The sequence below is a fragment of the Macrotis lagotis genome, chromosome 1, assembly GCF_037893015.1.
Source record: "Macrotis lagotis isolate mMagLag1 chromosome 1, bilby.v1.9.chrom.fasta, whole genome shotgun sequence".
In the NCBI taxonomy this organism is placed as follows: domain Eukaryota; kingdom Metazoa; phylum Chordata; class Mammalia; order Peramelemorphia; family Peramelidae; genus Macrotis; species Macrotis lagotis.
Window position 1 is genome coordinate 354,714,731 of NC_133658.1, and position 123,910 is coordinate 354,838,640.

General features: G+C 38.5%; 1 protein-coding gene across 3 annotated transcripts; it reads right to left on the reverse strand.

The window, feature by feature from the left end:
- Positions 1 to 63,361: 63,361 nt before the first annotated feature.
- MYBL2 (MYB proto-oncogene like 2) lies at positions 63,362 to 121,396 on the reverse strand. 3 transcript variants are annotated; one of them, XR_012473701.1, is made up of 14 exons: positions 119,602 to 120,794; positions 116,827 to 116,898; positions 114,367 to 114,459; positions 112,602 to 112,822; positions 103,709 to 103,865; positions 101,870 to 102,175; positions 96,065 to 96,463; positions 92,869 to 93,008; positions 90,799 to 90,898; positions 89,644 to 89,757; positions 84,257 to 84,373; positions 80,584 to 80,730; positions 75,559 to 78,416; positions 63,362 to 63,484 (listed from the first exon to the last, which is right to left on the reverse strand). XR_012473701.1 is itself a non-coding variant. In XM_074212000.1 (14 exons), exons 1-14 carry the CDS (start codon positions 121,276 to 121,278, stop codon positions 78,288 to 78,290), a joined length of 2,112 nt encoding a protein of 703 aa, XP_074068101.1. In that variant the 5' UTR covers positions 121,279 to 121,396; the 3' UTR covers positions 74,607 to 78,287. The 3 variants fall into 3 exon arrangements, 2 of the variants coding, with proteins under 2 accessions (XP_074068100.1, XP_074068101.1); XM_074212000.1 differs by lacking the exon at positions 63,362 to 63,484 and adding an exon at positions 121,259 to 121,396 and having other exon boundaries at positions 74,607 to 78,416; positions 119,602 to 119,698; XM_074211999.1 differs by lacking the exon at positions 63,362 to 63,484 and having other exon boundaries at positions 74,606 to 78,416.
- Between the last annotated feature and the right edge of the window lie 2,514 nt (positions 121,397 to 123,910).

Sequence of the window (123,910 nt, forward strand, 5' to 3'; positions counted from 1 at the left end):
CCTTTCCCCCACACACACACACACTCTGGCATATCCTGAGCATCAAACTGGAATGGGGCTGGGCTGGAGCCTAGGGGGTCAGGCAATAATTGTGAAGTAGCTAAAGGGAAGGGCTATGTGACCTGTGAGTCATCTGGTTCCTTGCTGCTCGGGAGATTAGGGAGAAGGGGGACTTGACAATTCTATGTATTTCCTCCAATCCTGGGCTGGCCTTACTTGGCCTGTGATTTTTGCCTTTGGAATGCATGTTTTGCAAGGATGTTTCTTCCCCAGCCTCCCCCCAGCCCCCCAGCCCTCCTTTCATTTCCCCCCCTCCCCCCCTAGGAGGTGGTTACATTTACCCTCCGTTCACAATCTACCTCTGAACACATTTTGTTATTTTCTTTTTTAAACTGTTTGGTTCTTACATTCTGAGGCTTCTAGACCCTCAGTCATACAGTTTTGTTGGTTCTCATTCATGTTCACCTGCCTTCATTCACCCTTCTCATCCTCCCCAAATCATCACAAGGAGGCCTAGTTTACTAAAAAGTGAAGTTTTGGGGGAGGTGGTCCCCAGGGGAGCTACTTCTATTAGTTTACTCCTTTGGAAATCTTCAAGTTGGGAGGGTTAAGGGAAGGAAGTGCGGCCGAAGTGGGAGAAGGGGTGGTCCCAGACTGTCATGAGGCCCCCCCCACTCTGGGTTCCTATTTGCAGTTACCTGAATAAAAATAAATTCCTTTTAAAAAATATTCAAGTGTATAGTATGAGGGAAATATGTTTAGAAAAATCCAAGTGAAAATATTCTATAATTTTTGTGATCACAAATAGAATCTACATTAAAAAGAAATATATACAAGTCAAACATATGATGTGGTGTGATGGTCAAAAAAACTAACTCAAAATTTACCTGTCAGATCTATGGAAAGGGAAGCAGTTTATGACCAAGGAAGAGATGGAGAACATCATTAAAAACAAACTACATCAGTTTGATTACATTAAATTAGAAAGCTTTTGCACATACAAAGCCACTGTGACCAAGATCAAAAGAAATGTAGTAAAATGAGAAACAAGTTTTACAATTAGTATTTCTGACAAAGGACTCATTTATAAAATATACAGAGAACTAAGTCAAATTTTCAGAGGAAAAAGGCATTCCCCAATTGACAAATGGTCAAAGGAAATGCAAAGGCAATTTACAGTTGAGGAAATCAAAGTGATCCATAGTCATATGAAAAATTGCTCTAAATCATTACTTATTAGAGAAATGCAAATTAAAGCATCTCTGAGATACCACCTCATACTTCTCAGACTGGCCAATATGACCAGAAAGGATAATGATCATTGTTGGAAGGTTGTGGGAAATCTGGGACACTAATACGTTGTTGGTGGATCTGTGAACTCATCCAAACTTTCTGGAAAGCAATTTGGAATTATGCCCAAAGGGCAACAAAAATGTGCATACCCTTTGATCCAGCAACACCACTACTGTGTATATACCCTGAAGAGATTTTGAAAAAGGGTAAAAACATCACTTGTACAAAAATATTCATAGCAGCCCTGTTTGTTGGTGGCAAAGAATTGGAAATTAAGGAAATGTCCTTCAATTGGGGAATGGCTTAACAAATTGATAGTATATGTATATCATGGAACACTATTGTTCTATTAGAAACCAGGAGGGATGGGAATTCAGGGAAGCCTAGAAGGATTTGCATGAACTGATGCTGAGCAAGATGAGCAGAACCAGAAAAAACATTGTACACCCTAACAGCAATATGGGGGTGATGATCAACCTTGATGGACTTGCTCATTCTATCAGTGCAACAATCAGGGACAATTTGGGGCTGTCTGCAATGGAGAATACCATCTGTATCCAAGAATTGTGGAGTTTGAACAAAGACAAAAGACTATTATCTCCAATTTAGGAAAAAAAAGTTATCTTATGTAATTTTGCTATCTCTTATACTTTATTTTTCTTCCTTAAGGATATGATTTCTCTCTCATCACATTCAACTGAGATCAATGTAAAGACTACCAGACTGATTTGGGGGGGGGGGAGCAAGAATGGGGGAAAATTGTAAAACTCAAAATAAATAAAATCTTTCTTAAAAAAAACTAACTAAAAAAACTAACTCAGTCATCAGCTGCATCTTTATAGAAGCACAGAGTCCAAAATAAAAAAAAAAGTGATGGTCATGATGCAACAGTGAGAAAACTCAAGTGTTAAATGGTGCTGTGGGACACAATGAGGTCCCCTTTTATTAACAGTCTTCAAGAAAAGACTAGATAACCACATTATAGTATGTAGCAAAGGGAATTTTTTTTCAAGTTTGTTGTGGTCTAGACATCATCTAAGGGACCTTCCAACACTGAAATTCTGTGATAAATATTAGAGGAATTGGGGGGAAAGAGACACACTAATTTCCCATTGATGGAATGGAGAATGAATGCCTTCATTCTGGAAAAGGGGTTTGGAATTATGAAAAACAAATTGCAAAACTGTCCTTTACCCTTCGACACATAGCTTCTACTATTAAGTCTATACCCCAAGAAAGAAAAAAGGAGGAAATAAATATTTACAAAAATCCTCTAGCAAAAAGAGCTAAAATATGTATATGATACATTTGGGAATGACTTCAAATTATGGCATATTAAAGTAATGAGATATTAGTAAATACTGACTTGGAAATATGACCACTACATAGAATCTGGTGTGGTAGGGGGATGGTCAGACTTCAGTACAAAATGAAGAAAAAAGAATCTCCCCCCAAAAAAGACAATATACACACTGACAGCAATGATATAGACAACACAAAACTAGTCAGATACAGTGATCAATGTTAGTATCATGTTTTCAATCATTCAAAAAATAATTAACTATAATATTACATAAATTATTTGCAAATGTAGGAGGAAAGGCAATCTATCAACTCCTGTGAAATAAATATGGTTCTGATATCTAAAACATGGAGAGATAAAGTAGAGAAACAGAACCATAGACCAATATTTTAAATTAATATCAATATAAAATATTAAATAAATATAAGCAGAAAGGTTTCAGTAATATATGCATATCTAAGGGCTAACATTATTTGTAAGTTAGAAATATCATAGACCCTTCTAATAAGATCAGGGCTAGGGCAAAAGTATCCTTTGTCACCACGATCATTTTATATAGTGTTAGAAATGACAGCTTTAGCATTAAAACAAGAATAGGTAAAGAAAAAACAAAACTATCCTTTTTTTGCAAATAATAGGATTATTTACTTAGAGAATCTAGAGATCAACTAAAAACTTAATTTAAATAATAAATTCAACAAAATAGAAAGATATAAAATACATCCATAAAAATCATCAATTTTTCTTTATATTATCAATACAACCTCACAGAGAGAGAAGCAAAAATAAATTTCATTCAAATTATGTAGAGAAAATATAAAATATCTTATGGGCCACTTACTAAGTCATACAGAAAAATTATATAAAAATATTATAAAACATTCATTATGCAAATAAATAAAAACAAATAATTGAAGAAATATTAATTTCTTGTGGTTAAATTGTGATACAAAAAATATTGTAATATTAATAACAATACAATAATAATAATAATAATAATAATAGCTAAACTAATTTACTGAGTGCCTTATCAAACAAAATTAAAGAATCGCTTTATAGAAATATACAAAATCATAATAAAATCCATATGGAGGAATAAAATGTCAAGAATCTCAAGGTTAATCATGAAAGAAAAAAAAGTGAAAATGCCCTGGAAGTAACAGATCTCAAAATAAACTGAAAAATAATAACTACTAAAATTATTTGATACTGATCAAAAAAAAAAAAGAAAAGTTGGGGCATCTAGGTGGCGCAGTGGATAGAGCACTGGCCCTGGAGTCAGGAGTCCCTGAGTTCAAATCCAGCCTCAGACACTTAATAATTACCTAGCTGTGTGACCTTGGGCAAGCCACTTAACTCTATTTGTCTTGAAAAACCTAAAAAAGAAAAAAAAGAGAAAAGTTGATTAACGACATGCATTAAGTACACAAGACACAACAAGCAATCTGATATTGTAGCAAAGACCCAAGAACACTATCTACTAGAAAAAGGAAAGACTATTCATCAAAAACCTGCAAGGGAAAAAAGTAGTATGGAAGAAATTGGGTTTAGATCAGATTCATACACCATATACTAAATTATACTCCAAATGGATAGTTTTACTCTAAAAGCTTATAACATAAACAAGTTAAAGAGAATGAATGGAAGAGATCTTGATTAAAGGAAGAGAAATCATAAAACAAAATGGCCTATTTCAATTGCATAAAATCAAAAACTTTTGCAAAAAACAAAGTAAATATAGTTAAGATTAGAAGGGAAATGATTAAAAGGTGGAAAATGAAGGAAGGAAAGGAAATAAGCATTTATTTAGTAACTACTATTGCCAGGCACTGTATTAAGTGCTTTATAAAAATTATCTGATTTTATTTTCACACCACCAATAAGAGTTGTTATTATCACCATCTAACACTTAAGGAAAGTGAGTTTAAATCAAATAGCTAGAATCTGAGATTGGATTTTTGTCTCAAGTCTTCCTTACTCTAGGCCCAGCACTTTATCTCCTATGCCACTTAGCTGCCTCTTACAGCAAATTTTACTGATTATGACTGATATTCAAAATACAAACAAACCACATACAAATATATAAAAAAGAGCCATTCCCCCAAATAGATTGTGTCTAAGCAAATGAACAGGTAGTCCTCAAAAGAAGAAATTCAAATTATCAGTATATATACATATATATATATATATATATATATATATATATATATATGAGGAAAGTTCCAAATCATTAATAATAAAAAAAATACAAGTTAAAACAACTCTGAAATCCTACCTCATGCCCTCCAAATTGGAAAGGATGATAAAAAAGAAAAATGGCCATTGTTAGAGGGGCTGTGGGAAACCAGACACACTGATGCATGGTTGGTAGAACTATGAATTGGTCAAACTATGTTGGGGAACAATTTGAAACCATATCCAAAAAGTCACTAAACTGTGCATACCCATTAACTGCAATAACACTCCTGGGCATTTACCCCAAGAGATCAAAGAGGGAGAGAAGCAAGATTGGGGGGGGGGGGGGGAATTGTAAAACTCTAAATAAAATCTTTAAAATGAAAAAATAAATAAAATAACCAAAGAAACTAAAAAATTTTGAATTAAATTTTTTTAAAAAGAGATCAAACAAACAGGCAAAGGACAAATGTGTACAAAAAGATTTATCATAACACTTTTTGTTAAAGTAAAAGATAAGAGTAGAACTGGAAACTAAGGGGGTGCCTATCAATTGAGAAATGGCTGAATAAATTATAATATATAAAATATAATGTAAGAAATAACAAAAGGGACAATTTCAGGGAAACAAGAATATTTTCATGAACTGATGCAAAATGAAGTGAACAGAACAAAAAAATTCATAAAATGTCCAAAATACTGATAAATGTAAGGACAAATCATGAAAAATCCAAAGAAATAACAATGAAGTTTGTTTCTTGCTTAGTGAGAGAATGGAAAAATGAGGAAAATTATACACACAGAATGAGACATATATTCTCAGATCCAACCAATATAATACATTTGTTTCTTTTAACACTACTTCTTTGGGGAGGGGAAGCATTCATTAATTTTGGGTGGGGGAGAATTGAGGGATAGAATGGTAGGTAGTAATTATAATTCTTCAAAATGAAAAGAGCATCAGTGAAATATTTTTTAAAAATAAAAAGAGCAAAAGTAAGTTCAGAAGAGAACACCAGCAAGGTAGTGTTTGGTACTGCTATGCTAAATTTAATATATACTTTTTAAAAACAAGCTGTATAATAAAAGAGATTTGTCATTTCAAACACTATCTCTCTTTTCTGTTCTTTGTATATGGAAATGTTCATGTTTGTTGATGTTTGACAGGTTCATAATTTTTTAAATTTCTACACATAAAGCACTACATTTGTCAGGATGCTTTTAGGATATAGTCTGCCTTTCTGTTAACAATCAAACCAACTGATTCATTTTTGTTTGTAAGGGTTTTGTTGATGTGTTTGAGAGGAAGTGTCTATGTGTGTGTGTCGGGGGTGGGGGGATGCATCTTTTTTTGTTGTGGTGGTGGTGTTGTTATTGAAAGTCAAAGGCAGCTGAAAACTTCGGTGTCTAGTCAGAGACTGAGGTGGAAGCAACCTGGAGAGAAGCAGCCTGCTGTTCCCTTGCTTCGCCAGCTCCTGGACAGCTCCATTTCCTGCATTTTGAATTCCGTCCATTTTCTCTACTCAGCCCTGCTGGGTTATCCCCTCCAAATCCTTCCGGCTCTCTAAATAGGTTTCCTCAGCCTCAGACTTCTCTGGTATAGAGGATCATCTCTGAACATCGGTGGAGAGACTAGGAGCCCAGAACCCACAGTTCTCATAGGATTTTATAGTCAGTCATCCAGGTCACTTTACAAGGTAGTTGTAAAGAAAGCACAGGTAGAAGTGTAAGCACGAATATTGGAGCTGAAAGAGATCATCTAATCTAATTATTTTACAGAAAAAGAAACTAGAACCCAAAGAGGGAAAGTATGAACATTATATAACTAGTTAACAGTAAGTCAGGATTCAAAACACTGTCCCAGCCTCCTGATCCCCAGGCAAGTTCTCTTTTCTTGATACCATTCTCTTTGTCACTGTTTTCAACCTCCAAGGGCTGGGAAGGGCAGTGGACAGGATCCTCCTCATCAATGAAGGACAATCTCTCAAATGAGATAGCATTCATAAAAGAACTTTGCCCATTGCCTTGGTTTCTCTTTTTCCCTTCCCCTTCTTGTCATCTTTTCCAGGAAGGTACAGAAACAGAACCTTCATTTGTCATGGGGGTCACACTATAACTCACTCTGTTTCCATAAGATTGCAGATTTAGACCTGGAAGAGACTTAGGAATCACCCAGCCACAAAATTAAAAAAGATGACAGATAACGATGGAAGGGATTCCTATCCCTCCCACTCTTTGGAAGTAAAAAACTGAGTTTCAGAGAGATAAAGGGATTTAGCCAGAATTAAGTGAAAGAACTAGGATTCAAACCCAGACCCCACCTCCAAATCTAATATTGTTCCACTATACCCCACATCTTCCTCAAGCCCACCTTTCTGGGACATTTCAGGAGGTTACTCTTGCTATTATAATATCAGCTTATAAAAATTGCCCCTTTGATGGTTCCAGGGAAACCTGGTAAGATTTGCACGTAGAGTGAGATGAGTTAAACAGAAAAAACAATTTATACATGATGACAATCTTGTAAAGACAAGAATTCTGAATATCATAATGAACAATAACAATTCAAATGACCATGATGAAACATGCTGTTTCTTGATAAAAGGGAAAAACTTAAGAGTGTGGTATGAGACTTTTTTTGGTGTGCAATGCAGAAATTTGTTTTTCTTGACTGTATGTATTTATAACAGGAATTTTGGAAATGGGAGGAGAGATGGTAGATATTTGTTAATTGAAAAAAATAAAATTTAAAAATTTTTCTTAAAAAAACTAGCCCCTCCTTCCCAAAGTGGTTCAAGAGGCAATAATGTTGCCAGAATGGGAAATTGTGAATCTCTCTTGGATTCTTGTCTCAGGTAGAGTTTAGCTAAAAGTGTGGTGGATGGGCCTCCCCTGGGGAGTATGGAGCTTTACACTGGAGAAGCACCAACCGCAGACAGCTTGTGCAGAGCCATAAACCATCTCCCCTCTGCTGAGCTATTAAGAGCTGCTCCTATAACTCACTCCTTACCTCCTTGGCGACTCTGATTGCTTCTCTTGAAGCAAAAAAGCTACACAGAATAAAATAGTGCCAAAATTGCAAGGCATTAGCCAAGACCTGCCTTCACATCTGGGAACTGTGTAATAATGATGATGATGATGATGATGATGACAATGACAATGATGATGATAGCTTACATTTATACAACAACTTAAGGTTTGCCAAGCACTTTATATCTATTATTTCATTCAATCTTTAAAACAACCCTGTAAGATAGACACTATTATTATCCCTATTTTACAGATGATAAACTAAAGCTGAGAGAGTTTAAATGACTTGCTAGAAAATCAGGTTCATGCTAGTAAATAATTAAGACAGGTTGCAAATGCAGAACTTCTTGCCTCCCAGTCTGGCACTCTATTCTTTTGTTTTCTTTTAAATAGTATTTTTTCCAATTACATGTAAAGATAATTTTTAACATTCATTTTTTCATACAATTTTGAATTCCAAAGTAACTTCCTCCCTCCCACACATCACCCCTCCTTAAGACAGAAAGCAAATTGATATAGGTTATATTTGTGCAATCATGTAAAACATATCCATATTTGATATATTTATAAAAGAAGAAACATAACAAAAGGAAAAAACATGAAAAAATAAGGTGAAAATAGTATGCTTCAAGCTGTTTTCAGACTCCATCAGTTCTTCCTCTGGATGTAGAAAGCATTTTCCAAAATAAGTCTTTAAGAATTGTCTTAAATCATTGCATTGCTAAGAATAAGTCAATCACAGCTGATCATCATGCAATGTTGTTGTTATTGTGTACAATGTTCTCCTGGTTTTGCTCATTTCATTTTGCAACAGTTTGTATAAATCTTTCTAGATTTTTCTGAACTCCACCTGCACATAATTTCTTATACAATAATATTATTCTATTACATTCCTATACCACAATTTGCTCAGTCATTCCCAATTGATGGACATCCCCTCAATTTCCAATTCTTTGTCACCAAAAAGAATCACTATAAATATGTTTAACAAAAGTTCTTTTTCCCTTTTTCATGATCTCTTTGGGATACAGACCTAGTGGCATTGCTGGATACAAGGGCATGAGCCTTGGTTGCCCTTTGAGCACAGTTCCAAACCTAGCCCTCTATTCTTTTTTTCCCCACATTTCATTTTTTTCTAGCTACATAGCACTCTATTTTTTGAGGAATCTAGGATCTTATCTCTCATAGGAGCACAAATTTACAATTAGAAAGTACCTGACAGGCCACCTAGTCTAACTCCCTTTTTCTTACTTTTCAAATGAAGGAAATAAGGTCCATAGAGACTTGCCCAAAGTCACTCTGGTAGAAAGCATTAAGGATGAAACTTAAAACAAGGTCCTCTGACTCTAAATCTAACATTTTTTCTTCTACAAAAATGAGAAACATGGATGAGATGATCTCCAAAATTTTGTCCAACTCTGATTGTTTAACAAACCAGGAGATAGATAAAACTCTAGGGTTGTCCTGTCCACCTCTGACCATGTAAAGGCACAGCAGTTCTCATGGACTCAGGAGTTGAGACTCAAAGGGGAGACCTCCTAAGCTGTGGTGCTTGAATCCTGGATCCTGGCTTTCTTTAGTCCCTGTGATGTGGTAGCTTCACCCAGGCAGTAGTCCAGGTACTTGAAGCCAAATAACCACTTGTGCTAAAACAGCCAGAAAATTGAAGTATAAGTGGTCAGAATTATTGCTTTGAGTCTGCACTTCCCACAAATTGTTTGAAGAGGAAAAAAATCCAACTAAAAACCCTTTTTCTTTTTCTTCAATAATGTAGTATATTTGTATGCATATGCATGCATGTACACTCTTAATCATATCATTTAGTCATAGTAGAGAACATAGACTGAGAATCAGAAGCCCTGAGTTCTAATTCTGGATCTGCCCCTGATTAACAGTTCTCAAACTTTCTGGTCTCAGGTCCCTTTTACAGTCTTTAAAATCACCGAGGAACCCGCTAAAGAGTTTGCATTTATTTAGATCATATCTATCAATATTTGTCAATTAGAAATTTAAATACTTGAAGATTATTTTGAAACTAATTTGGACTTTGCGAATTGCCTGAGAGGTTCTGACAGGACCATCCAGTTTCCCCAGATTTCTCTTTGAGGATTGCTGGCAAAGACTATCTGTGCTGGAAGATACTTTAGACACCAGCTAGTCTGATGACTTTCAAATAGTGGGTCACAAATTCCTGGATAGCCACGGAGTTATTCCAAATCCACTGTTCCATTTTATCTCTGATTTCATTGGTATAGAGAATTCCTAGCATGAAAATTCTCTTCCAGGATTTCACATAAGCAGTTATTTTGCAACTTAGTGTCTGAGAAAATTCCCTGGTCTCCAAAATTATGAAGAATAAGAAAGCAAAGGAAAAAGAGAACTATCAGTGGACAACCCTCCTCCATCCCACTCCTTTGCAAAAGTAAGAGGTCCAGAAGCATGGTACATTACACATATTTTCAGACCTTTTCAATATATATTGACCAATTTTACTGATTTTGTCTCTTTCTCTTTTTCTTTAAAAATGTTGTTACCTAGAATGCCTTTCTGAGGGGAGAGGGGGAGAGATGCTGAAAGAAATTTTGATAATTTTTTTAAGATATGAGTAAAACCTGTTAAAGAAAAAATGAAGTTACCTAGAACATTGAAAGGGTAAGGAATTTGTCCACTCATAGAGTTGATATGTATTCAAGGAGGAACCTGAAACCAGATCTTCCTGACTGATATCTGAACTCTTTTCTAGACTATCAAATAGTCTATCAAATGCAGGAGTTCCATAAAAAAACAAATAAATACTCTTTTTATATTGAAAATTTTTTCACAGGTATAATACAGGATCTCATATACTCAAAGTTTTGATAGCCCCAGGTCTATATAAGCTATTCTTTTCCTGAACAGGACTCCTTTCTGCTCAAAGGTAATGGGGAGCTCTCATTTCTAATTGTGAAGTTTTTCCTTAATACCAAGTCAATAGTTGCCTCTGTAATCTCCACCCACTGCTTCTGGTTCTGGAGAACCAGTCTAATCCTACATGACCTTGACAGCATTTGAATACTTGAAGTGAATTATCATATCCTAATAAAAATATTTTCTTCTCTAAGCTACATATCCTCTTCCCATCTTCATTTCCTTCAACACATCCATATATATGTGATGGTGACATAGTAGATGGAAACTGGAGTAGATGGAGCTAGAGTCAAGAAGACCTTAGTTTGAATCCTACCTGTGGACAATCCTGTCTGTGACACTTACTATTTTAACTGTATGGCCACAGACAAGTAACTGAATCTCTTCAGGGACAATTTTACCTAAATATCATGGGTCTTTGGTGAGGCTCAAATGAGACAATGCATGTGAAAACCCTTTATAAACTCTGAAGTAAAATATAAATATCCATCATCTTCATATTTCATAGAAAAAATCAATGGTCATTGACTGAGAGCTCCCTCTTCTTCCCTTCTCATTTCTCATCTTTCTGATATCAACCATCTTCTCCTTTACTCTAGTGTAAGATGAAGAGGTGATCCTTCCTTGTCTTTCTAAGGTCAATCTTTCCTACATGAAACCTTGTTCCTATTGCCTCCCATCTTCTCCAACAGATTGTCTCTGCTATATCTTCTCAACTCTTGCTATAATATTTCATTTCTTCCTAGGTGCAGCTTCTCTGCTGCCTCCTCTGACTTGCCAGTCTTTTAAAAAACCTCACCTAATCCTACCAGTTCTCATGACTATTGTCTTATTATCTCTCCTCCCCTTTTCAGCTAATCTCCTTGGGAAAAGTTGTCTAGACAAATGCTGAAAAGAATCTGGAAAAATAAGTATACTAACACAATGTTAGTGTAACTGTGAACAAGTCCAACCATTCTAGAGAACAATTTCAAACCATGCTCAAAGGGTTATAAAGCTGTGAATACTCTTGGATTATATTTACAAGATTTCATACATATTCTTACCAGCCTACATTGGATAAACTCCACCCTGCTCAGAATTCCATTGCTCCTCTATTTTAACAGTGCTGAATCTTGAGACAGGAATACCTGAGTCCAAATTCTAACTTGATTATTTACTAGCTATATAACCCTGGGCAATTTGTGTATTCTCTCTGAGACTCCACTTCTTCATCTGTAAAATGGGGACCTTGCTATGAGGACCAAACAAGATAATAGATAGATAGGTAGGTAGGTAGATAGATAGATAGATAGATAGATAGATAGATAGATAGATAGATAGATATAGATGAAGAACTTTCCAAACCATAATATGCTATGAAAATGTGAGTTAATATTAAGATTTGCTATTCCTCAAACTTGATATTTTATTTCCTATTGATGTGTTTTTGCCTAGGCTATTCACAGATCAATCAATAAGCATTTATTAAGCACTGACTATATATTAGGCACTTTACTAAGCACTGGGGATACACAAAAGAGACAAAAAATAGACCCTGCCATTAAGGAATTTACAATCTAATGAGGCAGACAACATGCAAATAAACATTTGACTTTGCATCCCCAGCATTTTCTTTATCATAGGTACCTCATAAGTAGGTTTGTGGTTGGTGATAGATGATGATGACAATGATGAAAAGAGAACCTGTGCCCCTAAGGTTTTCAGTTTCTTACCAAAGATTATAAGATCTTTAGCAACATTTTCTAAATTCTTTCTGACAGTATCATTTGTGTTCACATAAATCACTAGAAATGAGTAGTGATCAACCTGGGATAACTTGTATGAACTGATGTGAAGTGAAGTGAGCAGAATGAGGACAATTTATACAATAACAGCAATATTGTAAAGATAATCAACTGTGAAAGACTTAGGAACTCTGATCAACACAATAACCAACCACAGTTCCAAAGGATTCATGATGAAACAAGCTCTCCACTTCTAGATCAAGAAGTGATGAACACAAGAGTACAGATTGAAGCATTCTTTTTAATGGAGAAGTAGGAAGAAACATGGCTAAGGCAAGAATTTATTTTGTATAACTATACACATTTGTAATGTTTTTTGTTTTTCTTGCTTTCTCAATGAGTAGATAAGGGAAGGAGGAAAGAGAATTCATAACAAAATGAAATTGAATTTTTAAAAAAGAAATGAATAGTAATCATTTGGTTTAATAAGCATGGCAAGTACCTTCTGCTACTTCTTCCTATCTAAACTAAATGTTTGCTTAGAGTAAAATAATTCTCTAAGCTCCAATTCTCAGTCTTTGAAACCCCTTCCTCAATTATTTTAAATTACAAGCTATCACATTGTGGGGCAAAAAGAGACAGTTTGCTTAAAATGTTCACAAAAAACAAAATCAGAAAAATTCATTAAAACCAAACAATGTCAATATCCATTTTCTAAAGCAAACCACCACCCATATTCTAGTTCCAGGAGACTCAAATACTCCCTTTGTGGTGTCCAGGCAGTCTCATGGTACATAGCTCTAAATTAGGGTATAATAACTTATAATAATATCTGGTAAACACAAAAAAAAGGTATTTCTACTTACTACTTGGATTACCAAAGAAATTTTGAGACTTCCTAGCTGTATGACCCTGAATAAATTACTTAACCCTCTCTGCCTTGTTTTCCTCATCAGTAAAATGAGCTAGAGAAGGAAATGACAAACAAATCCCATATCTTTGCCAACAAAACCCCAAATGAGACTACAGTAGACATGATTGAAATAACTGAAAAATTCCTCTGCTGGCTTAAATTGACCTTTAAGTTCACTAAGACCATCAGATCTTCTTCAGAACCACTGCTCTTCTATCATGTCTCTCCTATCCAAAATTTTTGAAGTTAATATTTTGTATCCAAGAATGTTATATGTTTATCCCTATTGAACTACATCTTATTAGTCACCCAATGCCTATCAAAATCATTTGAATGTACTGCCTGCTATGTCTCTCAACTTTGTGCCACCTGCAAATTTGAAACCTCACCCATACCACATCTGCCTTTATCCAAATCACTGATAAAGATATGAAATTGCACAGATTCTAGGACAAGCACTAGAGACCTCCTGTCAAAGTGACATTGAACCATTAGCAACTGCACTTTGAGTCACGGACAACTATCCATTCTGGTTCTTGGTAATTAGCACTTCCTATCTAGATTTTCATTAACCATTTCTTTAGTGGTTCATTCTAGAACTTTCCCAGATATTGAAGTCAAAGTCACTGGCCTAATCAGTAACTTACAGACTCTGTTCTTACTCCCTCTTTTTTTTTTAAATTGTGGCTTTTGTCCTCCAATCCTGTGCTCCCTCACCTATTATCCATGACCTTGCAGATATCTTTGGCAGTGGCTAAGCAGTTCCATCTGCCAATTCTTACTGGACTGAAGGATATAATTTATATAGGCCAGCTGACTATCTATCAAGGACAGCTAGATGTTCTCCTACTGTCACTCACTTATTGTGGGCATAACCTCCCTCTTAGTCATTTCTAACATAAAGGTCATTCTCCTTTTCAGAAAAATCAAAAACAAAATAAGAATTGAGCAGCTCTTTCATATCTCTTTTATCAGTTATCATCATCCCATCCACTCTAAGCAAAGTTCTTACCCCTTCTTTGATCCTCCTTTTTTTCCAATATAGATGAAATAATCCTTTTTGTTATCCTAGGCTTTCTTGAGCTGCCTCAGCTCAATCAGAGTTTTAACATTCAGATACCACATCATCAGAGAAAGCACTAATCCTGGGGTTCCTAATTGGAGTACAATGACCTTCAGATTGGGGAGAGGGATTAGCAGTCCAGACAAGAAATGTTCTTTTACCCTGGCACCCAGAGTATGCCAAGCTCTCAGTTCAGGACACCTGGGTTCTCCCAATTCAGTGGAACAGGGTTCCATTGGGATGCAAAAGGGATCAGGTGCTTTATAGTTTGATATCACTCAGGCTCATCTGATTGGTTTTCCAACTCTGATATCACAGGCAAGTAAGAACTAATAAAAAAGATTGTATGAGAAATTGAAGTTTCTAAGAATAATACAGTGTATATCTAGAGAAAAGAGTAGAGAGAAGGGTAGGGAATATCTCTAGAGCACAGAAAGCCTATTGGCAGAAAGGTTAACCTTGAAATACAGAGGTTCTTCTGAGTTATCACAGGCTTCCTCTATTCCATTACCAGCCTTCTGGGATTAGCTCTGAGTGATCAGATCAAGAGAACAAAGTCTCATCAGAATATTTAGTGATCATCAAGCCCAATTCTCTCATTTTATTTAATTTTCAAATGTGTTTTATGCATGCCTTTTTTTAGATCACATTCCTTATCCTGCCAATCTAGTCTTCCCTTTAAACAAAGATAAACAGTTAAGCAAAGCCAACTGAAAAAAAATGGCCCTTTTGCACCAATAATGTCACTCTGTATCTCTTCTCCAAGACCACAACTAGTCATTAAAAGTATTCCAGTTAGGGGGCAGCTAGATGGTGGCTAGGTGGCACAGTGGATAGAGCACCAAGACCTGGAGTCAGGAGGACCTGAGTTCAAATCCAGTCTTAGACACTTAATAATTACCTAGTTGTGTGGCCTTGAGCAAGACACTTAACCCCATTGCCTTGCAAAAATCTAAAAAGAAAATTGTTCCAATTAAAAAATGTTTATTCAAATACACCCAAGGGCAGGGATGAGAAATTTGTGATTTTGGCAGTTTATCACTTGAATCAGTTAAACAATTGTCAATAAATGAGCCAGAATTTTAAGAAAAAAGTAATTATAAAAAAAGATCAACTCAGAATTCCATTCCCTTCAATTTTAAGTAAAGAAACTAAAACTGAGAAAGGGGAAGTGATTTGTACAAGATCGGAGCAGATTACTGACAGAGCCAAGAAGAAAAGGGTATCCTGACTATTCCTGTAACATTGAGTCACCTTTCACCATACTCTAGGGAAGAGGGAGATGTTTTTCAGAGAAGCCTCCCAAAGAGGTCAGCCATCCACTGAATTATTGAGCAAATAATATATATTTCATCCATTTCAATAATTTACCACTTAAGAAAAAAGTCAACCCTCCCCCCATCCAAAAAAAAATCTTTAGAAAGTATATGGGGGGTGGTGGAAACCATCAGGTTCAAGTTAAAATCCTCCCTTCCTCTGACTTTTCTGTAGATTTCAGGTTCAAATACAATAGGAATGGGTATTTCACTTAGTTCTTCTCCCTTTCTGCTTCAGATGGAGAGGAGAAAACATCTTTTTCTTCCTTAATAATTTATCAGAGATAAAGCTAAGGCCAGCAAGACAGGATAAAAGGGTTTCAGTCCTGACAGAACAATAGCCCCTTCCCACTCATATCAATATTCATGGAATCACCAAATCAGAGGACTTGAAGAAACCTCCAAGTAATAACTCTAAAAAAATTTAGATAATTTGTTACAGTACATAGAAAGTTTTGCATACATCATTCTTTTGGAGTCTCCCAATAGCTGAGAGATAGATAATCCAGGAATTGCTTTCTTCATATTATAGAGGGGGAAACTGAGGCTCTGAATGGTGAAGTAAATTGTCTAGGTCACCAACCAGTAAATGTCAGAAAAGGATTTGAACTTGATCCTCTTTGACTACAAGTTACAGCACTAAACTGTGTTGTCTGCTTGCTATGCCATCTAATCCAATTTACACCTTATTAAGAACCCAACCTAGGTGGGCTAGGTGGCACAGTGGATAGAGCACCAGCCCTGGAGTCCGGAGTACCTGAGTTCAAATCTGACCTCAGGCACTTAATAATTACCTAGCCACGTGGCCTTGGGCAAGCCACTTAACCCCATTGCCTAGCAAAAAAAAAAAGAACCTAACCTCTGCAGCATCCCTGACAAGAGTCATTCAGCAAGCCTCTACTGGAGGTCTCTAATGGCAGGGGTCAACCTTATGAGGCAGTATATCCCATCACTGAGAATCTCCCCTTCAGGCTCAACTCCCTCCAGAATGATCCAAAGAGACTGCTGCTCTGATATATCCTGCCTTTTTAAGAGTATTGGTAAAGTAACTAGGTGTAGATAGTGATTAGTGAAGTAACTAGTAGTAGATAGAAATTTGGAGTCCAGAGGATCTGAGTTCAAATCCAGACTCAGAAATGCACTAGCTTTATGACCCTGAGCAATTCACTTAATCCCAATTACCACATTTAAATATATTTTTCATATATGTATATAGAGAGAGACATAAACATGCATGTATGTATATACATATATTTATAAATATGTGTATATTGTATATATGTATACACACACACACACACACACACACACACACACTAGAATTCCATAGCCCTGGAACAACTATAATAATTGATTACTCCACCACCATTTGTTCAATCACTTACAAGGGATAGGGCATTGTGCTAAGCACTGAGGGATGATAATAATAATGATGAAAATAAAAATTCAGCCAAACTAGGTTCAAATTCTACCTCTCACACTTAACCCTGATGGACTAAATGATATCTAAGGTCCTTTCCAGATCGAAGTCCTTTGATCCTCAGTGAGAAGGAGGAAGATCTGAAACCCAACTATTTCTGCACTACAATACTGCCTCTCTATTGCAATAGATTATAAAGAGGGAAGAGTAAGAATTTTCACAAACCATAAAGGAAAAAGTCACTTCCCTCCCTAGCTGTGCACTGATGATTGACCCAGATGAAAAAGCCAGTTAAGGACCTTAGGGATGATGGATTTACCCTCCCCTGCTTCCCAGCCTCCCACCTGTGTCCACCATGACTTTCTACCTCTGACCCACCCTGTAGCTCCCTTATAAAGGTGTCTGTAGTCATCCTTATCATTCTTCAGCCTTGATGAAGGTTCCACAGGCAAATGTGCCCAGAAAGTAATAAGAGGAGTGTTCAATGCTCTGCCAGCTGTTGCTGGGTGTTTGCATACGCAGTCTGTCTCCATGGGGAATGGAAGATTGTTCTCCACTAAGTGTCACAAATAAGTCACTGGTGACACAAAGTGCTGTCAGAGGAGGGGAAGGAGAAGCCTATGAGCAAACAAGCAGGTCGAGAACATAAAGAAAAAGCTGCTAAAGCAACCAGTTGATCGATGTGAAAGCCAGAGAAGCTGATTCACTCTAAGGATCCATCTAGTGCCTAGGGCAAGGGAAATCAAATCATAGGACTACAGAACTGAAAAAAAGAACAAAATTTTAGAGAGCATCTAGTCTGTTCTGATAATAATAGCTACCATTTCTCTAGTCCTTAAAAGTTTGCAAAGTGCTTTACAAATATATCTCATTTTATCCTCCCAACAACTCTATTATGAGTATCCTTATTTTTCAGATGGGGGAAAAGAGGTAGATAGAGTTTTTGTTCGTTTTGTTTTGGGGTTTTTTTGTTCTTATTTTTGTTTTGTTTTAAGTGACTTGCCCAGAGTTACACAGCTTGTGTAAGAAGCAGGATCTGAAAAATTCAGGTCTTCCAGACTTCAGTTTCATTGAGTCACCTACCTACCTCCCAATATGGAACAGCTTCTTGTAGAAGGTGGATTCCACAGAAATAAAAATTACAGAATATTTGCCATTCTTGTCCACAAATGTGTAGAGCCCTATATGTCAGACTAGGAAGAGATACTGGGCTTACTATATAAAGAGTTGTTCTAGACCAATAATATCAAACTCAAATAGAAATTGGAGTTACTAATCTGTACATAAAGATTACCATAGGTCATATATTGATTAGCTTTACTTTATTATTATTATTATTATTATTATTATTTTGGTGAGGCAATCAAGTTTAAACAACTTACCCAGGGATACCCAGTGGTAAGTGTCTGAGGTCAGATTTAAAATCAAGTCTTCCTGACTCCAGGACCAGTCCTCAATTTTAAAAAAAAAATCAATGTTTTAAATATATTATTTTAAATATATATTTTTTATTTTAAAAACATGATGTTTTATTTAAATATAATTTTTACTATTCTAAATATAATTTTTAAAATATAATGTCATCTGTTTTATTATACTTTTAGTTATTTTGTTAAATATTCCCCAAATACATTTTAATCTGATTCAAGCAGCACTACAAAGGGTCACGGACTACAAAAATCCTATATTCACTATCTCTTATCTAGATAGTCTTCAACTCTAAATCTATGAGAATCAAAGGTAGCTAAGTGGTGCAGTGGATAGAGCACCAGCCCTAGAGTAAGGAAGACTTAAGTTCAAATCCAGCCTCAGACACTTATTACCTATGTGACCTTGGGCAAGTCTTTGCCTTGCAAAAAAACAAAACAAAACAAAAATCTATGAGAGTCCTCAATCCCTGACTTCATGGAGTTTATAGCCCAGTAGATACTATGGCAAAATAGCTCTTAACTTCAAAGCTCCAGTTATTCAATTATTCTGTCCTCCACTAATGGACATGGCACCAAGCACACCTTCCTATGGTTTGTTTGATATCTCAGGAGTAATGCTGCAAAAGTCAAGTGTCTCTCTATAACTTCCTCTCTTCCTGCTACATATCAAGGTTTTGAAAATTGTTTGTGGGGTGGGTGTGTGTGTGTGTGTGTGTGTGTGTGTGTGTGTGTGATCTATATTAGATTGCTTTCTTTTGGGAGAAGGGGAAAGTAGGGAGGAAGGGAGAAAAATATGAAACACAAAACCTTACCAAAAAATGATTTTTGAAAACTATCTTTGCCTATAGTTGGAAAATAAAATATTTTTTAAAAAGGAAAGAAAACCATATGTATGTGTGTGTATGTGTGTGTGTGTTCAATGTAGGAAGGTCCCACTGAAGACATTCCCTCTCCCAATACAGATAAGCTCCTACTAAGCAATGTAAGGTCTCAGAGAAGCTAAATAGTTAGTCACAAAGTCAAGATTGATATTTGAACCTTGATACCTTGATCATCTTGACTCCAAGCCTGGCTCTCCAGGCAATACAACATACTGCCTCTTGAACCTTAATCTTTGTTGTCAAACTTATGCCAGACATTAGCCTTTTCCTTTTCTTGATGGCTTTTACATACCACATCACTGAGATATGTTAAAAGTCCATATGTGGAAATGTGTCTTTCCATTGACCTTTGGTTTGGCTGCAATTGTGATTCTCCCCAAGATCATGGTGTTTGAGCTTCCAGAGTTTCAAAAAATTAAAAGGAAAGTCCACAGGCTTTGCAAACTACATCAGCTCCTCCTGAAGCTGCTGATAGATATATGGAAAAGTCAGTGTTTAGTGCAAATTGAAAAGCATCAAAATGCTTAGGATTAAAAAATGAAAATATAAAAGATGAACTTTGGACACAGTGAGGACACTGGGATCATTAAAAGAAAAGAAAACACTATGTTCTTTCCTAAATGCAATCCAACCTACTCTCAATGTCTTGGAGAACACCCACAGTTAGTGGATGTGATTTAACTGATGAATCAGCCAAGGTGACAAGGAGTGGTCGGACAAGTAATAGGGCCATTACATCATAGATTTAGAGGCAGAATGAATCTTAGAGAAATGAAGTCCAAGCCTCTTACTTTAGAGATGGGGAAACTGAAATTAAAAGATTCCCTAACCCCTCTTACTTCCAGTGCTTTCCTTTTTTTCATTATCTATTTATCCTATACAATAGCTTGTTTGGTGAGGCTCATCTCTGTCTCCCCCTCACTATACATCCTTGATTCATTTGCATGCTGTCTCCCCCCACCAAACTCCTTAAGGGAAGGAACTTTATTTTGCCTCTTTAAATATCTCCAGCACTTGGTCCATTGTGTAGGCACTAAATAAATGTTTATTGATTGATTAAGGGACTTGCCCAAAGTCACACAGTTAAAAAATGTATTTGAACTCAGGTTTTCCTGACCCTAGTGGACTCTGTCCACTGTACCATCAGCTGTTTTGGCCCAGCTCACTTTCAACTGGTACTGATTTTCTAAGAAGTATATTTCAGTCAGATAACTCAATGAGCAGCACTTCCAATTCTATGTTGTAATAAAAGTGATATATTTTTCTCATCCACTTAGTTTTTCCAGTGTGTATTGTTATACTGCTCTCTTAGAAATGTTATAGATTTCATTAAGGAAGCTCTTGTGTTTCTAAATGCAATATAATTAGGCTGTTATCATCTACAAATCAGAATACTTGATGAACCTCACCACTAATTTCACAAATATTTCATAGATCACCATTAAACATAGAAATAAATAAACACATAAAAGAAGTACAAATCACTTATTTCATGAAGTCCAAAAAAAGGAAAAGGTCTTTATTGATGGAGTTGAGATCAAGGGAAGGAAGGGAGAAGTAGGAAATCAGAGAAGACTACCTAGGGAAGATGGATAGGAATTCACCATGCAGAAAAGTGTAGTGAAGGGAAGACATCCTAGGTAAAGGGATCTGCCTGAACAAAGACAGAGAGGTGGGAAATCATCCTGTCCACTTCATCTAGCTGGACTGCAAATAACATCTTTAGAGGAAATCCACACAAGGATTTGTTAACCTTTGAAATAATTTTCATTTTTGCACATTTGTTACTCTTCTGAAGAGGACCGGAAACAGAGGTGTGAAAATGCCGCCGCCACCCCCCCACACACAAGGCTGTTCTTGCCTCTGACTCAGTCCCAGATAAGAAGACTGAGAAATGTCACTGGCATAGCACTGCTGGTGATATTTCCAATCCCAGGCTGCAAACCCTAAAGGTGTCAAAGGAGCATCTTTTCACTTCTTCAGTTGCAATAAAACCCAATTCATCCTAACATAATTCTAAGAGGTAGTTAAGCAGGGCTGTTTCATACATTCAAGTATTTTGCAAGTAGTTCTAAAGTGTGTGTGTGTGTGTGTGTGTGTGTGTATGTACATAAATACACATATATACATAGACACATATATACACACATAAAATTTTTCTACACACATCATTTCCCAATATATCACTTCCTCAACACAGAAGGTCATGCTTATAAGAAAAGAGAACAAGGAGATAGGCAGTTCGGCAAAACTAACTCAACTGAGTCTGACAAAGTATGCTTTGTTTCACCTCCACAGACCCCCACCTCTTCAAAGAAGGGAAGAAGTACATTCTCATATTTCATTTTGAGGGTCAAGTTTGGACATTAGAATTAGAATTCAGTTTTGATTTTGCTGTTCTATTTATATTGTTGTAGTCATTGTGTGGACCGTTTCCTCTGTGTCTGCTTATGTCACTCTGGATCATTTAAGTCCTTTCTATTTCATCTAGTTACTAGTTACCCTGGCCCTCAACACTAATCAATTCATAAATACTCTGAGGTCTTAAGGAGATTGGGCAGAAGCAGATTGTTCTCCTTCTCATACCCCATATCTTCTTTTTAATCCCTGGGAGGAAGAAATGTTAGGGTCAACTAGTGTGCTCAATAGATAAAGCATCAGGTTTGAAGTCAAACTAGACTTGAGTTAAAATCTCAATAATTGTGTGACTCTGGATGAATCACTTGAACTTGTTTACCTTGTTTACTTGAACAGTTTCCTCTTCTATAAAATGAGCTGGAGGAGAAAATGGCAAACCATTCAAGTATGGTTGTCAAAAACACTCCAAATGGGGTCTTGAAGAGTCAGACATGACTGAATAACAAACAACAAAGGGGAAATGCAAGAGGTCATATAGTATTATAAAATGTCTTAAACTGAGAACCAGGAGACTTGTGTTCAAATCCTGACTCTGCTCCTTATTTAAATAAGTCACCATGAATAAGTCAACCTCAGCTTCCTCATCTACAAAATAAAGAGAAAAATAATACTCACATTTCCTACTTTAAGGAGCCTACTTTAGAGAGTAAGGATTAAATAAGATCATGCACATGAAATAAAGCCATCTCTGCTGCTTCATCTTAGCATGGAGATAATACTGGGATCTTAACAGACAACAACAGCAATCCTAATAGCAATGATAAAGCTCCTTAAGATCATGAGGTAGGTGCTATTATCCCCATTTTACATATAAGGAAACAAAGGCTAAGAGAAGTTAAATGTGGTACAGTGGATAGGGCACTGGCCTTAGAGACAGGAGGACAGGAGTTTGAATCCTGCCTCAAACACTTAACACTTACTAGCTGTGTGACCTTGGGCAAGTCACTTAACCCTGACTGCTTCACGTTCAGTGCCATCTCCAATCATCCTGATCCATATCTGGCCACTGAACCCAGATAGCTCTGGAGAAGGTGAAACTGATGACTTAGCACAGCTCTCCTTCATTCAAATCCAATTCACGCATTTGTCATGGCATCATCTGATGTCATGGTCTTCTTCGAGAATGAAGGACAAAACATCATCAACATGCCAGGATGTCTTGTGTGACTTGACAGAACTAGGAAATATCTGAGGCTTGATTTGAACTCTTCTCTTTTTGACTCCAAAACCTTCACTCCACTATGTCACCTAATTGCTATCAGTGGCTATGACAACAGAGAGCAAGTTCTGACTGATCCTACCATCTCAAAAGATTTTGAATCCGTGCTAGGTAACAAAAGGAAGGATCATTACCAGTGGACCAGCAATTTGGTGATAATGGCTTTGGTTTTGGCAAACCACATAAAAAAAAAACACAAAGAGCTCTCAGTCCTTTGAATCCCCCTTCCTGCAGTGACAGATGCTTAGAAAGGGGAACACAAGGGGCCAAGGGGCCAAGGATCAACACAGTTGTAGATCACTGAATAACATTAACTTACCTATTGATGCTCTAAATGTGAAATCCTTGTTCAATGATCATTCTAATAAAAGAACTGAGTTATATCAATTTTAACAAAAGGAAATTGCAGCTATAAGAGAAGTAGGCTTATTGATTCTCCAAAGAAAACTAAACAAAGCAGTTAACAGAGTTGATTTTATCTTATGTGTAAAAGGTAACATAAAATATCATTCAAGGAAAACTTGTATCATCCTATATTTGTTAAAAAAAAAAGACCACCATAAAAATAATTGCAGTCCATACTGGTACATGGTACATCTGTTGCAGAGGATGAATAGGGAAAGAAATTTTACAAAGAATTACATAAAACTTTCTAAATTATATCACTACATATTTGGCTAAGTCTTCTGGGTGGCAGAGTGGATAAAATACCAGGTGAAGAGTCACAAAGACTCATCTTCTTGAGTTCAAATTTGACTTCAGACACTTACTAGCTGTGTAACTCTGGGCAAGTCACTTAACTCTCTTCATTTCATTTTCCTCTTCTATAGAATGAGCTGGAGTAGAAAGGGGCAAACCACTCCATATCTTTATCAAGAAAACTCCAAATGAGGTCATGAAGGGTCAAATATAATTGAAAAATGACTGAATAGCAACAAATTCTTGGACACTCAGTAACTTCAATGTAAAGGTAAGCATAGGAAGGCAAAAAATACATTGGGAAAAATATGTAAAAGAGTAAGGAATAAAAAAGTCTAAGGACTTTACAAACTACCAGAAGTCTCACAGCAATATATCAAGAAAAGGACCAAAGGTACTAGACATAACAAAAAGCAGTGAATAATAGCAGAAAAAAAAAAAGAAATTGCTTGTATTTTAACAGACAGGAAATGACTCATTACTAATGTGGGATGCATTCCTGAATCAGATGTGGGTGTACAGTCAGACCATCAATTGTTTAGAGCAAAGATCAAAATTAATATGAAGCTAGAAGAAATAATAGAAAAGAAGAAAAGTTATGGCATCAAGTTCAAATATCTCCATTCTAACTTTTTCTTTTTTTTTAAGTTTTTTTCAAGGCAAATGGTGTTAAGTGGCTTGCCCAAGGCCACACAGCTAGGTAATTATTAAGTGTCTGAGACCGAATTTGAACCCAGGTACTCCTGACTCCAGGGCTGGAGCTTTATCCACTGCCACCTCCATTTCTAGCTTTTTCCAATGACTTATTTATGCTATGAAAAATGGAAGGACATCAATAACAATCATGACAACTTCATACAGAAGTAACTGATACAAATCAATTACCATAACAAGGAGACCAAAGGAATCTAAAAACTATATTTGCCAGCAAACACTTGACCTATCTGCCAAATAGAGAAAAAGGGCAGCCAAGGGCAACACTTGATTATGTAGGAATAATGGGCTAGAAATCAGAGAAGTCTTAAAAATATAAATTCATTTTCAAAATCTTATAGTGAAATGTGGTAATAACTTATGAGAAGTATTGACTCATAAAACAGCAAAAATCAGTCAAAGAAAAAAAATCAGTTAAACTGATCCCTAGGTCATTTACAGATGACAATGGAAGGAGGGCAACAAACAGATGAAAGATGAAAATGAGCTACAGTGATTTTAGAACAAATTTGCAATTAGAACAAACCAGTATGGATAAGTAAAGCTGCTACACTTAGATTCTAATTCCACAGACCTGGATATGCTTATGGAGAAGTGGAAGTATCACAGAATGTTTTAGGGTTTTTGTTTCAAGGAAAAACAGCTAGACTAGACTATCACTGAGAAGATTCCCTGTTGGAAGTGCCAGTTTTTAGTGTTGGGGAATCAATTCCCAAGGTATCTAAAGGGAAATTAGATACCAACAACAACATGAAAAAAAATCTTGGATCTTATTTTAAAAAAATCAATTTATAAAATATCAGAACTATCAGCCCAAATACTTTCTTATCTATATAAAATTCTTCAGAGAATATTCTACATGTGTATCAAGGGTACCCTTGAAGAGAGTTTTTAGAAGAAAACAGTCAAGATTTCTTAACTGAGATTCTATTGTAGAATAAATTAACAAATTAGTGAACAAAAAAAAAAAACATTTATTAAGGCACCTAAACAGTATAGTGGATAAAGCACAAGTCTTGGAGTCAGGAGGACTTGAGTTCAAATCTATTCTCAGATTCACTAGTTATACAAGTCACTTAACCTGGATTGTCTTGCAAAAAACAACAAACATTTATCACCGCTTACTAAGTACTAGTTACTATACTAAACATCCAGGAGACAAATACAAAAAGCAAAACAATTTTAATCATAATTTTTAATATTTTTTTAAAATCCTGACCTCAAGAGAGGAAGAAGAGATATGAGAGAATAATAGCCAGGAAGAGGTACCTCCATCAAAGAAGTAATGGGTAGGTGAATGGAGTTGTAGGACATGTCTTTTGATTGATGTAGATGAAGACAAGCATTATGACTTTGTAAATGCACTAGCATCAAGCAGAGGATCCTGTACATAGTAGATGTTTATTTAATGTTTGCTCAAGAAATGAATGAGATAATTTTATTATTTAAAATAATGATAATAAATTTAGCATAGTGTAATAATAATAAAAAATGGGGCAGCTAGGTGATGCAGTGGATAGAACACCCGCCCTGGAGTCAGTAGTACCTGAGTTCAAATCCAGCCTCAGACACATAATAATTGCCTAGCTATGTGACTTCGGGCAAGTCACTTAACCCCATTGCCTTGCAAAAGAAATAATAATTATAATAATCAAAAAGCATTTTTTTAAAAATCAAGTGCCCACTATATATCAGGTGCTATCCTGGGGGATAGCAGGGGAGATACAGGGACAGAAGTGAAAGTCTTTGTCCTCAAGAAATTTACAGTTTGACCAAAGGAGATGACATTTACACATAAATGAATATATAAAAGAAATATAAGCTGATTTTAAGGAGGAGATGGTACTAGTTAGGAGATCAAGAAATACCTCTTATCCCTTGAGCTGAGCTTTGAATTAAACCAGGAATTCTGAAAGACAGAAAGTAAAGTAAAAGTGGAAGACTGTTCATGCAAAGGTATGGAATACAATACTACTTAAAAGAAACAGTAAATATAAAAGTTTGGCTAGATCATGATGTGCCAGTATAAGGAAATAATTTGTAATAAAGTTGGAAAGATAGATTGGAATCATTGTTCGCCCTTTGTTTTCAAAGAGGACTAATGACACCAGGAGGCCGATTTCTTGACTTGCAAGTGAATTGGATTTGAGTGAGAGCTGTGCTAAGTCACCAGCCTCATTCTCTCTCCCAGTCACTGTATTCCAGTAACAGGTCATACATCAAGATGAATGACAATGGCCAGATTGGTGTCAGATTTTGGATGAAAGAGCTGGATTAAAGATGGGAAGACCAACAATTCAACAACAATTCACATCCCCTCTTTGAACCTCAAATTCTTCTTCTATATAATCAAGTGACCAGATTGGATGAGCTCCAAGGTCCCTGTCAGCTCTCATGTCTGAGGCATTTATGATTCCATATCATTGGTGTTGGATGAGGGAGGAGGAGAAAAGCACTATTCTGCTCTTCCTCCCTGCCCTGTTCCTCCCAGAAGCAATGAGATTGTACAGGTTGTGTATTCTAGTAGACATTTATAAATGAATGAATGAATGAATGAATGAATGAATGAATGAATGAATGAGGTTGTCACCTATTCCCCCCTACAACTAGTCAACTAGAAATTTTTGAAGCCTAGCATAGGGCTTCTAGTCACACAGAAGGGGAAAGTCAGGTGATAAATAAATGATAAATCAAATACTATTCTTGCTTTTGAGCAAAGGAGAGAGACAGAGACAGACAGATAGAAATAAGGAGGGAGAGATAGACACAAGAGAGGGAGGAAAAGACTGAGAAAGAGATGGAGAGAGAAAAAATAGAGATGGAAAAAGGAAGAAACAGAAGCAGACAGAGAAAGAGATGGAGAGAAAAAGAAAGAGAGAAAGAAAGAGAGATAAAGACCTACAGAAATAAGGAGGGAGGAATGGCTAGGTGGCGCAGTGAATAGAGCATCGGCCCTGGAGTCAGGAGTACCTGGGTTCAAATCCGGCCTCAGACACTTCATAATTACCTAGCCATGTGGCCTTGGGCAAGCCACTTAACCCCACTGCCTTGAAAAATATAAAAAAATAAAAATAAGGAGGGAAAGAAAGATGAAGAAATAGAGAGAAAAAGATGGAGAAGGAGAAAGAGAGAAATGAAGAGAAAGAGGAAGGAAGAGAGAGAGAGAGAGAGAGAGAGAGAGAGAGAGAGAGAGAGAGGAGGGGAGATCTTAGATGCTTTTGAATGCAATCCCTTCATGTTACAGATGAGGAAACTGAATTCTAGAGAAGTTAAGGGACTTTTCTCAGGATCACACAACTAATAGATTTTTTTTTCCGTTTAAAGATTTTATTTATTTTGAGTTTTACAATTTTCCCCTAATCTTGCTTAGCTAATAGATGTTTGAAGCAGGATTTGGACCCATCTTCCTAGCTTCAAGTCCAGAACTGTGTTCATCTAGCTGTCTCCTATTGCATAATATGGAGCAGCAGTAAACAGAACATCAGCCCTGAAATCAGGAGGACCTGAATTCAGATCTAGCCTCAGACATTTGATACTCACTAGTTGTCTGATCTTGGACAAGTCACCTAACCATGTTTGCCTCACATTCAGGACCATCTTCAATCATCCTCATTCATATCTGGCCACTTGACCCAGAGATGATTCCAGCCTGGTGACTTAGTTCAGCACCCCTCATTCAAATCCAATTCATATGTTTGTCATAGCATCACCTCCCTAGTGTCATGGTCTTCTTCAAGAACAAAGAATAATAATAATTGTCGCCATCATCATCATCATCATCATCATTGCCTAATAGACTCTAGAAGGTCCAGCTAGCAGGGAAGAACTATAGGCAAGGCAAATTCCCTTTGTTACCAAAGAGGTGGGAAACTGGAACCAGACATCAGCAAGGTCTCTTATTTAACATAGGGGCTGGTTGGAAGAACAAGCTTTTGAGGACAAGAGAAGGTGTCCAGGTACAGAACATCAGAAGGAGAGATTAAAAGTCAGATTCAGGCAGAGAAATTGCACTCTGAGAGTCTATAGATTATAAAAATCAGGGCCAGCAGTGAACCAGAGGTCATATAGCCAGGCAAGCCTCAGAAGAACAGAAAGAAATTGTTAGTTTCCACATTGTTCAGACCTAGTCTGCCCTGAAGTAAGGTATTCGCTCTCAGAGATATGAACAATAGGGCATCTTTTCTAAGATAATAAAATTCAGAGGTGAAAAAATCACAAGTATGTAAACTTCATGTCATCTTACAACATCTCCACGTGTAAGTAGTTCAAGTATTATAATTTCAGTCTCACAAACATGGAAATTGAAATCCCAGAGACTAGATGGACTTGTCCAAAGTCACATAACTAATAAGTGTTAGAGCATAGACTAGAACCTGACTCTTCTGATTTTAAAACTTAAAGGGGAGTCATAGAAAATAAAGCCAAGAAAAATGGGGGGAAAAGATGCCAACTTTGTTATTTTTGTATAAAACATCAACAGATGTGCAATTCTTACCGTCAAAAAAAAAATCAGCCAAAGAAACATGTGTTAGGCCCTGATCCATCTAAATCAATAATACACTTAAAAGATCCGCAGTCTTGTGTTTACATCCTCACAGTCTTGAAACACATACAGAATGTGCCATTGATGCTGATTTCTCCATTCTCAAGTTCCATTCTCGTTCTTAAAAGGGATCAAAGATCCATTCTCGTCCTGGAGAAAGAGAACGCAGATTGGCAGATTTCATTCCCAACTCGAGACCAATTGAGTGAAAAATTTGGGGGGTAACATATTTCACACACCAGCGAGGTCTCTTATTCAAGCCAGCAAACATCTGTGCACTTCAAATACCTTGCATGAAGGTCTGAGGATGCCAATTTCCAAGATTTGCATGAGTTCACTGACTCTACCTCCCTTTTGAAAACTCAATAAGAAATGAAGAAATAGCTCATTAGTCTAAAGAAAAAGAGCCTTGGATGATTCATCTCCCAAGATTGTTAGGATGGATTTTGCATACAGGGTTTATGATGCATTGATGGAGCAACAGCAATCAGCTGGAACAGAGCCAGAATACCAGAAGAGAAGGATGGGTTCTGGGTAGGTCCATGGTCCAAAGGACTGAGCACTATCAGCTAAGGTCAGAGAACAAATTCATGAAATTACTCAGGGGTTTTTGTTCCACCCTAAAAGTCATTAAATTCTGTTTGTATGCTTGCAAGTGAGAAGTACCAATGACATGCAGAACTCTGAAATACACAAATGAAAATATTTAACCTCAGATCAATCACTTTATCAAATATATCTGAATTAGCTAGACATCATAGATTTCCTTTTCTAATGAAAAGATCCCTTCCATCAGGACAAATATCATAACATGGCACCCTGGGAGAGGAGACAGAAACAGACCACAAACTATCCCTCATCCCCAGCTGCCTATCCTGTACATCAGCCCCTAAGCAGGGTGGGGAGAGATATATACCTATGTAGGGTCTGATATTCAGCGCCACCCACCTTGGGCAGCTTCAGCCTCCCCTGCCCTCCCCACACAAAAGCTTACTTGGGGCAGTTCCTCTCATCATCCTCTCATGCTACCCCAAGGTTCTGAGGTTGGAGTCAGTCCAGTAAAAGTTGTCAGTCAATAGGCATCTACCCTGGGCATCTTGCCATCTGCCCATCACTACCTCAGTCTCCCCTCCTGAAATATCTCCCTCCTAAATGAAATCCAAAATGAAGTGTCCCTCTCCTTCTTGAAGAGTATATCCACTGTTTTGGCCAGGAAGAAGAGAGAACAAACTCAGCTAACCCATTCTATTTAAATGACCCAGACCACACTTCACCTCCCTCCCATTAACCTCCTGTCTCTGGTATCTTGCCATCTGCTCTTCTATCAGTCCTATTCTCACTACCCTCCACCATTTCCATCTCTTACACTGGAAATCATAAGCAAACCTGTGGTTGCTTTTACAAAGGGTATGACAATCACTACTTATGGTTCCACTCACTATTCCAGAAATTCCCATACTAAAACTTCCCTGGGTAACTGCTCCCATATATGTGAGGTTTCCCCAATTAGAATGTAAATTCTGTAAGACCAGGGACTCTCTCTGATGCACAGTAGATATTTAACAAATGTGCTTTTCTTTTTTCATTTATTCATGCATTCCTTAAATAGTCCCAGCTAACCAGGGCTTCTCTCCAAAGTCAGGAAGATGGTACAATCAGCAGTAACTCAGCTCACCTGCTCCTAGAAGGATCCCTTTCATTCTTTCAGTGGCAAGGTTGCTGTCCAAAGTGATGGGGACATTTCCAGCCTTCCTGATCCATGTCTTACTGGACACTGGACCCGGATGGCTCTGTAGGAGAGAGCAAGGTTGGTGACAGCCCAAGTGAATTAAATCCAATTCACTTGCAAGTCAAGACATCACCTTCCTAATGTCATGGTCCTCTTCAAGAATGAAGGACAAACAGTCCAATGTGACATTGGACCAAATGGTGACCAAGAGCACCCAGAATTAGAATCACAGAATAGGAGACTAGGTGAGCTAGCAGGGACCTCATGATTACTTGTCAAAAAGCATTTAAGGCTTTATTATGTGTTAGGCACGGTACTAAGTGCTGGGATTACAAAGAAAGGCAAAAAGAAAAAGATAAATTGGAGGTAATCTCAGAGGAAATGCATTAGTAACAATAAAAAGGACAGGGAAAAGCTTCTTGCAGAAGGTGAAATTTAACTGAAGGAAGCCAGATAGCAAAGACAAAGAAGGAACACACTCCAGGCGTGGGGAACAGACAGTGAAAAATGTACTCATAAGAACTTTTTTGTATTTGTTAAATAACTATGAGTAGATCTCTAGCTCAGCAGTATGGGGGATGTAAAAAAAAAATAATACCTGTGGCCATGCCTATCTCTCCTATAGAAAATGAGCTTCTGGAGGGCACAGATTCATCATTCCCTCATTGCAGGACTTTGTAAGAACTTAATATTGCATACTGTCTCAGGGAAAAGAGAGGTGGGGAAGGGAGAGAGAGAAAATTTGGAACTCAAAATTTGTTAAAAATGATTGTTAAAAATTACCTTTACATGTAACTGGGAGAAAATAAAATTTTATTTAAAAAAAAAGAGCATAATGTTTGTTGGAAAAAAAATGAATTCCTCTGCAGTTGTTACACATTTGGACCAGAGTGACCTGAGAAGAGCAAGCTTGTAGACAGGAACATTGTCAATCAGTCAGTCAACAAACATTTATGAAGTTCTACTATGTGCTAAAGTGTTGTAAATACAAAGAAAGTCAAAAATAGGTTCCCTACCACCTCGGAACTACCAGTCTCATAAAAGATAAAGCCCTAATGGTGAAATGCCAGCAGAGAATTAAGCAAACAAGCTTCAAGGGTCTTCCTACATCCCCTGAGACCACAACTAGTCACCTACTTTTTCAGTGCTGGGCCTCCTCGCAAACATGGAATAAATACATTAAGTCACTGTATGATCTTAGGCAGTCTTCTGGATATAGAGTCAACCCCTGCATGGGAGGCAGCAGCAAGTCTTGGGTGTATGGCAAAGAGCAAGGAACAAGAAATCTGAGGCCAATCTACATAGAGCAAAAAAAAAAAACTAAAGTCTGAATGCAAAGCAAAGCATACTAAGTTCACTTCTTAAAAACTTCTTTATGTTTTTCCCTTTCTTTCTCTTGTTTTTTTTCCCTTTCCCATTAGTTCTAATTCCTCTTTCACAACATGACTAAAGTGGAAATACATTAAACACATATTCATAGATACAACTTTTTATTAGACTGTTCACCACCATAGGGAAGGGAAAGGTGTAGGGAAGGGCAGGTGGTAGAAAAATGTGCAACTCATAAATTTGCAAATGAATGAATGTTGAAAAACTATCATTACATGTCATTGGAAAAATAACATATCTTACTTTTTTTAATATGGCCAATATAGAAATATATTTTATATGATTTCACATGTATAATTGATATCACATTGCTTGCCTTCTCAGTGGGTAGGGGAAACATAGGATGGAGAGTAAGAATTTCAAACTCAAAATGTAAAAAGGAAAAGAAAGTTAGAAATAAATAAATAATGAAATTTTTGAAAATTTGCACTGTTAAAAGATTCTTAAATGATTTGCACTTGCAGAGAGAATTAGGAAGATGTGATATTGCTTTCTGGGACCCAAGGAAAGCATTTTATAAATATTGATTAAATGACAAAAAAAATCCCATATTTCTCTGACTTTTAGACTTTAGTCTTTTTAGACTTTAGTGCTTTCCCCATACTAGCCCTGTGAGGTGCATAACACAAATGTTTTCCCCATTTTACAAATGAGAACATCAACACTGAGATAAAAATGATTTTATCAGAGTCAGAGAAAGCCAGGACTCAAATCCAGATCTGATTACAAGCAAGAAATCATCAGTACCTCAGGACAAAACAAGGTGGAGAGGGAAGAGAAATAGAGATCAGAGGACAGCAAATAGAGCAGAACTGGTGAGAGGGGTTTGATCCCCTTTTCCAAGGTGGGGGAGGGAAGGGATTGCTCATATATATGGCTCCTATAGCTCTAGCCCAGGTGCTGTGCCAAGTGTTTTGATTCCTGAGGCAAGATTTCTATGGGAATCCTGGAGGCATAGATGGGCAGAGATGGACAGGTCATCAGGAATGTCCAAATAAATGGCAGCACCTTCTGGTCCCCAGATCCTGAGAGGCAGAGAAGTTTGAAGGGTGGTTCTGTGTGGACCCCACCCAGACTAGAAACCAGGAGTCCCTGGAAAGAGCTCACAGCCCATCTGCTGGTCTTGTTTAGAAAATGACACAAGAGTGGGTAGGCAGGCTGAGAAGGTTCCAACTTCTTTGAAAATGTTGGCTTAGATGCTTCTGAAAAGGGCGAGATGTGGGCCATGTGGAGGGGGATGGAGCCAGCCCACTTCTGTCTCTCCACAGCCCTCATCTCCTCCTCACAGGAGGACGGGATAGCCTGACTCTTCTCCCCCCACTCAGAGCAGGGGGCCAGAGAAGGTTTCCTGCTCATCTCAGGACTGTTTACCTCAGGACTCATGATGCAATGGCCAAGACTGGTCTTATAAGTCAACTATACTCTGGAATGCAACCCAAGCCAAACCCCAGTCACAGGGTGATCCCAGAAAAGGCACTGACTCAACTCCCAGCCAGGAGTGTAGACTTAGAACTGGGAGAGTCTTCAGAAACCAGTCAGGTCCACTCCCTCATTTTGCAGGTAGGAAGATGAACCCAGAAAGTTAAGTGCCTTGTCTAAGGTGACTCAGGGAGGAACAAGAGACAAGACTAAAACCATGTCCTCTGACTCCAACTCTAGCTCTCTTCCAGCCTGCCCATCTCCAGAGTTGACCTCTGATTCTGGTACCAACAACCTGGGAGACCTTGGGCAGGTCCCTTACCCTCTCAGAGACTCAATTTTTTCTTCTATAAATAAGGAAGTTGAACTTAGTGAGCTCTAAGGTTTCAAAACTCCAGCTCTCAAAATGAGGTTCTCAGACCCATCCCAGTTATGGCACTACAGGTTCTAAGGACTATACTAGATGCAACATTCCATGTTCTTTGGCCCATCCCAGCTCTAACATTCCAGGTACTAAGGCCTGTACTAGATCTAAAGTTCCACATTCTCAGGTCCCTTCCAGCTCTGACATTCCAGGTTATAAGATCTGTACTAGATCTAACATTCCACGTTCTCAGGCCCCTTGCAGCTCTGACTTCCAAGTTCTTTGATCGATACTAAAACTAACATTCCATGTTCTCAGGCCCCTTCCAGTTCTGACATTCCAGGTTCTTTGATCTATACTAGAACTAACATTCCATGTTCTCAGATCCCTTCCAGCTCTGATGTTCCAGGCTCTAAGTTCTGTACTAGATCTAACATTCCATATCCACAAGGTCCCTTGACAGCACTGACATTCCAGGTTCTAAGATCTGTGCTAGATCTGACATTCCATGTTCTCAGGCCCCTTCTAGCTCTGACATTCCAGCTTCTAATGTCTACAAGATCTAACATTCCATAAAATCAGGCCCCTTCCAGCTCTGAAATGTAAGGTTCTAAGTCTGTACTAGATCTAACATTTCATATTCTCATATCCCTTCCAGTTCTGACATTCCAGGTTCTAAAATCTGTACTAGATGTGACATTCCAGGCTCTAAGATCTATACTAAGCCTAACCTTCCTTGTTCTCAGGCCCCTTCCAGCTCTGACATTCCAGGTTCTAAGGTCTGTACTTGATCTAACATGCCATGGTCTCAGACTCCTTCCAGCTCTGACATTCAAGGTTCTAGGATCTGTACTAGATCTAGCATTCCATGTTCTCAGGCCCCTTCCAGCTCTGACAGTCCAGGTTCTAAAATCCCTTCTGTTTCTGAAATTCTATGTGTCAAGGATCTTTGCAGCTCAACATTCTAGGTACCAAGTAAGGTCTGTTCTAGTTCTGACAATCCCTAGTTCTTTGACCTAAGATTTCTCCAGCTCTGACATTCTATAGACTATGTTCTAAGGTTCCTTCTGATACTAATAGCTGACATTCTAAAGTTACTTCTGCCTCTGACATTCTACATTCTAAAATCCTTTCCAGCTGAGATAGCTTATTCCAGACCGAGAAGCCCAATTCACACAATAATTTGCCTTTTTTTCATAAGAAAAAACGTCTGTCCACATAAATGACTACAGATCAACACCGCCATCTGCTGGCAACTAGCTGGTTGCTCTTGTCATTTCTCAGTTCATGCAGAAGGAGCCAGCCATGGGCTTGCCATTCATTAATTAAAAATAATGATGACATATGGAATTATACAATAAGAATTACAAAAATGTGCATATTCTTTGATCCAGTGATCTCATTACAGAGATTATATAACCTAAAGAAGTTACTGAGAATGAGAAAATCTATTGATAGAAAAATATTCTTAACATCCTCATTTCTCAAAGGAAAAAATAGAAGAAAATTACGTCTTCAATGACTGGAGAACAACTAAACAAATAAAAATATACAATTATAATGGGATAATATTTGTACTATAAGAAAAGGTTAATTTGAAGATTTCAAAGAACTATAGAAAGACTTGTTTGAAATGATTCAGAATAAAGAAAGCAAAAGACCATATTTTATATTTATATAACAATAAAAGAACAAAGGAAATCAGAAAAACAGATCATTTGGATAATATTACATAAAAGTCAGTGATTACACCTTTAAGAGATAGGGCGAGTTCTGATTTGTTTACAATCTCATTTTTTAAGATTTCCTTTTCTTTCTCTATTACAGCCCAAGGATCTAGTGTTCTAAACTCTGTGTTTACAGGATCTGGGTTCTTTAGCTCATTTTGCCTTCCCTCCACTCAAAATTTTCTGGGAATCTCAGAAGATAACCTGTGTTTCTAGGTCTCCACAGACATGATCAAAAGGACCCCAGATTCTATGCAATTACCCAGCTCATAGTAGCAGGATAGCTCTTATTTCATCCTTCAGAAAATGAAAAACAACACAAAGGATACACAGTGGCCCCAAAACAGTAGAATTCTAAGACAAACCGTAACATCCCAGTGAATCCAGTCTTCATCCCAGAAATTTGTGACCTCATAGCTCTGCCCTAGGGATAGTATTCCCATATGAAGGAAAATTAACTTGGGGGTCCAAAAATGACTTTCCTGCCGCTTCCACAGTCTGGTGCCTCTCTTCTTTAGCCTAGTGACTTTTATAGTCTCCCAGGAGGCTACACTGATCAGAGAACTGAGCCTGGAATGAGGAAAATTTGAGTCAAAATCAACCTCAGACACTTACCTAGGTGACCTTGAGCAAGATACTAACTGCCTCAGTTTCCTCAATTATAAAATGGAAATAATATTATGCCCAGGAAGTAGGAAGCCCCTACTTTCCAAGATTGTTGGAAAGATCAATGAGATAATTTGTGTAAAATGTTTAGCAAAGTGCCTGGTGGTATTATAAATGCTAGCAATTACTGCTGCTGCTGCTGCTGCTGCTGCTGCTACTGTCCAATGACTACCACCACTACAACTACCACTACTCCTATTACTATGACTACTACTACTACTATAACCACTATTTTCACTATCACCATCATGCCACCACCACTATCGCTACCATCACTATGACTATGACCATAACTCATACCACCATCACCTTCACCACTACTGCTACCACTACAGCACTACTACTACTACTACTACTACTACTACTTACTATTACTACTATTACTAATTATTACCATAACTTCTACTACTACTACTACTACTAATAATAATAATAATAATAATAATAATAATAATATTTCAACTACTACCCTAAGGACTTGGCTTCTCCCCAGAAGAAAATGTTATGAAATGTTAAAAAGACAGCTCCCTCCCTATCTTATCAGTCCTACACATGTGAACAAATCATGGAATTAGTGTGAAGGAAAGCCCAGAGTTTACTACTTCACACTATGGCTCTGGCCCTACTCCAAAAGCCTCAATTCAGGCATACAAAGCTTCAAAGATTCATAAATTTAGAACCTGAACAGAATCCCACAGAGGTTAAATAAGTTGCCTAGGATCCCACAGTCAGTAGGTGGCAAAGAAAAGATTTGAATCTCTATCCTTTACCTCCAAGAAGGCTATCATTCAAGAACTTGGATCACTTAATCACAGAGCTCTCCTCCATGACAGTTATTCCTGGAACCAAGAGATCCCATCACTTCTACACCTCGCCCACAAAAACTCGGGGAATTCTTGTGTCAGTACAAGTGGTTCTGTCACTTCTTTTTCAAAGCTATCTATCACCTAATTGAACTGTCAGAACAGCAGTATACTCCTCAAGTATCCACTAAACCATACATAAAGATCCCTGCAGGCAACACATTGACTAAAAAAAAAAAAGTTAACATTATCTACAATCTATTGTGTTTTAATTTATTTTGTTAAATTTTTCCAAATACTATTCTAATTTTACTGGGGGAAACTGGGAATAATGCTCCTATACTAAAGATTTCTAGGGTTGTTTCCCAACGTTGTAACTCAGTACTTGCTATTCATTTTCTTCTTAACTTTTTTTAAAAAATTTTATTTAAGGCACCAGTCCTGGAGTCAGGAGTACCTGGGTTCAAATCCAGCCTCAGACACTTAATAATTACCTAGCTGTGTGGCCTTGGGCAAGCCACTTAATTCCATTTGCCTTGCAAAAACCTAAAAAAAAAATTATTTAAGGCAATGGAGTTAAGTGACTTTTGCCCAAGGTTACACAGTTAGGAATCGATTAAATGTCTGAGGTCAAATTTGAACTCAGGGCTTCTTGACTCCAGGGCCAGTGCTCTAACCATTATGCCACCTAGCTGCCCCCCCCCCCCCCGCTATTCATTTTGTTCCAAAGTTATGAGCTCAATTAACCCAGTTCTAAGTCCATGAACTCTCCTCCAGAAGACAAGAACTGAAGAATTTTCATCCCACTGATAATGTGGTTCATCTTCCCATGGCTGCTAAAAGAGGACTTTTGAGTTAGTGTGACACAAATGTTTGCCCCACTGGAGTTTATTCCCACACTCACTCCCCTTACCCAAGGTTCTAAACATTCTCAATTTTACTGTACATTTAGCTTTGTTTCTCCGAAATGACCATGGTGGAGATGAATGCTCACTTTAAAAGCTCAGTACATAGAAACCAATTTTGCTTCTCAAAAGCCTTAGCCAAGCAAATCAACTATTTGGTACCAAGTAGTATTAACTCCTCCTTCTCCTTAAAGAGTCACCAATTGATGAAAAAATACCCTGAATATTCCCAAGTATTTCCATTGATCCAACAATGAGATAGACTAAAGCATCTCATGAAAAACACCAAGAGGATGCCCATGCCTTCCAGGAAGATGCTACAGAACTCATGGAGCTGTGAGACTTAATCATTCTAAAAGGACTAGACATTGAATCCCCTGGCTCTTTTACTTACTCCCTGTATGACCTTGAGCAAACCTCTTCCCTTCCCCAGGCCTGATTCCTTCCTCTAAAAAATGAGAGAGCTGAACTAGAATGCTGCCTAAGGGCCCTTCCAGCTCTGATGTACTGTGACTCTAAAACAAGTCCTGGCTAAGCTCTAACTGCATGACCTTCAATAAGTCACACTACCTCTTAGAGCCTCAGTTTACCATCTCCAAAATGATATCACCCACTGGTGATATCAGCTTCCCATCCTTGTTGAAGGGATCAGATATGTAAATGGATGGATGAATGGATGAGCTTGGTAAATGGATATATTATGATTGAATTGATTATAAGATGGACATTATTACCATAAGATTCATTGGATTTAGAACTGGAAGGGATCTCAGAGATCATCTAAACCAACTCCTCCATTTTACAGATGAGAAAACTGAAGCCCAAAGAAATTAAGTGAATTACCCAAGTTCACCTAGATAATTAAGCAGCCTGATAGGAGAGAAATTCAGGTCCTCTGATTCTGAAGCTCCCAAACTGCCTCTACAAATATGATGACTTCGGCCCAAGTCAAGGTACCACTAAAACAAGAAATATATATACATATATATATATATTTAAATTTCTTGTTTTCTTCACTTAATCTTCACAACCATACTGTGAAGTAGGTGCTATTGTTATATCCATTTATAGGTGAAGAAACTGAGGTAGAGAGAAGTTAAATGTCTTGCCCAGGGACATTCAGCTAGTAAGTGTCTAAAGCAGGGTTTCAGAACCCAAGTCTTAGAGACTTTGAATAATCCTCTGTGTCAAAAGGACTTTAAAAAAAGGTAAACTTCTAGTCTGTGAAGGGAAACTAGTAGAAAATTTCAGCAACCTCTCAGTACATTCTGGGTCCCAGATTGGACTCCTCCACACACCAGCTGACACCAGTTATATAAAAACCTGGTAATGCCCATCTCCAGCCCATGACACCTGCAAAGACCAGCAATCTGGCTGACAAGGAAAACATTTCTTTTATAATTGCCAAGGAGTATAATTCTCTGTGGTTTTAAAAGTTCTGAAGAAAAGATATATGGAGGCTAGGTTCCATTCCTCAGGTAAAGAGGAAATAATAGCTAACAGTTACATCATATCTTCTATGCTATATATATAGGCACTGTGCTAAAATACAAATCTCTCAAATAAAAAAAAATTAAAAACCAATATTATTTCATTTGACTATGACAACCCTGGAAGCAAGGTATTCTTATTATCACCATTTTACAGCTGAGGAAACTGAGGCAAATCTCAGTCAAGAGACTTTCCCAGAATCACATAGCTAAGAGGGTATCTGAGGTCAGATTTGAACTCTTGACTCCAGGATCAGTACTCTGTGAACAAATAGAGGGTTTGTAGAGGTAAGAAGGTAAGGTATTGTATGGAACAGTTAGTCCATCCCTTTCATTTTCCATATGATTTCTGCCAGAGATGCTAGCAAATCTTGTCCATTAACCTAGTCCTTTTGCTACCTAGTGTAGAACTAGAAGGAAGGGGACCTGGGGTCTAGTCCTTGTTCTGCCACTAACAACACAGGTGACATCTTCTCTGAATGTGTTTCTTCTGTCAAAGAATGAAAAATCTGCAGATGATTAATCTCTCCACCCCCATGAAGGGCCATCTTTAGACTTGCCTTAGAAGGCAGGAAAGAAGCAAAATTTCTACATTCAGTTCATTACCAATGTTCCTTCACCCCCATTTCACTGACTGGTCAGACACCAACTTTAGCTGGACCCATGAACTGGTAGGGCTCCAAAACAGAGGGGTCAAACTCAAAAAGAAATGTGGACTCAGTAGCCCATATATAAGAATTCCAGGGGGCTACACACTGATTTTGTTTTTAAATGTAGGATTATCTAGGCTTTATTGTATTTTTGTTTATTTTGTTAAATATTTCCCAAATACCTTTTAATTTAACTGTGCCATATTCAAGAGTGTTATGGACCACTAAAGGTTTGACATCTCAGCTCAAAAAGAGTCAATCCCAGGGAAGGCAGATTTCAATCAAATGCAAGGAAGAACTTCAGATTACTTGAAGAAGAAATGGGCTCTCCATCATTGGAAGTAATTCAACAGAGACTAAGAGACACCTGTCAGAGGGGATTGCAGTGGCAAGGTTCCCTGGAATCCCTTCCAGCTTGAAAAGTCTTCTCTTCTTAGATATTTTATTCACTATGTTTCCTCTAGAAAACATCTGTCCACAGGAGAGCTCACACATCAATAAATTATTAACAGCAATAAGGGATGTGGTTTTTATTTTCTTGAGGAAAGGGGCTTATGAGAGCAGACATCCCAGGTAACAAAATGCAGGCTACAAGGCAAACACTCTTTTGATTTCCTTTTCAATAATTTGTCCACTTTCCTAGGTGCTAGGGTCTTGGGTCTAAAAATCCATCCATTTATTTTACTTCTTTTAAAAAAGGCAGTGTAATACTGTAAGATTAAAACTGATACCAAACAACAGAAGGAGGCAAGAAATTGAGGTAGTCTGAATTCTCATTCTAAGAGACTGAATAGCTTCAAGAAAATTGAATTTTGCTCTTTTTTGTGGTGGCAAAGAAATGGAAATTGAGGGATTTAGAAATGGCTAAACAAGTTGAGGTGTATGATTGTAATGGAATACTATTGTTTTGTAAGAAATGACAAGCAGGATGCTCTCAGAAAAATCTGGGAATATAGGAGCTGATGCAAAGTAAAATGGGCAGAACCAGGAGAACACTGTACACAGTAACAGCAATATTATACAATGATTAACTGTACATGATTTAGCTATTCCTAGCAATACTAAGCAAATCCAAGACAATTCCAAAGAACTCATGATGAAAAATGTCATTCACCTCCAGGGAAAGAAATCATGGAATCTGAATACAGATTGAACCATACTATTTATGTTTTTTTTATCATGTTGTGTTGTTGTTGTTTTGGGAGGTGTCTGTGTTTCCTTTACAACATGACTAATAGGGAAATATGGGCATGATTGTTCATAATCATGTAAGATTGTATATTATCTCAGGGACAAAGGAATGAAGAGAAGGAGAGAATTCAGAATTCAAAATTGTAAAAAACATGTTAATTTTTTTACCTGTAATTGGGAAAAAATAAAATATTATTTAAAAAGAGAGAGAGAGAGGTGGAGCCAAGAGGGTGGAGTAAAGGAGGAATTTCCAGAACTCTTCCCACAGACCACTCCAAATTCCTTTAAATAATAACTCCAATCTAATTCTAGAGTGGCAGAACTCACAAAAAGACTGAGTGAAAAAATTTTCCATTCCAAGATAACTTCAAAGATCCATGGGGAAAGGTCTGTTACCCCAGGGTTACAAAAGACCTTCAGTACAGCCCAGTCGTGCCTAAGCAAACCAGCTCCAGTCATCTAGGAATAGCCTGTGGGGTGCCTGGGTCCCTGGGGGATCCTGGGTCAGTGACAGCAGTGGAGGTTTCCAGACTTCTCAGTCCAAGGATTGCCAAAGACAATTGAATAGGGTAGCAGGAAATCTCTGCTGCACCGGAGTGAACACAGGATCCAGTCCAGCGCAGGCCCCCAGCTCGACCTCACCAGCCACGGATCCAAAAGTAGGCCTGGGGAGCCGCCCAGCAGAAAACCACCCTGCAGCTGCTTCCAGAGAACTCAGCCCACAGACCATAAAGGGGTCTGGAAGACTGCAGAGGTCTCTTTGCTATCCCTGAGGCAGGACTCTGTGGCTTTGCCCATACTCAGACCCAGGTCACAGTCTGGAGCTGTAATCTCAGGTAATAGAGCTTTACTGCCATAGAAAAGCAGGGCCCTTCCTCACAGCTCCAGGGCAGAGGGGAGAGCTTGTGGTCATCCACAGACCAAAGTACAGGCAAGAGAGCAGTCAGAGACTCTCATAAGACCTTGGAGGAATTAAAGTCCTTGGGACAGCTACAAAAACCCTCAAATGCTTGGGAGTGTATCCTTCACTCTGGAAGCAGAGCCCCACTTAACAAAGAGTTAAAATCAAGTCATAGGCTGGGGAAATGAGCAATCAACAGAAGAAAATAAATCTGACCATAGACAATTACTTTAGTCTTGTGGAGGATCAGATGACAAAGTCAAAGCTTCTGTGTCCAAAGCCTCCAAAAAATATATACGAATTGATCTCAGGCTATCGGAAGAACTCAAAAAAGATTTTGAAAATCAAGTAAAGGAGGTAGAGGAAAAATTGGAAAGAGAAATGAGATTGGTGTGGGAGATCAGGGAAACCAAGTCAGAAGCTTGGTGAAGGAATTAACAAAAAAAAATGTTGAATAAAATAACATCTTAAAAACCAGTTTGAATGAAATGGAAAAAGGAGTCTAAAAAGGCCAATGAGGAGAAGAAAGTCTTAAAAAGCAGAATTAATCAGATAGGAAAGGAGATCAGAAAGCTCTCTGAAGAAAATAATTCCTTCAAATGTAGAAGGGAGCTAAGGAAAGCTGATGAGAAATCAAGAAAATGATAAAACAAAATCAAAAGAATGAAAAACTAGAAGAAAATGTGAACTATCTCATGGGGTGGGGGGGAGGGAATGACCATTGAAAACAGATCCAGAAGAGATAATTTAAAAATTGTTGGACTACCTGAAAGCTATGACCAGGAAAACAACCTAGACTTCATTTTTCAAGAAATTTTCCAGGAAAACTGCCCTTATATCCTAGAAACAAAGGGCAAAATAGAAACTGAAAGAATCTACCTATCACCTCCTGAAAGAGATCCCAAAATGAAAACTCCCAGGCTTAGCCAAATTCCAGAACTCCCAAGTCAAGGAGAAATTATTATAAGCAGCCAAAAAGGAACAATTTAAATATGAAGCTTCAGTCAGGATTAACACAAGATTTAACAGCTTCTACATTAAAGGCTCAAAGGGCTTGGAATATGATATTCTGTAAGGCAAAAGATCTTAGATTACTAAACTAAGAATAAACAACCCGGCAAAACTAAACATTTGTACAGAGGAAAAGATGAATATTCAATGAAATTGGAAACTTTCAAACTTTCCAGAACTGAACAGAAAGTTTGATCTTCAGGTGAAACATAGAGAAGGTAGATGGGAAGGTCAAATTAATTATGAGGTATTTAATGATACTGAATTGCTTGTACTACTGCATGGGAAGATGATACTGAGACCTCATATGAACATCATTTAGAAGGGCAGTTAGAAGGAGCATATATATAGGCAAGGCACAGGAGGGAACTGAATATGAAGGTATAATATATTTAAAAATGAAGTTAATGAGTGTAAAAGGAATGTACTGGGAGAAAGGGAAAGGAGAGGTAGAATGGGGTCAGTTATTTCACATAAAAGAAGCAAGAAAAAGCTTTTGCAGGGGAGTGAAAGAGGGGGAGAGGGGGAATGAGTGAGACTTTACTCTGACAGAAATGGTTCAGAAAGGAAATAACATATACACCCAATTGGATGTATTGGATATAGAAATCTATCTTACCCTAAAGGAAAATAGGATGGGACAGGAGAGGTGTACAAGGGGAGGGAGGGAGGTGTAGGTAATAGAAGGGGATGGGGATTGTGGGAGAGGGTAGATAGATACAACACACTTTTGAAGAGAAACAGGAGAAAGAGAATAGAATAAATGGGGTTGGGGTTGGGAACTGATGGAGGAAAATACAGCTAGCAATAGCAACTGTTGGGGGAAAAAATACTGAAGCAATTTATCTGATGAACTTTTGATAAAGATTGCTATCCATTCCAAAGAAAGAGCAAATGGAGTCTGAATACAGACTGAAGCAAGCTTTCTTTGTTTTCTCTCTCTTTATTTTTCTATAGATTTCTTTTTCTTTGGGGGGGAGGGAAATCGTGTTTATTTTTGTAACATGACTATTGTAGTAATGTATTTCCTGGCCACATTTTTAACCTACATCAAGTAACTTGCTTTCTTAAAAGGGGGAGTGGGGTGGGAGGAAGGGAGAGTATTTGAAACCCAAGGTTTTGGAATAAATGTTGAAACTTGCCTTTGCATGTAGCAGGGATAAAATTTTAAATGAAATAAACAAAAATTTCAAAAGAAAGAAAGAAAGAGAGAGAGAGAGAGAGAGAGAGAGAGAGACAGAGACAGAGAGACAGAGAGACAGAGAGAAAGGTTTCCTTTCTAGTGTTGTTGTTTGACCTTCTCAGAGGAGCATTACATCAGAGATGTGATATCATGACATGCAAGTGAATTGAATTTAAGTGAGGGGATACTACACAAAGTCATCAGTCTCACTTTCTCCTCTAGAGTCATCTGGGTCCACTGGTCAGATACGGATCAGTAATAGTGAAGATGTCCCCAAGTGTAATGAGATATATTGACTTTTTAAGGTAAGATTTTTAATAGATCTCAGTTTGACTGAGGCAATGTCCATTCATTGACAAAAGGGGGATTAAAGAAAGAAATGAAGGAAAGTAAAGAAAAGCTTCTTTTGCATATTAAAAAAAAATCAGTTGGAAGGGACACCTCAGGGTTTTTTACAAAAAAAAAAACTATTGTATTTGCATCTACTCTGAGCCAATCTGGACCCAAACAATGACCAACTGGGGCCTGCCCAATTAAAACCTATTAAAGGGCAACTGGGTAGTGCAGTAAATGGAGCACCAACCCTGGAGTCAGGAAGACCTGAGTTCAAATCCAGCCTCAGACACTTACTGTGTGTGACCTTGGACAATTATTTAACCCTGATTGCCTAGAATCCAGGTTATCTCCAGCCATTCTAATTCATATCTGGTCAGGTGGAAAATGAGAGGCTGGTGATTTTGCCCAGTACACCTTCACTCAAATCCAATTCACCGGCAAGTCATGGCATAATGGTCTTATTTGAGAATGAAGGACATCATTGTTGGCCAGAGAGTGCCAGAGAGATTTGGAGTTCTTCCCTTTCTGAATAGAATCAGTGGATACCCATTTCTGTTAAGGTTCCACTTCCTCAGTCCCACATAATCTATTGCCATGTCTTGTCATTTCTACCTTTTCTCCAGCACTTCTTACTTGAGGTATTCCAGTGGTCTCTTTATTGGTCTTCCTGACTCAAGCCTCTCTCTCTCTCTCTCTCCCCATTTCCAATCCACTTTCACAGAACTGCCAGTTTGCTCTCCTGATGCATAGATCTAACTGTGTGATTCTCCTACTCAATAAATTCAAAGGGAGTTTATCAAACCATGGAATCTAGGATAAAAGAGAAGTTCCTTTATTTGCCTTTTAAAACCCTTCACAACCTGACCCTAACTTATAATTCTATTTTATTAATCATTTTTCCTAATCATATATGCTACAGTCAAGCCAAACTGACTTTCTTGCTGTTCCTCACAAATAACCCTCCATCTCTTATTTCCATGCCTTTCTTCTGTTCAGAAGCCTTTCCTGGGATTCATTCCTTCCTAACCTCTGCTCATAGAATCTCTCATTTCTTTAAAAACTTAACTCAAGCACCTTATTCCACACAAAGCCTTCCCATGCTCTCCCAAAATGCTTGTGTCCTCCAGCCTCAAACTACCCCTATATTTGTTTTATATTTATTTCCTCCGTAGAATATGAACTCACTAAGGATAGAGACTATTTCATTTTTTTCTTTGTATTCTTTAGGGTCTGGCATATAGCAAATGTTTAATTATTACTTTATGATTAATTGCTTGCTTGCTTCCAGTTCAATCCTTGTGAACCAAGAAGTGAGATTCCTTTCTAAGATTTGAAGATAGTTATCATATACCCTCTAAGTCTTCTCTTCTCCAGGTTAAATATCTTGCCATTTCCTTCTGTCAACCCTCCAAAGGTATTACCCTGGGCAAGTCACTTAACCTCTCTGCCTCACCTACCTCACCTGTAAAATGGGGATGATAGTAATAACACCTACTTTCCAGGGTTGTTGTGAAGATAGAATTATATTTGTAAAGCACTTTGCAAACCAGATATTATTTAATGAAATGATGAATTTAAAATTCTCTGATGGTTTTTCAGGCACAGGAGCTCATAGAGAACATCTACTAAAGCAGAGTTGTAACTTTTATCAATTAAGAATATGCCCCTACAATGAAGAAACAGATCCTTGAAATGTCAGAATAAATATACAAATATACAAACAAGAGGCAATATGGTTTAGTGGAGAGAGCACAGTCTCTGGAGGTCGTGGACCTGGGTTCAATCTCACCTCTGATACTTACTATCTATGTGAACTTGGGCACAGTCACTTCACCTTGATAGGTCTCAGTTTCCCCAACTGTAAAAATGACCAAGTTGAACTAGATGGCTCTTAGCTCTCTTGCAGTTCCAGGACCATGACCTATGCCCACTTAGGATTTCATATAGTTCTGTTGTATGACTTTGTGACTCATCTCACCTCTGCTCCTTAGATATTATAGTGGATAGACTCTGAATCTGAAATCAGAAAGAACTTAATTCACATTCTTCCTCAGACAGTTGCTATGTGACCTGGGACAATTTACATAATCTCTGAGCCTCAATTTCCTCATCTGAAAAAAAAAAGAGATGATGATAATAATAGCAAATGAGATACGTTTTGTAAAGTTATGTAAATGTAAGTAAGCTATTACTCAATATTCCCTTCAGTAAGTTGTGCATGATAATACTGTTAGATCCAGATCTGGGTTTCACTTTTGCCCAGGTGAGCCCTGCTGAGTATCCTTTCCTGAGAAAACTAATCCTAACCTCCATATAGAAACTCCAAACAACTTCCAATCTCACTTTGGTGACTCCAAACAAAACACATTCTCCATGGAGACCCCAAATAACTCTCAATCCCTATGGAAACCATACCACCCTGCTTCCTGTATCTCATACCCCATAAAAAAGTGTGCTCCCCAACTACCCCCTGCTGGAGTCTGTTCTGACTCAGCTCTACTGTTCCTTCAATAAATAGCTTTACATTCCATTTGCCTCCATTGCAATTCTCCTTAAACCCCAGATTTTCTGAACCCACCTTTTGATCTTTCAAACACTTGATTAGGGTACTCTGTGATATTGTTGTGGGGATCACACGAGACCACAATGTGATGGTATGAACATTTTGTAAACAGCAAAGTATGTGCAGGCACAAGAATATATAATATCAGCATCAGCTTCAACATTAAGTCTTTGACCCAAGTCATGTCTGAAGTGTGGATTTAATTTCTGCATCCACACCAAGCCACGTGGGACAGATTTTACAGAGGATAAGTGTTTGTGTGTGTGTGTGTGTGTGTGTGTGTGTGTGTGTGTGTGTGTGTGTGTATAAAATGGTCTATTTGTATAACTTCAGTGTGGAGATCAGTCTGTACCTATGTCTGTGTGGGTGTGGTTGGATGAGATCAGACCAGACCAGATCATTCCAAGGAACATATGATTCGATTCTGAGTCATTTTACCAAGGGGACCCTGCTTTATTCTCTCTATAGATACTAAAAACATAGGAGCCCTGTCCTCCCCCAGCCCATCTAGAGATTATCCCAGGGGGTGGCTTACTTAGATGGTAGGAATCTCTCTCAACCTGCACATTGCAATTTACTTAAATGGTTCCTGAACAGATTTTGTCAGAAACCAAGGCCCTAGGGAGTTAAACTCTTTCATCCCTGGAGTTGCTGGCTTTGACCCCCATTATATTTCGCTATTCACCTTGGTCATCCCTTAAATATAGGCCCAGATACAGTCATAACTTACTAACACCTCTGTTATCTTCTCACTACCCTCACCCTTCTAGGTCTTGAACCACAACCAAATCAACTCTGTCATTGTTCCTGGAAAGGGTGTGTCATCTATTTCCATTTGATGTAATCTTTATCACATATCTTTCCAAAGGAATGTAAGGCTACCAGATCACTACTGCCCTAAATGTGTGGTCTCCTCCAATTACAATGCAAGTTCCTTGAGGTCAAGAATTATATTTGGTTTTGGTTTTGTATTTGTACACCAGACCTTAGCAGTATGCTTAGCACTTAACCCCAACCCTAACTCTAACCCTAACCCATGTTTAATATATGCTTTCTAGAGAGATATGGTAGACAGCCATGTGAATCATTCCAGTGCAAAGAAAGACCATGCATCTAGACAAGAAGAGATCCCAAATCCAGAAGGGTCAGAACCTTGGTGGAGTGCAAAAATAGGTAGCCATGCAACTGTGCTGCATTCCATTTGGAGCAATTCTGACCCTAGACAGTGTACCAAGCAAGGAGTAAACTCAAAAGCAAACCATCACTGTTAGCTGTGACCCCAGGAACAGAGAAGGGTTTCAGCTTCAGCTTCCAGCTCAATCTGAAGGAATCACAGAGGAATAATATAGGAATAACAAAAGCAGGAATCCCTGGCCAAAGGGGAACCTGCTGTTCTGTCACAATGAACCAGCAGAGGGGCAGCTAGGTGGCACAGTGGATGGAGCACTGGCCCCAGAGTCAGGAGTACCTGAGTTCAAATCCAACCTCAGACACTTGATAGTTACCTAGCTGTGTGATCTTGGGCAACTCTCTTAACCCCATTGCCTTGCAAAAAATAAAATAAAATAAAATAAAATAAAATAAAATAAAAACAAAAACAACAGAAAACAATGAACCAGCAGAGATTTCCTGCTACTGATAGTGGCTGAGTCCAACAGGAGGGTCAGCAAACAGACTTCGTCTGGATCAGACCACTTTGAGGCCACTGAAAAGTTGCAAGTCTCCAGACTGAAATGTCTCTGAGATCCTGAAATAACACAACAGCAGCACTCATTACACCCAAGAAAACAGCACTAGAATAACCCAGACATTCCCTCTAAAAGTACATAGAACCGAAGTCCTAACTTAAAGATGGCTAGAAGAATAAGTAAACAAAAAAAAAATCCCATTATAAAAACTATTTTGGATAACAGAGATGCTCAAGACACAAATCCAGAACAAGAGAATGACTTCAAAACATCTATAAGCAAATCTTCAAAGTAAAACATAGCGTGAGCACAAATTCAACTCAAATTCCTGAAAGAAATGAAATGAATTTTTTTTTAGGTTTGTTTTTTTTTTTTTTGCAAGGCAATAGGGTTAAGTGGCTTGCCCAAGCCTACACAGCTAGGTAATTATTAAGTGTCTGAGGCCACATTTGAACTCAGGTACTCCTGACTCCAAGGCTGGTGCTCTATCCACTGTGCCACCTAGCCGCCCCCTGAAATGAGTTTTTTAATAAATAAAAGCTCTCGAGGAAAAGAATAGAAAAGAGAAGAATTGGGGCAGCTAGGTGGGGCAATGGATAGAGCACCGGCCTTGGAGTCAGGAGTACCTGGGTTCAAATCTGACCTCAGACACTTAATAATTATCTAGCCGTGTGGCCTTGGGCAAGCCACTTAACCCCATTGCCTTGAAAAAATTCTAAAAAAAAAAAGAATTATGGAAAAAAGATATGGAAAGAGAATTAACAACTTGGCACAAGATGTACAAAAACTTGCCCAAACAACAAACTCTCTGAAGATTGAGAATTGAACAAATAGAAACTAATGAATCCATGAAACATCAAGAAATATTTTTTAAATTTATTTATTTATTTTGAATTTTACAATTTTTCCCCTAATCTCACTTCCCTCTCTCCACCCCCCTCAGAAGACAGTCTGTTAGTCTTTACATTGTTCCCATGGTATACAGTGATCTAAGTTGAATGTGATGAGAGAGAAATCATATCCTTAAGGAAGAAAAAATAAAGTATAAGAGATAGCAAAATTACATAATATGATAATGGGTTATTTTTTATTAAAGTAATAGTCTTGGGTCTTTGTTCAAATTCCACAATTCTTTCTCTGGATACAGATAGTATTCTCTATTGTAGATATCCCAAAATTGTACCTGATTATTGCACTGATGTAATGAGCAAGTCCATTAAGGTTAACATCAAGAAATATTAAAACAAAGTAAAAAGCTGAGAAAAATAGAAGAGAATATAAGGAATCTCATAACAGAAACAACTAACCTATAAAACAGATTGAAAAGAGGTAATTGAAGAACCACTGAACTACTTCTAAGCTATAACAACAATAGAGCCTAGACATCATATTGCAAGAAATCATAAAACTTTCTAATTCTCTTAGAACCAAAGAACAAAGTAGGAATAGAATCAATCAAATATGTCCTGGAAAAAAATCCCAAATGAAAACTTCCAGGAGCTTTATAGCAAAACTTCAGAGTTTCCAAATAAAAACAAAAAAAAAAATACTTCAAGCAACCAAAAAGAAAGAATTCAAAGTTCCTTGGGGAGCCACAGTTAGGATCACACACAATTTAACAGCCATTACCAAGAAGGAGTGGAGAACATGAAATATGACATTCTAAAAGGCAAAAGATATCTGCTTATAATCAAGAATAATTTACCCTATAGGGGTGGGGAGGCAGGGAGGGTAAACAAATCTTTAATGAAATAGAGGTATCTGGGGCAGCTAGGTGGAGCAGTGGATAAAGCACCAGCCCTGGAGTCAGGAGTACCTGAGTTCAAATGTGACCTCAGACACTTAATGATTACCTAGTTGTGTGGCCTTGGGCAAGCTACTTAACCCCATTGCCTTGCAAAAATTAAAAAAAGAAGAAAAGAAAGAAATAGTATTTTCTCAATATTCTTCAGCCTTATCAACGTTCTTCCTAAAATATTGGGCCCAGAACTGAGCATAATATTCCAGATGTGGTCTAGCCAAAGCAGAGTATAGTCACCCTCTCACTTCCTAATTCCTGAAATCTATTTATCTCTCAGTGCAATATGAGAGTGTATAATTTTAGGCTCCCATCCTACTGATGTCTCCTACTGAATTTGTGATTTACTAAAATTCACAGATCTTTTTTAGACAAACCACTAACTAACCATGATTCCTCCATCTTATCCTTATAAAGTTAATTTTTGAATTCCAGTGTGTAAGTCTTTACATTTATCCCTTTTAAATTTTATCTTATGAGATTCAGTATTGTACTAGCCTGTCAAAATTTTTCCAGATCCTCACCCTGTTAGTTGTCTCTCCCAGCTTTGTGTCAAACACAAATTGATAATGATGCCAATTTTACTTTTATGTATGTTGACTGATAAAATGTTGAACAGCACAGGATGACACATAGATCCCTGAGACAGTCTGGTAGAGACCTTCTCCCAAGATGACTACTCTACAATCATGAAACTAGTTGAAAATCCATATAACTGGGGTAGCTAAGTGGCACAGTGGATAGAGTACCAGCCCTGGAGTCAGGAGTTCAAAACTGGTCTCAGACACTAGCTGTGTGGCCTTAGGCAAGCCACTTAACCCCATTGCCTTGAAAAACAAAATCCTAAAAAAATAGAAAAATAAGAATGTTAAAGGTTATTTTAAAAAATCCATGTAATTGTACTGTTCCCTAACTCACTTCTCACCATATTTTCCTTGAGGATAATAAGGGAGATTTTAATCAAATGATTTGCTTTAAAAAAAAAAAAGACATAGCTACAGCAGACCCTTCACCTGACCACTCTAGAAATCATAGAAAAAAAATGAGGGGTGAGGGGAATAAGGTTACTCTGACATGACGTGTTCTTTTTTTTTTTTTTTAGGTTTTTGCAAGGCAATGGGGTTAAATGGTTTGCCCAAGGCCACACAGCTAGGTCATTATTAAGTGTCTGAGACTGAATTTGAACCCAGGTACTCCTGATTCCATGGCCGGTGCTTTATCCACTGTACCTAGCCGCCCCCATGATGTGTTCTTGATGAAGTTATGCTGGTTCTCTGTAATCTTTGCTTCTCTGTCTTAGATAGTCCTTAACCATTTCTTTAACAATTTTTAGAATTGTTTAGAATTTTGCCAAGATGTATGGTCAAGCTTAAAGGCTTAGAGTTTTCAGGTTCCAATCAATCTCTTTCCCTTTTTGAAAATTAGCACATTTGTCCTTCCTCTGTCCTATCGGACAGCTCCAGTTCTTGCCCATCTTTCAAATATCACTGATAGTCACTCAGCTTGTAGAAATGGCACCAAACAAAACAAAGCTGTTAGAAGCCAGCATTTTCTTCTCTTTCAGATCTGCTAGGTGGTGCAGAGGATAGCGCATCTGAAACAAAGTCAGGAAGATATAATTCAAATCTGGCCAAGTCATTTAGCCTCTGTCTGCCTCAGGTTCCTCAACTGCAAAATGAGGATAATGATAATGCCTACTCACAGGGTTGTTATGAGGATCAGATGAGCTAACCTTCAAAAACTGCTTAACTTAGCACAGGTAGGAGGTAAATAAATGCTTGTTACTTCCTAATCAATTTCTCAATGCACTCAAAATTGTGTAACCTCAAACACTGCTCTCCTTAATTCATGCCAATAATTGTTTTTTTAGGGTTTTTTGCAAGGCAATGAGGTTAAGTAAGTGGCTTGCCCAAGGCCACACAGCTAGATAATTATTAAGTGTCTGAGGCTGGATTTGCACTCAGGTACTCCTGACTCCAGGACCGGTGTTCTATCCACTACACCACCTAGTCACCCCCCAATAATTATTTTAATGTCAATAATTAAATTTTTTTAGTCACCAATTTTGTGCAAGACACTACGCTGTGAATACATAGGAAAAATAAAAATAATTCTTGCCTTCAGAGAATTTTCATTCTTGAATTTTTCTGGGCTAAGAAGAGATCCTTCATGCTATACATTACACAGTTTTGAGCATTGTCAAGGGACATTCTCAGGAGATATAAAGGAGGGGAAGAAATCGAATGATTGAAAAAAATTTCAGGTATACATTCCAGAATTTTTTTAAAAAGCAATTCAAAAGATAATAATAACTGAGCTTATATGGGAGCTTTCCCATCTCTACAAAATCTTTATGAAAATAATCTACACACACACACACACACACACATATATATATATACATATATATACATATATATATATATATATATATTCCTCCATCAAATTTACTCTTAATATATATATTAAGAGTAAATTTGATGGAGGAATAAGGAAGGGAAAAGACTATCAAGAACTATATTTTCTAACAGGTCACATTTTGCAGTTATGTAAATGACTAAAAAAAATGAAGGAGAACCCAAATAGTAAGCACACTTCTTGACTATGAAAAGAAGGCAGTTATTTCACTCCAAGAAGAAAAAGAAGACAGTCAATAAATCAATGAGTTTTTGTTAAATTCTTACTACAAGACAGGCACAGTTCTTGAGTGCCAGGAATACAAAAAGGCAAAAATAACCCCTGCCCTCAAGGATCTTACATTAGAGAAAACAAGGTAGAAAAATAGATATACAGAGACAGAGACAGAGAGAAGATAGAAGGTAACCTTACAGAAGTATCAGATTATCAGACACCACTCAGTCCCTTCACATCTTGGCTAAGACATATGTGACAGGTGGCTCCTTAAAAGTGGAATCAAGATCCACAAAAATAACCAAACCCACAAACTCATTCTCTATTGCTTCACCTTTATTCAAGTATTTGAACCACCAAGTTTTCCATTTCTATTGGATGGTTTGTGGGCCCAGGTGATCTAATTGTCATCAAGTAGTTCCTTGTATCATTTTTCAGTCTTACTACAGGATTTATCCAACATCCCTTCATCAACTAGTTAAGGCAGAGCCTAGAATGGAACCCTAACATTTCCTTCAGATCTCTGCCCTCAGATTCTAATTAGATGGTTAATGGGCATAGAGTTTACTGCTCTTTTGGTTCTCCTACAAATCTGACCTTTCCTTTTCTGTTTACTTTCTATATTGTCACCTATATCATGGGAAGCTAGATGGTGCAATGGATAAGAGCCTGGAATTAGCTACACTCATCTTTCTGAGTTCAAATCTGGCTGCAGAAATTTACTAGTTGAGTGACCCTGATCAAGTCATTTAAACCTATTTGCCTCAGTTTCTACATCTGTAAAATGAGCTGGGAGGGAAACAAACCATTGCTACAGTTCTAGTAACTTTGCCAAGAAAATCCCAAATGAATCACAAAGAGTGGGACAAAACTGAAACAACTATCTATATCAAAGCAGGTGTTTGTCCTTCATTTCTGAAGAGGACCATGACATCAGAGAAGATGCCATGACATGCAAGTGAATTGGATTTAAGTGTGGGATTGCTGTGCAAAGTCACCAGCTTTACTTTCTCCTATAGAGTCATTGGTTCCATTAATCAGATATGGATAAGTACAACTAAAGAAGACCCTGGATGCAGTGGGAGACCTTGGCCTTTTTAAGCTAGGGTCTTTAATTGGTCTTGGTTTGACTTAGACAATATATATTCAATGATTGTCTAGATAAGAAAGAAATGAGGAAAGAATGGCCCCTTTAACCTAATAAAAGATAAAGTCAATCTGGGAGTATCAGTTTTGTGGGTTTGTTGTTAGCTTTTACCAATGATAGGGCTATAAACAGAGATACTTTAACAACAAAAATAATCATTTTCTAGCATGTAGGTTGTTTTATAGGTTCTATTAATAAATTAATTTATTAAGTTCTAAATCTATTTCTTATAAATCCTAGCCTACTTTAAGAAATCTACATTTTCTGTCTAAGCCTTTGGCAACATCACTTATTCAAGACACTGACCTTGTAAGAAAGAAGCCTTTTCCATGAACTTCATCAATGATCTTTTTGAGCTGCTAGGTGGCAAAGTGAATAGAGCACTGGCCTTGGAGTCAGGAGTATCTGACTTCAAATCCGGTCTCAGACTCTTAATAATTACCTAGCTGTGTGGCCTTGGGCAAGCCACTTAACCCCATTGCCTTGCAAAAGCTAAAAAAAAAAAAAAAAAAAAAAATGTAATAAAGAAACCAACTGAATTAAAAGTTCAAAATCCCTGTGAACCCTAGAGACAAGATGACGGAAAACTGATCTGAAGTCAGACAGTCTTGATGAGTTAAACAAGGCCTTGTTATTCTATAAAGCCAAAACACAACAATTCTGTCTGAATAATGGTAACTTTTCCTCTTTGTGAATCCTCAAACAATAAAAACCTTATAGAAAATATGTTAGACATTCTTAAATTTTATTCTCTAAGATCTTACCTCTAACCTATAGATGGTGGCCATCAAGGCAATAACCACACTTGACTTGGCAAAGAGTTGAATTTTTATACAAAAACAAAGAATAGAGAAAATTATTAACCTCTTTTGTGACCTTACCATGAAGGCTGAAAGATATTAAGTTGCTCAAATGCTCCTTGTATATAATACTATCTGATCTCTTGTTGTCTCTTCCTGGCAGGTCTCCCAGCATCTTGGATCACTGTCCTCCTGAGCTTGGAATGAACATTGCGGAGATACCAAGGAGTCTTAATTTCTTACTAAGTTGGCAAGGTGACTGATATAAAGGTTGAGTACTTTTTAAAGAAATCAATCTTTTTACCAGGATTATATTTTTTGAGAATCTTATACTTTGACACCTTCTAACACCCTCCAGTTTATAAAAGGTTTTCTAAAAGCTGGAGAGATAAGGAACCCAAATATTATTATCCTCTTTTATAAAAGGGAAGACTGAGGCAGGAAAAATGAATTGTGGAAAGTCACATAAACCTGTTAAGAAGCTAACTCAGTTCTTTTGGCCCCAATTCAGTGTTTCTTCTGTTGACCTATAATAACAAATATGAATCTCCCAATTGTATAAAGTTACTAGGTAGAAGATCCTGAAGGGATCTTTGTGGAGGTCTTAGCCTAAAGCACAAAGATCCTGGATAGGGAGGAGTCATTCCTTCTGACATGGCCTTCTGGACATATGTCTGATATTCAACTCCACCTTGAGTTGAAAGTCCATCTCTTGATAGATTCTAGAGACAACTTTTTCAGTTTCTGTCTTCTGATAGTCTAATGGTATAAGAATCATTCTCCAAAACTCTATTTTGAGGGTCCAATTTTCGAGGTGGGTCCAATGTATGCCTGCATAATCAGCATATTTAAAGAAATATTCATAAACATGTATATTAATGTAATTCTGTTTTGTTCTTTCTTGAGACCAAACTCTGAAAGTGAACATCATGTTTAAATTAATTATACTTTTTTAAGACCAAATTCACAGAGATCGTCATTTCCATCCTATAATGCTGCATATGTAAATTATACATCAGGCAAATGTTAGAAAGCCATAGTTACAAGAACATGGTGAGAAGTTCAAGTTAAAATATATCTTTTGCAATATTTCATTACTTTCAACTCAAACTAGACTTAGAAAGTTCATTCATTCAAACTCTTGTCTCTCAGAAGTCTCCCAGGGACTGGTCTTAACAAGTAGATAAGGATGGTTGTAATTAGCATATCAATTGTATGCAAATGGAACTTCTAAGGTACTGGGGGTGCTGGAAAAGTTTCTTAGAATTTTGATCTAGAAGGGGCCTCAGAGACTGTCTCCTCATTTTACTCTCAAGTATTTCAAACATCTCCCCTGTGGTCTTGTCCACATTATTGATTTGTCTAGTCTGTAAAGAAAAGGTTCTGGTTTTTAAAAAAAGCCTTCACTTGAGCCTAGTTGGCTGATTCCAAGTCAGGAAAGCCTTCTATTTATATTGCGTGTATGAATTTGATGAATAAATCCTAGTTCACTGTCTTCATTCTCTCTCCAAGATTTTAAAGTCTGCATTTTTAAAGACTGAAGAAGTTTCATAGGTTCATAGATCTACAATTGAAAGGGGCCTCAGAAAGACAGTTGATTCAACCCCCTCCATGGACAGATAATGAAACTGAGGCAGGGTAGTTTAAACAACCTGCCTAAGGTCATACTGATAATACATACAGATAATAAGCATTAGGCAGGATTTGAAGTCCACTTCAGAGTGAGTGCTCAGTCCTCTGAATCAAACTGCATACATCTTTTCAGCCTACCCCTTAAATAACTATCTCCTGAGTGAATTTTGTCCTTTTATTTAAGAGTACAGTTGGGTGAGATCACATTTTAATCAGATCAAGTAGCAATTGCAAAGGATGATTAGAAAAAAATTCCTCAATTGTAAATAGGACTGAGGTATTAGGAAAAGACAATCCTTTTACTGAAATGTCTGATGTCAGTTTCCCCCTCCCTTCCTAAGGTAGCCCCAGCCCCATCCTGGGTTTGTTGCCACTGGGATTTTTTAGGGGTCACCCATTAAAGATAGAATTTGGGGTAACTGAGAAATTGAGGATCACTGAAAGGAAGAAGGAATTTTCATACTGTCTGAAATTTTATTATAAAATATAGTAAAGTAAACTGGTTAAAAAAAAAAACTTTTCCTACTGAAGGACAAGCATTTTAGGACAGAGTGAATAACAAAAGCCTAGGCTGCTGGATAGACTGGCTGAGACTGAGAGAGGGAGATAAGGAGAGGTAGGGATAAAAAGTCAGAGAGAGAGAGCTGACTGGGCCAGAGAGAGAGGACCAGCCCAAGCAGAGGTTCAGTTCAAATTTTATAGCCTTGCCCCTTATCTGGGCACGGAGGGCAAAAAGGGAAATCCCTTCCCCCTTACATGACCTAAACCAGGTAGAGGGTTGAAGACTAGGAGTTAGAAATGAGGAGACAGGATATAAATTTTACATTAAACAATGAAACAATAGGAGTCAATTTACAACTCAAGAGCAAAGATCCTTCCATACCCTTAACAAGATTCCCAGATTTTAATAGCATTAAAAGATTACAGAATTTGTTCCCGATTATAATTTTTCTACATTCATAATTCACAATTCTCTGCATCATGTTGGGGGGAACCAAACCCTTCTTTGATTGGACAAGCTGAGGGGATGTTTCAGATCATGCCTTCTGATAGTCAAAATTATTTAAAGTCGATGGTAGGCCTCCATTTTGGGTGATTTGGCTCTCTAAGTCTGTAACTTGAAGAAATATCAATAAATGTGCTTATTAAACTAATTCTATTTTGTTCTCTCTTAAGGCCAAAACTCTGGTAACAGTTGTCTCTGAATAGGACAAACTCTGGCTTTAACAATTGCTCCTGATTAGGACAACCTGTGGGAACATTAACCCATATTTATTTCCAACAAGTAAAAACTCAGTGAGGACCACTCCTTATTTTGGGGGACAGTTTCTTTTCAGCTTCTCTTCATACAATTACCTCTCTGCCTGTGATCTGTCTATATTCAATTTAATAAACATTATTAAGCAATGTGCTAAGCTATGGGAGAATGGTGTTGCTCTTTATAGCAATAGGGAAGGTAGAAGGTAGGGAAAGTTTAGAGGGAAGTCTTAACCATAATTTTCTTAAGCTAAATATGAAATGTTAGTTTTATAAATGAAGTTTTTTTCTCTAGGATCTTCCCAAGAACCCATGGGTGCATGATCTCATCAACAAGATCAACTCTGATACAAAATTTGGGAAACATTTTATACAAAAAGGATAAAGAATCATAAAACTGAGACAGGTAACCAATGAGATTTCACATTGATCCCATGGTTCTACATTATGATCCTCTCATGTTATATTTGCTTCAAATTCCTATTGATAAGAATTCCACTTAGGCTGGTGAGGGAATGTTTACAAATAACCATAGGACTGTGCTTTCCTCATCCAAGATGTCTCTTATGCTCTTATGTTGTGGTTTGTTAACCCAGGTGAAAGAATTGGTATTATTACAAAGCTGACCAGGTAGTATTGACACAGACCAAGTCAACGTTCAGATGTAGGAGACAAGCCTTGACACAGCAGACTGACATTTTTATACACAGAGACAACATTCAGATTTATAACTATTAGGTAGAGACTGAGAAAATAATTTTGATCAGAAATAAAGAATTAAAGAGTATCAGACAGACAGAAGATAATGAATTCTGTTTTAGACATATTGAGTTTAAGATGTCTACCAGTCATAGAGTTTGAGAAGTCTGAAAGGCAGTTAAAGATACAAGATTAGAGATTCACAGAGTAATTGGGACAGGAAAGGTAAATTTGAGAAACATCAGCATAAAGATAGTAATTAAATCTATGGGAGCTGAAAAAATATAGAGGGAGAAGTGAAGAAGAGGCTAGGATAAAACTGTGAAGGACACCTACATTTAAAGAACCTGATCTAGAGGAGGATTCACCAAAGGAGACAGAGGAGGAGCCATCAGTTAGGATAGAAGGAGAAACAAGAGAGGGCAGAGTCCAGAAAACCCAGAGAAGAGAGTATCAAGGAGGAGAGAATGATCAACAATGACAAAGACTTAAGAGAAGTCAAGAAGACCAAGGACTGAGAAGATTGGATTTGGCAACTGTAAGGAATGTAGGGTGTTTGGCTTCCATAGAATGTAAAAGGAGATTATTCGTTTAAATATATATTACAAAGATTGGGGTCTACCTGTGGTTGTACCTATGTAGGCATGTGAGTGTAATACAAAAGAAATGACCCTGACCTATGATTGAGCTGAATAAGGTCCCTTCATTCAACATTAAGCCTCCTTACACAGAGAAGGTCAAAAACTAGCTTCAGCTAGTCAGGGTTGATCTAGGGTGCTTGTCTTTTACAAGTGCTCCTCTTCAGGGAGGTTCATGCATATTACTGCTTACTCCTCTGTGCTTATTAGTATAATGATGACAATGGGGAAAACATTATTAGAGAATAGTATTAATTAGATTGAATCCCTGACTAATGATTGACATCAAGGGGAGGAACAAGCCTTTCAAACTTCGAATAAGATTGGACATTGTTCTACTTCAGGACCTTTCTTGTTAGGAGAGATGGCCCTCTTCTATAGAGAAGTTTATTAATAAAAGCTATTTTAATCACTCTGGACTAAGTATTTATAATTATGAGCCATTTATAACAGCAACTAAGAGATCATTAGTAACTCTGGAGAGAGCAGCTTTGAGCTATCAGTGGAATAAGTCAGAAACCAAAGTGTAAAAGGATAAGAGATGAATGAAAGGAAAGAATATAGAGGCCCTGATTGTAGACAGTCTTTTCAAAGAATTTAGTTACAAAGGGTAGGGGGAAAATAGAGCAACAGGTAGCAGGGATGCAAGGATCAAGTGAAGGTTTGGGTTTTTCCAGAATGGGGTAGACATAACCATATTTATAGCAGTAGGAAATGAACCAGAAGATATGGATTAAAAATAAATAGAAGAGTGGGAATGAAAGAAGGGGCAATGAGTTGAAAGAAAAGGGAAGGAATGAGATCACTTGAGTATGATTTAGAATAAGGGATGGAAGAGATCACATCATGTGCAATAGGGGAGAAGGAAGAGACTGGCAGAAGGCACTCAAGATGAAGGAACAGAGAGAAGAGGGAAATCATGGAGAATAGCCTTCATTTTTTCTGCAATGTATAAGGCAAGGTTCTCAATTGAGAGAATGGAGGAGGAAGAGCCTTGGGAGATTTAGGAAGGGATGAAAAGGTTTGGAAGAGCAGGTATGGAGAATAGGTTTGTGTTAATAAGGGAGGTATAGTGGAATTGCCCAGATGTGATGCCCTTCTCTAGACCCAGCTTTCTGGAGGCATAGATATGACTCCAAGGCTATGGTTCTAAGAATGATAATACCTGAAGTGGGAGACCATGTGGCTTTGTCCTCATCTGCTTCATACAGGTATGAAGGGGCAGGTGAGTAACACTGGTGGTGGAACTCAGAGGGCATTGTGTACCCAAGGCACCAGGTGATACTATAAGGCTGAGCTGCTCCAATTCAATTAAGCTGTGCATTCGTGAAGATCTCCTTATCCTCCTTAGTCTAAAGCAACTTGGAAATTAGACTTTGCAACTGGGATGTTATCACTGGGATGTAATCCTTGCTGCTGGAGAAGCTGTGACTGACCGATCATGAGATCTAGAACTTTGAGTTGCACCAAAGGTAAAGCAGATTGGTACACTAAGCCTGGGTAAGAAGCAACTGCCTTACCCAGAACTTAGGATAGCCATTAGTGAAGCAAAGAGGATCCTTTATTGTAACTTCCTTGCAAGAACAGGTGACCCCAAAATAGGCAGATACTTGAAATGTGAAAGCATAGCCTTTCATTACCTATCCCAAAATGCATGTCCCTTCCCTGGTTCTCCATTACTAGTTACAGTCTATCCAGAACCTATTTCTCCCCCACACTTGAGTCTCCACCCTTCTTTACATCTCCTATTCCCCCAATTCTGTGACCTTGGCCCAAATTTTCTTTTGTTCTTATTTAGGACATTGCTTTGCTTGCATATGCAGGTATGCTAATGTAATTCTAACCACAGAACCAGTTTCTGCATTCCTCTGCTTACTATCCAATAGTATATATATATTTTTAAGGTTAGTAGTATATTTCTAATTTTCTGTAGACTTCCATTCTTCTATTCCCCATCACTTTAACCCTTGGGTTCCATTTCTTGGCTCTCATATGATTTTTGTGGAAATGAAAACTAGCCCCTTCTCATATTCCTTCCCCTTCCTTCATTCATAATTTTGTTTCCATATCCTTTTCCGTTTCTCAAATTTGATTAAAGCCTTCTGACTATCCTCTTCATACATGTCTTTTTCCTTACCCTTTCTTCAAGTAGGTAAATGTTTTATTTATATTGTATGGGTAGTTGTTTGGTAATGGTGGTTTCTATCAACCCTGTATGTAGGGTATTATAATATAGCATCTGATATCCATTAGCACCCCAGCAACTACTATATAGGAGGTCAAGATAGAGACTGCTATTCCCTTCCATTTTCCAAACCATGACTTAAACCATCCTATTATGGAGCTGCTTATCCCTGAATGCTCCGCTAGTTCCTCTGACAGGACCATCAAACCTTGTAAGACTCTGGGAATGGTCCCATCTGGAGCAGCGCTATTAAGAATTAAAGTACGACAGTTACCTCCTATCATGATGCAGGTAACCCCCTTTTTCTGCATGCCCAGAGTCAACCTATTATCCCACGTCATTCAGCTTATGGCATCAAGTTGAAAGGCTATCCCTTTGACTGCATCCTTGATATAGTTAATAAATCTCTGTTGGTTATAATAAATATAATTAATTCAATTTTTGTTAATGGTTACCCACCAAAACATAAAGGACTCAAATCCAGAGGTTACTTGATTCCTAACCTTAAATTTGTCAGGTTGGGACCCTATATTATTCAAATAAATTCTTGCATCAAAAGACTCATGTGGTAAACTGCTTCTGTTCCTTCTTAATTGTTATTTGGTTCTTACTTTCTTTGGACCAGTGCACAGGTGCCTTTCCAGTGTGAAGGAAATGTAGGTCTTAAGACTGCTTCCATAATACTACCACAGGTCTGCCCTGGGGTTGCTCAAGGCAGAGTAATTTCCTGACTTGTCCTCAGTCACATTCCTCAATTCTATACAAGTCTCCAATTCTCCCAGGTCTCTGGTAGCATTCACACCCTACTGTGAGAGACAGGCTATGTGGTTGTCAATCACTGTGGAAAAGTCAGGAAGGATTCTCATATTCCTTATCTGTACAGCTGGGACCAGCAGTGAGAGGGATTTTTTTCCCCCATGCAATTTTATCCTAATATAGTGCAACTTTACACCTCATTCCCTGTTCATTTTTTAAACCATCCCAATAGGAAGGGGACTATCTGGTCCACCTGTTGACCTGAGGCACAGGCATGAGAGTTACTTTTGTTTAAACATTTTTATACATTATACTCAGGTATTTGTGTCCCTATATCCTATTTCTGTTCCCACAGGTCTGTCTTGGGTTCTTGACTTCAATTACCTTCACGATTTTAGGGTCACTGGGAAGGTTTCCATTCTTCCACCGTGACACCAAAGTTGAACTGGGATTGCCTTGGGCTGCCTAAATTTTGTTATTGGGTCCTTTCCTGTCATTTCTACTCCAAATCCACAGGTACAACTTACCTCCCAATCTCATCTTTTATAGTCATCATTATGAGGTCACATTGTAAATACTGACACTCTGGTCCTGGTAATGGAAAGGCAACAAACATGAAGTCTATCTATACGGGGAGGGGTATAAGAATGAACAATGCATTTACAGAATCAAAGGAGAGTTATAAAAATCAAAAGTGGTCAACTCCCCTTTGATTAAATAACCCATACAAATAGATGCAAGAGGGAGAAGGTAGATAATAACAAACTTCTGGTCCAACTTTTCTTTCTTCTGGAGACATCTGATGTCCTTCTGTATCTCCAGAGTCTCTTCCAGAGATCCTTTTCAGTTCAGGTTACTTGTAGAGATCTTCATTTCTAGCAGAAGAATTTAACACAACTTTTAAACAGGTCAAAACTTATATTTTCATCCCTAGAAAATAAAATGCTGAAAGTTCTTAGATCATGACAATTTAAATTCTGACTTGCCCTCTTTCAACTTGATATACACAAAAAAATTTAGTTACAAATAGAAATTAATCTAGTTTTGTTTTTGACATCCTATTCTGTTTAATCATTCTCTCATTTGAAGGATGCTATTCCACTTAACAAAATAAACTTCCATAAAAAAATGAGGATTCTACTGCAAAAATGAATTCTTTAAAGATCTACCAAATTAATTTTGAACTTATACATTTGATAATCACTTTAGAACAGAATATCCTGTAAGTGATTTATGAATAAGGGTTTTAACCTTTTGCTGAAATTTTAAAAATGAATAAAAAATTCTTAACTGAAAATGGATTTTTCTCTTCAAAATATTTTAAAATAGGCTACAGCAATGTGTGGCTAACAGCAGATGCCAAAGTATACACTAACCTACCTGGTTATTAGGACTTAAATAATTGTAGGCCAAATAACTTAAATTTCTATGCTTGGTTTTAATATAGATTACCTAATACGATTACAGCAATTTACCATAAAGGCCAGGGACATAAAAAAGGAAAATTTCCCTTATTTATTTAAATGTCATTTTCTAGATAAGGTCATATGGATTGCCAAATGCCTTAAACCAGACTTTAACTCTTCCAGGTGAGACATTTTCCATGTCATTTTTGGGAAAACTGAGTCAGAAAAGTCCAACCTCAGAATGCGCTGAACATCTATTCTCCTAACCTTTTCCCAAGAACCTATCACCTGTATTGTGCATTTTCAAAACCCCATAGGATTACTGACATCGAACATTGGATCAACAGCATTTCCTTTGCTGATCATACCTGGAGTCAGTCAGAATAATGTCAATTCCACAGTCCCATAGTATTTTAAATACCAAATTATAAATAATCAGAATTTCAAGTGAGTTCAGGTCACAAGGATAAAATATTAATTATAATATCACATTGGCACAACAAGAGAGTATCACAAATTATTTTATCCATGTATAAATAAAATATGAACAACAAACCATTGTTTCCAGAATTCTTTTAAAAACAATTAGAACATCTTTAGGTGACTTTCAAATAATTTGCATATAATTCTACAGGGGTTCTTAATTCCAGATGTAACAAAAAACATGCATTAGATTCCAAATAAGATGACCTATGAATTGTTACCCTTCACTAAACAAAATGTTTCCACACAGAAAACTTATTTTCTCACAACAAAACAAAGCAGTAATTTCAACTTTCTCTTCATAGATTTTGCATTTTTCTTTCATAAGTTTATTCACTTCTATCTAAATATTCTCATATCAATCTCAAAAAGAAAATGAGATTCTCCAGAAACTTAATCTTAAACATGACAATTTCAGAATAACAATATAAAATTTACTTATGCCAGGGTTTGGCAACAATTATTACAGTAATTTTAAATGCTTTTAATCTTTTTTAAAAATTTTTTTTATTTATTTAAGACAATGGGACTAAGAGTGAGTTGCCCAAGGTCACATAACTAGGCAATTATTGAGTGTCTGAGGTCAAATTTGAACTCAGGTCCTCCTGACTCCAGAACTGGTGCTCTATCCATCTAGCTGCCCCAAATGCTTTAAATCTTAACCTAATGGTTAACCAATTTAGTATTAAAATGGCAACTTTCAATTTTTCTATGAAAATCATAAGCTATGTGATCACATCATTGAAATAAATTAACTTACAGATTTGTAGTTTATTAAGCTTTATACAAATTACATTAAAAAATTTTTTTAAAAACATTCTTTTTCTGAGAGTGTTTCTCTTTTAAAAAACAGCAATAAACATTCCTGATGTTAAAAGGACAATCACAAAACCTTTATGAAATACATTAATTGTGAATTATAAAATGATAGATATCCCTTTCTTATTCAATCTTTAAACAAAAACAATTCTTTAAAGTTTGAATTTATCAAACCTGTTGGTATAAAATTTATCTCTAAGTAACATAAATAAACCCCCAGTGGTTCTTCTAAGTACTACTTTCCTGGAACGGAAAGCTAGATACAAAAGGAAGGGTCTATTTGCTTAAGTTAGAGTGAAGACACTCAATGACATAGTTCACTCACTCAATACATTTCTCTCTGTCTTAACTTTATCACTAGAAATAATCTCACATTAAATCTTTAAATTAACTTATATAGCTACAATAAGAAATAATAATACAGAAGAGATTTAGTATTTCTTCATTGATTCATTCTGTTTGTTATCACCAACACAATAAACTCCCAATTGTTTATTTTATTAAGAGCTTTTATCCTTACTCATAATTCCAGGTATTACATTTATCAATATTTCTTTAGGATACGATATCATGATCACAATTATGTATTTTAAAAACATAAAAACTTTTTTTTTGGTTTTTGCAAAGTTTTGCAATGGGGTTAAATGACTTGCCCAAGATCACACAGCAAGGCAATTATTTAGTGTCTGAGACTGGATTTGAACTCAGGCCCTCCTGACTCCAGGGCTAGTGCTCTATCCACTGGGCCACCTAGCTGCCCCTAAAAATTTCTTAAGCTAATAAAATAAATTTTTAGAAATACACAGTGCCACTTCTTTGGGGTGGCTAGGTGGCGTAGTGGATGAAGCACCAGCCTTGAAGCCAGGAGTACCTGGGTTCAAATCTGGTCTCAGACACTTAATAATGACCTAGCTGTGTGGCCTTGGGCAAACCACTTAACCCCATTTGCCTTGCAAAAACCTAAAAAAAAAAAAAAGATCAGCTCATATATGGTGATCTAATTAAAAGAGATCATAAAACCAAAACATTTTTTTTTAGATTTTTTGCAAGGCAAATGGGGTTAAGTGGTTTGCCCAAGGCCACACAGCTAGGTCATTATTAAGTGTCTGAGACCAGATTTGAACTCAGGTCCTCCTGACTCCAGGGCTGGTGCTCTATCCACTGCCTCACCTAGCTGCCCCCAAAACATTTCTTAATTTATGTGGTCCTGTTCTTTTCCCTTCAGAACTAAATTTTTCTTTTTGAAATCAAACCAACTTGCTTTTCTGCTAAAGTGAGGTGTGACTGGCTTCACAAAACTTCCTACAGATATTCATCTGGAACCCTTTCTCCTAGTTTAAACATGATTTACTAACTTGAAAAATAAGGAAAAATTTATCGTTGTAATTTCTAATTGAAGTCAAGTTGCTTATAGAATTAAAAATGGTCTAGCAAGGAGCTAGGCCCTAAAATCTTAAAAATGATATCTTAAATTAGACAGTAATCTGCTATTGCTTATTAATGTTACAGTATTCTTTTTTTTTTTAGTTTTTTTTGCAAGGAAATGGGGTTAAGTGTCTTGTCCAAGGCCACACAGCTAGGTAATTATTAAGTATCTGAGACCGGATTTGAACTCAGGTATTCCTGACTCCAGGGCCAGTGCTCTATCCACTGCACCACCTAGCGGCCCCTACAGTATTCTTTTTAAAACAAATCTAAATCCCAAACAAATAAAAAGAGTAATTCACATTTTAGAACTTTTATTTCATTTAGACTGGGCTAGAAATTAATTCAGGTGCCCATGGATCTCATTTCCCCCAAATATCATCAAATAGAGTTTTAGATGAATAACTTAACATTCTAAGTTATTGTGCTCAGTTTCATGATGTTAGGATTCCATCTACCCCAGACATGAATGCATTTCAAACCAGTTTAAATCTGGGTTCCATATTCCCAAAAAGATTTCATAACACAAATACAAACACACACATATACACTCATTTATCTAATTATAAAACTTTCAGAATATATTCAGATTTTAGTAAAATTCTGATAAATTATCTATAAAAACCTTTGTATATTATTTCCTATCTTATACAAGTTGTATCTTTCCAATATTTTGGTTTTTTGGTTTTTATTTTGTTTGTTTGTTTTTTAGGTTTTTGCAAGGCAATGGGGTTAAGTGGCTTGCCCCAGGCCACACAGCTAGGCAATTATTAAGTGTCTGAGGCCAGACTTGAACTTAAGCACTCCTGACTCCAGGGTTGGTTCTCTATCCACTGTGCCACCGAGCGGCCCCCATCTTCCCAATATTTCAACATTCTTCTTAAGGGATTATTTGGAGGAATGTCCAAAGGGGATATATCTCCATTATCCCCCTTAACTTCCCTTAAGTTTCACATTCTCATTCCCTATGCTATGTTTTGGCTCTATCCGAGACTTTTTGTGTCTGTCACATACTCTCAACCTCAGAGCCTCATTAGGATGACCCAATCACAAAGGGTAATAGTTAATATCCTCTTTTCTTACCTTGGTCAGTGCACAGTTACCTGATTACCACAGTGCCTATTTTCCCTTTTTCTTTTTCTTTTGTCTTTGGTTTATTATGGCCAGATTACTTAACGTGGTGCTAGGATCTTTGAACAGTCACCAAGTGGAGATGCCCATCGGCAATACACCAGATTATTGAAATCAATACTGTCTTTTGTCGGATGCAGCCCCCTTACTCAGGATATCGGGATGCCAAAAGAGGCACCATCTGTAAGAAGCAAGTGCCTTACCAAGAACTCAGGACAGCCATTGGTGAACCAAAGAGAATCCTTTATTGTAATGCTCTTGCAAAAAAAAAAAGGGTGACCCCAAAATAGACACACACTTGAAATGCAAAGGTATAGCCTTTTCCTCCCCTGGTTCTCAATTGACTAGGGACTACAGAGGTTAAGGTCTATCTGGAGCCAAATTTCCACAAGTGAGCCTCCACCATTGTTTACATCTCCCATTTCCCCACAATTTGTCAACCTGGTCCATATTTTCTTTTGTCCTTTTTTTAGGTATATGAAAGCCCTTTGCTATGTGGGTATGCTAATATATATCAAACCACAGAACTGGTTTCTGCCAGTTCCTCTGCTCACTAGCCAACAACATATTTCTAAGGTAGCTGTAGACTTCCTTTCTTCTCTTTTCTATCAGTCCTAACCCTTAAGTTCTATTTCTTGGATCTCACATGATTTTTGTGGAAATGAAGACTAGCCACTCCTCACACCTGGCACCAATATTATGGGCTCAGCTTCCCCTTCCAACAAGGAGTAAAGTTGGGAGGATGAACAGTTGAACAGTTGGGACCTGAGGTCTCCAGCCTCCTGACTGGTCCTCAGAAAGGCTTGTCATCAGGAGCTATCTCAGCATCTTCTCCTGGGAGCTTGTCTACCAAAGACCACTTCTGCTTTTTGCTGGCCTTATGCTTCAGACAAGGACATTACTTCTGGGCAATTCTACCACACCTCTCTTATTAACACACTATCCCACTCTCCACAGTGGTTTTTCTAAATCTTTTCATCCATCCTTAAAGTATAGTCACTCTATCTTTCCCATAGGATAATCAAAGGCCCTTCATTTAAAGTACACTCATGGCTATAAGTTCCTGAATATCTCCTCAGGCTACTCAGACCTAGTAGAACATGTCTGGGGTCTCAAGATATGAACAGTATAGGGGGAAACACTGACTACCTACACAGGAAGCTGTCACAGGAAGTGTGACATTTGTTTTAAGTTCTGTGTTCAATGATCTGGAACTCAAGGATCATTAGACTGTGAGTTCTGTGAGAATAGAGACTAGGTTTTTGTCCTTCTTTGTGTCCCTATCACATGGTAAACGCTTAATAAATACCTGTTGACTAAATTTGTTTTATTCAAGATTCCACCAACTTGTGGAGAAAGATGCCCTCACCCATTCTTTGTTGCACGTTATTTGTATTTCAGTTTTAATTCCCATTTAAAGAATATCATTATAAAATGCATTTTAATAAATATTTAATTTTTTAATGAATAAATACATTTCAATGTATAACATTTACCCATTTTGCAAATGTATAAATAAATTTTTTATAAATGTATAAATAAAAATGTGACTAGTGTTTATTAGTGGTAAGAGTTAGATTTGAAGTCTGCCGACCTGGGTCAATTGAATTTAATAAACAAATTAAGCACCTACTATATGCAAGGTCCTCTTCTAAGTCCTAGGGATAGAAAAGCAAAAAATGAGTCCCACCCTTCAAGAAGTTTGCACTGGAGCTGGGGAGGGGAGGGAAGAACACAACACATGTGCAAGTATATAAATAAAAATAAATATAAAAAATTTCAAAAGGGAGATGGACTAGGTAGGAGAGGGGAATAAAGAAAGAGCATATGTAATCTAAAAGGTGGTACCTCAGCTGAGCTCCAAAGAAAGTTAAAGGATAAAAGGAAGTAGAGAATTTAGAAGTGATGAGAATGGCAAGAATTCCAAACATAGATGTAGCTAGGTGGCACAATGGATAGAGCACTGGCCCTGGAGTCAGGAGTACCTGAGTTCAAATCCCACCTCAGACACTTAGTAATTACCTAGCTGTGTGGCCTTGTCACATAACCCCATTTGCCTTGCAAAAAAAAACCTTAGAATTCCAAACATAGAGACTCAATGGTGCAAAGACTTGGGAGGCAGGAGACAGAATATCATGTATTTGTTGCCTTTCAGGCATTTTCAATTGTGGCCTTGTGACCTCATTTAGGATTTTTTTTGGCAAAGATACTGGAGCAGTTTGCCATTTCCTTCTCTAGCTCATTTTATAAATGAGGACACTAAGACAAATAGGATTAAGTGACTTGCCCAGGGTCACACAGCTAGTATCAAGTCAGTTTTGAACTCATGAGGATGAATCTTCCTGACTTGAGATCCAGTACTTATCTACTGTGCCATCTAGCTGCCTAAATCATATACAAGAATCAGCTGATAGTTCATTTGACTAGAATAGGGAATGTTAGACAGACCTTAGAGTTCTAGGGAAAGAGAAAAAAATTATTTCATAAATATAGGAAACTCCCAAGGTCTTGGACTTTTGCCAGTATGATGACACAGAGGCTGCCTCCTCATGGAACTTCTTACTCTGAAGTCTCTATCTGCCACGTGGTTCCCTTTACCTGGTAGCCCTGGAGTCTCCATTTTGGAGAGGGAGTCCAGAGCAGCTTTCACTCATCCCATTCCTGGGCTGGGGACCTTCTCTCCTCTCTGACTTTTCAGTTCCCATTTGTGTGTTCCCTAGAATTTAAGTTCCTTGAGAGTAGAAACTTTCATGTTTTTATTTGTATCCCCAGCTTTTAGTAATTTTCTGACTTTACAGCCAACTTTCTCTCCATAATAACACACTGCCTCTCTTACAATTAGTTCCCTTATTGCTCTTTAAAAAATGCTCTAATTGCTCAGTGAATAATGTATAAATACTTTGCTGAGATTCCACCTTTCCTTGAAATTAAAGTTTCCCCAGCCACAAAATGTTCTGACCCAGTGACTATCATACTCATTGTGGACCCCATAATTCCTAGTCAGGAGCAAGAGCTCATGTCTACTTTCCATAAACAGTGTTTTCTGATCTGGTGACAAAGAATATCTTAGCCTGTCCACTTCAGGCCTTGGAGTCAGAAGACTTGGATTTCATAACCCATGTTATGTCTCCTCTGGTAGTCTGTGAACTCCTCTTGGACAATAGGGCTTGTTTCACTTTTGCTATATCACTAGAACCTAGCACTGTACCTGGCTCACTTAATGAACAGTATGTTTATTTCCTCAATTGTAGTATGGGAATGATTACATGATCATCCAAACCTTGAGTTTTTTTACCATCTGCCCCTACCCTTCCAGGTTTATTTTAGTGCATAGAACAATAGACTAATGTGCATAGTCCATACAGACAATGCAATATTAATAACTAACATTTTCATATTGCCAAGTATCAAGCACTTTACAATTATCTCATTTGATCCTCACACCAATCCCAGGAGACAAGGGCTCTTATTATTCTCATTTTACAGATGAGCAAAGGAAAGAGGAGATGAAGTGACTTGGCCCAGGGTCATACAGCTAAGTGTCTGAGGCTGGATTTGAACCTGCCTGACTGAACCAGTGTACTTATCCACCATGCCACCTACCTGTACTCTGAAAGACTGGTTTCAAATCCTATCATAGACACTTGGCTCATGAAAGTGAACAAATCAGTTTGTTTTCTCATCTGTAAAATGGCAATAGCACCTTCCTCAGAGGATTGTTGTGAGAATTCAATAATACTTAAAAGCACTTTACCTATCTTAAAGTGTTTTTCAGTCATGTCAACTCCTCAAGTGTTATTAAGGGGTTTTTTTGGCAGAGATACTGGAGTGATTTGCCATTTTCTTTTTTTTTATATTTATTTATTCTTTTTGTACAAATAATGTTTTTATACATTAATAAAATATTCTTGTTTAAGAGTAAACAGAATACCCCTCCCCCCCCACAAAATATAGACTCACTTGAGCAATAAAATAAAGGGGAGAGAAAAAAATTAAAATATTTTCCCCTTCTCCTTCAATCTCCATGCTTCACCTGAGTCCTGTATCTGAAGATCAAACCTTCTGTTCAGCTCTGGCCATTCCAAAAGGAACATTTGAAATTCCCCTGGTTCATTGAAAGTCCATCTTTTTCCCTGGAAGAGGACATTTAGCCTTGCTGGGTAGTTGATTCTTGGGTGCATTCTAAGCTCTTTTGCCTTCCGGTATATTATATTCCAAGCCCTACGAGTTTTTAATGTAGCTGCTGCTAAGTCCTGTGTGATCCTGACTGCAGCTCCACGATTTTTGAACTGTGTCCTTCTGGCTGCTTGTAATATTTTCTCTTGGACTTAGGAGTTCTGGAACTTGGCTATAATATTCCTAGGGGTTGGTTTTTTGATCTCTTTCTTGGGGGGATGGGTGGATTCTCTCCATTTCTATTTTGCCCTCTGCTTCTAGAATATCAGGGCAATTTTCCTGTAGTAATTCTTTGAAAATGATGTCAAGGCTCTTTTCCTGATCATGACTTTCAGGCATTTCAATAATTTTTAAATTACTTTTCCTAAGTCTGCTTTCCATATCAGTTGTTTTTTCAATGAGATGTTTCATATTTTCTTCTAATTTTTCATTTTTTTGGTTTTGAAGTAATGAATCCTGGTTTCTCGTAAATTCATCAGTCTCCCTGAGTTCTATTCTTTGTCTGAAGGATTTATTTTCCTCAGAGTTTTCTTATCTCTTTTCCCATCTGGCCAATTTTGCTTTTTAAAGCATTCTTCTCCTCAATAACATTTTGAACTGTTTTATTCATTTGACCTAAGCTGGTTTTTAGCATGCTTATTTTCTTCAGCATTTTTTTGGATTTCCTTGACTAGGCTGCTGACTTCATTTTCATGTTTTTCCTGCATCTCTCTCCATTCTTTTCCCAGTTTTTCTTCCAACTCCCTCATTTGATTTTCAAAGTCTTTTTTGAGCTCTGTCATAGCCTGAGCCCAATTTCTGTTTTTCTTGGAGTCTTTAGATGCAGGAGCTTGTGCTTCCTCATCTTCAGACTGAGTATTTTGATCCTTCTTGGGCTCATATGCAAAATATTTCTCAATGGTGTTCCTCTTGTTTCTCTGCTTGCTCATTTTCCCAGCCTGAGCCTGGTTTTGGGGTGCTTCCTGAGCTTTTGGGACACTTGCACAAGGGTCTCAGTGTGTGAGGTTCTGTCCTCCCTCCTGGTCTGTGAATGACCATATGTGCCCCCCTCTGCCACGGGGCTGAGGTGGGGGGGGTCCTGCTGTTCTATGGGGGGGGGGCTAGACTGCGATCAGGATCTGAATGTGGTCAGAGCCCCAGAGTCCTGTTCCAGGGGCAGAGGACAGAGCTCAGCAGTCTCTCTTCACTCCCCTCCCTCAGCTCAATGGGCTCATGCCCTGGGGCTCCTGCTTACTGGCTCTGCCTGCTTCTGTTTCCTGGACCATGTTGCTCGCTGGGTTCCACGTGCTCACTCTGGCAGAGGTCCCCCTCGCACTGTGCTCAGTGCTCCCCGGGGCATAGCTCAGGAGACTCCCCAGCTCAGTGAGCACCCTGGGGCTGCCTCTGGGAGGCTGAAGTTCTTTCACTCTGTTGGGCCGCCCCTCCAACCCCGGGGAGCAGAGCCTTTCTGCTCTTTTCCAGGTTACCTTGAGTAGGAGCACTGCCTTGCTGGGTCCCTCTGTGGGTTCTGTCTCTTGAAAGTTTAGTTAGAGTCTTTAGCTTATGAGTTTTATGAAAGAGCGCCTAAGATAAGATCTGTTCTTGTCGCCATCTTGGCTCCACCCCCAATTTGCCATTTTCTCATCCAGATCATTTTAAAATGAGGAAACTGAGGCAAACAGGATTGAGTGACCTGCCCAGGGAAACAGCTAGTGTCTGAGACTGGATTTTAACTCAGATCTTTCTGACTCCTGGTCCAGGGTTCTATCCACTGTGATGCCTAACTGCTCCCACTAAAGTGACCTGCAAATATGAATAACTGTTATTTGAAGACATTAAGTAGAAATGTGTTATTTCTTCCTAAAAGAGGCCAGCTCTCCAGGGACTAAATTCTCTTCTCCCCTCCCTTCCATCCATCCTCCACATCCAGGGGGCTCTCCAGGCACAGCCTTCCTCCCATGTAACTTGCCCATGGTTATTGTTACAGTCTTTGTCTTGCTCAATATTCAAAGGCCTTTCATATGTTAAGCTGGCATTCATATGCTAATAATTCAACTAGCGAATGAAGTAATTATTTTTTGCTGAATTTATTATTAGACCTTTGTGAAGAAGTGAAAAGAAGCAGCAGGTTAATGTGGGCTGGATGGGGGGGGGGACAACTAAGTCTTCACTTTGAGTCACTAATGTCTTATAGAGACTGGTCTTGAGAGGCAGTGTGGCCCAAAGCCAACACTAAGAGAATTACTGAATGTCAGAGAGGAGGGACCATCATGATCATCAATGCTAGGTCTTAACCTTTCTTATGCCACAGACTCCTCTGACAATCTAGTGCTGCCCAGTCCCCTAAGAATGTTTTTAAAAGCATAAAACAAAATAAATAGGATTACAAGGGAAACCAATTATACTGAAATATTTATCAAAAAATATTTAAAACAAGATCATGGAATCCAGGTTAAAAACCAATTAAGGGGGCAGCTAGGTGGTGCAGTGAACTAAGCACCAGCCCTGGAGTCAGGAGTACTTGGGTTCAAATGCGGTCTCAGACACTTAATAATTACCTAGCTGTGTGGCCTTGGGCAAGCCACTTAACCCCATTTGCCTTGAAAAAACCTAAAAAAAAAAACCCAATTAAGTTCAATCTCATTTTATAGATGGGAAACTGAGGTCCAGAGAAGAGAAATAACATGTCCAGTGTCATAAAGAGCAGTATCAGGACTAGAATCAGAATTCTAGTTCTGGCTCCCAATTCAGTCCCAGGGTCCTTTAAAAAAGTACAAGTTTGCCCATTACCAGTTTCTGTTCCAAAAGTCCCACTTCCACTGGAGAAGCACCTCCTCCATTTTTCAAATTCAAAGGGAACAAAATAACTACAAAGAAAATATCCAACATTAACAAGGTACTTTTACTTTACAAACAGGTTCATGTCTTATCCTCACAATAACCCTGGAGATGGGGATGAAACCACAGTATCATCACATCCATTTTACCAACACAGCCTTACTGACCCTGGGGACAGAGACTAGGGCCTTCTCCTGTGTTTTTATTTTAACTGGAATCCTCTCTTCTGAACCTTTTCGACCTCATAATAAAAAGTCAGTTCAAGAAGGTAGCCAGTCTGAAGAGGTCTCAACTTTATGGGACGATGAAGTGTAATGGGTTAATAAAACCACAACAGAATCCCTGCTGAAACTTGTCTTTATTAAAAGTCCTTGGATTAAAGATCCAAGATAAACTATTTATGCTTTAAAGAACAAACGGAAAATCGCTAAAACAAAAGATTTTTTTTCCCAGATTTGAAGGCAAAATGTAAATTTCCAAGTCAGTGTTCTTTAACAAAAAAAAAAGTGGGGGGTGGGGGAAGGTGCAAGGAACAATTTTTGTAAGACAGAGAACTAAAGGCAGTTGAAGGTTAGCCATTCTCCAGGTTTTGACTGGAGGAATCTAGAGCAGACTCAATCTACAGTACCACCCCTCTCTTCCTTCATGAAACCTTTGATTCCCTACCACCTCTTCTCTAAGATATCACTTACGCTTGAGTGATACCACTCATGAGATGGGCGACTGAGATCAAGGACCAGTACCATAAGAGAGGAAATGCACAAAATAGACAGCTTTCAGAAAACTCTAGTTGAGGAGAAATGGTATGCACATAGTCATAATACTGCTATTCATACATAATAGCTCTTCTGAGGTTTGTAAAGTGTTTTTCTCATAACCTTATGAGGTAGGTAGTTCAAGTGGTGTGATTCTCATGTCACAGATGAGTCAGCAGCCTCTGAGAAGTTATGTGGCTTGCTTACAATAACAGTGAGCAGATATTTAAGGTCGTATTCATCCCTGCCTCCTGAACTCCAAATTCAGGATTCTGGTATACCATACCACAATGCTGTACATAAGGAACAAAAGTACATGGACATCGAAGGCCAAGGGAGTTCCAAAGTGGTATAGAGACAACATGGGTGTTTTAGTGAAAAAGATATCAAGTTCAAATCTTACCCAAGACTTTTACAAGTTCTGTGTCCCTTGGGCAAGTCATTTAATCCATCAGCCTCAGTTTTCACATCTGTAGAAGAGTGATTATAGTAGCACCTACCTCACAGGGTAGTTGTGAGGGTCAAATGAAATCTCAAAAAGCAAACCCTTAAGGCTCTATGTAAATGCTTATTATCGACAAATAGTGGATAATAATCTCATTTCTAAAACACTTAGAAAATTTACAAAAGAATTCCTTAACAACAACCCTGAGAAATAGGTGGTCCATACTGACATGGCATGCCAAGGTCATGAGGCCACAAGGTCACCACAGGGTCACAAGTAAATGTTAGGGAGCCAGGACTTATTAAACACCCAGCAGGTACCAAACACCCTGCTAGGCTAACAAAGGAAAAATATGACAAGTCTTTGCCCTTAAGGCACTTACAATCTACTAGTAAGAAACAACATGTGCAGATATGCAAAATACATACAAAATAAATACCAGGTAATTTGGGGAAGGTAGAATGGGGCACACCCAACACTGAAGGCAATTGGGTAAGGGCCCAAACCTGGGGCTTCTGGTTTAAAACCCAGGATTCTTTCCTATCTCTCATGTTTCCTCTCCACATGGAGCACAGTGAGTCAAGAATTATCAGAAAATATTGAGCAGACCCTTCTCTGATGCTCTCAGTCAGTAGTAATGATCTCTCAGCGCAGTTCCAGTCTTGATGACAGTTCACTGGACCACAGAATGAAGAGTTGGAAGGGACATTATTTGCATCTTTCATTAATCTATATGAAGGCCCTCTGTGGACAGTGCCCAGGTTACTCTTCTTTGTATCTCTAACATCTCCTATTATAGAGGTTTTGTAGGCAACAGACAAAAAGTCTGAATGAACTAAATGAAATATAAGACCATGAGATTGATTTAGATGAACAGATAAAAAGAAAAATAAGTAGGGCTGAGAAACCAGTATGATTCTGAAAATGTAAAGATTAACAAGAAGAGAACATTGTGAAATCACAAGGACAAACTCAGTCTCCAAGGAGAGATAGATGTTGTTTCCCCCAAAGCCTTTCCAGAGGTATGGGGCACATGCATTTCCAGATTTTTTTCAATGTACTGATTTTTTTTCTTTTTTCTTTTGAAAAATAATCTTTGATCTGTGGGATGACTCTGGAAGGGAGGTCAGGTGAAATGAAGGTGATTCAAAACTGAAAAACACTGGTAAAAAAAAAAATTTTTAAATGTAAGAATGCAGCAGGAGGAAAGGTTGGAGTCAAATCGTAGAGAACTTGAACATCAAGCGATGGGGGCACGGACTTGGAAACCATTGAGGTGAGGTCAGTGTGCTCACAATGAGAAAAGATTCCTTTGGCCTCAAAGGCAGGATCTACAGGATGGGCAGAGACCAAAGGCAGGAAGGGAGACTGTTCAGGAAATACCTACACTTGTGTTGAAGAGGAATGAGGGACTGAACCATATTATCAGAAGGTGGAAGTGGGAAGGATTTGGGAAAGCAGGGAGAAAACAGAGAGGAGAGAGAAAGAAGATTGGGAGAAAGAGGCAAAGGAAGATGGGGAGACTGAGGAGAAAAGCCTTCAGAAGCCAAGAAGACAGATGCTTCAGGGAGTTTTTATTTTTTTTTAAATTAATAATTAATAATATTAAATGCAAAAAAAAGGGAAAGGAGGGGAAGAATCAATGGAGAGACAATGACTGACACTTTCTCCAGCCCACTGGAAACCACGAAATCTTGGCTGAACAGGTGTTTGAATTTAATAGGAACTCCCCAAAGATCTTCCTTTTCAGGGTCATCAAGTGGACAGCAAGATCATGCTGAAAACACACAAACCAGGGGAAAAACCCCCGACATTCCTGGTATTAACAAGAGGAAGCAGGAGGGCAATCTCAAGGACTCTTGAGAGCACCTGATAATTTCCATAGAAGAGTAAGGGGAAAACCCAGACCCAGGGTAGAGATTCTGCAGAATCAAGGAAAGAGTCCAGAGCTCATTTTCCTTCCCCCAGCACAGATCCAAAATCAAACTTCTCTCTATTCAAGCACCACATAAAATCCACAGAAGGAATGGAGAGGCAGTCTTCTCTCTTGTACCACAAAATCCAATTTAGCCCCTTGAAAGTTTTTTTGGAATAAGTTATTTTGAAAAAATAAATTTTCAAACTCATACCCAGCTTAGGAGTCACCTGAGCCAGGGAACACATCTTTATGCCCCTAGGAAAAGTCAAAAAAGAAAAAAAAACTATCAAAATTCCCTATTTTTCATGACAAAATTAGTGTCCGAGAAGTATGGCTCTGCTTGAGGGTACCCAAAATCTGCCGGGCCTTTTCTTGCATAAAAAGTTGGTCTCTAGTTCCACCACAAGCTACAACTTTCCAAGCATTGGACATCTGGGAAGAAGAAAAAAGGATTTGTTAATTTTCAGAATCAAATTAACCTTTTCCAAAAGGCAATTATGGTTTCCCCTCAACCCCAACTTCTGCTATAAAAGTAGACTGACAGATTCCTGAGTCACAGTTTTTTTTTTTAAAAGAAGCCTCTTTACCTAGGATCTTTTTTTTTAATCACAAGGCAATAGGTTTAAGTGACTTGCCCAAGGTCACATAGTTGGTAGTTATTAGGTGTCTGAGGCTGGATTTGAACTCAGGTCCTCATGACTCCAGGGACGGTGCTCTATTCACTGTGCCACCTAATTCCTTTCCGGAGGTATATATAGGGCACTAGCTGCCCCTCAAACTCAACTTCTAATGTTATCCCTTTCTAAGGTTATTTCCCCTCTATTCTGTATTTATTTTCTATTTTCTGTTTTATATTATATTGTCTCCCTACTCCCCACCATTAGAAAATAAGATTCTTGAGGGGGGGGGATGATTTACTTCCCATATCTGTATCCCCAGTAACAAGTCTGTAATACTCTGAAGCCCTTAATGTTTACTGATTGATAGTAAACCTCTAGCCCCAAAGTCACCAACTCTGGGGTATACCTCAGGTCTGCTGCAAAGATTTCAAATGCAAACAAATACCAATCCTGGATGCTTGAATAAATAGTCCTGGAAAAAAAAACAAGCCCCAGCACTTGCAATACTGAAAATATTTTTTTTTGTTGCCCTGCTGGGATGCAGCAGAAACCTTGAATTTGGGGCCAAATGACGCAAGTGCAAACCCTGGTTCTGCCATTTACTTTGTCTATAACTACAGGCAAGATTCTCAGTTTCCTCTTCTGAACTTTTTGTTTTATCATTTTTCTAGTTCTAGAAAGTAATCCTTTGGTGATAATTTGATAGGTTTGGCAGTGAATATATTAACATAGCTACATAGCACTGTCAATTTTATTACATTTGTCTTGTTGCTTGACTGCAGTTGGACAAAAGCCACATTCCTACTCATGAACTGACCTTTACTCCTAAAGAAGGTGAAATTAGGGACAGCAGGATATAACAGAAAGAAAAATCTGGAATTTGAGTCACAGCTCTAACACCAGGAGAATGACTTCCTCCTTTTTCAAATTCAGTTTCTTCATGTGAAGAATGGGCAATTTGCACTACCCACTCTCAAAGTATAGTTCTCAGAAAGAAAAAAATTGGAAACCTGAAAATGCTATAATAGGAATAAATGGGAGCTGTGATCAATAATACTTCTCCTGCTAACAGTCATGGAGACAGTTGGAAGCCATGAAGTGGAACTCTTCAGAGAATACTGAACTAAATGTACAGAATTCTAGGGTCCTAATCCTGGCTCAACCAATAACTAGTTCTTTGACCTTAGAGGAATTTACATTTCTGATTCAGAGATCAGAGACTGAAGGTAGGAAAAGAGCTCAGAGGCTATCAGGTCCAACCCCCTTCATTTTACAAATGAGGAAACTAAGGTCCATGAAAGTAAGTGAATAGCAATGTTGGCATTTGAATCTAAGTCCCTCAATACCAAATTCCACACACCCTTTCCATCTAATTCCCCTTCCCTCATCTTTAAAACAAAAATCTGAATAATCAGAATTATGAAAATCAGGCTTAGGTCTAAGAGTAGACACTCTTCCCCACCTAGGGGAGGGGAGAGAAAGTTGGGATTGACTGGCTTGGCTGCTGACCCTCAGACTCACTATGTACAAGGACTTAATTCTCAAGACAGACTCACTAGGAGGTTCATACATTGAACAGAGCAGCCATAAGGAACCTAAGCAAAACCTTCCAGAATGTGGCTTTTGTTCAACTAAAGACAAGCAACATGGTAAGTGAAATAAATAGACTTTTAAGGTTCAAGGTGCTCTCCCTCTTGTTTTCCGACCAGGTGAATAAAAACCTGGCTAAGCAAGTAGCCAAGTCAACACATGCTCCTCTTCCAGTATTCTTTTTAGGAACTCCTCTAAACAGGAGCGCCCCACCCCCACAAGAACTGAAGACCCTGGACGGGGGTGAAGGTGGTTATTTCATGCTGCCTGGGTCCTCCACGCACCAAATCCCAAAGAGGCAGAAACAACAACCAGTCCCTGGAGGACTCTGGGCTGGTTCACCTCTCAGACCATTCACTAAATCACAGTAAAAGCTGCATATGACTCACCGGAGCAGGTCCCTGGAAATGGCTCAATGTCTTCGGGAATGAAGTTTTCTCTGGCTTTGCCTGTAGAAACCCTCGGTTAAGCAAACTACTGTCATCTTTGCTGCTTGAGGAGGTCAGATTGAGGGAGCTAGACGAGAAGCTTGTTGGCTGAAAAGCAAATGAAGCAGAGATTTCATGGTGAAGCCTGGGACAGACACAAACAGACCTGCTCCACAGCTGCCTGGTTCCAGCCCACCTGGCACCACCTGGACACTCTCAGAGGTTGCCTGGACAGAGTGGGCCAAGATTTCAGAAGTCAGAAGCAGACACCAAACAGAAAGTCAGTCCAGTGCTCCTAAATACATCAAGATGCTGTCTGAAAGGACCTTGCCATTCCTTCTCAAATCTCAGTTGCATAAACTGTGACTGAATAGACAATAGACAAATACCTAAAACTATCCCTGTGTAATTTCCTGTTTTCTATTCAAACTCTCAACCACAGGCCCAGTCGAACAACAGATCTCCAGCCTGGCTAGCTTGGCTAGATCTACCAAGAAACAAAAGGAAATTTAAGGACAGAACCAAAATATCCCTGTATTCTAGAACTTCTAGTTTAATGGGAATGGAAATAGGACTTAGAAATTTAGAGGTGGGGGACAGCTCGGTGGCTTAGTGGCTAGGGCACCATCCCAGTCAGGAGGTCCTGAATTTGAATCCAACCTCAGATACGTATTAATAATTGCCTAGCTGTGTGACCTTGGGCAAGTCACTTAACCCCACTGCCTTAACCCCCCCCCAAAAAAAAGAAATTTAGAGGGAGACAGAACTCAGAAGAGATTGGTTTCTAGCTTCCCGTATCACAAACACACCCCTTTTCTCCAGTCCCGGAGCCATGATCCAGGTCAGGCCTTCATCTGCTCTTATCTGGACTACTGCCCCTTAAATTGTTCTCCCTGTTCCAATGCTCCCCTATAAAATCATCCAAACAAGTAACCTGTCCCAGTCCTGGGCATTTTCTTGGGCTGTTCCCCCATTCCTGGGACTTCTCCCTCCTCTACTCTGATGACTGACCTCCCTGACTTTCTTTAAGTCCCAACTAAAATTCCACCTTTTTTTAAGAAGATTTTTCCAACCCCTCTTAAGTCTAGTAGTTTCCTTCTTTTTAATTATTTCCTATTTATCCTGAATATACTCTATATTTATCTGCAGGCTGTCTCCATCAGAATGTAAACTCCTCGAGGGTGTCTTTTTTCAGCCCTGTCCAATTCCTCCATTTGGGCCTTTTTTTTTTTTTGCAAAGATACCAGACTGGTTTGTCACTTCCTTTTACAGTCTATTTTACAGATAAGGAAATTGAGACAAAGTTAAGTGACTTGCCCAGGGCCACACAGCTAGGAGGTGTCTGAAGCTACATGTGAACTCCGGGTCTTCCTGACTCCAGGCCCAGCACTCTATCCCCTGTGCCACCCAGCTGCCCCTCCCAGATGGTAGGGCAGGCTTTTACCTCTTTTTGGATCCCCAGAACTTAGTGCATTCAGTGCCTGGCACCCAGTAGGCATCTAATAGATATTTATTAATTAACTATTGATGTGACTGCACCACCACCACCAGGCTCCCCATTAGCCCTAGGATCAATCAAAATTTTCTGTTTTTAATTTAAAGCTTCTCACAAAACTTTTGTTAAGAGTTCTTCATGACCTGGTCCTTTCCAATCTTCCCCACCTTTCTTATGTATCATTCCCTTCTACAAACTCTAGCCAATCTGGACTATTTAGTGTCCTCTATTTCCCACCTCCAAGTCTCTGTACTCCTCATGCTCAGAACATTCTCCCTCCTCTGCCCTTAAGAAGCTTACATGCCACCTTCCTCAGAAGGCCTTTGCCAGGTCCACCAGCTGCTCTGGGCTCAGCCCTTTAAGGCTGCCACCCGTCTGCCTCCCATATACAGATCTTCCTGGTACCTATTTACATAGTGTTGTCTCATTCAATATTGTTTTTCTCTCGGTCTCCCTTGAACTTGACCCCTGTGCCAGGGCCATAGTAGTGCTTCATAAACGCTTGCTGATGAGTTGAGTGATGAGGACCAAAACTTTTATTTTATGAAAAATAGTTAAATAGTGTTAAACAGTGTAATCAACAGTGCTAGACTTGAGATCAGGAAGAGCTGAGTGCAAATCCAGCCTCAGACACTTATCTAGTCATACTGGGAACAACCAATAACTATATATAACTAGTAGTGATTATTATTTAACATGTTAGCCTCAATTTCTGCATTTGTAAATGGGGATAATAGGAGCACCAACTCACATGGTCACTGATTAGATTAAGTAAGAAGCTATCCAAAGCATTTTGTAAACTTTAAAACACTATCTAAATGATGTTATAATAATTGTTATTATTATTCCAGAGAAGGAAAATGAAGATCAGAAAGGTAGCTTCTGTCAGTGACTGGGTCAAGATCAGAATCCAAGTCTCCTGGCTCAGTCTAGGGTGCTTCCACAGTGCCATTCTGCCACCCCCCCTCCTCCAACATCTTTAATTTTTTCAAATACAACAGTTAATGGAGAACACATCTACCAAGAAGTCCATCTTGTAGCACTAATGGGAGAAATCACACATACTAATGAAAATCTTAATTTCTTGAATTGTGGAAGCAAACATCCATACAGTAACTAGTTCAATACAGTGGAAAGAGCCCTGGAACTGGAATCAGAGGATCTGGGCTCAAATCCTGTCACTGCCTTTACTACCTACATAACCTGGGACAAGTCAACCTTCCTGCAAGACCGATTTCCTCATCTATATAATGAAACAATTGGTCTAGACGAGCCCCCTTCTGGTTTGACATTTAAGAGAATTTGTGATGAGTCAAGACTATATGCCTATTAATCCACAAAGATACATCAAAACCCCTGTCCTACACAGAGCTATAGACATAGGAATAACTCAGACAAGAGGAAGGATTGGTATGATTGCTGAAAGACCTCTGCTGCCCAAGAGGCTTCACTGCCAAACAGGTTTTGTCAGCAAACAGAGGGCCCTGTTTCAATCTTTGCTCCACTGGACAAAGCAAGATTTCTTTAAAAAGATCAAAAAGACACTTTCATTTCTGCTTCAAGCTCCTGGGACACCTGCAGTTGTTCTCACAAGTAGGTCCAAGTTTCAATAAAAATACTCTTTGTTTCACACCCTGCCCCCCCCACCCCCATACCTTTTGCCAGGAGATCGAGAAGTTTTCTCCTTCAGCCTAAATGTGAAAAACTACAGACCAATTACCAGCAACATATATATGATCCTCATTTCCCTAAGACACACACCATCTTGATCCAGTGAGCCCTACCTATTTCTGTAATAAATCTCAATAGAGAAAAACCATGACTTAGGTTTTAATCAAGGCTCTTTCCTTAGGGGAATGGGAATGTTTTCATTCTTGTAAAATGAAAGGGTTGGATTTCTAAGATCCTTCCAATCTTCATGTTATAAATATCATTTACTATAAAACAGCTACAGACAAAAAGCCTTGAAGCATCTTTCATGAAAGGCTCTATACTATTTACTAAATCTAAATTCTTTGCAACTCTGGGTCACAGCTATTAGGATGCCTACTATTAATTCTCCTTGTAGTGACATGAATTGATCCACCTCCCCCTGCAAATCTAGCGGAGAAGGTGCGTGTGGAAAGTGGGTTCCCTTACCTGGTTTCTTTTAATACACACAGTCTTTGGCAGAGAGGACACCACAAGCTTCAGATCTTCATCCACTATGTCAAGAGCAAGAGATTTTCGGACTTTCTTGATTGGACTCCGATGTAGCTAAAAGATAAGTGAAGAAAAAAGGCAGTCAAGGAAAGGGATTAGGAATGAGTATCTATAATTCAATTTGGCAAAGTGCTTGTTCTGTGAGAAGCATCGTGCTCACCACTTAGGACAAAGACATCAAAAACAATATCATTTCTGGTCCTTAAGAAGCTAGAGCTACATCAAGAGAGGGCAAAATGCACTAAACTGTATGTATGCTCTAAGGCAGAATGTGATAGGAGCAAAGAAAAGAGGGGACCTAACAGCTGAAGAGGAAAAAAAACTTTTTCCCTTGAGGGGTGAGCAGGTGGAGGGCAGTAAGGGAAGGCTTCAACAGACAGATCTGTCAACCAACAAGATAATAATGAACAAAGGGGAAAGTAGCTTCCTGTTCAAAGTTCTAAGGAGCTTTCTCCAAAAGTCTAAGCCCCAAGTAGAATACATGGAGGCTGGGCTGACAGTTCTGGAAGCCCTAGAAACAACAGTGGCCAAGGAAGACTGAAAAAGTTCCTTGTATAACAAAAAGATTTACAGCATTCCTGACAGTGGGGGGAAAAAGGGAAAGGGAGAGAAGGGGGAGAAAAGAGAAGTTTAGCAAAACCAATCAACAAATCAATCCAGTCTGGGAGCATTTGCATTTCTTTTCTTTAAAGAAGAGAAAAAGGAGCACTTTTTGAACCCTTCCCCAGGGTCAATTTTGGTCAGGTCATCATAATTAGAATGTTCAACCTTGAACAAACTTGTTTTTAAAGGACTAAGGAATGATGACCTTGCCTTGGAGGACCCCACAACTTAAATAAGACAGTCTCCCCATATAGACTCTCTCCAGATAGACTCAGACACCGACATACACACAGCTTCACAGGTTACACACACAATATGGGTGTGTGTGTGTGTGTGTGTGTATGTGTGTGTGTGTTTTCACTCTTTGTTTTATATCAAATTCACACAGCAAAATAGACACCCTGGCAGCAGGGGTGGTGGTGGGAAGAATTGATGTGGAAAAAAATTCACTTCTTTCTACTGCTCACACATACTGCAGTGCTTCAAAAGGTTGCAGAAATACAAGTCAGGTACTGAAAGGAAACTCCAAAAGCCACCAGGCATCCAAGTCCCTAGTCTCACAGATAAAGACATTGGGGCCTGAGAAAAGTCAAGTAACTTGCCCAAATTCAATCAATCAATGAAGAGTACTGTTTCAGTTGTGTCCAGTTCTTCTTTGTTCCTAAAGATAATGGAGTGGTTTATATTTCCTTCTCCAGGGTATTTTACAAATGAGGAAACTAAGGCAAACAAAACAAGGTTAAGTAAATTGTCCTGGGCCTGGAATCAGGAAGCTGTTGATGATTGTTTCAGTCACATCCAATTCTTTATAACCTTATTTTTGGGTTTTCTTGGCAAAGATACTAGAATGGTTTCAAGACTTGAGTTAATTTGGCCTTAGATTCTTGCTAGTTGTGTGATCCTGGGAATACAAATAGAATGAAAAAAATTGCCTCTCTTCACAATAAGTTTATATGGAGAGACAATAGAGAAAGGAAGTAAAATTGTAAATAAGGCAGCCAGGTGGCATAGTAGATAGCTACTCGATGGGGAGACCTGAGTTCAATTTTTTTTTTGGGGGGGGGGGAGGATTTTTGCATGGCAATGGGGTTAAGTGATTTGTCCGAGGTCACACAGTTAAGTAAGTATTAAGTATCGAGGCTGAATTTGAACTCAGGCCCTCCTGACTCAGGGTTGGTGCTCTATCCACTGTACCACCTAGCTTCCCTTCCTCCACCCCCACCCCCAATTCAAATTTTGGCAGAGACTATAGCTGTGGAACCCAGAAGAAGTTGCTTAACCCCTCAGTTTCAAGAGTGCCTACTTGACTAGACTATGGTTGGAACAAAGAAGATACTATGTTTAAAGTGCTTTGTGAACCTTAAAGAAATGCAAAGTAGTCAAATACAAGCAAGTGTGAGAGGAAGTGCTCTTAAAATTGAGGTAATCAAGACAGGCTTCAAGTACAAAGTGATGATGCATGAGCATCTGGAAGGAAGAGGATTCTGTTGGGGTCACATTTGAACCCAAGACCTCTGACTGTAGACAATGCACTTACCTCTTTTTTAATTAAACACTGAGATTTCATCACTCAGGGTCCTCCCTCTACTGACAGAGGCAGCATCCCCAGTAAGGTCTTCACAGACAGGCTACTGAGCTTTTGTCATCAGAAAAATTGATCACCTCAGGCAAGAGGCTGCTTCCAGTTTTGACTAGGCTAGTTCTTTAGCATCAGACATCAGCTAGTCCCAAGAGAATTGCCCCAGGTCACAGAGGTAGATGCTGAAAGAGGCAGGAGTCCTGACTAACCAGAACCCTTATCCTTCCTACAAGATCACAGTCTTTATTTCTCTGTTCTGTCTCAGTTATCTGAGATTCTTCCATGAAAGTCTTTCACTACGTTTTGTCACTGAATCACTGCAAAGTACCCTTAGGAGAAGAAATTAAGTCCAATTCTCTCATATGACAGATGAGAAAACTGAGTCCCATAGAAAGGAAATAAGCTGTCCAAGATCACAGAAATAACAAATAAAGTCAAGAATAGAACTGAGGTCCCCTCTCTCCAAGTCATGTTCTCTACATTAAACATCGGCCAAACCACAGAGCAGTTATCTTCATTGGAGAAGAGTGTATTGCCACACTGTTGAAATTACTAAATCCTTGAAATATGGACCCTAATACTTCACTAAATCACCTATAAGAATGGCCAAAAAGGACTTTAGAAAATCTGTAGAACAGAGCATCCACTTCTGAACTTTGCTTCTATTTCCTGATCCACAGACAAGTTGCTCCCCCTAGAGTCCTCCAGTTAAAGGAAGGGATTGGCTTCCAATTAAACTGTGAAAAAAATCTTGGCATGGGAAGATTTGTAGAAATTGATAAAGACTGAAAGAAGCAGAAACAAGTGAACATTATATACCAGGACTACAACAATGTGAATGAAAGAGCGGCTAAAAGAAAGTCAATCTACAAAGTCTGCCATCATACAAATGGAAAGGATTTTTAAAAATAAATTGAATGCTGCATAATTATAATGATCAAGGCCCACAGAAAAGTTATGAAATTGGACCATCCTCTCTCCCTTTTCTCTAGAGAAAAGGGTGGCATGAGGGTGGAACATTACAAATCCTGGCAGACAAGACTGATGTGTTGATTGGTTTTGCTGAATTGCATTTTCCCTCTTTCTTTTTAAATCTTTGTTGGAAGGAGGAAAATCTATTCAGAAATGAAGGTGATTGTAAAACAAAGGAGTTGAATAAAAACAAGATTTGTTTTGAAAAGCAAAAAGTCAAGACAAAATCCAAGTAACTGAAAAACCAATAAAGGTTCTAAAGAATAGATATTTTAAAATGGTTTCCCTCTCAAAGTAGAATACAGGTACCATACACATTATCAAATAATGGTCTCTCTATTGGTTAGAGTCTGTTGAGTTGTTCTTTACCATAGGTAAGGGCTGAATTTTGAGGAAAGGATGAATGAGAAAAGAGTACCAGAAACAAAAGACATTAATAAACTGTATTAAAAATCTTTGTTTTCAAAGGTTCTTGGGATGACTTCTTTAGATATTAAAGGGAAAAGGATATTTTAAAATAATTTTCCAGAAACTGGTTCCCAATTTGCTTACCTGTCTCTAGTACAGCCAGGAAAATGAAAATAGGCCAAAGAAATGGGTTGAGAATGAGACCTGAAAAAGTAGCCTTATTATTATTAAATGATAAATTACTGACGAAGTGGAAAGAGCACTGTACTGAAAATTAGAAGACTCAAGTTCTAATTTGGGTTCTGATAATGATGGCTGTGTGACCTTGGTCAAGTCCCTTTCCCCTTTCTTGGGCTATAGTTTCCTCATATAAAAGGAAATTGATTTAGATGATTCCTAAAGTCCCTTCTAGCTCTGTTGTTCCAACTGGACTCAGTTCAGTACTGACTATGTGCTTGAAAAATAATGAAGAATTTAACAATAACAACAATATTGTAAAAACAATCCACTCTGAAAGACTAAATAAACTAACAGTCCTTGATAAAGAGGAAAGAGAAGTGAAAAACAGCTGATGACTCCCTCTTTATATACACACCCTTTTCATCTCAAGCCCTTTAGTTCAGTTTCCCCTCTACCATGGAGGTGCCATCTCCACAGGAGATATTCTGAGGGTCTTGTTCTGAGGAAGGGCACAAGAAACCACAAAGCTACTGCTTCTCATCCTACTGCCCAACCCCAAACCAAGTGCCTTGCCTGGACACTCTATATACTCATAGTCCTAAGCGGTCCTGAAGCTACATTCACACTGTAGAGAAAGTGATCACTTCCTATTAAAAACCTCCTTATTCAGGATGCCCATCAACTGGGGAATGGAGGAAAAAGTTGTGGTGACTGACTATAATGGAATATTACTGTGCCATAAATAGGCAGATTTCTGAAACACTCACATGAACTAAAGCAAAGTAAACAGAACCAGGAGAATATTGTATACAGCAAGAGAAACATTGCACAGTGATTATAAATGACTTGATGATGATGGTGCTTGTCCTTCATTCTCAAAGAAGACCATGACATCAGGAAGGTGATGCCATGACAAGCACATGAACTGGATTTGAGTGAGGAGGGGCTGTGCTAATTCACCAGCCTCACTTTCTCCACCAGAGCCATCCAGTGGTCAGACATGAATCAGGACAAATGGAGATGACTCTGAATGCAAGGCAATCAGGGTTAAGTGACTTGTCCAAGATCACATTGCTAACAAGTGCCTGAATTGGGATTCAAACTCCCGTCCTCCTGACTCCAAGGCCAATGCTCTATCCATTGTGCCACCTGCTGCCCTGTGAATGACTTAGATATTCTCAGCAATACAATGATTTGAAACAATTCCAAAGGACTTATGATGAAAATGCCACCACCTCCAAAGAAAAAAACTGATGGAATCATAATGCAGATCAAAGAATACAATTTTTCCTTTCCTCATTATTCTTCATGGCTTTTTTCTTTTGGTCTGTTTCTTCTTTTTCAAACTATTATGAAAATATGTTTTACATGATTGCACATAAATAATCTATACCAAATTGCTTACCATTTTAGGGAGGATAAGGTGAAAGAGAGAGGGAGAAAATATGGAACTCAAAATTAAAAAAAAATTTGCTAACATTTCTCTTTATAGGTAATTGGAAAAAATAAACTACCATTAAAAACAGAAAAAAAAAAAATAAAAATCCTCAATCCTGACAACAGCAAGACAAGATCAACTCACTCCTTGTTTCCTCTTTTGCTTCTCAAGTTTCAGATCATCTTCTATAATCAGTTCAATGCCAGCCTCAGTCCGAAGAACCTCCTTCAAGTCTTCTTCCAGGTGTGGGGTCTGGGGCTGAGGAGAGTCAAAGGAAATATATCCCAAGTATAACCCACTTGCAGATGACCAGTTATGGGTCCCAATCTTTATAATGCTACTCTATGCTGATTCGGAGCCATTCACCTTAGTCTTTCCACTCCTTGTCTTTTTCTCTCCTACCCCCAACTCTGTTCCCACTCTCTCCCCCTCAAAAAAAAGAGGTAGGCAACAGTATGGTAAACTGGAAAGACCTCTGGACTAAGAATCAGAAGTCACAGGTTCTAGCTCTCCCAATAAACCCACTGTGTGACTTCCAAAACATTACTTCCCTTTCCCTGGGCCTCAGCTCAGTTTCTCCATGTGTAAAATCAGGAGATTAGAATAGATGATTTCTAAGGCCCTTCCAGTTCTCTCATCCTCTATGACTCAATAGTCTCTAAAGGTCTCCTCTAGCTCTAAAACTCCATGAGCTCACAAGAAGCTCATTTAAAAAAAAAAAAAAGAAAGACATTTATGCCAAGTGCTTGAGGGCAAATTTATGATTAAATTAAATTGCTGTGGTTTTAGTTCCTCTCTAGATAGTTTTAGTAGATGTTACCAATAAGATTTTTCTAAAAGCATTGAAAATTTAAGAAACCCTGTTGTGATAATGTAGCTAGGGGAACAATAAGCTTGTACTTATCCTCAGGTCTATAACTTCACCAGGGAACAGCCTAGAATAAACACAAACATTGGCAAAAAAAAAAAAAAACAACTCATCTTTCCCTCAATTTCAACTGAAGGAGGGGGAAAGATCCTCCAAATATTGTTCTAAATATGCTGGATTTCAGTTTAAATTCTGAAGACCAGGAGGTTACACTAATGAAGGAATTACCCACTACCAGGACTGCCTTAGTCCTGTTGAATTTCCATATATTATCAATGCAAGGGAAGTTTAAGAAAAATCTGAACCTACTAATTTCAAGTCATTAATTACTATTAATTTTCCATTGCACTGAGAGTAAAAATAGTGTGAGGAAGCACAGGCCATTGAAAGCATCCAAGGTAGAACGGAAATTCTTTAACATGGGCACCTACCAGAGGTTTTAGTGGTCCATACTTCTCCAGGGCATTCTTGAAAGGGGTGGGTGTATGGGGAGTGTTGTCCATCGAGTATTTCTGATCCGGGGTAACAAAACTGCCAGTAAATGGAAAAGAGTTGTAAGAGCTGGAAAATATAGCTGGTCTCTTCCAAGGCCCAGAGCTGTCTGAGACTCACAACTGACTCATAGCACATTCTCTACCTTTTATTCATAATAGTAATAATAGCCAGCATTTCTGCAGCCCTGCAGCACATGTGCCATGTGTTTTCTAACCATTATCTCATTTGAGTCACACTACAGCTCTGAGAGGCAAGTGATAAAGAAGCATTATTATCCCCACTTTACAGATAAGAAAAGAAGCTGTGAGAGACTGAGTGACCTGCCTAGGGACACAAAGCAAATCAATATCTAACTAGGGATGCAAACCTAAGTTTCTCAAACTTCAAGTTCAGCACCTTACACACCATTCTATCCTCTGAGGAAAAGGGAGTGAAGTTTGTAAGTCTAGATTCAATATCTAAAGTGGAAGTTCTAAAGACCCCCAAGACAACAGTCTATGAGTATCTGTCCCCAGAACACAATACTTTAAGCCTAAGGATTCTTAACCAGGGTTAAAATATTTTTTTAATCATTTTGATAATCAGCCAGTCAATTCACATTTAATAAACATTCACTAAGTGCAAAGTGCTATGCTATGCAACTAAATTTCAAAATCATTTTGAGTTTTTTGGTAATCTCACAGATTTGATTTTATGTATTTAAAACCAATATCCTGAGAAGGGGCCCATAGACTACATAAACCTGACTATCAAAAAAATCCAGGACATTAGAAAAAGGTTAAAAACCTTTGCTTTAAATGGAGACTTACTTTCTCTCCAAAGACTTCCTTTTTTGGGGGGTGTTTTAAAGAAAATAGTAAGACATGGGCAAAAAATAATAACTAATGCATTTCTATAATGTTATGAGATTTTAAAAGTACTTTACAAATAGTATCTCCATTTATGCTCACATCAACCTTGGAAAGAGGCACCACATTTTACAGATGAGAAAACCAAGGCAGAAAAATGCTTAAGTAACTTGCCCAGGGTATCACAGCTATGAAGTGTCTGCAGTAGGATCTGAACTCAGTCCAGGTCCAGTGCTCTTCCTAGGAGTTAGGGCCTTTGGATGTGAGTTCTATCCTAGCCTCTCACACTTTGCTTGTTATATTAGAGATTTTCATTTTTATGTGATTTGTGGAGAAGATGTCAACTTGCCCTGGTAGAGGGGATTTTCCTCATTTGAGAAAATATGCCAATAAACTCACAAGTCCTATCTAAAGAATTACAAAGTAATTTGTTTACAATAACTCTTAGGGTAGACAGTACAAATATTATTAGTAGTAGTAGTAGTAGTAGTAGTAGTAGTAGTAGTTCCATATTATAAATGAGAAAATAGAGGGTCAGAGAAGTACCACAAGATTCCTAGTCACAGAGCTGGGATTCACATGTGCCAGACCATCTGATCTGGCCTCACCTCTCTTTGCCTCAGTTCATTCATTTGTAAAATAACAGGACCTGACTCAATGGTTGCCAAAGTTTTTCCAATTTATGATTTTAATTTCTTGACTGTATCATGCAAGCTCCCTGAGGGTAAAAACTTTCACATTTGTAAGGCAGTGCTTTTCAGACATTGCCTAGTATACAGAAAGTATTTAATAAATGCCTTTTAACTGATCTGAGTTAGGTACTCTTATGTCATTAGCCATAGCTTTTATTTCTTGTTTTGGGATTGCTTTGGAAACAAAAGCATAGAGAGAGAAAAGAGGTTTGATAGAAGTCATATCAGGTCATATGGTGAATGTTTGGAAGTAGAAATTCTGGATTCATGTAAGGTTAGGTGTAGAAGACTTACACATTGGGGCGGCTAGGTGGTGCAGTAGATACAGCACCCACCATGGAGTCAAGAGTACCCGAGTTCAAATCTGGGCCTCAGACACAATAATTACCTAGCTGTGTGGCTTTGGGCAAGCCACTTAACCCTATTTGCCTTGCAAAAACCTAAAAAAAAAAAAAAAAAGACTTACGCATTGCTTTTCTGATGCAGTGGGGTCTTGTCCCTGTGTAATGGGGTGGTAACAATGACCTTCTGGCTACACACAGGTGTGGATGTCAATGAAGGGCTCTCTAGTTCCAAAGTATCTTGTTTGGTCCAGAAGTTTAAAAACTGCAGAAGGAAAAAAAATGTAAAGATAATAAGACCCTGAGCTCTTTGGGAAGCCCTGACAAGGGATTTCTCTAGTCATCAGCTCAATAAAGACTTAGGGTTGGGAAAGAAAGACCTCAGAGGACATCTAGTTGAAAAGGAAAACCTGACAGGGATTGACAGTTGCCCCCCCTCCAGCACTGAATCAATGAGTCTGTAAAGTGAACTCCTTCCCTCAGCACTTCCCACAGTGGCACGTAACTGAGGATAGTGGGAAACATACTGAATGAGGAAATGGGAGGCCTTAGTTCTAATCCCAGGTCTACTACAGGGTTCATAGCCTCAGTTTACTCATTTGTAAAATGTGTATTAGGCTTGATCATAGTTTTTAACATGAGGTTCATGAATTTGCTTTTTTTTTTTTACTATTGGTAAATGGAATAATAGAATAATAGAAACCAGTGTTTATGTTCAACTCTCAATTTGGGATGCTCACCATGTAGATTCAACTTCTAATTACCCAAGGCAAGGGAGAACTGAAATCTACAATCAAATTCCTTTTAATTATATGCAATAAAATTTCCTTTTGGTCATTAGATTGCATTTCTTCTTCCACTAGACTTTTCTGGTAAAGGAAAAAAAAAAGTACTGAGGCAGTGGAAATATCCCCAATTTAAGTGTCACAAGTCTGATATTTTATAAGCAGGTGAGTACTACCTAACTAGGTGACTTCACCTCTTTGACTCAGTTTCCTAAGCTGTAAAATGAAAAGACTACTTACTTGATCTATACTACACAGTTTTTTTTAAAAAAGAAAACAGCCCTCTAAACTCTAAAAGTAGGAACTGTTGTGATTATTGCTTCTACTCTTTTACCAATGGTCTGGAGGGGAAGAAGGAGAAGTCATTCAATAAATCTGGTGCCCCTTGGTCCCCGATTATAGGGAAGGAGACAAGTCCTTAACCACACTTGTTTTCAGGCATGTTAAAGTTACTCCTTCAATTGTTGCCTCTATACAAATGACAGCACCAGAGAGGAAGAAACAATACTGGATCCACTTTTTAAAAATCAAACCCATCATCATCATCATCATCATCATTTCAAATTTCCCTTAACCTCTACTTTATCTGGATGGGGACAAGAAAACAGATTGTCTCTGCCAAAAAAAAATCTTTTATTTCCATTACACAGGTAGGGAAAAGAGGCACAAAAAAAAAAAAAAACCTGAGAAAGTCATGTCATATAATAATCACTACCAGTATTACCTCTACCACCGTCATTACATTTATATAACACTTTATGGTTTGCCAATTATCTCATCCATCCACTACTAATAACAATTCTGAGAGTAGATATCATTATCACCCCCATTTTACAAAAAAGGAGCTAAGGCAGAGAGAAGTGATTTGCGCAATCACAAAGCTAATAAATATCTAAGGCAGTATTTGAACTCAGATGTACTGGTGCCGAGGCTAGTAAGTATTATCCATTGGTGACCCAGCTGTCCTAAGGTCACATGCACCTTCAAGGTCAGAAAATGGGCAAAGCAGAAACCCAAACTCAGAATACTGGCCTCAACTCCAAAATACCATTGTTGGACCAGGAGCAACTCCCTGGACTAGGATTAAGGATAAAGTGAGGCATTCAATTTACATAAATGTATGGCATGGAAACAATGTAAAGACCATCAGACAGCCTTCTGTGGGTGGTGGTAAAAAACTGAAGAATTCAGAGCCTTGCAAAAAATGATGGATATGTGTTACTATTGTATATAATTGGAAAACAAATAAAATGTTAAAGAGCTGAAAGAAAAAAAAGAATAAAGTGAAGGATGGGGGATCCCCTAATCAATAGCAACCCTGGTTCCCTAAATTTCCTTTTTTCCTTCCTCCTTTTTCACAGATCTATGTGCAAACTCATACTTCTGATTCCAAGGACTATTACTGACAGGGTTAAACTCTGACCAAGAATGAAACATCCACATCAGGGTCCTGGGCTCCCCCAGAAAACAGAAGATTAGAGCTAGAGGGCAGGACAGTACAGTAGAAAGGACACAGGATTTGGATTCAGCTTTTCCATTATTGCCTGTGTGACTTGCCCAAGCTAGGTAATTATGAAGTGTGAGGTTGCATTTGAATTCATATCCTCCTGATTCCAAGGCCAGGACTCTGTCCAGTGTGCTACCTAGTAGATCCCCGCCCCCCAACCAATCTTTTTGATCTATGAAACTGAGGGATTTAGACAGTTGTCCTCCTTCCAGCTCTAAATCTATGAGTCTATAAAATAAGCTCCTCCCTCAGTATATCCCACAGTGGAACGTAGCTGAGAATAATGGTAAACACACTGGACGAGGAATTGGGAGACCTAACAGAAAAGTCACTTATCCCTCTCATGACCCCAGTTTCCTGATCTGTAAAATGTGTATTAGGCTTGATCACTGTTTTTAACATGGGGTTCACAAACTTGCTTTTTTTACTACTGGTAAACAGAATAATAGAAATTCTTAGAATAATTTGAAATTTGATCATTTTGATAATTTTACTTCAATATCATTTATTTCCTTTGTAATTCTATGTATTTTATTTTATACATCTAAAAACATTATTCTGAAAAGGGATTCATGTATTTCATTAACCTGTCAGAGGACAATGACATAAAAAAAAAAGAAGACGTTTTGGGCTAGATCATCTATAAGGTCCTTTCAAAAAATAAAAGTAAAATGCTGGCAGATCTCTAGTAGATATATAAGCCATGAATCTTTCTGTGATACCCTAGTGGAATATGGGTCACAGAACATCACAAAGAATAATGCTGGGATCACCCATGCACAACCAAAGAAGAATCATTTCAAATCAGCATAAAGGATGAGCAGGGACAAGGGATGAACAAGGTTATTTAAAAACTGGTTCCATTCATTTGATGGAATGGTACATAGTAGTGCAGTGACAGTGACCCTTGTGACTTCCCTGGCTCAGTGATATCACAGAATGTGCCTGATCTCTTAGTCAATCTTTTCCCCCCACAGCACATCCACTAAAAACATCCAGAGACCTGGGAATACCTTGAGAGCAACTCACCTGAGATGGGGAGAAGGGAAGTGTTTTCACCGGTGTACTTTTGGGGGTGAGGCTATTACAGGAATCCACAAAGGAGTAGCTGGCATTAGGGCTGTTCTCTGTGACAGGAGAAAGAGTGACTCTTCTCTTCTTCTGTCGCTTGAGGATGGAGGGTGGGGTGCTAAAGCTGACTTCGGTGTTTGGAGAAATGGGGATCAGCTCCCCTCGGCTGCCTTTGCTCAGGTCAGAGATGACGTGCCCATCTAAGCGGTACTCTGTCATGCTGTGGGCAGAGACGGTAGGCTTGCAGAATGTCTGTTTAACCGGGCTGTTGCTGCTACTGCTGCTGCTATTACCACCACCGTTGGACAACTCCTCGGGCAGGTCAAAGTGACTTAAGTCACACCATCCATCAGGATCCTGTGCAGGGTAGGTGAGATCAATAACCATGAGCAACCCAGGTGCTAAAACAGTTCTGGTCCAAGGGCAAGGAGTTCTACTAAGTCCTGCTTATCAATATTGACAACTGAGGATCCAAGAAGATGGTGACAGGCTGGACTGGTTTGATAAATTAAATCCGTAAGAGCTGATGAGGTCACTGAGAGTGTAGCGAGAGAAGGTTCAGGACAGATGGCTAGGGAACACCACAGTTACCTGGGTTGCGATATGGATAATGAAAATGGCAGAGGAGACTAAAAAGTGTTAGACAGGTAGGAGAACCAAGAGAGAATAAAACAAAACCCAGAAAGGGCATCCATGAGTATCCAGGAAGAGGAGATGGTCAATAGTGTCAAATGCGATAGACAGATTCTGAAGGAGGAGTATTGAAACAAAGACCATCAGAAAGGAGGATTGATTTCAAGAAATGGGACTGCTTAGCCTGAAGGGATGAAGACTTCATGGAGAGTTGACAGCCCTCAAATAGCTTTTTTTGTTGTTTTTTCTGTGTGTGTGTGTGTGTGTGTGTGTGTGTGTGTGCTCAATTTTGTTTTTTTTTTTAAATTTCATTTATTCAAGGCAATGGGATTAAGTGACTTGCCCAAAGCCACACAGCTAAGTAAGTATTAAGTGTCTGAGGCCAGATTATAACTCAAGTACTCCTGACTCCAGGGCCAGTGTTTATTTTCTCCAGCAAGTGGAACTACCACATCTGGTCCCTAACATCTCAGTCCCTAAGGTACTTTAGAAGAAATAAAAATGGGATTAAAAAGAGCAAAAACAGGAAAAAAATCAGAAAGAATCAGGTACATATAAAAGACATATTTTTGCTGGAAAGTCATAAAGGAAGGGAAGATACCAAAAGCACAGAAAATCTGAGCCTTGGTGGCCAAAAAAAAGTAAACGAACACCAAAACCACCAACTTTACTCCTATTCTCCATCTACAAAATCTTTATTAAGAAATGTATTGCTTGCCTTCTCAATGAGTAGAGGGGATGAAGGAAGGGAAAGAATTTAGAACTCAAAATTTTAAAAATAAATGTTATACATTATATAATGATCAACCATCAATGACATGGTTCTTCTCGACAATACAATGATCCAAAACAATTCCAAAGGACTCATGATGAAAAATGCTAGCCACCTTCAGAGGAAGAATTGATAAAGTCTGAATGCAGATCAAAGCAAATTTCTTTTTACTTTCTTTATTATTCTTGGGTTTTTCTGGTCTGTACTTTCTTTCACAACATGAGTAATATGGAAATATGTTTTGCATGATTGCACATGCATAACCTATATCAAATTGCTTAACTGCCTCAGGAAATGGAGAGGAAATGAAGGGAGAGAATTTGGAACACAAAATTTTAAAAAAGGAATATTAAAAGTTTGATTTTACAAGTGAAGAAAATTCATGAAGTTAAAAAAGTGAGTTTTATGAATGACAGAATTTAAGAAAAAGAGAACTATTTCTCCACAAATTAAGGACACCCTCAATGAGAGTTAATAAGGCTTTCTCAATCAGTATTCAACACTGGCCCAAGTCTTTATCATTTCGCCACTGAGTGCAATATGTAGAGAATGTAAGATTCCATTGTGTTTACTTTTTGTCAATTTAAAAAAAGCCTTTATACTCTGAAGAGATTATGGAAAAGGGCAAAAGAATTGGAAATTGAATGAATGTCCACCAATTGGGAAATGGCTTAATAAACTGCGGGCTATATAATGTGATGGAACACTACTGTTCTATTAGAAACCAGGAGGGATGGGAATTCAGGGAAGCCTGGATGAACTGATGCTGAGTGAGATGAGCAGAACCAGAAGAACAGTGTACACCTTACAGCAACATAGGGGTGATGATCAACCTTAATGGACTTGCTCATTCCATCAGTGCAACAATCAGGCACAATTTGAGGGTATCTGCAATGGGGCATACCATCTTTATTCAGAGAAAGAATTGTGGAGTTTGAACAAAGACTAAAAATTATTACCTTTAATTTAAAAAAAATTATCTTATTATATAATTTTGCTATCTCTTATACTTTTCTTCCTTAAGGATATGATTTCTCTCATCACATTCACCTTAGATCAATGCATACCATGGAAACAATGTAAAGGCTAACAGACTGCCTTCGGGGGGGGGGGGAGAGATTAGGGGAAAATTGTAAAACTCAAAATATATAAATAACTTAAAAATTAAAAAAAAGTCAACTCAGCAGATTTTTTTATAACTGGATTATTAAAGCTAATAAAGTTAAATTAAAGTTAATAATTATAATAATTATCAGGCAAAGGATAAAATAAGGAGGCACAAGTTTGCCAAAAGCATATATGATTTTGACAGGAGATTCAGCACAGGATCCAGGCCAAGGATTCATTCCCTACAGATGATTAAATTCCTCAAGATACACTTATGTATTACATTGCATTGATTGTATCAAGCTTCAAGACACTCCTGAAATGCTCTATTATAACTCAAAGGAGTTTAACTGGTCCATCAGCACAGGAAGGAACAAATAGATGAAGTATATCCATTGCCCTGATTCCCAAATTGGACACACCCTATTGAGCTTGTCCAATCTGGGACATATAATACAAATGGATAATTAATTGGACCAATAATTGAAAAGGAGAAAAGTGGATTGGACTGCTTGCAGAGAACAGCAAAGCATTTTTACTAACCCCAACACTTCCTATAACAAAAAAGTCTATTTTTAAAATACAAACACTTTATTGTCTCTGGAAAATGAGCCTCACATAGAAGGAAATGGAAAGGAATATGGTGGCTGTGAAAAGAATGCACCAAACAAAACATGAGAACTTAAAAAAAGAAAAAAATAGGAATAATAGATGTCATCATAGAGTTGTATTGGTAGATGGTCTTAACATAAACCCTTAAGATATCAAGAACTTTGAGGAGGATCATGGACAAGAGCAATAAAATATGGACAGGTATGCATTGACTGCCTAAAATAGATAAGGTAAACTGAATATAAAAGTCTGCACAATCAAAAAGAACTTTAAGAGTTCAGGTATTTTTCACAACTAAGGATGTAGGGAAAATTCTTAATTGAACAAGGAATGGGAGAGATCAAAAAAAAATAAAAGACAATTGTGACTACATATAATTAAAAAGCCTCTGAATGAGTGAGAAATATATTTGCATTGATTGTGATTGATATCCAAAATATATAGGGACTAGACACAAATGTATATAAAATATAATAAATTATAAATGCCAAGAGACATTATCTGAGAGGATTGGATTTTCAAAAGAACCTCAAACTAAAAATGACCAAATCAAAACATTAAAATCACTAATAGCAAGAAAACGCAAACACAGGTAAGTCTGAGGTTCTAACTTACACCTGATAAATTAGCAAAGAAGACACAAATGCTAAGTGTTGAAGGAACACTACATACATTGTTGGTAAACCTTGGAAGTGAAAATCAACTGTTCTGGATACAATTAGGAACAACCAGAAAAAGTGACCATATCCTTTTACCCAGAGATTCCACTACTAGGGCTATACCCCAAGGAGGGCAGACAGAAACAAAGGTCCAATATGTATGAACAAAACATTCATAACAGCAATCTCTGAGGCAGCAAAGTACTGGTAACAACAAAGTGAGTACCCATCCAATGGAAGACAACTGAAAAAATGATAGTTTTTTAATAGACTATTACTTAATGGAAGGAAATGAGGAACAGGACAAAAATCATAGAAATGTACAAAGGTTTGTATAAACAGATGCAGAGTGAAACAAACTGAACCAAGATCACCATGTACACTCTGACAATTTAAATGAAACTATCATTGAGTAAATGGAAGGGGAAAAAAGCTTCTAAGCAATAGATAGTGAAACCTACCTCATCCTTAGACAAAAAAAAAAAAAAAAACCTGTTGTATACATTTAGATGTGGTGACAATTCTGAATGTTTTTATTTAATTGGTTTTGTCACAAAGATTCAATGGAGGAGGAGTATGTATGAAATTGCTAGGATATGACAAAAAGAATCAATAAAATATTTTTAAAACAAAAAAATCGATTAAAGCTGCACCAAAGTGCTATGGATTGCCTCTCACCAGAGATCCTCAAACAAACATTGGATGATCACTTGTCAGAAATGCAGGAGATGAATTTTTTAGGAATGAATGGAACCAAAAGGCCTTTTAGGTCTCTTCTAACTCAAATTCTCTGTAAAAGAAGCCACATGCAGCCACAGTGCTGCATACCCATAGTCCTTGATGCTGAGAAGAGCAAAACTGGTAGATCGTTGTTGAAGTTCTGAGATGCATTATGAGTTAATTGGGGGTCCAAGTTAAAGGAAGAATTGCAAAGAGAAACACTGGGTACACCTAAGAAGGGGAAACCAGGTTGCCCATTTTCAAGGTTGGGAAAAAAAAGGTTTTGTGTCAATCAGCAGCAGAATCAAGAAGCCTTAATAGTGCTCCAAAACCAATCTGGTTCAAGAAATTTTAGATTGGTAGGAAGGGTTACAGATTAGTTATCTCTTAAAGCTAATCTCTTAGGTCTAAATCCCCTTGGACTGACCCCCAAGGCTTCCAAGTCAGCAGTAAATCACTTCCTTGAGCATTAAACGGAAAGTCATCTACCCGGACAGCACCAGAAAAGGCAAGTAAACTTGGAAAACTTGTTAGAAAAGACCAGACAATGACTGACTTTCTTAGAATAGATACTGACTAGGACAGAACAGTGGGATTCTCATTTGAACTAGACATTATATATCTATTAATGCAGCTTAGAATCAAATTAAACTTTGGCAGTCTTGCCACACTGTTGACTCATATTGTCTAATATACAATCAACTGAAACCCCCAAAGTCACTTCTTTTCTTAAAAAAAAATAATTTTTAATAATGATTTTTGTTTTTATATCACCCAGTTTTCTCCCAGTGTCCCTTTCTCCTTTCACAGAGAAACATTTCATATGACAAATTTTTTTAAAGGAAAAATTCCCTGCTCACAATCTAACACTTTTTTCCCCCCCTCAATTACTTCTTTAATCAAGAAACAATGGAAGTCAAGAGAGCCTTTGGTTCTCTGTTCTATCAATTAATGCTTATAGGACCTTGGGCAAGTTAGTTCAAGTCTCTCTGAACCTCAGTTTTTTCATCTAAAAATGATGCTAAAATCTCCACCCTGTCTCCTTCAAAGGCTGATCTGAGAACAAAATGAGATGAGAGCAATGATGTATTGCATAAACTCAAAAGCCCAATATAAATGAGAGGAATCATTTAAAAAAAATGCTAAGCTTAGAAATCACAGACAAAACCACATATTCAAACATACAAATAAAAATTTTGAAAAACCAGGGTACACAAAGCCATAAGTTCCTGTTATTTAATTTTAAGAAATTATCATTACCGATTCTATCAGATCCAGGGCATCTGTCAAGTTTGGCATTGTAGCTGGACACAAGAAGTTAGCAGCCTCCACCACCCACTTATATGGGGAGCCAACTTCAACTGGGGAATCCTCAGACTTCAGTTCCTTAGGAATCTCCTCCATGGGATCAGGGATCAGGTCTTTGGCTGGCTCTTCATGAGACCCCTCCTGCTGCTCCACAGAGGTGGCTGGGGCCTGAATACCTGATGCAGCTGCTACCTCCTCCTCACTGACTTCTTCTTCCACTTCCATGACTCCAGTGGACCAATCAGTGGTAAGGTTCTTCTGTTTAAGACAATAATTAGGGAAGAGAGGGGAATCAAGATTACACAAAGATCTAAACTGTCCCATGGAAAAATAAAAAATAGTAGCAACAAAATCCAGAAATTAAAAAAAATGAACAGAGAGACAGGACAACAAATAGGCCACTTCTTTCTACCTTGTTCAAATGAATAAAAGTATTTTCCCTTCCCTTTCCTTTCTTTCATTTTTACTTTTTGAGATCCTATCTCAACCAGGTTGGGAGTGCAGAAGCCCCCCCATGGGTCTGATCACACTCCTGAATAGCAGAGAAGCTTTGACATGCTCCATTTCTTGTGCAGATTGGTTTGATCTTCCTTAGGAAGCCCAGTGATCCCCCCCCCCCCCACTCCTGGGGGCTCACCATATTGGTGCTATACACAAGGATGGATACCTAATTAATTGGCTCTAGTCACACAGCAGTCCAGGACCACCAAGCTCAAAAGAACTTCCAACTTCAGTCTACCCAGTAAAGAGATCATAAGTATGCACCATCATACCCAGCCACAAAAATTGCAAGCAATTAGGAGTTTATGGGTTTCAAGATGATCATTTATTTGAATGCTTCTGTGAATAATAAGTTTGTAAATTTCAAAAAAGAAAAGGCCTAAAATTTTCTTATGAGAACAGCAGTCCAGATTGGTCTTTCTTATGAATAGGTATAATACTAATAGGTATAATACTATCTCTCCATTGACCAACCCCTTCAATGGCTCCCCAGGGCTGTGCTTAAATATCATACTGGCCTGGTACTGAAGGCCCCCTCCTGGACAACTATGGATCAAGCCTATCCCATCCTTTCCCATCCTCCAGTCTTTAAAATCCTCTTCACCTCACATTGCTGACCCCCAACTAGAATTTCAAGGTCTAGTTCAAATGCTATCAGCATTTGATTCCTGATTCTACCCTCCCTGCTGAAACTGATCTCCCCTTATCTGATCTCAAAACACTTTATTCTCCTCTTGTACATCTACTTCCTACTTTATACTTTATATCTTAACTACTCTACTAGGTTGGAGGATCCTTGCAGGCAGAGGATCTTTACCATCTTAGTCACTTTTAATATTGCTCCAGCATCTAGAAAAGGATACAGAAGTAGAAAGGCATCGATAAACATCGTCTGTTTGACTAACCAATCAGAAGATTTCAGGATCAAACATTCTTCTGGCATCCTCTAATCCAACTAACTCATTTTACCAGGGGGAAATAAAGGTTAGAGAGAAGAAATGACCTGAAATACCCAACAAGTATTTCCTGAATGTCTGTTCTGTCAAGTCCAGTGCTAAGCATTGTGGTTACAAAGACAATAGCATCCATTCTCAGGGGGATTCCATTCTATCAGATTAGCTTTGGATCTTTCTAAGAAAATAGACTGCACTCTGATCACTGGCCCTGGAGTCAGGAGAACCTAAGCTCAAATCTGGCTTCAGATACCTGATATGAGCTATGTGAACTTGGGCAAGATACAACCCCACTGCCTTGGAAAAAAAAAGGGGGGGGGACGTCTAGCAGACTTACCTGGCTCTCTGCTGAATGGATGCTCTGATCCTCCCTCTCCTCCAATTCCACCAACAGGTACACAGACTTAGGGTCCTTCGTTTCACTCAAAAAGCTTCCAGTGTCCACCTTCCGTTTGATAGTAGAGTTCCAGTGGTTCTTCACCGCATTGTCAGTCCTGTCAAAGAGATTTGTTGACTTTTTAGAGTATGGTTGTGACCATTCTTATTATAGCACAAAGTTATAGAGAACCCTGAGTATTAATGTGGGATACCCACAATCATAAGGAACTACCTGCTTCTGATGGATTCCCACTGGAGCATCCTATCAAAGGACAATTGGTACCCACACACAAATTCATCCCAAAAACTGAGAAAGAAAGCCCACTACCAGGTTCCTTTTATAAGAAAATGTAGAGGCAGCTAGGTGATAGTGTGTATAGTGCATGGACTGGAGAAGGAAGGTCTGATTCAAATCTGGCCCCTGTGATCCTGGGGCAAGTCACTTAATTGACTGCCCATACCCCTCAAAAAAAGAAAAATATAGTCCTAATATATAAAAAGGATAAAACATAGGAGAACTACAGGCCAAGATTAGTGAATAATGATTCAAAATTCTTAAATAAAATTACCTGAAACAGGCTATAGTGATTCATCTAAGAAATCACTGATCACGAGTAAGTTGCTTGTATACCAGGGATGCTAGGATAGTTCAACATTAGGATAACAATAAACATAAAAAATATTAAAAACAAGAATATCCCAAACATGATTATCTCAAAAGGTAATTGAAGAAGAAAAAACTTCTGACAAATCCCATTTTTTACAGGGAGACTTCTCCAACACTTCCTACTTCCATTGTTTTCCCTAAGTTAATTATTTTTCATTTATCCTAAATATAGCTTGTTGGTATTTATTTGTTTGCAAGTTGACATATCAGATTGTGAGCTTCTTAAGAATGGAGATTGGTTTTTGCCTCTTTTTGTAACCCCAAGTACTTGGCAAGGACATTACTAAAGTTCTACATTCATTTATGGGGGGAACCCAATACCCTAAAAATTACAAGAATATAAGGACCTTAATAAAAAATATCTATCCAAAAACAAAAACAAACATCACATGTAATGGAGATACACTAGAACATTTTCCAGTAAATACAAGAGTCAAGTAAGAATACCAACTTTATCCACTATTATTTGGTATAGTTTAGGAAATCTTAGTAAAAACAGTAAGATGAGAGAAATTAAAGTAAGATAAAAACTAGAATTATTTCTATTTGCTGATCATATGATGGTTTACTTAGCAAAGAAAATGAGGTAATAGCTTTGGCAAAGTTGCAAACTACAAAATAAAATCTCAAAACATTTTTATATTCAAAAGGGAACAATAGAAGTTCCATTCCAAATAACTACACAATTCAAGAAGTAACCTACCAAGGCACAAAAAATAACTTGCAAATTATTGATTATAAAGTACACCTTAAAGAAATAAAAAACCCAACAGTAGGAGAAATATTCAGTAATCATCACTGGTTTGTGCCAATACAGTAAATGACACTATCATCATTATTTTATCATTAAATTTATTCATAATCAATAATTATATTAAATTCTTACTAAATTATTTATCAGAACTTGGTATTAACAAAACTTAATATAATTCACTTGAAAAATAAAATGTAAAGGTAAAAAAATATAAGGAGGAAGACGTGAAAAGAGAACAGCACTTCCAAACCTCATCATATAATAATAATCATCAAAACCACCTGATAGTACCGGAACAGACTAGACAAGGAAGAATTAGAAACAACATTCTTAATAATTCAAGTTTTTGATATACTAGAAAACACAAATTATTTGGGAAAGAACTACCTTTCTGATAAAAACTGCTGGGAAAACTAAAAAAGCAGTCTGAGAGGTGGCTGGGTGGCACAGTGAATAAAGCACCAGCAGCCCTGGAGTCAGGAGTACCTGGGTTCAAATCTGGTCTCAAATATTTAATAATTATCTGGCTGTGAGGTCTTGGGCAAGCCACTTAACCCCATTTGCCTTACCAAAAAATCTAAAAAAAAACAAACAAACAAAAAAAAGCAGTCTGGAAGAATTAGGCTTAGATCTAAACTTATGTCCTATTTTACAAAACTTCCCAAATGGATTTATATAAAAGATCATACAGCAACAATGTTGGAAGAGAAGCAAATTATATCTGTCACAACTATATATTCATAGCCAAACAAGGAATAGAGGCAATTACAGAAGGTAAAATAGATTAGCTTTGATGATAAGAAACAGAAAAACTTCAGCACAAATGAAACCAATACACCTATTCTTCAGGGGGAGGTAGGAGAAAAGGGATACTGGAGATAAGGATAAGAAGGATGGATACTGGAGAAGGGAAGAGGCCAAATGGAAAAAAAATCTTTATATCAACTATCTCAGATAAAGGTCTGGTATTCAAGATATAGAAACAATCAGCAGATTTAAAGATCAAAAGCTATTTCCCAAATAGATAAGGGTCTAAGGCAATGAATAAAAAGTTCCCTAAAGAATACACTATTAACCATATGAAATCACTAATAGTAAGAGAACTGCAAATCAAAACAACCCCAAGGCTTTACCTCATACCTGCAAATGGGGAAAGTCAGCAAAAGATGGGAATAATGGATGTTGGAGGAGAATGTGAGAAGATAGGCAAACTAGTACATTCTTGGTGGAACTATAAATAAGTAGAACCACTTTGGAAAGCAATCTGGAATTGACTAAAATGTTCATACACTTTGATCAAGAGATTCCACTTCTAGACACGTATAAAATGAAACTAAATTTTGGGGCCCGAAATTAGAAAAAAAAAGTATTAAATAAGGTTATTGAATTCGTTATTCATCATAAAATTCATGCAACTCCTCATCACTGTCTTAGGAGAGGCTCTGCCTGCTCTCCTGCCTGTGCTGTGGTCTGTGGTTGACCACAAGTCCTCCATGGGCAAGTGTGGTGAGTGGATGCATGCTTAGTCCACCCCGTTTCATGAACCTGAAGCACCAACTGTGTCCTCTTTGAAAATCAGTCACTTCTTTTTCATCAACAATTCTTGCCTCATACTGAACCGTATTTGTGGACACTGGAATTCCAATAGCCCTTTGCTCTTCAATTCATACCTTCAATTCCCTCTCTAAATCAGGTTATTTTGCTGACTCGCCTGTATGGTCTTCTTCTGCCATGGCATTTTCAGTAGGGTTTTTTCTTCCCATAGACAGTCTTGGATTGTTTTCTCAGTTGAAGGAGGACCAAACTCATGTTCAGCATCAGGATTTCCCTTCACTTTTTTTTTTTTTGTAAGGCAAATGGGGTTAAGTGGCTTGCCCAAGGCCACAGAGCTAGGTAATTATTAAGTGTCTGAGGCTAGATTTGAACTCAGATAGTCCTGACTCCAGGGTTGGTGCTCTATCCACTGTACCACCTAGCCGCCCCTCCATTCACTTTTGCAAACTGGATCACTTTGAACATGAATTCAGCACTATATGAAAATCTTTTCTGAGCCACTTCTTGGGCAGAATGTGGCAAAGCATAACCTAATATATTGGTAACAAATGTGAAACAATGATCTCAAAGACAACAAGCGCAAAAAAATAGGAAATGCAAGTAAAAAAATCTACAACGACTGTATAAGATGCTCCCAGTTTTTGACACAAATTTTTGGGAAAAGTGTGCATCTTAAATATGGGGAACTACGGTATACTCCAAGGAGATCATTAATAAGAAAAAAGTCAGCACATAGACTGATTTATTGCATCATTTTTTGAGATAGCAAAGAATTAGAAACAAAATAGATGACAATCAATTAGGGAACAGAGGAACAAATTGTGATATATAAACAATAATGCAATATTATCACGCTATATAAAATAGCTAAGTGGCACAAGAGAGTTTGGGGGAGCAGCTAGGTAGCGCAGTGGATAGAGCACCAGCCCTGGAGTCAGGAGGACCTGAGTTCAAATCCAACCTTAGACACTTAATAATTGCCTAGCTGTGAGATCTTGGGCAAGTCACTTAACCCCACTGCCTTAAATAGAAAAAAATTAAAAAACAAAACAAAGAAAAACAAACAACAATAAAAAAAACCAAGAGAATTCCAGGCCTAGAATGAGGAAAACTCATCTTCCTGAATTTAAATTTGGCCTCAGACACTTATGACATCACAGACAGTTAGTTGTGTGACCCTGGGCAAGTCAGTTACACCTGATTGCTTCAGTTGATCTATAAAGTGAACAAGAGAAGAAAATGGCAAACCATTCTAGTGTCTTTGTCAAGAAAAATAAAAAATAAAAAATGAGGCCATGAAAAACTGGACATGTCTAAAATAATCAAAAAATGACCAATGTGATTAATAAATACAGAAAAGCCTGGGATGTAAAGTGAAGTAAGCAGAGCCAAGAAAATAATGCATATTAAGATGATAATACTGTAAATGGAAAGAAGCATGCCAAAAGTCAAGGTTGGAAAATTACAAAGATCAAATCTTCTTCCAAAGAGCTTTTGAGAAGACACTCCCATCCCATCCCTTTGCAGAGGTGAGAAATCCACAACAATTGTACACGTTTTAGACTTTTTCAAGTTGTATTGATTTTTAAAAATCTTTAACAAGTTCTTTTTGTTATATGGGTAAACAAGGGGAGGGATACTGGAGAAAATTATATAATATAAAAAAATCAAAAAACATCAGTAAAATTTTTATTTCTTTTTCATTTTTTTTTGCAAGACAATGGGGTCAAGTGACTCCAGAGTTAGTGTTCTATCCACTGAGCCACCTAGCTGCTCCTAAAACTTATTTTTTAAAAAAGAGAATGATCTGTTTCTCATCCATAGTAAGTCTACTTCCTTTGAATTCTTCTTGTGGATATAAGGAATTACTGTATTATATTTCTAGCATGAAGATTGCAAATATTTTCTCTTCCTGGCCCTAAGAAAATCAGAGGGATTTTTTTGTTTCTTACCCACCCACACCATGAGGCAGTATAGCACAGCAAAAAGAAAATTAGACTTGAAGTAAGACTTAGGTTACAATTCTACCTGATATTTCCTTCCTGTGTAACAATGGGCAAGTTACTCAATCTTTCCAAGTCATAGTTTGTACATGTGTAAAATGGGTAATAATAATAATAATAATAATGATGATGATGATGATGATGATGATGATGTTACTAATGATTTAGATCTCCAAAGCTTGTTTTGAAGATCAAACAAAATAACTAACACATGTAAAGCGAATTACAAATTTTAAAATACTATGTGAGATATTATCATTATTCCATTTCAAAATAACTAGAAACTATCCTAATGAATCAAACATTTATTAAGTCCCTACTATGTGCCACTTACCATATAAAGAGACAAAAGATAGTCCCTGCTCTCAAGGAACTTACAATCTAATGCAAACAAATACAAGCAAAGCAAGTGATATACAGGATAAATAGGAAATAACAAACAGAGTGAAGACACAAGAATTAAGGGCTGGGGAAGGCTTCCTTGAATTTCTCACCCTTTCAAATCCCTACTTCTGGGTTTGGGTAATGAAATTATTTCATAAAGTTACAACTTTACAAAAAGGGAACTTAATAGAACAGTATAGGGGGAGAAAACATGGAAACTGTAAGCCCAATGAACCAACTGTTACAATTCAGCCAGTTTAGAAAGCATTATAGGCTTTTTACAGAGAACTAGTTTCTAGGAGTATGGTGTTACCTCAGCTGTCTTCTGCAACGCCAAGGCCTTCTCTAGATCTCCCATTTGAGAGGCCAAATTTTAGGAGGGATATTGATAAACTGGAGGGAGGCAACCAACAAAGTAAGGGAACTGGAATATCCCGGCCCTTGGCCCTTCCCCTTCTTCCATGTTCAAGAATACAGTTTTGAAATCACATCTAATTCCATGAGAAGCCCATAGATGAACAAACAGAAAGTGAGCCTGGTGAAAAGGTGGACTCTAGGAAAAGGATATAAGAATATAGTTTCCAGGCCACACACCAGAGGAAAAAACCAAGGCCGGAGTATCTTTAGTTTACTCAGAGAACAAAGAGTTGTCTTATGGAAGCTTAAACTCTCTGACTGAAAGGTTACACAATTCTTTCCCTTCAAGGAAGGAGAGAATATCACATCTGTGGTAGACAGGTTAAAATGGGGGGAAAACAAAATTCCACTTCCTATCCCAGAGCAGGCCCTTCAGTTGGCTCCTAGATGTAAGTGTTTGTTCTGGGTCTAAACTAATTATGTGAAGAACAGGTCTTCTTCCCCTGCCCATGGCCTGAGGAAGTTTAATTCTCCCTAGTCCTTTTTTTTTTTTTTAAAGGTTTTTGCAAGGCAAATGGGGTTAAGTGGCTTGCCCAAGGCCACACAGCTAGGTCATTATTAAGTGTCTGAGGCTGGATTTGCACTCAGGTACTCCTGACTCCAGGGCCGGTACTTTATCCACTGCACCACCTAACCACCCCTCCCCTTGTCCTTTAAGTATTGGAGGACTGTGAATTTAAAAGGCCAGTTGGCTGTGAGAAAAAATGCTTTATAAACCCCAAAGCACTATAGAAACAGGAGCTACTATTTACTTTAATGACAAAGATTCAACCAACAAGCATTAAACTGGTTAATGTATGCCAGGAAACATGGCATGGGAATCTAAGGACTCAAGTCCTGCATGCCCCAGACTAACTTTGTGACCTGGGGCAAGTCACTGACCCCAAGAGCCCCAGGAAACTCCAGTTTCATAAGATTCACAGCAAAGGGCAATCTGCACTGATGAAGGAAGTCCTGATCAAAGCTCCTTCTACCAATTACATGACAAGAGCTCATCTGGCAGCTCACCGAAGAGGGGGCCAGCTGAGTTTTTGTCTTTGCAAACCCAGCATACAAACACAATTTTTCCCTAGACCAGACCTTTAAGTTAATTGGTATAAGCAACTCCCAGGGAGTACATTTTATTTAATGTAAGCGGCAAGTGTTACAGCCAAGTAAGCTATTATTATCTCTCTCACTATATAAAGCAGGTATCATCACTTTAATGGTAATAATAATAGCTAACATTTCCTTTGGGTGAAAAATGCTTTACATTCTCTGACCCTCATATCTGTCCCTGTGCTTCCTATATGCCAAAATATTTAGAGCAGCAAAGAACTGGAACAAAGAACATGCCCAATGACTGGGGAAAGGCTAAACAAAAGTGTTACTTGGGTATACTGCTATTTAAGAAGTATGATACAGAGGAAATGTGGGAAGACATGTGAACCAGGGCAAAGCAAAGCTAACAGAATTAGGAAAACAGCATGAATAAATAATTCAAGTGGGAAGAACAACCATTAAAAAAAAGAATGTTACAAAATTATAAAGAATAAGTACAGTTCCTAATACAAGAGGAGATACTTCTTTCATCCCTGACAATTCTTTGAAGCAAAGGGGGAGAAACACAAATGTAAAATATGGTCTATAGGGCAGCTAGGTGGCACAGTGGAGGAATACCAGCTCTGGAGTCAGGAGGACCTGACTTCAAATCCAGCCTCAGATACGTAAAAAAATCGCCCACTGTTTTATTGATTTTTTTTTTTTAGCTTTTTGCAAGGCAAACGGGGTTAAGTGGCTTGTCCAAGGCCACACAGCCAGGTAATTATTAAGTTTCTGAGACAGGATTTGAACCCAGGTACTCCTGACTCCAGGGCTGGTGCTTTATCCACTACGCCACCTAGCCGCCCCTTACCCCAATGTTTTAAATAAATTTTTTTTTAAATATGGCTTATAATGTCAGACTTTTTTCAGTGTATCAACTGGCTTTGCTAGGTTCTTCCCTCTTCTTATTTTTTTAATTTAAAAAAAAATTATTTAAGGCAATGGGATTAAGTGACTTGCCCAAGGTCACACAGTTAGGCATTATTAAGTCTCTGAATCCAAATTTGAACTCAGGTCCTCCTGACTCCAGGGCCAGTCCTCTATCCACTGCATCACCTAGCTTCCCCCTCTTATTCTTTTTTTAAAATAAAATCTATCATAAAGGAGGAGAAATGAGGATGATATGGAAAAAATTATGTGGGCACCATAAATCAATAAAAAAAAATTTTTTTAAAACTACCTGGTAAAATATATATTATTCCCATTCCAATTTAAGAGATAAAGAAACTGAAACCCAAAGAGGTTTTAGAAATATGTCCAGTTATTCAGAAAGTGGTTAAGGAAAAGTTCAGTTCTTTTCACTATCTCATAATTAATGTGGTGGGTATAGCAGCTGAGGTTTGACTCTTCTCACTCTTTTCCATGATCTCTAGAAGTCATGCTCTGCCTCCCATCCATCTTCTGTACTATTCACTAGGGAAGACTATCTTCCCCCTAAGGAAACTTTTCAAATTACAGCTTAACCTTGAAACTATGGTTCCCCTATCCCCTAAAGGCCACATCTTCTGGTGGGGCAGAAAGAAGGATGACAGCATGGGGCAACAGCCAATTCTAATTTAGAGCAAGAAGAATGAAGGATATTAAAATCAAAGTTGATTTTTGCAGGGATTCATCTACAAGGATGATGGTACATCATGGTGTACCCCATGGTGCTCACCCTAAAAAAAAATCACAAAAAACGCTTGACCTGGAAGGATCTTTTAGCCCAATGCCTTTGATTTTTATAGATGAGGAAGTTAAGGTCCAGAGAGGGGAAGGAACTTAATTGGATAACCCGGAGATTGGCAGAAGGGATTCTGGCGTCATTGCCTACCCACCCTCCTTTCTGTCTGTGCCTATAGGGAGCCCCATTCTTAGCTGCCTGTCATCTCCAACCTGGCTTCTGCTTACGAAATGAGCCCTTCCTGCTCCTCATTCATACTTTCTGACCACCTCAGGTGAATGAAGACTTGACATGGAATTTTGGAAAGGCTGACCGCCCCGGCCCTACCTTCCAGGGAGGAGTTTGGCGATTTCAGCCCAGCGGTTGCCCAGGACTTTATGAGCTTCACAGATGATACGGTCCTCTTCCTCTGTCCAACATGACTTCTTCACCTCTGGGTTCAGGTGATTGTGCCAGCGCTCTCTGCACTGCTTCCCCAGGCGCCCTTTCAGGTGCTTGGCAATCAATGTCCATTGTTTGGTGCCATATTTCTTCACCAATTCAATGACCTTGTGGAAATAGGGGGAAATCAACAAAATAATTCAATTTAATAAGTATTTATTAAGTAAGCACCCACTACTGAGCAAGGCCCTAGCGACAATAATAAATAAAAATGAAAACTAGCCCCTGCCTTGAAGAATATTCAACTATATTCAACTGAGGATTCAATATGCAGAGAGCAAATATTAAGAGCTCATACTTAGGCCAACTTCACTACAAGGAGCCCTGATTTCATCACTATGAGTGCTCCATCCACCATCCATCAAGATAAACGGCAGACCTTTTCTATGTCTTAGTAGATGAGAAGTTCTTAACCTTTTTTTGGGTCATGGACCCTTTTGGCAGTTTGAGGAAGCCCAGGAACCCTTTCTCAGGAGTTTTTAAATGCCTAAAATAAAGTACAAAGAACTACAAAGGCAACCACTATCATTGAAATACAATTATCTGGATACTCTTTAAAAACCAAGTTCAGAGACCCCAGGTTAAGAACCTCTGCAACAACTAGATAGTCTTCAAGTATTTCTATGATTGAACATAATTCTTCATCCACCTCCTGGTGGTCCAGTCACCTAATAATGAGCTTCTTTCTATTTAGATAAGCTAATTCTCAAATGACAGATTGGATCTAAATGTTTCTAATTTGACAGAACCATTAATTCTTACTTAACAATACTTACAGGAGACTCAGAAAACTATTGGTGGGTCACTGCTAGGATGAGGTATCCATAGATTTTAAGGGACTAACAACAGTGATATGACATACTCTAAATATGAATTAGTAATAACTTAATAGCTATGCTTGCATTGTACTAGGTTCTCCTAGAAGAGACAAAGGAGCTGCCAGAGTCGACTGCATCCTCTGTCCCAAGACAACAGAAACTATCATTTCATGAGGCTCGTGGTCATCTCCCTCAATCAGCAGAACACTCAATCAATTAACAAGCATTTATTATGTGCCTGCTTTTGCATCAGGAACTGTGCTAAAAAGAGCTAGTGAAAAGAAAGGGAAGCCAGGACATGAATATTTATTAATCCCCACTACACTTTACAAATATCATCTCATTTGGAGGCCCCCCCCCAAAAAAACCTTGGAAGGCAGGCTGTTATTCCCATTTTACAGTTGAGGAAATGTGAGGCAGAGGGGTTAAGTGATTTGCCCATGGTCAGGGGAGGAAAAAAAAGCACCAAAAATTGTTTCATTACCCACATCTAATATAGAGGTGAAGAGGTGGGCAAATTGTATGAAAAACCTGAGAAGATCATGCAAACTAAGTCAAGTTCATTTTGATGTGTCAGGGCAATACACTGGAAAAAGCACTGACTCTAAGTCAAAGGACATGGGTTCAAATCCTACCTCTGATCCTTAAGACCTGTGTGACCTTAACAAGTTAACCTTCCAGGATTTCAAGTTTCCTCAGCTCTAAAATGAGGAGGGTTGGATCATTGTTACTGTTCAGTCCTGTTGACTCTTCATGACTCCTTTTGGGGTTTTCTTGGCAAAGATATTGATGTGATTTGCCATTTCCTTCACCAGGACATTCCAGGACCTTACCTTTTGATCTTCTTCTTTTGTCCAAGGTCCCTTGACGAGATCTGGATTCAAAACCCTCAACCAACGATACTGGCACTGTTGATCACTGCGATTCTGGGATGGGAGAAGAAAGAAACCAGAAATCTCAGAGTCAGAGAAGCTTATCTAATTTAAGTCTTTCATAACATCCCAACAAAAAGGTCACCCAGAGATACAGAGCCTCTCCACCTCTCTGGTCATCCCATTAACAATAATGCAGAAGGGGCACCTAGGTGGCGTGGTGGATAAAGCACTGAACCTGGAGTCAGGAGGACTTGAGTTCAAATCCAAACTCAGACACTTAACTGTGACCTTAGGCAAGTCACTTAACCCACTGCTTTGCAAAAATAAAACAAAAATAATAACGCAGAAAAGGCTACTTACACTGAGCCCAAATCTGCCTTTCTGTATCCTCCACCCACAAGTAAACAGCAGAACAATCATAAAAGACTCAACTGAGGCCAGCTCAGTTATTTAGGGAACAAATGAAGACTTTTCTATTCACAAAGGCAAGGTCACAGGTCACTCTGCCTAGCCAACCATCTTCCTAATGCTTTGCAAAGAGATGATCAGGTAAGAGGGGGTGGATAAATCAGTGAAAATTCACATTCTTCCCTCCCCCCCAAACTGGAAAACAATTTAAAGTTCACCAGCCTAGGTCAACCCCAACTCCCCACCATGCGGGAGTAAAGTGTCATGGATTCCCCTTGCCCAAGCCCTGCAGAACTCCACCACTTACAGCAGCTTCCTATCTCTCTCTGCTCTCCCTTCCATCCTCCAAGTACAAGTCTGACTGTCCTGGCCCTGCTCCAGAACCTTCTCAGGTTCCCTTTAAACTCTGCTCTGGCCTCTGAGGCCACACAAAACCAGGTATGATTCCCCCAGTCCACATGATACACCTTTAGAGAACCAAAGACTGTTCTCCTAGCATGCCTTTTTTTCTTCCCAGTTTGTTCAACCATTCTTTACATAGCCTGGTAATGCTTATCTGAACTTCATCTTCTTCATCATCATCATCATCATCATCATCATCATCATAGCTAAAATTTACTTAACTCTACACATCAGATACACACTACCGTTATCTCATTTGAGAATCACAACATCATCATCATAGCTAAAATTTATTTAACTCTACACATCAGATACACACTACCGTTATCTCATTTGAGAATCACAACAACCCTGAGTAGTAGGTGCTATTATTGTCTCCATTTTACAGATGAGGAAACTGAGGGAGATAGCAGTTAAGTGACAGCTAGTTAAGTGTCTGAGGCTACATTTGAACTCTGGTCTTACTGACTCCAGGTCTGACACTTTTATCTACTGTGTCACCTAGCTCAATGTACTAAAATAATAACAAAAATAATAATGATGACAATGATGAAGATAGCTAACATTTATATATAATGTTTACTATGCAACAGACCCTATGCTAAGTATTTTACAATTTTTATTTCATTTGATCCTCACAACAATCCTGGGAGGTAGGTGTTAATATCTCCATTTTAAAGATGAGGAAACTGAGGCAGATGGAGGTTGAATGACTTGCCCAGAGTCACACAGCTAGTATCTAAGGCTGGATTTGTACTCAGGTCTTTCAGTCTCCAGGCCTGACACTATCTAATGTACTATCTAGAAGCCAGTTTATCAATATCTCTTCCTTTAATAATAATAATTTCCATTTATTTAATAATTCCTATTAATACTTCACACAAAGTCTAAACAAAACAGAGGGTAAAAAGATTATGGCACACCTTCATCTGGACAGGAAAATAAGATTTAGAGCTGGAAAAACATTATATCTCCATCTCTCCTATCAGAAGAGACTGCCCTTTTCATTTTGTTAAGGTGCATGCCCCTAATAACAGCCTTGATTCCATCCTTTCTGGTCTCTTCCACGATCTTATCCCTCCATTATTCTGCCCCTTTTGTCATCTATCCTTAAACTACTCCTAAAGGATATAGACATTCATTAAAAACAACTAGCCATGATGTATCCTGTTATATTAAGTTATTTGCAAGTATAATTAAAACTGTACATATAATATAAAGGAATTTTTTTTTAAACCAATGTCAAAAATTGTACTGAAAATACTATTTCAAGATGTCTGGATTGAGGATACCTCACTTTTGGTAGTTAGGAGGAAAATCATAAAAAATAATCTCGTGCTATTTGGAAAGAAGCTCCAACATGCTATTAAAAAAGTCAAAAGACCTCCACTCTGCTAATTCTAGTCCTATATGACCTTGAACAAATCAATCCACCTCCCTACCTAGTTTCCCCCTACTGCAAATGAAGGACAGACTAGATGATCTTGAGGCTCCCTTCCAGCTCTCACATTCTATGATGTCCTCTTCTCTGAGAAAAACAAACAAAAAACCAAAACTGTACATACTGAGTACTATACCCACTATCACTCACGAAGCCTCCATACTTACAGGAAAGTGACTTGCAAGGAACTTCCAGTCCTGCTGCCCATACTGCCTCACGAGTGCCTTCAGCTGTTCATCCTAAAAGGACCAGATAAGGTATCAGCTCACATGAATTCAGAATTCTCCGAATAATGGTTCATTGCTCAAGATGGATTTTCACTCCCCTTGTCCTCATATACTTCAATTCCATTCCAATCAAACTGCCTTGCTTGATGCTCCCCACCCATGAAATTGCATTCTCCCATCTTCATGGCCCTGAGGAAGTGATCTCCTATCATACCCGAAATGGCTCTCATCTCATTTTTTTTTTGCAATAAACATTTCTGTTTAATATACATAAGACCAAACTGCATATATTAAATTTAGATTTTTTTTCATTTTACACACACACACACACACACACACACACACACACACACACACAAACACTCAAAGTCAAGAAGGTCAACCTCAATTTGAAAATATATTATTTTCAAAGTGTGGAAAAATGCATATTATATTAAAAACACTGAATTACTATGTTTTAGAATCCTGACTATTCAGGAACTTAGCATACAACAGACTTATCATTTTAAAAGTATTTAATTAAAATTCAAGCATATCACCTTGTTCAGTTCTTTCCTAGATATTAACATAACTTAGCATAAACTTTTAAACTAAATTTTAAAAAAATACTAAAGAAGTCTTCCATATGCTCTATTGCTCTATCCAGACTATACTTCAATTTCTGATTATTTCTTGTGCCTTTCTTGCTTTCTTTATTACTGGATTGAAGATTTATTTTTTAAGGTTATGATTAGATTTTCCAATGATAATACAAACATTTTCTTTAAGGGAATTTAAAGTAATGTATTTTATGAATAAATGCTTTTCAGATTAAAATGATCAAGGTTCATCTCTATCATTTATTAATCCTTCACTACTTTATATCTCTAGCTATCTTTTTTCAGTTTTCCTGTTAATAAAATTCCAATGATTCAAAAAATATTTTAATAGTACTTAAACAGAGGCTTAATGAATTTTTAAAAATTTTATTTATTTAAGGGCAATGAGGTTAAGTGGCGTGCCCAGGATTACACAGCTAGGCAATTATTAAGGCCAGACCTCTAGTTCTCCTGATTCCAAGGCTGGTATTCTATCTACTGTGCCACCTGGCTTCCCCCCTTAATGAATTTTTTTTTTAAATTAAACATCACAGATATTTAACACTGATTTATAATGGCCACTGCCACTTGGTAGGTGGTTCTTCCATTAAAGTTTTCCAGAGTTCCAAGCCAACATTCTTCTTCCCAGTGATATATCTCATTTTCAGCCTGAACAATCACCTCTTCTAGCTGGTCACCCTGAAGCTTATGTTCCAGCTTCTGAAGATGCTTCCTCTTTCACCAAAAACCAGTCTTTCATTTGTAATCTGTTCTGCGAACTTTCTTTTCTTCTCTTTTTGGTTTTTGCAAGGCAATGGGGTTAAGTGACTTGCCCAAGGTCACACAGCTAAGTAATTATTAAGTATTTGAGGTTGGATTTGAACTCAGGCCCTCCTGACTCCAGGACTGATGCTCTATCCACCATGCTACCTAACTGCTCCTCTGTGAACTTTCTATATGCTGCATTTAAAGGCATAAGCTCAAGAGCATCAAGAATCTTTGTATATGACAATTTAGCTGTTCCTTTGGGGTCTTACATATTGCCAGTCCAAGAACTGTGGTGTTCTTCAGCAGCTTGGCCATGACAGCAAACCTCTCCATCTCATCTCCCTTACCCTCTTCCACAGCACAGCTCAGGGGCCAGCTTTTTACCAGCTTTTTCAGATATCTCATTTCAAATTATTAGCAGTTTCTACTTTTAGAATGATGTAAGTTTTATTTGGATAGAACTTGTATATTTACTTGTTTGTGTTCTAGTTACATCCCCCTCCCCCATAATTGAATGTAAGTATCTCAAGGGCAGGGGCTGCTGTCCTAGTGTCTGCATCCCACCTATACCCAGGAGAGCCCTCATGGGAAGTAGAAATTTAATGAAATCTTGCTAAACTGAATTAAACACAGGTTCACAAAGTACAGTTGGAATGTTCTGCCCAGGTTGGGATGACAACCCAATTAATATGACCCAACAAACCAGGCGCTATTACTCTATTAAGGAAATCATCAATCCTCTGTAGGTCATGTTCTGTAGGAAACCAGATGAAAACTTTTCTTACTAATTTTACCTATAGAAAGGGCATCATTGAAGGAGAGTCTAACACAGGCCAAACTCTCAATTCAACAACAATAACAATGTTGAAGTTAATTTCTACCTGTAATTTTTTCTTTTACCTACACCAGCTTAGACCATTATGAAAAGGCATGAACTGTCTAGATCAGGGGTGGGGAAACTTTGGCCTGACATTGCTGTGCCATTCATTGCCAAGGCGACCATAAGTCAGGATTGAAAATTCCTTTTAGGGGTGAATGAATTAAATATATATTTTGTTTTTTTGCTTTTTAGGTTTTTGTGAGGCAAATGGGGTTAAGTGGCTTGCCCAAGGCCACACATGTCTGAGGCCAGATTTGAACTCAGGTACTCCTGACTCCAGGGCCGGTGCTCTATCCATAATAAATATTCAAATGGCCCTTGACAGAAAAATGGTTTTTTACCTGTGGTCTAGATAGTCAGATCAGTCCTTGTATACATCTTTCTCTTTCCCTTTCCTTTTTTAACCCTCCCTTCTGATCTTCCTAGCAGAGTCCCTCTCTCAAACCAAAGGGGTACCTACCAAGGTAGGTACCTGTCTATGTCACCTACCTCTTGATGAGTCCACTTGACCTTACATTTATTTTCCCTCTGTTCCTGTACATCGGAATCTGTGTCCTGACAGTGCAACTCATCTTGATCCTCAATGCTAAAAAATGATAAATTCATACATTCAAAAAGTAAAACTTCATTAAGGCAGATTATAGCTTTTCTCCTCATTAAAATATTTGACAGGGATCAGGCCAATCAGTTATAAAGAATTTATTTACTAGTCTTTGATATTTTTCAAAATGTATTCTGAATAAATGATTTTCAAATTATAAGACTTTTGGGTAAATGACCAATTGATTGAAACTTTTTCTTCTTTTTATTATCCCAAGGTTCTTAAGTTAGGGTCTGTGAAGTTAATAAAAAATTTTTTTTATAATTATCTAAATGAATTTCCTTTGTGATTCTATGCATTTTACTTTATTCATCAAAAGCAGGCTTCTAAGAAGGGTTCCCCAATTATCAAAGGGGTCTAGGACATAAAAAAGTTTAAAAAAAAAACCCAGACCAGATATCTCTTTAAGGATAATTTTCTTGAAGCAAAATCTAAATGTCCAAGACAAATCAAACCCAGTCCAGGACCCGTCTGCCCTCAGAATGTTTTCTATCAGAAAAAAATGTTAAATTTTTAATTTTTTAGAATTTAAAAGGTGGGTTATCCACCCAGAAAAAGTCAAATTCACCTGTAATGTAGCTGAAATTAGAACATAACCACTTTTTAACATTGTTTCTTTCAGAAAAAAAAATTGCACCTAGAGTCCCAATTAATTAATTTGGACAATAGCTCTCGCACACCGAGCAAGCTGGACCTCAGGGCACCAGCGGCTGACAGGCATAGGGACAGAGCCTCATGCTCCTCACTGTGACCCCAGATGCAGGTGCAAAAACAGTTTAAAAGAGAGAGAGAGCATTTGTAGGCCAGCAGCAATTTACAAGTGGGATGTTTGTTCCCTAAGAACTGTGGTTAAAGTAAAGAAAAAAAACTACTCTAATTTTTTTTTAATTTTTTAGATTTTTTGCAAGGCAACGGGGTTAAAGTGGCTTGTCTCAGGCCCCATAGCTAGGTCATTATTGTCTGAGTCCGCCGAATTTGAACTCAGATCCTCCGGACTCCGGGGTCGGTGCTCTATGCACTGCGCCACCTAGCCGCCCCTTTTTGTTTTTAAGGTTTTACTGTTTGGGGTTTCTTTTCTGGTCCTGACAAGTTTGTCCTGTGCGTTCTGGGAAGGGGTCCCAAAGCGCGGATCGGGTCGATGCCCCCCGATTCTGCCGCCCGCCAGTCTGGCCCTGCAGCCCAGTCCTGCGGGGCCGGGCCCCGGCCCCCGGGCCCCTGGGCCCCCGGCCCTCCCGGCCCCCCGGCCCCCCGGCCCCCCGGGCCCCCCCCCCCGGGCCGCGGCGCTGCCCTCCCTACTCCCACCCATTACACAGAAGGTGAACCCGGAGAGCCGGCCTGGCCCAAGCAGCCAAGGGCAGCGGGGGCAGCGGGGGCTGCAGGGGCCTGGGCCCCCGGGCGCGGGAGAAGCAGCGCCCGGGGGACGCCGGCCCACTAAGCAAGCCGGGCAGAGCCCCCCAGCTTAAGTGTCCCCGGGAGCCCACGACCGCCCCCCCCATCATTTGTTCCCGGGGGGCCGGGGGCGTCCCAAGTCCCCCCGCGACTTACCCGCGAGTCCGGCGCGCCATCCCCTCTCGGCGGGCCCCGGGGCCAGCGGGTCATAAAGGCGGCGGAGCGAGGGGAGAGGCTGCAAGAGCGGGGAAGGGAGGAGAGGGGAAAAGGAGGGAAAGAGGGGCCCCGGGGGAGCCCGGCCCGGGGCAAGCAGCCGGGCGGCCCGGAGCGGAGCGGGGCGGGGCGGCGCGGGGCAGGGCGGCCGGGGCGGCCCGGAGCGGCGCGGAGCGGAGCGGGGCAGGGCGGCCGGGGCCGGCGCCGCCGCAGGACTTTCCTATCTCGCGCCAAGCCCGCACGGCCGCCTCCCTCGTTCCCTCCCTCCCGGGGCTGGCGCGCGAGCGTGCGCGAGGCGGAGGCCCGGGAAGCCAGAGGCAGTGCTGGGTGGCTGGCGGGCGGGCGGGAGGCGGAGGAAGGCCAAAAGAGGCGCGCGCGGGTAAACCGCGAGAAACTTTGCAAAGCCCCCGCCACCGGCCGGCCCATCCGCCCATCCGGGCACGCCGGCCCGCCGCGCCCCGACTCACGGCTGGCGGGCGAGAAGCCCCTCGGCGGCCCCGCGGCGCGCCCGGCCGGGGCGCGCGGCCCCGCGGGCACCCGAGCCCTCCGCCTCAACCACGACCCTTTTGGAAAGCCCATCGCCAACTAGGGAGCGGGGCCCGGCCCAGTCCAGAAATAACCCCCCGAAGCTCGCCGAGTTAAAGGCTCAGATATAGCTTGGTAACGGGGCTGAGCCGAAGCCCCCGTTGCAAGGGGTTTTGGGAAATGTAGTTTTGTTGCATTTAAGTACGAAGTTAGATCCTTAGGACGGAGTTTTGTGGTATCCGAGGAGGCGAGGGGAGGTGTCTCGGATTAAATAGAAAGTTAGATCTGGAGATCACCAGCTTCTGGGACATCTGAAAAGTAACTTCGTCCACCCCTCCCCCCTTATTTTGCAGATAGGAAAGCTGAGTTCCAGAGTCTACTGCAAACTTTTTTTTTTAATTAGTAAAGTATTAAGAAAATTAAGAGATTGGTTGAGTCACCTGGTTGTAATGCTGCTAGAAGGAAGTACTTTATGGGGAACTGGGGTGAATTCAACATTCTTTTTTTAGGTTTTTGCAAGGCAATGGGGTTAAGCGGCTTGCCCAAGGCCACACAGCTAGGTCATTATTAAGTGTCTGAGGCCGGATTTGAACCCGGGTACTCCTGACTCCAGGGTTGGTGCTTTATCCACTATGCCACCCAGCCGTCCCTGATATTTTTTAAAATAAAAACGCTTCTCCCTTATTTTTTGCAAAGTAAGCGATTGAGTGTGAAATTTGAACTTTACTAAATATCAGTGTGTATTTATGTGTTGACTGATTTGCTGAGTCTCATTTTTTGTTAAAAGGAAGCGTTACCAGGGGCGAGGACAGAGAAGGAATAAATCCTTTTCAGTCCAGTTCCCCTTTACTCCTCCCCACTTAGTGGAAACAAAAAATATTAGTACAAATTTAAAACAAAAGTGGATTAAATCATTCAGATTAGTTCAAGTCTCTCTCACACGTAGCCCTATTATTCCACTAAAGAGATCACCTTCAAGCCTTTCAGTAGCCTAGGTAAACAAGCTTCAGGTTATTCACTTTCTCTTAGCCCTCAATACCTAATCAATCGCCAAGGTGAGCGAGTCTGCCCTCACAGTTTCACTCTCACACCTCGTATCCTCCAGATATCCCTTTTTCCATTCTTTCCCCTCTCCAATCCATTCCCCACTTAGCTACTAAATTGATATTCTCAAAACAGAGATGTGTGTCCTTCCCCTGCTCAAGAAGTTTTAATAGTTTCCTATGGCCTCTAAAATAAAATCCAAACTCCTTTTTGGTATTTAGTTTTTTATAATATAGCTCCAGTTCAACTTTCTGGGCTAATTTCCTATTTCTCTTCTGCTTCTTCGACTCCCTAAACTCCCCTCAAGGCTCAGCACCGATGCTAATCCTTACATTAGATCAGGTCTTTCCTTTTTCCCAAATCTCCACTCTACCCCAGAAATTAGTTTTCTGTGTGTATGTAGTTATATTTATCTGTATCCCCAAGAGAACGTAAGATACTTGAATTCATAAAATTTCATTTCTCAACACTTAGCTTGATATCCTCAAATTATTAAATGATTTTAAGGAAAGTCTCCATTATAATGGACAAAATATTCTACAGAAGACCTAAGGAAGAGCATGTACAAGAACTATTCAAATGAGAAGGCTAGGTTGACATAGGTTAACATCTACACTGGTGGAGAACACCTTAGGTCTATCAAAGTATAAAAGAAAATGATAAAATTCTAAAAAATTCTGATGCCTCTTTAAGCATCACAGTCATTTCTGGATATACTCCTCTCACCTGGCCTGGACTTGACCCTCTAAGTGGGGGGACACAACTGGGAGGAGCCTGGGTCTACCCTCCTCCTCTAGGCCGCCCCTAAGGTCTTCCCCTAAGGAAGGAGCTGCTCACCTCTGCCTCCTCACCAACTCCCAGCCCCAGAAACCATGAAATCACATGAAATTATAGAGAGGAGCGCATAAAGAAAAAGACTCCCCCTAGCTCCCTGGAAAGCCCCCATGGGGTCTTATCCTAAGCTTCTATTAAATCACTGCAGGGCCTTTGGCTAATCCCCGCATTTCATAGGAGAGAAAAATAGAA

Coding starts and splice junctions, on each gene's coding strand:
- MYBL2 (XM_074211999.1), bottom strand. CDS start 119,769: ATGAGGAGAAAAGCTATAATCTGCCTTAATGAAGTTTTACTTTTTGAA. Junction 103,866..112,601: donor GCCAAACTCCTCCCTGGAAG/GTAGGGCCGGGG, acceptor TCTCTTTGACAG/GACTGACAATGCGGTGAAGA. Junction 78,417..80,583: donor ATTTCCAGGGACCTGCTCCG/GTGAGTCATATG, acceptor TCTTCTTCCCAG/ATGTCCAATGCTTGGAAAGT.